Source organism: Hetaerina americana, unplaced genomic scaffold (assembly GCF_022747635.1).
Source record: "Hetaerina americana unplaced genomic scaffold, ioHetAmer1.1.p SCAF_23, whole genome shotgun sequence".
Taxonomy (NCBI): Eukaryota; Metazoa; Arthropoda; class Insecta; order Odonata; family Calopterygidae; genus Hetaerina; species Hetaerina americana.
Window position 1 is genome coordinate 5647808 of NW_027286797.1, and position 133438 is coordinate 5781245.

General features: G+C 39.6%; 1 protein-coding gene across 1 annotated transcript; it reads right to left on the bottom strand.

Moving 5' to 3' along the window:
• Nucleotides 1-2097: 2097 nt before the first annotated feature.
• LOC139689413 (fibulin-1-like) lies at nucleotides 2098-102267 on the bottom strand. The gene is made up of 22 exons (XM_071586516.1): nucleotides 102160-102267; nucleotides 79583-79748; nucleotides 53407-53494; nucleotides 53095-53323; nucleotides 49391-49538; nucleotides 42394-42503; nucleotides 38640-38735; nucleotides 37354-37500; nucleotides 34061-34213; nucleotides 33275-33412; nucleotides 23924-24097; nucleotides 22864-23025; nucleotides 22586-22717; nucleotides 22373-22513; nucleotides 22022-22216; nucleotides 21754-21891; nucleotides 18590-18747; nucleotides 18404-18503; nucleotides 18221-18332; nucleotides 9865-10004; nucleotides 8573-8699; nucleotides 2098-2697 (listed from the first exon to the last, which is right to left on the bottom strand). The coding sequence occupies exons 1-22, from the start codon at nucleotides 102212-102214 to the stop codon at nucleotides 2289-2291; spliced, it is 3318 nt and encodes a 1105-aa protein (XP_071442617.1). The 5' UTR covers nucleotides 102215-102267; the 3' UTR covers nucleotides 2098-2288.
• Between the last annotated feature and the right edge of the window lie 31171 nt (nucleotides 102268-133438).

Here is a 133438-nt window from a genome sequence, read left to right on the forward strand (position 1 = left end):
CAGCTCTGCTCTGAATGAGCAATTACACAGTTTGCTATTGGGGGAACTTGGTAATATTTTGGAATTGTAAATATTTTATGATTTAATTTTAGTTTTCTTAGTGTTTAATCCTATAAATATAAACTAAATTTGGGCTTAATAATATTAACAATGATGTATTGTCGCCGTACTCTCATATTATTACTGCATGTATGATAAAGAAAACAATTGAAAACGGAATGGAACGCACAACCAATTCACTGTTAAAATAGAGTTAATATTGAAAATCATAAGTTATGTACGCTCAAATAAAAAAAGTAATAAGTAAAGAATCAGATTCTATGAAAGGTAAAACTAATATAGTAGAAAGAGTAATATCATTAGTACCTATCATTTATCATTCAGTCCGGTATTCTCGGAAGCGTTAAATCTCTTTTTCTCAGAATGCTGATACCATGAAGACGGTGTTTATGATATTCATTCTGTATCTCACACACTGACTCTTAAATGGCTGCAAACTCTTAGTTGATCGGATATATAAAGATGGGCCATCTGCAAATCTTGTCACTCATATCAGTTTACTATCACCTTTCATCATCGTGTAACATTAATCAGACTACAAGTTTGGAAAATCGATCTAAAATTAGCAGCCCAATCATTCTAACATTCCCACCAAGTTTACATCTTTGAATATTTAACTTATTTATTCCGAGTCATGTATTGATTTCTAAATATGTCGCCTCTCTTAACATAATGGATTATATGTCTTGCAATGCATTCATTTCCGTCCAGTAACTGTCAAATACTTTCTTAAAATAATTAAAAAATGACAATGGCAGTATAACAGTAGAGCAACACATAGGAAAAAATAAATGATTGCAAGAAATTTTTAAAATGATAATAGGAAAATAAAAACAAATCATCCCTTGGCAATTTTGAATAATGAATTCACCAATACTAAAATGCTTAAAGAGAAATATATTCAAAGGCTTTGACACCAAATTTTGCGATGATGTTTTCTTCATAAATGGACAATTATTATTTGTACTGAGGAGATCAAGAGCGAGGCAATTATGCTCAACTTGACTCTTGGGAAGGATAGTGACACTTCACTTATAGGCAAGCAGTAGTAATATTCAGTTGATTTTCGAGAAAACGGTTTTCATTAATGAACTCTGCTATCTATGAAGACTTCTGGAGTACTCTTTAAACTTTCATAGCAATGAAAACTAAAAAAAATTCCAATCCACTCTCTTTTAAGGGAAGATAGAGCCAAATAGTAAGTACTGTGTTGCCTAGCAATAGATTAGGAATATGGAGAAGGAAAAATTAGTTTGGTTTAGGTTTTAGCCTCATTGCATCAAAAATTGAAATGTAGGTTTGAGAGCCAATGCAAAAAAAGGACAATGAGCATTAACCAAAGGGGCATCAATGTGGAGATTAAAAATTGAAGCATCAGATATATATTCATAACACATCAATAACCATGAACATAATATAACATTGCTATTAGCAAGGAATTAGTCATTAAGGTGAAAATGTCATTTTTCTACTGGTCTTATAAATACAGCGAATTGTTTCTGCTAAAAGTTTTGAGAGAATTATTTTGTTCCATTAAGCATACTATTATGAGGTATTTCAGTCAATCAAGTAACCAAAAAAATCAACAACGTTTATCCAATATGTCTGTAGAAGACATTAAATTTTCTTGTATACATGAAGGCACATGGAATACAGTTTCAAACTTTGCAACATTTTTCTTGAAATGGTTGAAGATAGTTAAAAATTGATGTTATATTCTAAGAGTTCATGTGATATATACATAGGAAGTGCTCTTTTCCCCGTACCTCCTGTTGCACTGGGTATCCTTGGAAACATGTCCATAAATCTTATTTTCACTGCCCTTTTCATTATGATAATATAATGTTAGGTAACTGGGAGTATGAGTAGGATGCAAAGAAAAAGAGAGTATTGAGTGGCTCATGTCTGAATAATAAATTCATTTTCACCAAATAACTCCATACCAGATTACTCTTAATCATTTACCTTAATGATAAAGGAACTTGGTTGGTACAGATATCATTTAACTCAGGATTTTGATATTTGATACAGTTTAGATGAATGCTGCATAAAATTTATTCTGAACATTTGGAAATTCAGCATTGTTTACAAATTAAACTTGTGTCACACTAATATTTAAATAGTTTTTCCATTTTCTTAAAACATCAACTAAAATTTATGCTCCAGGAAATTTCCACCAGGGATTATTGGTCATCTACTGCAATTTTTCAAAATTTGAAATTCAAATCTCAAAACTCATAGCGAGACACATAAATAAAGATTTTTGCAACATAGGAACCTCCAATGAGACCATTATGATACACTTCCATTGATAGCTGTAGCTCTATTTCTTGTGGCCCAATGATTGGCCTGACCAAGGAAATGACAGCTTGATTAAACGCTGTGCGACGCAACTTGAAGAATTCTTTGTGGGCGTGAGAAATGCCAGGTTCAGCTTTAGCATTAATCATATCAAAATGAAACTGTACGTTTTTGGTGCTATACAATGAACCAGTCATTGTAAACAAATCAAGTTGACCAGAAGGTGGAATGGGTATATTAGACACAAAGGAGATGAAATTGTATGCATATGTGGTTGGTGATCGGAGGCATTCGATGTCCCCTTCTCTGCAGTATTGAACTGTTCTCTTGCAACGACTGTAAATAAGAATAAGAGAATGAGTATTTTGAAAGTCAAAAAGGGAATCATTAACCTTCAAAATTGAAATAAATCACACTAAGAAAGCCGACTTTTTCTACCTAAATGGTATTATAGACATGATTCTTCGAGTCAGGGCTGGAATCCCTCCAGAGTTTCCTCTACCCTGCTGGGGAATATTTGTGGGAATGCATGCACATTGCACACCCCAGCCAAGTCCAGCAGGTGGAGCAAAACATTAGCCTCGATCTAATTCTCATGCAAGATATCAAATAATCATTCTTTCAAAACCTGAGGAAAATTCATTCATGAATAAATTTCATGAATGAGAAGCATTTGAAATTAAGCATGAAGGATGTGGAGTATGCAAAAATTTCAGGGAATTCTTAGTGTGACTACCTTATTCTAATACAACATGGAATTTTTAAATTTTCAAGTATTTTAAATCTTTATATTGAAAAAATACTTTTACATAAAACTAAAACGTTTATGACACTATAAAACAGCTTATTGGACAATGGATTATTTCTATGCCTAAATACCTAGATAAGAAATACTTCTGAAAAACAATAAGAACCCTTATGGATACTGAACTCATCACCTGATAGCCAGGGGCTGACAGAGGGAGTTAAAAGTAGTCAGAGCTGCATAATGTGGACTCTGAATTTCCATTCCACGATGATCCAATGGTGGCGTGGGGTGTCCAAGAAGAGAGTAGCTGGAGCAAGGAGGGAGAGCAAAAGTGGGGTGGAAGTGGGAGGAGAGAGGGGAAGAGGGGGAGAGGGATGGGAAGAGTGGCAGTCATTATGTTGGGTTTTAAGGGTGAAATGTGACCAATGGAGATTTAATACTTTGCTTGTGGGGATACAGGTTTCTCCCAGCTCCTGAGGTAATTTGAAGAATAATATGTTCCTTGAGTCCATATAGACACATTTGGGTTTGTTTATCTTCAAGGAAAGCAACCTACCTTGGGTTCTTGAAAAGATATATTCCGTTATTTTTGTACCCAACAACCTCCATCACTGCAATGAATCGTGATGTACTTATTAACGAGACTTCATTGGAGCGAGATTGAGACTTTATAGTCCCATCTTCCACCTAAACTCTGCATATTACATTAAAGATAACTACAAACACCTAACCCCTAGGTGGAGGAAAACCCACCTACACGGAAATCGAACCTGCGATCTCTGAGTTGGTAGGAGAGGACATAACCCCATTTACACCGAGGCCCGCAACTTAGGGAATCTGAAGGATTTACGAACCATTTTTTTTGAAGCTGCGAATGCGAATTAATAATATATATTGCAAAGAAAGGATACAAATAATTTGAAGTATAAAAGCATGGAGGAATTAATATGAAAGCTTGGGTGGGTACCGAAGTAACACAGGCAGACTAATCGGCTTGGTGAAGACGCTATGTCTATTTCCCCTAGTATGACTAGTAGGGGGGTTATGATATTTACATAAAATTATGGTTCGACAAGGTCGCAAGAAACGTAAACTTGAGACAAGTAGCCGAACTCTAGATCGTGTTTATGCATGGATCCTCTGGTTTCGAATCCTAGTTGCAGTGACCGACGTGGAAACCAAAACAGCGTCTCCTCGACTCTAACCCCATCAGGCTCGCTGAGGAGACTTCCATTCTCTCCGGATGAGAGATTTCCCCTGGGCCTTCTTCCTTTAGATTTCCAACAAGATCGTACACACAAATGCAATGAATTCGCAGGGAGTTTTCTTTACAATTTGTGTGGACTTCCTGCACTACATGAGGTAGAGAGCGAATTCTCTTGGTCTAACGTGTGCGTGTCATGTGAAAATAAATCTTATCTAGAGCGGCCTCCAAGTTTTCTTCAAAAAAGATATTTTCCGGTAGAAGGCTCGTGAATTATGACGTGCCGTTAGTCCCGTGGATTGTTGACTCCCTGTTGCTCTGAAGAGTTTAATTAAAATAATCCTTGATTACAATTTTTCTATGGAAGGGGCTCTGGCCCGCGAAATAAACTTGATAGGATAAACATCCCATTTAATAATTATTAAGTCTTCTCCCTTTCCGTTTAAGATTCCATCTGGTTTAATTTTACGATTTCATACAGGAATCTTTTGCAATATGGGCCCGTATAAAGTACCTTGTATTAAATTGGCGTGTAGATCCTTATCCCGTAATCCAGTGGCTTCTACTTAGTCACTCGTAATAACGAATTTTTCTTCACTACATTGGATTCATGCCTCTTCGTGATACTTATTTGCTCTCTACATACTCTAAAGAGATTCCCGGCCTTCATTCGCAGGCTTTTCCTCTGGGTGATTCCATCACCGTGCGTATTCTTCCACGCTTGAGGAATAAGTATAATTTTCGCAAAAATCTGACAAAGCCATCTTGATAGTGCTGTGCACAGCTTTCTGGTACAGTGTGGCCACAAGAACACCGACACATCTCATCGTGAATTATTTGTGGGAATAACGTGTTTCGCTATCCGACTGAAAGAGAAAGCTAAAGAAGCTAACTAATGATTGAATGAACTTTATAGTGCAGAACAATGCAAAGCATCGGCTAATATTGCGAATGCATTAGACTAATGCTCAAACCCACTGCTTGCAAAACTGCTTCTATTGTAATTTTCTGTAAAAATGAAAAAAAAACTTGCAAATACGGTTTGTTTATTTCTGAGAAGGTTCGTGTATACTATTCGAACGTATATACAGCCTCCCTTTTCATGATCACTCAAGTAGCTTTGATACGCTTCTAGCCACCCTTCCCCTTCTCTCAGTTCCTCCTTTCTAATTTTTATTTTCACCAATCACCTCCTCGCATTATACTTCCCCCCTGTCGCCCCACCAATATCACCCTATAGACGTTCAGCCAACTTAACCTTCACACTCGGAGTGAGCACTGCATTCCAACGGCCAAGGCCAACGTTTCCTCCACCGCCAAACGAATTCAAATTTGGATGTGAAATCCCCTCACTCATATTCTCAATCATCTCGTCAGATGGCAGATGTACCATTGAACGCGAGTTGTCCGTCTATGTCAATTCAGGTACTTTTTAGAATGGTCACCAAATATACTGAATCCCCAAAGATCGGCCGAATCCGACTTTGGTGTTCATTCTCATTTTTTAAATGAGACGCTCGACCTTGAACACTGGACTGCGCCCCCCTGTGATTCAAGGGTACGACCCCTCCTCCCACTCGTCGTCCTCTCGCCCCCGAGCCGTTTACTTAAGCCCCATCCTACGCCTTTCGTCCGACGCCTGTGCCCTCTTCCCCCTCAGACACCAAGCGGCCATCTTAAACTCGAGTGTCCCTCAAACCCTTCCGAGGATCCTCCCTTTGTAAGCCCCGCGTCACCAGAGAGAGGGACTCTACCGTTTGAGTAGCGTGATCGGGGTTCTTGCGACGCAGGGAATGGTATTCTTGCCCAAGGTGAAGGCCATTGCTGAAAGTGAGTGCCCCTTCGCCAGCCGTGAATAGATTTTCCGCGTTTCCACATGACGGATGCTCAATATTTGAAAATGTTTACAGTTAAAGTGAGAGACGTGTTCCTTAGGACAAGGCGGGTGAGCGGCTCAATTTTATGATGTTTTAGTAAATGCGATGACATCGGATTGTACGTGCTCGTAACTATCATTCAAGTAAATTGTCCTTGCTGCTGATTTTAATTTAAAATTTGGAGTACTGCGATGAGGTTGGTTGTTGGTTAAGTATGCGTTTGTTTAAACGGTATTAATTTCGTGATGTAGTCTTACTTTTTCTTCCCGTTGCAGGTGAAAAGTGCTGGATGTGTTTCCCTTCTAACGGTTTCCCTCCGTTTCTGTTTCTTCGTAATCAGCCGATTATATTTCAATCTCAACATTTTAACATTTTCCCTCATCTCCCTCGTCCATATTCCCCCTCGTCATCTCCGTTTGACATTTCACGAAGGTACATGCTTCCTCTCAAAAACAGGACTCAAGAAAACCATATCATTGCTTCTGTAAAATTCTTAAATCTTTTAATGGAGCATTTAGAGCAAAGTTCATTTTATTGGCAGCCTCAAATATAGCTGCATTACCTTCCCCTTCCTTTTCTTCGAACATTCAAATATCAGAAAGTCTCCACATAACCGCTCTACAGCAAATAGTAAGTCATCTCTTTATTGCAGTGATGGTCAGATGTTTGCCTAAGGCATAAGAGGCATGAATGTCTGGTAACGCCTCTCCCTTCTGCCTTACCTGCGTTGATACGCGAAAACGACCATGTCTACGGCAAGGAAATTTGAATCTGAACCGACGTAGGTTCAGATTCAAATTTCCTTGCCGTAGAGTCCACACTCGAACGTCCTAGCGCCACAAATGCGGAAGAAACAAAGGTTTCGCGGTAGCTAGCCGTCTTAGGGTGAAAAAATAGAAGCCCGCCTTCTCAGTTTCCCTTCCAATGCATTTTTTTCGGACATGAAACGGACTGGAGAAGTCCTTTTAATCGTGCGTTCTTATAAATTGATTTTGCGAAGGGGTCGTCAACCTTTCCACGGTGGTTCAAAAGGACCATTGCTGTAAAAATCTTAAAATTCTCCAGGCAAAAGGCCTACCTCGCCGTCGCGGGGAGGCTGACGTCGTACCCAGACTGCAAAAATAATCGCTATCACCTTGAGCGATACGACATTCTACGGCTTGCCTCGGCTTACACGGCTTTTCCTCTGCCTAGGTATTTCTAATAGTTATCTTTAGGGGTTAATCTTATGTAATTTTTCGGGGTTAGGTGGAAGAAGTCAGCATGGTGTCCCAACATCACCCCGATGAATCGTCAAATAATTTAAGTGTGACATTCTTTCTTTATTTAAAACATTTATCTCACCGAAATCATTATCAGTCCGAAAACAGCCCTTTTTGGCCTACTACATTGGGCCATTAACAGTGGACACGATTACGAGCACCCAAGCCCTAGGTGGATAAAAACCCACCCAAGCGGGAATCGAACCCGCTACCCTTGGATTGGCAGACGAGGACATTACCATTACCCCGCCGCCACCGGAGCCGGCAATTTGATTTGCACAGACTACCCTCGGACGCATTAAGGAAATAGTTGACGTATCTTCACGACGCACGTACGGACAGCGAATATCCCCTAAGATAAAAGGCTGGACGGATTACTTGATTCGACATGCCGTCGCCGAAAACCTTTTTCAGGAAATAGGACGGGGAGTTGTCGTTAGTTTTCTGACATATCGATTTCTCAGTTAAACTATTGACATTGAAAACTTAATTTTCAGTCATGCCTCGATAGCTTAACTGGCTAAAGCACTTGACCGGACATTGAGGGTTCTGGGTTCGAATCCCGGTCGAGGCGAATGATTTTTACACTCTGAAATTGTTGCATTGAAATGTATATTAGCGGATGACTCCTGTTGCTGTTGTGGCATCTCCCGCAGTTTCTTTGGAATTTTTCAGTCATCTGTTTAATTTAAGCGTTTCTTTTGTTTTTATTGTTTGAAACGTGGATTGAGATTACCTGGCCATAATATTTTTGCTATTTTTCAGTCTTTTAGCATGAAAATATGCAACTTTTATTAGAATTAAATACTCGCATTATTCAACCTTTCAATCCACAGTTATTTTTCCGACCGATTCAGCCTGGTGAGTAATGCATTTATATTACATAGGCATGCTAGTGCTTGAATTCATTAGATATGGACCGTACACTATGGCATGATTGGAGTCTTTCTCTCCCTATTTGGGCATAATGAAATTGCTTCATTATTTAACACGCAAACCCGCACACAAAGTTGTCCTATTGCAAATTTTATGGAATCATAATGCTAAAAATTGCTTGGCAATCATCTGATGAACAATTTTGTTTTCCGATATTAAATCACTTTGGAAAGATGAAACTTACTTTTTATGGTCTCTGTCTCTGGTATATCCAGGTGGGCAGATAATGGAACTGCAGCGGTAGCCACCTCTTGTGTCAACACACACTTCTCCCGAGCGACAAGGATTTCCAAGTGAACATTCATCGATATCTAAATAAAAAAAAATTACAGTGGTTTTTCTCCAATATCTTCGATATACTCTTAGAATGACACAATAACATTTTAACCCAATCTCAAATTATTTTTACAGTTTCTGCTCAAGCCTGTGTCGATTAGTTTTCATTCTTACGACAGAAAACAGTTATACAGAAATGTCAATCGAGTATTGCAATACCACTAAAGATATTTATGAGCCTATGATATAATTAGTGCACCACCTTATGCATGTAGGCAAAAAACATGTTGACTTCATTCAAGAAGAAAAGATGAATTGATAATATAGATGATGACTCCCAGATAGGAATTGCTTTTAAAGAATTAAATATAACTACTTAATGAATATAATTGACACATTAGCCTATGGGCTAAATTTTCATATATTTCCATTGCAGTTAATGAGTAGGCACTGATGGTACCAATGGGAGGAAGAGGCTAGGCTAGACCCTCCAGATGTAATGGAATTGTTTTCATTCAATTAAAAGATTATTTAAAATTACCAGAAACAGAAATATAAATTTAATTTTTAAGAAATAAGTGAATTTCAACTCCCACTGGTTATTAACAGAAATATAAATTTAATTTTTAAGAAATAAGTGAATTTCAACTCCCACTGGTTTCTCTTCTATCTGTCGCCATTGTGGTTGGAGAGGGACAACCCGGGATATTCAACCTGACTACCCCATCCCCAAAGTTGGCCCTTGATTCACCCCCGAGAGATCAGATTACCTCAAAAGTGACATGTGTACAACTTGTACTGAGAGTATCATTACAAGTATAAATATATTTAACATAAAGCCCATTCCATAGGTTTCTCTGGGCATTGCCTGGCTTAAACAAATGAAGATATGAAGTGAATACAAGAGATTTAGTGCAAAAGAGTAGGCCAGTGAGACTCGCTGTCACAAGAGCATATGCAGGTTATAATCTGGAAAAGGTGTATTATTGAGTTGGGGAGGAAAAAGTTAGCTATTTGGTTAAAAAATTGTTTAAAGAAAAAGAACCTTGAAATGCATGTGTACCAACTCGTCAATTTCAAAATTCAGATGACAGTGGAACAGTGCCAAGTCTTATAATTGAAAAACCTTGATGATAACTTACCTCTGATGGTGGTGATAATGATGATGACGTGGATAGCTAATCTATAAAAATATCTTACCTTGGCATGATCTGCCATCAGTACCAATTTTGTATCCACTGGGGCAAGTGCAATGATAGCTTCCAGGTTCATTTATGCAAGGGCCTATGCAGAGCCTATTTTCTTTAAATATTTTGCACTCATCTATGTCTCTGCAAGTCCTACATTAAAGAAAAACATATTTTGGGTAAACAAGATGGGTTATGGATGAACACAGATAGAAAACTTGTATACAGGTCTGTATCTAAGCTTTGCTTGGCGTGACCCGACACTCTAGGTCCAGTTATCTGTTTTTCCATACCACATGATTTCTACCTCAATTCCATTCAATGGAAAAACATTCATGGTAGTATAATTTTTTTATATACTTTGTTGGAATATTAAATTCTTTCTATATATTTTTTTATGAAACCTTATTCAATATATTTGCAAGCACTAGCACCATGCTATATCTTACACAATTACAAACTTTGAAATATAGAAATTTTACTTCAATGGAAAAAATAATATGGCAATATATTTATGCATATTACCAGCAGGATAACCATTAAAATATCGAGGAAAAATTGCATTGATATATCGTGTCGGAAAATATCGTATCACGGTCGATATTGGCGATATTTTGTTTTTTGGAATCGTCTAAGCCCAGAATAGCAGCATGACCATTAAAATGTCGTAGAAGTATCGCATCGTAAAATATCGTTTCGAGAAATATACCATCGTAAAATATCGTATCGTCGATTTTAATTATATTTGGTTTTCTGGATTCGTCTCAACCCAGAATATACATTAAAATATCCTAAAAATATCGTATCGTAACATCGTATCGTAAAATACCGTATCCTATCGCTTCATCGAATAAATTTCAGCGTAGGAAGCAAAGTGACGTAATTCCTGGTTGTCCGGATGTGCGTTCTACTGATTCTCTTGGCCGTATTAATACAGTTCATTCTCAGAATGATGAATACTTCTATTTACGATTGTTACTGGTGAATGTTCGACGGCCAACATCGATTGAATCACTACGAATCGTTAATGGTATAGTATGCCCGACATTTCGTGCAGTATTTAAAGAGCTCAATTTGCTTGAAAACGATAATCATTGGGACACGACAATGGCTGAAGCAACTATTTCTGCATCTCCAAGTCGGGTACGCTCATTATTTGCTATCATCCTTTCGACATGCTTCACATCCAATCCAAGTGACCTGTCAGAAGACATTTTACATCGATTTCGTGAAAGTTCAAGAAATCTTGATGTTAAAGAAAATGAGGAGATGCATAACCAGGCTTTACTGTTGATTGAAGACATGTTTTACTTCATGAGCAGCAGTTTATTAGTGACGTTAGAATGGCTGTACCGATTTCAATGATATTTGGCTTTTTGAATTCGTCACAGCCCAGAATAGCAGAATAACCACTTAAAATATCGTAAAGGTATCGTAACGCAATATCGTATCAATGATTTGTTTTGTTTATAGCAGTTTAATGACTGAGCTTGGTAACAATATTAAAAACATTGAGAGAATTGTTGAGAATTCAACTCGAGAAAATTCGAGCTAATCCCAGCTCGAGTTGACACGCCACTATAGTGTCTGTAAACAAATCACAGACAACAAACAAGCATTTAGGTTACCGGTCAATTTATTTGCTTCATATTATTATGCCGCGACGCAGATGATCTAACCTTCCCAGCAAACCCATAATGCAATTAGGCTTCGGAACATAATCAGCTCAAACGAATGTACCCCTGCTGAATCCCCAGCAGAAGGAAGTATATGATACATTAATGAAGGCAATTGATGATGGAAATGGTGGTTTATTTTTCGTGGATACCCCTGGTGAAACTGGGAAGACATTCCTCATATCATTGCCTATGAACACTCTTCTTGGAAGATCGGACATAATGGTAGCAGTTGCGTCTTCTGGCATAGCGGCCACATTGTTGGATGGATGCTGTACGGCTCATTCAGCGGAAAGTTGCCATTAAACCTACAAAATTCTGAACAAGTGACGTGTAACATTCAAAAACAGTCCGCAATTGCAAAAACTTTAGTAGCATCTAAAACCATCCTATGAGACGAATTTACGATGGCGCCAAACGCGCATTGGAAGCACTTGACCGGACATTGAAAGATCTGCGCAATGACTCGAGACGCTTTGGTAGTGCAATGATTGCACTCTGGCGATTGTCGCCAAACACCAGTCATTCCAAGACCGACTGCTGCCGATGAAATAAATGCTTGCCTCAAAAAATCAAATCTCTGGCGCTATGTGAAGAAACTTCAACTGACAGCAAAACATGAGAGCTGCATTGCTGAACGATCCGTCTGAGAAGATATCTCCAAGCAAATGTTGACTGCCGGTAATGGCCATGTCCCTGTCGACGAATCGAGCGGATTGATATCACTTCCTCGGAAGTTTTGCAATTTCGTTTCATCGAAAGATAAGCTCATCTAAAAAGTGTTCCCGAACATCATTGATACCCACAAAAATCACAAATGGTTGAGTGAGCGAGCAATTTTGGCGGATAAGAACAAATATGTGGATGACTTAAACTTCGTGATTCAGAATCAAATCGTTGGTACTCAGAATCCATTCAAATCTATTGACTTTGTTACAAACGAAGACGGAGTCACCAACTATCCATCTGAATTTTTAAACTGCTATGATGTGCCTGGCTTACCACAGCACAATTTAAAGCTGAAGGTTAGCTCGGTGGTCATGATACTTCGAAATCTAAACTAGCCATAATTGTGCAATGGAACCCATTGGAGGAAAAACTGATGATCAATGTGATTCACGCGACTTTACTCAAAGGAAATTTAAAAGATGAGGAAGTTCTCATTCCGAGGATTGCCTTGATCCCAACTGATATGCTCTTTGAGTTTAAACGAATTCAATTCAACGAGTTTCAACGAATTCCAATTGCGTTATATTAACGATAACGATTAAGAAATCACAAGTCCAATCCTTTAGTGTTTGTGGTCTGAATCTAGAAAACCCACGTTTTCCTCATAGTCAGTTAAATGTGGCAAGTTCACGTGTTGGTAAACCATCCGCTTTATTTGTTCTCGTGCCTGATAAACAAAATATGCATATCAGATGGTGCTTGACTTAAGAGAATAAACCCGAATGCATATATGTAGATTGAATAAAGAAAATATCTTTCTGTCAAGCCATTGTAATACTCATTCAAGCAGTTTCATTGATTTTTTCCTTATATTATTATAAAAATTCAAATATGATCAAAATTGGTATAGCGGTTCTTGAAAAATGGTGTGACTAAACTGTTCATTGATTGTTTGGCGGTACGAAGTTCGCCGGGTAAGCTAGTGAATATATATATATATATATATATATATATATATATATATATATATATATATATATATATATATATATATATATATATATAACACTTAGCACTAGTGGACACAGACAAAAACACAGAAACACACAAAAAAGAGACTCACTATTTTTCGAATTTTCGGTGGTCGTTACCACCTTTATCAAGGAAGAGAGGGACAGAACCTCTCAGTTCTGTCCCTCTTCTCTAGTGCTAAGTGTTATACATTATTATTCACGTCCGTGAGACTTTCAAAAAGTTATATATATATATATATATATATATATATATTTACACATATTATTATTAGGTAATCTACCGGTTAAGGTAGGTTTTTGGATGGACCCAGCTCCTAAATGCATATTTTGTGACTCCTAGCAAAACATCTACATCAGATCCCTCTTCATCTCTGAGTACCTTCTTCCTCCCTTCACCCCATCCAACATCCCTATCCTGTTCCTTCCCTTTCCTCGTTTGCCCAACATTCTCCCCTCTATCACAGTCTTCAACATCCCACTGCCAGTCAATACCCCCTTCATCCACTTTTCCTGCCTCAATTGGATTTCTCCCCACAAACCCCTGTCCTTGCCCACAATTCCAAGTACTTCCTCATTTGTTTTCTTCTCTGTCCATTTTGCCTTCTCCATTCTTCTCCACACCCACATTTCACATTTGCCTCCAGTCTACGTCTATCCTCCTGTTTCAATGACCACGTTTCCGCACTGTACATAGCTACACTCCATATCAAAGTTTTTATGAGTCTTTTCTTAATATCCTTACTCAACATTCCTGTCATCTACTCCCTCCTCCTTGTGAAAGCCTCTTTGCCTAGCGCAATTCTTCTCCTTACGTCTCTACTACTTTGACCCTGTTGGTCCAAAACACTACCGAGATACATAAACTGTTCTACCTGCTCTAGTTTTTACCCTCCTATTTTAATGTTTAGCTTAGCCTTTTTCATTCTATAAAATCGCATAACCTTTGTTTTATCAATATTGATTCTGATCCCATACCTGTCGCACTGAATTTCCAATTCATTGTGCAATGCTTGCAACCCCTTGGCTGACTGACAAACTAAAGCTTGGTCATCAGCAAACCTAACTGATTTTACGAATTCCCCGCCCACTTTCATTCCTACCTCGAGTTCTTCCCATACCTCTTTAATTATTTCCTCTGCATACAGGTTGAACAGCAACGGTGATAATGGGCAACCCTGCCTTACACCCCTTCCTAACACTGCCCATCCTGACTCCCCGTTTCCCACCCGCACCTGAGCAGTCTGAGACATGTACAGGTTGCGAATTAGCCCTCTTTCTCTCCAATCTATTCCTATTTTCTGCAATATACTCATTAGTTTTTCCCAATTCACCCTATCAAACGCTTTTTCGAAATCTACGAAACAGGCTAATACCTCCTGGTTGTGTTCTATATTCCTCTCGATTAATAATCTCATTACTGCAATGGCATCACGCGTACCTCTTCCCTTCCTAAACCCAAACTGATCATCCCCTAAGTAATCATTTGCCCTACTCTCTATCCTTTTGTTTATGATCCTGAGAACAACTTTAGCTGTGTGGGATATCAAACTAATTGTCCTATAGTCCTCACATGACGTGGCCTTTACCTTTTTCGGAATATGAACTAAAACTGATCTCACAGTCTTCCGGCCAGATTCCTATCTCATAAATACTACGGATCAGCCCATATAGCCTCTTCCTCCCACGTTTTCCTAGACATTTCATTAGTTCCACGGGAATTTTATCCACCCCCTCGGCTTTATTTAGTTTCATCTCCCTTAATGCCCTTTCTATCTCATTGTCTAGTATGCCTGGACCTAAGCTATCTTCCTCTACGTCACATTCTTTTTCTATGTCTAACTTCGTTGGTCTGAGTTCTTTACTCTACAGTTTTTCTTAATATTCCTTCCATCTCTCTTGGATCTTTCCTGTGTCAACTGTTATCTTACCCGCATTATCTCTAACTGCTATCGTTGATCTCCCTTTCTTACTTCCCAATTAAGATTTAACTTTAATATACAGTGCACAAATTTCACCCTTCCTCTGCAGACTTTCCATATCCTCGCACTGCGTCTTCCACCATGCTTCTTTTGCTTTATTTGTTGCCCGCCTCAATTTATTGTTTAATTCTTTCACCACCATTTTGCTTAACTCTGTATTTGCATTATTCCATTTTCTCCGCTCATCCATCTTTGTAATCATCTCATTCATGATCCATGGTGATGGGAGTGGAACGGGGATGAAAATATAATTGAAGCTGGGTAATTAATGCCTAATATTGATTCCTGGTCAATTCCAGGACTCCAAGAGCCAGATGAAGGATTGCTCTAATGTTTTCAGTTTCAGTGGAGGATCAGAGGGTGGGAGGGATGCTATGATGGATACACTATAGCATTTATCAAAGGGAGTGTTGTGTTTGGAGGCATGTTTAGGGATAGGGAGCATATCAATTAGGGAAGAGTTCCCAATTATATTTTCATCCCCCTTCCACCCCATCACCTTCTACATTTCCCCCACCCTTTCTAACGCTGCCCCTCTAAAACCCGTCCCTTCGGAATTCTCTCCCCACATTCCCCTTCCATCCATTGCTCCAGCCATCGTATTTCCTTCAGTTCTGTCCCTCTCTTCCTAGATAAAGGTGGTCATGACCAGCGAAAATTCGAAAAATAGTGAGTCTCTTTTTTGTGAGTTTCTGTGTTTTTGTCCGTGTCCACTAGTGCTAAGTGTTATATATTCCTTGGTCCCTCCCCGGACTACAACCTTGATGTGGTGGAAGGGCTTGTGCGTTCCGATGACCCCTAGAGCTGTGCTGGCGGGAGTAATAAAAATTGCTCCTGGTAGGGTCACCCATGCCAAATGGGTCGAAGGTTAGGAGCCAGACGAAAGGTAGTCCACGCAGCGTCTGTTCCTCGGTGAGGCGGCTGCAATGGCGACTGACCCCAGTGGGGCAGCCAGTAAGTGATTGTGTCACATTAAAAACACTATTGAGGAAGGCAACGGGAAATCACCTCAATTATCATTCCCAAGAAAATATGATGGACAATAGAGATATTTTGAGTCCTGGCAACCACGGGGCTCGGCCCAATCGGCCGTGTGTAGTGCCCGGCAGCGGGGGAGGCAAGGCTTCCGCGGTCGTCATCCCACGAAACCCTTGCAAGGGAAAACCAGCAGCAGCAGGACAGAAGACGCAGGAGAAGAAGACCAAATTAGTAAGTTAGTAGAATAGGAACGTGGAATATTAGGACGATGATGAGGACAGGGAAATTGGAGAATGTTAAGCGAGAGATGGAAAGGGGAAATATAGATATTTTAGGTCTATGCGAGGAGAGATGGAAAGATAACGGGGATTACTGGAGTGATAAGTATAGAATAATATACAGTGGTGGGGACGAGAGCCAACGAGGGGTTGCCATAGTATTAAATGAAGAGGTAGGAAGAAGCGTAGTCAGCATAGAGCAGGTAACGGATAGGTTATTACTAGTGGAGATAAAAGCAGAACCGACGAACTTAGTTATTATTCAGGTATACATGCCACCGAGCAACCATAAGGAAGAAGAGGTCGATAGAATATACGATCAGTTAGAGGACATGATCGCGTGTGTTCCTTCAGGGAAACATTTGATAGTGGTGGGGGATTGGAATGCGACGGTAGGCGAAGGAAGAGATGGTGATGAGGTCGGGGACTACGGTTTAGGCACGAGGAATGACCGCGGGGAGAAAGCAGTTGAGTTCTGCAGGAGACAGGGCTTAGTAATCACCAACACTTGGTTTAAACTGGTTGAATCTGAATGGCACCATTACTTATCTTGTGAACGAACAAGATACAAATGCCTAAACATTAAAGAGAGGGCCAAGACTGATGACCCAGGATTCACTATTTAGGTAAAATCGTAATGCATAAAATTTCTCATGGATGAAAACACATTTTATTAAAAATAAAAACTAATATCAATTTCAACTTTAAGAAAATGCTTACTTGTAAGTTTTTGTTACAACGTTTGAAGTTTCAAATGAATTATACATGCAATATCTTTTTTAGACCTTCTATGATTTGATTGTTTACAAAAACCCATTTTCTTATTATGGTGTAAGGAAAATCACTTTCATTTGAGAAATTACTTGGCATTGACATTTTTACGATTAAATGAGAAAAAAATATGTGAGTATGCATATTTTTTACATTATAGAAATAGCTGTAGAGGTGAATATAAAATAGTCGCTCCAGAAATTTAGAAGTGCCAATTCTTCTATGACAATGGTCCAATGATTTATGATTAATATAAAATAAATTTTTTTAAGAGGATGAAGTCACCAGAATTAGCTAGCTAGTAGTTGAGTAGGGAACCACAAAGGGGAGAATGAATATTTGAGAATTACAGCTCCATACAAAATGCCAACAGAATAATTTGATTACTGAGACCTAATGATTTTCTAAGGCATGAAGAAGAAACCTTCACGTTTAATATTATATCGCAAACACATTTATCTCATTCATCAAACTTCAAAAATTAGCCTGGTTAAATTCTGATATTGCTAAGAACATTTGTCGAAAGACTAATTCCACCTTCCTTAAGAGGTAACAATCAAACAAAAATACAATACCTTTGTCATGTTATGGTGCAAACTTATTAATTAAATAGTGTAGCCTCATACTTAAATAAACTGCAATATTGCGAATGAATTTGGAATTGACGATAGAGCTCTTTGCCAAGGCACTAGATAACAACTTAAAATTTCATTTCATAATAATTTAGAATGATTCATAGCAGAATGTATGACAAGCGGAAACCTGACCAAATAAGTGCCAATCATGTAATTATCTGCATTCAGAATTTTACACTGTCCATGATATGGATAACCACTTGCAAATTGCTTCTGCTCACATGGTATAATTTAATATAACAGCATCATATTTAAATGAAACCTCAACATTTCCTGCTTCACAATGTGCATAATTTGTTATGCACCTAATTTTTTCCTTAAATCAATAGAAAACTTAACAAAACATTACCTATTATCAGAGTGCAAGGTGAAACCAGGGTTACATGTACACCGAAATGAGCCCCACACATTAAGGCAATTGTGTTGGCATATGTTGTCATTTTCAGTACATTCATCAACATCTGAAAGAGAAATTTACTTTGAATAATAAAAATATTCATTTCAATTTCATTTTGTTAATAAGTGCCCATACCTTCACAAGTTTGCCCATCCGAGCCCTCCTTGAATCCTGGTTTACATAAGCATCTATATGACCCAGGGGTATTGTGGCAAACAGAATGAATCGAGCACACCTTAAAAAAAAATGCACAGTTTTCATAGCAAGTTCAGATTACCATTAATTTCTTCAAATCATTCTGAGGAACATTTATTAACAAACCTTATCGGCATATCTAGCGCATTCATCTATATCAACACACTTTTTACCAGCACCTCTTGTAAAGCCTGCTGGACATTGGCATATGTAGCCACCCGCTCGATTCTGGCAAATTTGGTCAGGGGAACAATCGTGAGTTCCTCTGGCACACTCATCAATATCTGTAAAAAACATTTTTTCATAAAATTCCACAGCGACGTTTAATTCAACTATATACAATTCCACATAACAATATTATGGGAAAAAGACAATGATGGCTAAACATATCTGGATAGATCTAAGCATATTGGATCTAGTGAAATTTAACACACGTCTTCCTTAAATAAAGATATATGCCGGTTGAGAGATGCCCAAGAGGATGCTGTCAAAACATTTAATTAATAATATTTAATGTGTGAACCCTGTAATCATTCAACAAAAATTTTGGAAATGTTGATGATTCTTCACGTCATAGAATTCAAAATGGCCCTATGAAATAATCAGTAATATATGAAAGAGAAAGACCATTCAACATACATCTGCTAAGTAATATCATCAACAGCATAACAAGTAAAGCCAGACAGCAAAACCAGAATGTCAGTTTGACAAAACAAAAGACTTAAAAAATATGTATGAACACGTTAGAAGGGTGAGGAATAAAGAAAAATTAAGACTTTGGATAGAGTATTTACTCTTCAAACAAATGTCCTTACAAATAATTTTAATAAAAAATCCAGGTCAAAGCAGAGTCCTTGTCAACTTCATGATTTATTTTTAAGTGCTTTCAAGAGATTTTTCCAGTTCAGCACAATACTTAGTGGCCGCATAACGTTGCTCAATTGTCGATTCAATTTTTTTGCAGAGATTTACAATAACTGATGTCTTGCTGCTTCCACAGCGTGAAGAGCACTGAGACCAGTTCTGACTCGAAGGTCAAGGAACATTGCTACGACGCTCTTGTAAGGCCTCATTTAGAATACACATGTAGGATATGGGGTCCAAATGAAAAAGGCCTCATTCGGGAAATTGTGAAGGTTCAGCACCGCGCAGCCTGTTTTGTTAAAAATTCTTACGATAAAACAAAAAGCACCACCAAAATGCTTATGAAGTTGGGGTGGGAATTATTAGAAGAGAGATGATGCAACGCAAGATTGAAATTACTAAATAAATTCATATCCGCATGTTTCATCAGCAAAGTCTTGCCAATTAACCGCATGCAGTATTGTTCCTTGTTACGGGTGCTGACTTAACATCCCCCACCACACACTCTTGCAGCGGCTTGCGGGGTATTATGTAGGTGTAGATAATTTGTTCATTTCCCTCAACATACCAGCAAATTTAGTAATTCCCTGATATTATTCAGGAGAGTTACAGTTCCTCATATGAATGCATGTTATGAATGCAAAAGCAAAATGCATAGTAAGATTTTTTATCAAGATTACATATGCCAAAGAAGTAATGTGCATACAGGCCGCAAAACTCTTCTAAGACTAAATTTTAATACCAAAAATGTAAGACTTCATAAAAAATTGAGGGCAGGATCACTAAGTATGTGGTAATGCTTCAAAGTAAGATTTTCAAATTAACATCGATTGTCTAAGAATTCTTAGCCATTGTCATCAGATTAAATGTAATTGGAGAAAATGTAAATGTAATATAAACGCAGCCTTTATAGATAAAATTACTATGAATGTAAACCTTCACATGACCTGCAGATCTTGAAATATTTGGGGATGAGTGCTTTCATCTGACTAGATATTACACATGAGGTGAGATTTGGATGTTCATCTCACAGATAAGAGAAAAGAAGTGAAGGGGACCAATCCAGATTCATAAAAACTGCTACTAAAGAACATAAAACCTTAATGCATTTGAGGTGTTGGTGTGTGTTAAATCATAAATTCACTTCAACGATAAGATCATGCAGCTTTACTGTCGATATAAAAGGAACAAATATATCCTATATTGGCAGATAAAACAACAATGTTGAAAAAGGTCATCTGTGTCTCCTATTATTTCAGAGTTTATATTATTATTTTTTTCTTAAATATTTAATGAGCAGATAAGAAGACAGGAAAAAAGTCTTTTGGGTGTTGGCTTCTTAGGCAACCAAGCCCTTGGTGTTTGCAAACATTTCCTTATGCCCATCTCTCACATTGGTCCCTGGTTAGATGGATTGAACACACTTATGACATGATCTTCCCCATGTACACATGTGCAATTTGAGCATTTACCTTCCTTTTATCAGTTTGCTAATTTATCCTGTCAAGTTTTTTAAATTACTGCAAATGCAATTCAGATGAAAAATATCTTAAATATCATTAGCACTCTTGAGAAATGTTTCAATTTAAAACATATTCAGGTCAATTATATGTGGAAACTCTTGTCAAATAACATCGCTATGCAATAATGTAAAAAAATTAGGAGACCATTGGGTACCAGGATTATCCTTAAAAAGTGTCATTGCCTTAGGCAAGAACTCTGCATGCATGTAAATGCAGCCATTCATTCTCTGTATTAAAATAGGCATTATTCAGCAAAATTAGAATTTGAGTATGTACCTGTTAAAATAATTATTGAAGGATAGATTCCAACTGATAATAAAAATAATTTCTGCATGTTCTACTCATGCCTATTTGAGAGAATTGTGCCTGATGTATGACATAACATACACCATGAAGGCACACCTAAGGTAGCATTCACAAAATGAAAAGAATTAGAGAATGGCATGGTGAAGGAGTCCTGCTGAAGTCATGGAAAAATAAACTAGATTACAATGCAAATATTTCAGAGAGTAAAAATCTTCCACCTTCATCAGCAAAGGAGTTTTACACTCTAAAAATTGTGCATTGTAATTCACACTTGGCGGATGACTACATCAAAAGTTAGTTTCATGGCATTTCCTAGCAGTTTCTTGGAATTTGACTAAATTAAATTCTTCACCTATACCTTGGGATCAATAGGATTTTGTGAGCATCTCAAATGCATCTTAAAGAAGCATTTTTCTCTTTTATAAATGCATCAAACTCTGTTCTGTAACGCATATGTGATATCGCTCTCGGAGACAGTACAACGGGCATTTTGATGGCTGCGTAAACATCTTTAAGACCCCATCAGTAAGGATTTCAGGCCCATGTGTTTCACTCCATCAATTATACAGTTTTTACCAACCATAACAGTACTCATACCAATGCAATGCGTTCCAGCTTCATTAAGTTCATGTCCGCCACCACAGCTCAGAAAATTAACACACCTATAGGACCCCAAAGTATTCAAGCAGCGCTGGTTGCGTTTGCACGGATTCCCAAACGCACATTCGTCAATATCTGAAATAAGGAAGGACCAGTGTAAGCAGAATTATTATCTGTCATATTGGACAATTATTTGCATAGAAATATAACCATCTTTTTAAAGAAAAACTTTGATATTGTAAAAATGTATTCATGAATAACTTACCTATACATTGCCCATCACTGCCTGCTTGGTATCCTTTGGAACACTGCACCTGGATACATTGTCCAGAATTAGATAAGACCATATTTGAGCCACAATTTTTTCTGTCACATCTAAATGAACCAAGTGTATTCCTACACTCATAAAGTGGGCCAAGAGCATTACAATTGTCAGTTTTCAGGCTGCATTCATCATCATCTAAAGCATTATATAAAATATACTTAATTAGAATAAAAAAGTTTTAATTTGAATCAAATGATTCAGTTAAATAATGAGTGGAAGGTCACAGCCTTAAAATACATTCATGAAATATCACAAGTAGGTTCTCAAATGCAAAGGAGTCAAGTATTCTACCTTCACATAAGCCCGTGTGAGCATTTAGAGTATATCCAGTTCCACAACTTGTAAATCGTATGCATTGAAAAGATCCAATAGTGTTATCACACCTTTGGCTAGGACTGCAGTCATGTAATCCAACCTGGCATTCATTGACATCTAAAGAAAGAAAGACAATGTTAATATAGAATCTAATTTAAAGTGCAAGACTAGAATGATAACAGCACCTACCTGTGCAAGCCTGAGTAATGGGATCCATTTGAAAACCTGTTTTACACAAACAAACATAGTTTCCAATTGTATTTTCACAGTCTTGATTGCTATCACATGGGATTTCACTGGCCTCAAGACATTCATTGATATCTATTAATCAAAATTTGGTAAATGTGATTATTATTTGTATCATCATCTTCCTTTAAGGAAATGCTTGAATTAAAACTGACTTTGGCAAGATATATAGTACATTTATTGGTAATAGTATTTTTATCCTAAAGGCAGTGCTCACTTACCTATGCATTCGTCAAAATCACCTAGTTTCTGATAACCTGATGGACATTCATTTTTCGCATCATCCAAATTTTTTGGGGAGCATCTATATCCGCCAGGCTCATTTATACATATTTCTGTAGTTTTACTACATACATGAATATTTTCACTGCACTCATCTATGTCTAAAAGGATAAACAGCTAATTATTAGCAATTCCTTACAACTGAAATAAATATTTATAATGAATTACAAGCCCAATTAAGTCATATGAGAATTTAGGAGCCAGTGATTTGTGTTACCCATGAATATAAACAATTTAGGCGGAGGAGGAGAAAATTAGATGAACTACTCTGTGCAATAGTTATGTGATAAAAACAATTGACAAAAAGTCATTAATTAAGTATGAAACTTGAAGTAAGTAACAGAGAAATATTTCTCTTGGCAAATGAATATAGTGAATACCCTTCCTCCAATTGAATATAAATTTGCACTCTTTGGCTCCTCTGACAAATAAGTTCTAAAAAGGAAAATTTTGTTGCATCTCTCAGTAGTACCACATCATGAGAGAAAATGAAACACTAACATTAGACAGAATTATTTTAATAAAAGCAACCAAGGGTTTGATGCCTTCTTACATTTTGTAAGTGGCTCTAATAATCTTCCTTGCCACACTCTAGACTACTATAGAGACAGTTAAGGAGGATTTGAGTGGGATTCCATTATTATTATCATGAGAGAATCATTGCAAATCACACAAAACTCCCTACACCCCTGTCTCACAAACAATCATCAGAGAAACCAATCTCAGCCACCCTTGTACCCTCTTTGCCGCTCATTCCAAGACCCTGGGCATTTGTTGTCACCTAATGATGATGCATAATTGACAAACATGGTTGTTTTATTAACACAATAATATGGAATTGCATTTTTTCTTTTAACCATATCATGTATGAATTTCACAATACAGCCCAAAACATTCGTCCCCCATGCAATGTCAGTCGTAACAATGATTTAATTTCAACTTAAGTCAACAGTGTCCACTTACTAAAAATAAATCACAGGTCCAGCATAAATCACTTACCCACACATAATTTCTTGAGCATGTTGTATCGCAATCCGGCTCCACAACGATTGCTGGGATCATTGGGTACTGCAGGGGGGGAGAGATGGGGAAGGCATGAAAAACTCCCATTGGTATTGATACACACTTCTCTGATGTTACACCTTTGGGTTCCATCTTCACATTCATTGATATCTGGTTGGAAACGAAAGACACAGAATCATAACTCAGCTTTTTCTTTAGCTAATCATATTCTTCAACTTTTGGGATGCTTTTTTTTACCAAGAATATGGCTCTGAAAACTGACTTTCACTGAACATGAAAAAGAAAAGTGATTGTTACATCATGTACCTATTGCAGTACCTGCCCACACACATGAGAAAATCTGTATCTGACAGTTGAGTTTCGTCTATTTATACTTATATCAGCTAACACCCCAAATAGAACTATTAAAAAATATTTGTTACCATGCATGAAATATGAAATTCTGTAATATATAAATAATTCCTATATCAATTTAAAAATGTGAGCATTGCAATTTTGAAAGCGTATTTTTCTGAGTCATACAAAAAATATAATCTGCTATTTTCCTATTTATTACCAAAAGAGTAAGATATGGCAACCTATTTTCCAATGCCCTGTCTACACATAGGCAGGTGATGATCAAGAGGTTCTGGATGGAAGAAAGTCAGGATAGAGCCCCAAGTATTGACAGGTAGCAGTTAGGTTTGCATACATATGACATAGCCAATTGGTACCTTCAGGTACCAGGTGACCAGGTTTCCAGATTGGTCTCATGAGCCCTAAATGGCAGGACACAACAAGTGCACCCAACATTGGCTCCTCAAATGCATAGGCTAGGACATAGAGGCATCTTTCACTGGGCATAAAACCATCCTTCAGATAATTTGATGGGATTATGTCCTAAGCTTGTGAATATTGCCATTTAAATATGAAGAAGACTGCAAAAATTGTAACTAATTAAAATGATTTTTTTCCAATTCGTTCAATTTTACATTGTCAGTAATGTTTCCCTAACTTCCCTCCAGCTGGTCATAATTAATGTGATGGCATTTGACCAATTCTATTATGTCACAACTCATACAAGGTGTGATCAAAAAAAGACTGGACTGATTTTATTCGCGCAAACCGTTCAACGGATCAAAACGAAACACAGTGCGCCATCTAGCGACACATCTGAAGACTAAAATGAGAGATATTGCGTTTGTTTAGGTCGAGTCGTTACGCAGCAGCAGCGGTACGTGTCCTAACCTGTTCGTCGTCGCGTGCAACGGTAGCAATGAAGGAGCTAGAGGAACAGCGTGTGTGCGTGACATTTTGTTTCAAACTTGGTAAAAGTGCTACAAAGACATTTGGAATGATCCAGCAAGACTTTGATAGTGAAGCTGTGAGTCGAAGCCAGTTTGTTGAGTGGTACAGTCGTTTTAAATCGGGCAGAACCTCAACAGATGAGGATTTGCGAACGGGGCGGCCTTCCACTTCGACAGACCCCAACCATGTCACATTGGTGAACGATTTGGTGCTGGCAAATTGCCGTTAAACTGTTAGGGAGATAGCCGAGGAAGTGAACATTAGTTTTGGATCCTGTCAGACAATTTTGACAGACATTTTGGGTATGACGCGCGTCGCATCAAAATTCATCCCGCGGGTGCTGACTGGTGAACAGAGACAAAAACGTGTGAACATTTTTCAGGAACTCCTAGATCGAGCCAATGCCGACCCAGAGTTTTTTAAAACCCTCGTTACCGGTGACGAAACCTGCGTTTACGGTTATGATGTTAAGACAAAGGCCCAGTCTTCTCAGAGGAAAGGTCCTCACTCTCCGCGACCAATGAAAGCTCGCATGTCGCGGTCCAATGTGAAGGCCATGCTGATGTTTTTCTTTGATTGGCAAGGGCTGATTCATTACGAATACGTCCCTCAAGATCAAACCATCAACAAAGATTTCTATTGAAAGATTATGAAGTGGCTGAGGGTCGCAGGGAGCCGAAAGAGGCCGGGTATGAGAAACATTGTATGACGTTTTCCACTACGATAACGTGCCGGCTAACTTAGCGCTGATCGTGACTGAAGTATTTCGCCAGAACCGGAACTTCCATAATCCCGCAGCCACCCTACTCTCCAGACGTACCTCCATCAGACTTTTTTTTGTCTCCAAAGTTAAAATCAACCTTGAAAGGCCGCCGAATCGACTCTATTGCGGACATTAAAACTAATTGTACGGCGGACCTGAAGAGGATTCCTAAAGCGGCTTAATTGGTAGGGTTTGAGAGCTGGAAGAAACGTTGCCAAAGGTGTTTCGTCAGCCAAGGCATGTACTTTGAGGGCGACAAGTTCAATTAAACTATATTCGTCGAAATGAACAAGTTATAAAATCAGTCCTGTCTTTTTTGGATCACACCCTGTAATCCATAGTCGTAGCTATCCACCGAAATAGTCGCTTGAGAGGTTTGTGTGAGACTTACGGTGAGAATAGCAGCATAAGTGAAGACATCAACTTGGGTTTAGGGATTCAAATTCTTTTTCCACTTCTACATCTTGAATCTAATCGAAATCCAAAATTCCAAAAATAACAATCACTCCTGATATATAATAATCCTTAAATCACCTCTGGCACACTGCAGTCCTCTTGCAATCATATGTAAATTTTGATTGGTCAAAATATTCATATTCAAAAAACTCTCTTACATGTAAAAAAAACCGTCATGCATTCCCTACAGGATATAAAACTCCCGATCGCAACACATTAAAAAGGATATCTTATGGGTAAATCAATGTGGGTACCTGAATATAGCAAGTGCAAGTATAATTAGCTTTGCTAAATTCAATGCCACAAAAAATAAGATAGTTTTTCATAATTATCGGCCAAAGTATTTTTCCCCACAGTATACACACAACCTGGGCTTTTGTCATGGATATTCAGATTGCATCAGCACAAATAATGACCACACTTAATGCAATAATACCACCTAATACCTCTGTGTGCAAGAGCAAAAAAGTGTTCATCATCATCTTCAGTATCATACCACACAAAAATGGCTTAGTTATTTGCGCAATGTTTGTCAATTGTGTGCTTTGAGATCCATATCACATCCTAGGACTCCTTTGTGGGTTTCTTCTATGGAGATTTACAACTGTGTGATAACATTACCTATAGCATTTTATGTCTAGGATTCCCTTCATGACAAAAAATCATCCAACCCTGCAGAGTTACTGCCTGTATTACTGAAGTTTGGTAGCAACCATTTCCCACTCCCATGAACTAAACTTCATGACAGAGTGGTTAGCTCTGGATTTATTCCCATTATATGTAAATCAAACTATTTGCCTGCCTGCCAATATCTGTTCTCCACAATAACAGGAATCTTCAAACTTGGTGCAAACTACAATTACATAGCATCTGCTGTGAATTTGATCAAAAATTTTACTCTATCAACAACGAGAGTGAGTAATGAGTAATTTAGTTCAGCAAGTCACTTTTGATGCAGTTTAATTCAGCGACCAAGGTCAGTGCACCACTAATACAGCATTCTGCTATTGGAACTCTTGGAAGTCTTATCTGATTGAACTCTTTGATCTTGATACTTTTCCACAGTTGTAATCACCATCTTATTTCCACCATGCCACCTAGAATAGTCCTCATTCATCACTTTTAATGATAATATAGTTCATATGTCCAATAAACTGTGATACATTTACTAGAAAAGGATTCAGAATTCAAAAATCGGCCAAATCCGTTCAAATCCATGAAATCAAGATTCAAAACCAGGCCATCACTAAATTATCCAATCCTGGCCATGTGAGCTGCCTCTATTTGGTGTCTTGGTAACAACATAGGGTTTTGATAACTCACTGTCACATCTGTCTCCTTCATTATTATAAACTTCAAAGTCAAAGAAACATAAGTCAAAAGGATAACTATTAATTGTAACTGCTTCAAATTCTAATACAAAATATATAAAGCTAGACATCTTCTGGGACTGTATTAATGTTTCACTAAGCATACAGCCAGTTGTCCAGTCAAGAGTTACTAATCGTTTCAGTCAACAGTAACAAACAGTTCCAATAGCTAAAAACCTGAAAGTAGACAGTTGATGATTAATTCCTAGGAATGTATAACATTACATTATATTTATTCAAATTATCGTTAACCTTGATGCCAGGTTATCATTGCACCATTTCATTAAGTATAAATTCACTCAAAGGCACTTATTCTTTAAGGTATTGTATAGGAATATTTTGCAGCTCTGCCAACCTATGATGTTCTTAAACCATTAGAGAGGTAATTGACAAAGAGAAGGTTCATGTAATTTGGATGCTGTGAAGGTATAAAGGCAATATAATCATACCACATGCTCAATTTTTTGTGCTGCGTACACTAATTACAGTAAGCCTTGATCCTGATTTTGTGTGACCAGAAGTAATTTTTAGCTATTTTTTATAATTTTTTATTTATTATAATAAAAGCCTTCCCGAGAAATGGTGTTCAAGTAAATATAGGGGAATTAATTAGTATTGTAAAGACCGGAGGAATCAGCGAGCAATAAATTTAAGGAAGAAATAAATCATGATTTCAGATGTTTCCCTAATGCAAGTAGAAGGATTTTACCTAGTGATGTAATAGTTTTTAGGGACAATCCGCAATAGATCTCTAGTTGTTGCTGTTAATGCATTTATATCACTCTAATGTGCTCTTTTCCATTCTTGCTTTTGTCCTTTAATCTTTTGTTTTTAATAATTGTTTTACTCTTTCTTTCATTTTCGTAGTATCAAAAGACATTTTCTCATTTATACCTTAGTGGCAGGGGTGGATCCAAGTGTGTTGGCACCCTTCCATTTGATACTCCACCTATACTGGAATGATCCACATACTAGCATAGGTAGAGAGAGTATGAACTCTCATTTGAGATGATCATTCCATGCTTGAAAGATGGATGGATTTAGTATGCTGCTAACCTAAAAGTTATTACACTGAAATAATAATTTCCATATTTAACTATTAACCTAATAGTTATTGCAAATTATTCATGAAATGTACACATTTAGTAACTTGTACTTTGGGCTCAGTTTATACTTTTATGGTGCTTGCATTAGGAACATGAAAGTAACTTTGACAGATTTTTTAAACATGCATAGTAATAAATGTATACAATAAACACAGATAGCAACCTGAAGGGTAGTATGATAGGTGATGATAGAGTTATCCCAGTACCAAGGGCAATGGTGTGTGGAATTCACACATTCAAAGGGAAAGGGGAGGGGGGATAGATCCTTTCCTTTTGTGACCTATGGCTTCCCAGGAAGTTCTGGAACCCAAAAAATCACATAGCCCGGGTGAAGCGGAGGGTGCCAAGGAATCAAACCTGCACCCTCTGGTCAGTAGTAGTGTAGCATTCTACCACTGGACTGTCACGTAAAACAGTAGCAATATTATTATTAGGTAATCTACTGTTAAATGTAGGTTTTGGGAGGACGTAACCACCGAATAAGTATTTTGTTTCTCCTGACAAAACACAACCCAATATCCTACTCTACAACAAGCCCTTATTCATCTCTGTGCACTTCTTTCCTCCTTTCATCCCATCCAACATCCCTGTCCTATTCCTGCCCCTTCATAGTCTGCCTAACATTCTCCTCTCTATTAAAGTTTTCAGCATCCCACTTCTGATCAATATGCTCTTCATCCATTTTTCCTGCCTACTCGGGATTTCTCCCAACAATCCCTTTTCCTTGCTCCATCCCTCTCCACTCCCAAATTTCAAGAGGCTCCAATTTAAATCCATCCTCTTGCTTTAGTGATCACGTTTCCACATGGTACATACATAAGAACGCCCCGTATCAAAATTTCATGAACCTCTTCCTTGCGAACGCCTCTTTGCCTAATGCAATTTTCCTCATTACCTCCCTAACACTTTGACCATTTTGGTCCAAAACACGTCTGAGATATGTAAACTATTCCACCTGCTCTAGTTTCTGCCATCCTATTTTATTTGTCGGCCTCCGGTTCCTCCAATCTATTCCTATTTTCTGCAATATGCTCATCAGTTTTTCCTAATTCACTCTATCAAACGCCTTTTCAAAATCTACCAAAAAAGCAAATACATCCTGATTGTATTCTATATTCCTCTTGATTAATGATCTCATTACCATTATTGCATTGCGCATGCCTCTCCCTTCCTAAACACAAACTGATCATCCGCTAAGGAATCATTTGCCTTGCTCCCAATCTTTTTGTTGATGATTCTGAGAACCACTTTATCTGCATGGGAAATCAAATTTATTGTGCCGTAAACCTCACATTATAAAGCCTTTACCTATTTTAAAATAGATTATAACACTGATGTCACAAAGGCATCCAGCTAGATTCCTATCTCATAAATACTACGGATCAGCCCATATAGCCTCTTCCTCCCACAATTTCCTAAACCTTTTAGTAGTTCCGCAGGAATCCCATCCACCCCCATGGCCTTATTTAGTTTCATCTCCCTTAATGCCCTATCTATCTCATCGTCGAGTATGCCTGGACCTAAGCTATCTTTAACTAAGTCATGTTCTCTTGCTATGCCCGAGCTTATTGGCCTATAAGTATATATATATATATATATATATATAAGTATATAAGTTATAAGTTCTTTACCATACAGTTCCCTTATATATTCCTCCCATCTCCCTTGGATCTTTTCTGTTTTAACTATTATCTCACCTGACTTATCTCTCACTGTTAGCACAGATCTTACCTTCTTACTACCCAATAGTGATTTTTTCTTCCTGTACAACACACCAATTACATCCTTCCTCTGCAAACTTTCCATATTCTCGCACAGCATCTTCCACCATGTTTCTTTTGCTTTATTGGTTACCTGTCTCAATTTAATATGTAATTCTTTGTACTTCCTTTTGCTTAACTCTATGTTTACATTCTTCCAATTTCTTCTCTCATCTACTTTTCTAATCATCTTATCCGTGATCCATGGCTTCCTTGTCCTTTCCCTATTTATAGCCCCTATAGTTTTTTTTCAGTTTTTGATATCCCTTTTACATATATTTCCATTTTTCATCGACAGTACTCTCTTTTCCCGTATTCATAATTTTCTCTACAGCCTCCTGAGACACCTTCCTTGTCATGCTCCAACATTCTATTTCCTAAACTGCCGCCCCTGTCTTATCTGTTTTAAACGGACACCACACTTCATATTAACTAAATTGTGACCAGAGTTCGCATCCACTTCCGGTAAGCTGTTTGAATTGATCATACTGTTCCTAAATCTATGCCCAACCATTATATAATTTTACTGATACCTTTCTGAGTCACCTGGCATTTTCTTTGTATACCTGCACCTCTTGTGGTGTATAAACCAAGTCTTGGTGATTACTAACCCCCGTCCCCTGCATAATTCAATTGCTTTCTCCTTGGACACATTCTCCGTACCTAAACCACTGCAGTTCCCCCAGCTCATGACCATCTCTTCCTTTGCCTGTGGTCGCATTCCAGTCCCCCAATACTTCCAAATGTTTTCTCACGGGAACACATGCGATTATGTTCTCTAACTGAACATATATCCTATTGACTTCTTTGCCCTCATGATTGCTTAGTGACATGCAATACACATAGGTGCATTGAAAAATGACCAAATTTGTCGCTTCTGCTTTTATCTCTACCAGGAATATTCTATCCGTTGCTAGCTATATGTTGACTGCACTTTTTCCTATCATTTTATTCAATATAAAGCAACCCTTGGTCTCTCATCCCCTACGCTGTATATTACCCTCTATCACTCCAGTAATCCCAGCTGTCATTCCATCCCACCTCACATGAGCCTAAAATGTCTATATTTCCTCTTCCCATGTCTTGCTTTATATTCTCTAATTATCCTGTTCTTGGAATGTTAGAACCATTTTAAGTTCCTATTCTAACTCCTTTGATCTTCTCTCTCAGCCTCTTCTGATTTGCTGCCATTGGTTTTGCTATTCAAGGGTTTTGTGAGATGACCACCGCAGAGCCCTTGCTTCTTCTGATGCCAGGCATGACACATGGATGATTGGGCTGAGTCCTGTAGTGGCCAGGACTCATTTTCTCACTCTCTTCAATATCCATCTTATAAATCTTGGGAATAATAATGAAGGTGATTTCCCATTGCCTTCCTCAATAGTGCTTTTATTGTGACACCATCACTCAATGGCTGTCCTACTGGGGTCAGATACCTTTGCAGCCACCTCACTGAGGAACAGGACTGCCTTTTGTCTGGCTCCTAACCTTTGACCTATCTGACATGGGTGACCCTACCAGGAGCAATTATTATTACTCCCACCAGCACAGCTCCAGGGGTCATTGGAACGCACAAGTCCTTCCACCACATCAAGGTTGAAGTCCATGGGAGAGCATATATATATTATAAATATTTCATCTCACCTTGCACAGACCTAAACTACCTATATTTCCTCTTTTCCTGTCTCTTACTTTATATTTCTTAATAAGTAGAAATGTGAAGAGGGCAAACTCCAAATCCTTTATCAGAGATCTTTCAAAGAGTAAGGCGATTCTGATTTGCTGCATAAAATTTACAAGCTGTCTTAGACCATGATAATGAAATGAATAACAAAATATGACAACAGTATAATCTCTGCAATAATATTGATCAATATATGCTCATGTTATGAATTTTAATCAACAAAGCTTTGTATGCTTGAGTCTAGAAGACATTAGAAGTCTAAACACAACACTATAATATTACTTAAGAGTGATAACTTTCTCCATCTAATAACAACATGAGAGGTATAATAAAGCCTTTGCTATAGATTTATGGTAAATCTTTTGGGAAAGGATAAGATTGAATGTAAGGATTTTTAAAACTTCCAAAAACTTTTACTTCACTTAGAAATTAGACAAAAAATGATAGATGTGACTTAATAATGATAAATTTAGTTTTAAAAATATTTTTTCCTTTCTGCCCATAAAATTATTTAGAGATCCACATGGTTAATCAAATAATTATTCATCAACATGTTTATTTTATTAGGAAAAGTGAATGCTCACAAGTGAAAATGCAAACACGACTTTAAATATGAGAATAATAATAAATTTAATAATATTCAGATGTGTCGCAACAGTAATATAATGATGGGAGTAGAATGGAAACATTTATTAAAAAATATAATAATGAATTCATTAAAGATCTGATGGAAGAGACAGTGAATTTTAAACGTTTCAAAGAATGTACTGGAGAATTGAAAGACGAATTAAGTACAGTCTAGAGTGGAAGCACCCTCTTTAGACTAGTATTTTCAGACTCCAAATATTGAAAAAGTCATTTTGGGTTACAGGTACATCTAATGTAGAAAATTTAAACTTACCTTCACATCTTTGCAAATCTTCATTGAAATTAAAGCCTGGTTCACATATAGCATTGCATTCATATGCCCCAGCTGTATTGCGACAGATTTCATTTTCAGGGGAGCATCCATCAATTTTTTCTTCGCATTCATCTACATCTAAAAAATAAAATTAGGTTGCATCATGAAAAATAAAATTAAGATTGCACATCCATCATCAGGTAGGATAACTCTAAAGTTACACATGATTAAATCTATTCAAATTTTACACATGAACACTGTCAGGGCTTACACTTACCTTGCAAGAACTAAAAAGAAAAAAACTGAATAAATGCTTTGAAGATATGGTATAACATTTTGATTTTAGGTTGTGGACTCATTGGGTAAAATATTTACTGTTGATGCATTCAAGGATCACTGGGTGATGTGGTCACAGAAACCACACAATGTGATACTACATTTATGCTACTATCTGACCCTCCATAGCTCCCAATTTTCTAAACAGACTTGGTGTGAGCCATGACAACTCATTTTTTGTGCAATTCGGAGCTCATACTACTGAGAAGTGGACCATCATGAATTTAATTGGTTAGCATAGAGTACTTCTTTTTCACTGAAAGAACTCCATGGAGTTCTAGTCAAACAGTGAGTGGCCCGGGGGTATTTAGAAATACTTTTAGTAATAAAAAATTATCAGCCAACTCAAACTAGTTCCTTATATGCTGTTGTAACAGGTATTATTAATCAATCTATTATTTACAAGAATTGGCCATTTTTTTAATAACATTAAATGATGATAAATCCTACCTTCACAACTTTCGGTGGCAACATTGTATTTATAACCAGCAAGGCATTCCTTCCTCTTATTTTTATTTATGCATGTAAATGATCCTTGGGTGTTGAGGCAAAACTGTTGACCCAGACTGCAATTGTTGCCACCTTCAGTGCATTCATCAATATCTGTGACAATTAAGACACAATAAATTATTTTAAAACCAGTTCTGCAAAAACATAATTATATAATATTGTTTTGCATATATATATATATATATATATATATATATATATATATATATATATATATATATATATATATATATATATATATATATATATATATATATATATATATATATATATATATATATATATATATATTTTAATATACAGGCACCACCCAAATACAAGAAAATACACATATATGCCCAAAGTCACATTTATTGTGCCTAACTATTGGCCTTGAAGACTTGAAGAGGATACATTTTCAATTAAAGTGTTCATGTATTTCAATATGAAAATGTTTGAGTGACAACAAGTTATGACTTCTCTTTTATCTTTCAAATAATCATTAATGGGGAAGAAGGTTTCCCAGCTTTTCAACCATGTCAGGTCTTCCGTGGCCAACGTTTCAATGGACAACTCGTCCATCATCCTCGGGGAATTGAGTACACCAGTTCCATTTTTTCTTCAGCATAAATATATACCCATTCAATGCTCAGGAATCACCTCATTGAACGACGCTCGTTGCCTCCTCGCCTGATTTCCTGCCAATCCCCCGGCCTTTCTCCTTAATTAGATGTGTCAAATTATAACTCGGTGCGTAGCCCGATTCTCGGTTGAGATACGAAATCCTGCAGAACCGAGGCGGTTGCGACGCATCACTACCAAGATCCTTCTAATTGAAGATTGAGCGTCAACAGCGTTTTGGGAACCGGTGGTCACCGATTCTTGGGACACGCCCGCGGACTCTCCTTCGACTGCAATGGTATTTCTCCTTTCCCGGGTTCGGCGAGACAGTTCGCGAGCATTTAGCTTCTCCCTGGGAGATGTCGCCACCTGCAACTTCCTGACGTCTATGGGGCCAAGTCGCTAAGGGTGCTCCAGCAGACTTTCCATGCGCTGGCAATTAATATCCTCCTCACAGTTGTCCCGCCGGGCTTCTTGGAAGGGGCTCCAGACCGTGTTGATGATGGAGGTGACCTGCAACCGAAGGTTAGCCGTTCGATACCGAGGCCAGCGACGGCGGATGATGTTCTGGCGCGTATTCCAACTGGGAACCGCGGAAGAAATCGGAACGCGAAGTTATTGCGGCTGCATTTCCATCTTTCGTATCTCAGTCTCCAATTCAGCTTAGCGGCAACTACTGCTCCCGATGAAAAATAATGATTTTCAGTTACGTCATAGTTGATTTATTTATGGCACCTTTCATTTTTAATGGACCCCGTGGATGAAACATATTTGTAACGGGGATTCCGGGTTGTTATGTTTATAACATTTATAATCCATTGTTTTATTTGTACTCTCTACTGCGGTATTAAATAACTGTAAACTGACTGGGTCTCAGCACCCGACGCCCTTAGAACGATGAACTAGCTGTCCACTGAAACGTCGGCCATGGAAAATGTGACTATGTGGAGAGAAGATCCAAAAGAGACCTTCACCCAAAATTATTCAAAAGTACAAGATCACTTTGAAGCCATAAATACCAACATTTTTGGAAAACTGTTTCTAAAGGTGTCTTCTGTCATCTGACCGAAACTGGGAAAGGAATAATGAGCTTGCATGTGTGCAACAGATTATATCATTAGTTTTAAATAATAAAAACTATTGCAATAAAGTTATCCAACTTGACATTAATATTAACCGGAGTTTAATATTACTGTAAAAACATAATGACCCTATAATAACATTTAAAATTTTCGTGAATAAAATATACATGATAGAGGAACCCATTTGTAAGGAATTTTTAAGCACGACGCAATACGTACAATCCTCTAATTTTCTGTGGTACAGAAAATAAAAAACCCGATTAATTTTAATTTTCCATAAAAATAAACTATGTCAATGTCAAAAAATGAAAGCGTAGAAGTAACAATGTTTTGTTTTTAAATTAAAGTTTTGAAAGTAAAATCTCCCAGGAGTAGATATCTCGAAAATAGAGTAGAATACCTTACAAGTTTCAACTTGAAACATAAACACAGCCCTATAATGCATGAACGTTTCATCTTGCACTCAAACCGCTTCGCCTAAAAACGGAATTCCGTTCCACTCGTGGAATGTGTTAAACTTAGACTGGAAGGAAGTAAAATATATTGATTATAAAAACGCCTCAATCACATCAATTCTGTAACATTCAACCTACTAAAAGAGGAGACGGGTACTGCATTCAATATCATCAATAGATGATGATACACTGCATTGAAATCTAAGAAGGTGATAAAGTACCTCATCTATTTACATTAATTTCATAATTAAAGCTTCCAATTCCGTCAGTATCGGGGCCGATCCCCTCAAATGGCATTGTATGGGGCTCAATAATCCCACAGAATTAGAGTACCTTAATATTCAAGATGTTCTCAAAAATAGTGAAGGAAACTCAGGGATCAGAAATGGTGTTATAAACCTTTTGCTCTTTGAAATGGTGGGTATAAACAAGTTCAAACTACGGCAGTTGTTGAAATCAAACGCCACTATTTTAGCAATCCAGATTGTCCAATTATTTTATCTTAGAACACTATTCTTACGACTCTTAGCATTACTGAACGAATTCAGTACAATTAAAAATGAAAATTGGAAATCACATATTCACAATATTCATTCCTTTGCATTTCATCTTACAAATTATAATTTAGAGGAACTTCTCGGAAAATATCATAAACATAAATTTTCTCTCCAAATCACTGTTTGCAATCGCACACCCACATGTACGCAAAGGTTTAAGTATAGTTGCATAGACAAACCTAGACTCACATACATGCATGGTGTTTGTTGTCCGAATTTAATATAGAATACTCCGTTATAAATTCCCTGAAAAGAATGCTGTCATCATTGCTACCTCTATAGGAATTGTTTCACAAATTTTGTATTGAAATAATGGATATTAATTAGAAGTAATAAATTTCTGTTTTCATCTGTTTGATAGATATTCTGTAATTCTATATTATTCCATTGCTCATAAATGAAAATTCTTTAATGGTTGATATATTGACAAATAAGATTGAGAAACGTTAATCATATCAAATATCCTGGGACCCGTTTATTGACACACTAAATGAGTCACAAGACTAAAAAAAATGGGATACAAAAATGATAACTCTTACCAAGACATGTTTCCCCCAATGGATCGTATTTATATCCAGGTGGACAGCTTTCAAAAGGCGCTCTTATACATTTGAATGAGCCAATTGTGTTTTGGCAAATGCTATTTCCATGGCAGTCATCCTTATTCCGCTCGCACTCATCTATGTCTGAAATCAGAAAATGCAAGACTTAGCGTTATACATTGCTTGAATAATTTTTTCCCACTGATGGAAGAAAGCAGGTTGGTATGTCTATGCTACTAAGTTTAATGATTTCATAAGCCACATCATGATTGCGTAACCCTTTCGGATTATTCCTGGGAACAGCCTTCACTTTTATTTTGTTTTTCCACTTTCTTTCATAGTATTCATTAATGATTTTAAGTTGTTAGCATTGTTAAAAGCAGCAAACAAAATAAAAGTGGCATTTATAAGTTAACTAGTAAGGACTGTAGTGCTATGTACAAAGGCCAAACGGGGAGATCATTGAAAACAAGCGGAGGAACAAAAACTCTGTTTTAGGAAATGTGACCTCGCGTAATCTCACTTCGCCAAGCATCTATGGGAAGAAAATCATGGGAGCGATTTCAACCACGAACTGATACACCAAACGGACAAGGGAAGGAGGATGGACAAGGGGGAAGAGCTGGAAGTCAGAAGTCATTGGAAAAAGAGTCATTTGGTCAACGATTTTTTGTTTGAATACCTCTCCCCAATCCTGAAAGCGTCCCTTTCCTTCACGGAAAGACCTAACTACCCTCCCGCCACACTGTGAACCCCACCAATCGCCTTTCCTGACGATTAGCACCCCTCTCCTCCTTCCCACCAACGCCGATCACAACCAATCATCTTTCCCTCTCCTCTCCTTCCACCCCCTTCTCTCTCTCTCAACCAACCCTTCCCCCATAAGAATGGTATATAAATGGACCGCAACTTGACTAATGTGTACCTGATGATGACGCCTATGTTTTGAAACTAGCAGTAGCAAAATAAAGGACAGTGGAAAAATACATTGTCTTCTTCATTTAATGATCATTATACCAATCTGGCGTCTCCGGATGCAATTCGATATGAAAACCACTAAGATGAATAGAATGCATGTAGAATAATAAGTCAAAATTAAATGAAAAATATGACCAAAATCTAAGCGTGCGTGTTCCAGTAAAATGAAAGGAGAGATACAACGAGAGTTTTTGAACCAAGGAAACAAGTCACGATAACTATAAATCACCGAAAAAGTAGAACACTATAAATCAAGTGTTTTTCATGCAACAAAAAAGTAGGTAACGAAGTAAGTAGGTACTTACCATCACAAAACTGAGTGTCAGGGTTAAAAGCAAACCCAGTTGGGCATTTATTGGGCTTTAAGTCACCTGCGACAGGCCGTGAGTCTTGTTTAATCTCTGAAAAAAAGTATTTTAGTCCGGAATAAAAATCACAAGAAATGGAAAAGCTTTAACTAAAAGACGAGTTGGCATTCATAGTCTACGCATTAATGATTTCTGTATCACATCGTCTTCATTTCAACATACTTCAAATGGAGCAATCTTTAGACCTCAATACCATTTTCTTCCTATAGCCTTCACCATAGGAAGAAACCCGTATGCTTCAATGTGATTATCTTTCTTTTAGGTATGGTTTAACTGCTCTTCAAAAAATGTCAACTAAATCACTTAAAAATCATTTGTTTGACCCTGGCTCACCTGCATACTAAATTAAAAGTAAGATGGCAATTGCTAATCATAACGAAAATGATTGAGATAAACATAAAGGATGACGTAGATATATGTAAGACGACAAAATTTTGAATTCACTATGTTTTTGCTAAGACTTGTAATATGTAGAGAGCAACTCCAAAATATCATCAAAATAAATGAAATGGAAAACCACTTTTTAAAAGGAAATGTCAAAAATCGTAAACAATTTGAGTGCGTTCGTAAAAAATTAATATGCGTTAATCTGCATTGTTTTGAAAGTGGAGTAATGAATAAAAAATAGAAAACACACAACCGGCATCAATTTTCTTAAATAAGAGGGTATATGTAACCTAAAAACGCAGTTAATAGTTTTGAGGAAAAGCGCAAATTGCACTCATTCGTATTTATATACCCACACCAGGAGACGATCCCTTAAAAGTGTGTAATTTTTTAAAAAGTTCCAGTTAAATTGTTGCTTCTATTCTGTTGGACATTTTTCTCGTAACACTGCCTATATTAAATCATGAGTAAATTAAATAAAAGCATAGCGAGGCATACGTCTAAACTTGCCGAGAAAAATGGTCAAATTTGAAGACGTGCCATGCTGTATGACATGAAAATCAATGCTTATCGAATTGCAAGAAGCCCATATTTTCAGTTTATTGCGCTAATAAAAGTGCATTTCATTCTCTCCCTCCATTTCGAATTTTTACTATCCCTGCCATTTCAAAACAATTATTATTTAGTAAAATCTAGAAATTCATTTTTTTAAATTACTAATGGATTCCTATTCCGGAGACCTTTGTGTGCATTATCATCACGACTATTAGTTCGGCTTTTATTGATAATTATTTAGTTGAATAATTGCTAGCCAACAATAGAATATTCTTTGAAATTTGTTTGTGGACGAACAAACAGAAGCATCTATGTAATTGTATTTTTAAGTCAACTTAATCCTCAGTTCAGATTGGAAGAAAAACCAAAGCAAAAGTCTATCGTAACTAACGTTTGTTACGGAGTATTTTACAAAAAACTCCAATCCTTTCGAGTATCACTCTGCTCTGACCACGGGTGAGAAGAAGATTAGGTGGAGGTGTGAGAAATGGAGAAATAAATGTGGTCTTTCTGGTCCCTCTGTATCCATGCTTTTATAGTGTTAGCCTTCCACAACATCATACTTGAATCCACAAAACTGATTTTCATAGGAAACTCCGCCAGTAATCCTTGGGCAGTCACGCGGATTGACAAAAGACCGACAAAAATTTGGGATTCAATTTCAAGTTAACTCCGCGATTATCTGTAGGAATGCATAACAGGAATAACAATAGAGACTACATAACCACTGAACAATCCGCAATCCCCATTAAAGGACAATTTTTACCTTTGGCGCCGATAAGGAAACAGTTTTTACGATAATTGATTGATTGAGAAATAAGTATACTCCCCATAATAACAACGGATGAGAAATTTAGAATAGCGGCGTGATTCACCGAAGGCTCACGGAGTGTTTTCATCAAGATGTTGCTTTGTAGATGTCTCAAAAGAGTCAGGAATCAATCCTGCTCCCAATGTGAACCGTGTCCTCCCTGAATCAGGGGGGTATATTTTTGATTTTTAGAGCTTTGAGACAGTGCTTGAAAAGTCGAAGGGCGTGAATACATTGCTCAATAAGAAGTCACCATGGGCATTCAAAGAAAGCCGTGTTTTGGAGAGTCCCAGGTGGATGAGTTAAAATCACCTATAATGATCACTACTCCGAGATTAAAATATTACAACGCAGTAAAAACAATTTTATAGAGGTAAAACAGAAACTTCACTGGCTGGGGGACAACAGGAACAGCCAGTGAACATTTTCTTTGCTCAGCTACTATCAACGGGAAACAATTTCACTCGCACCGCACCGCACAACGTCAGTTCTCTTCGAGATCAAGGTTGCATTTTCGCACGGCATCATCATTGACGTGCAGTAGCATTTTGTTACTGATTTTAAACATTCAGAATCCAAAGCCATATGAGTGGGTACTGACACCGTCGTTTGCCTTAATGGGTATCGCCTCCTTTTTTCGGATTCTCTTGCTTGGGAGGGTGCATCGACAGCTCATGTGTATCCATGGGGATTAAAATTTCCTCTCCTTGTATTCCTTAGTGCACTCCATCAAATGACAAATATAGACCAGGGTCATAAAATGCTAGATATTGCATAGAAATTAACATCCAAATCTGTGATTTTATGCATGCCCTTTGGGTAGTGAAATACTAACAGTTGAAGAATTAAAGGTCCAGAATCAAAAGTCCAGCTCACGGAAAAGAGATATCATGAGCGCAATTATGCAAGAGTAGTGAGTGCATTAGCATAAAAGCAGCCGTGTTTTTTCCATGATAGTCCCATTTCATAGAAAAAGTCAGCTCAAATCTCATAGGTTCAAAATGGGGTATCTTAGAACTAGTCCAAAATAAGTTTTATAGCACGTAAAAAATAGAAATAAGAACTTCAGAGACCTTGAAGCTGTATAATCACATAATATCTCTTTAAAAAAATACGCATGAATGGGCGCAACGTTAATTTCATCACTCATCACCAATGCTATCCCTATCCCTAGGTGACATATTATACCGTGCAGTCCCGAACGAGGAGTTGAATCCGACCAATAACAACACAGGATGTGCCGCTGTATGAGAAAGTACACTTCCTCCGATTAGGAGTTAGATATTATTGAAATCTACCAGCATGGAAATTAGGAATGTTTAATAATGACACAATATTATCTTCCTCAATGCAAAAGGTACGATTGCTAGGACTCTTCCGTACCCTCTCCACAGGAATAACGCACAAGTTCGACAACAGGGATTGTTCTTGGAATTCGTAAGTTAGGGGAAAATGAAGCTGTCAATGAATGAGGAGTTTTTATATTAAAAAAGATAGACAATATAGCTGTAAATAGAAATTGGTTTCCAGAAAGGATAATTTAAAACTTACAATACGAGCACATTATCAGCTAGTCTAATATCAAACTTACAATCGGAATAATTACTATCTTAGGCATGCATGTGAGTTGTTGCACTGAATTATTTCATGATATCGATGGAGATATGGTCACAAACGATAGGGAATGAAACTTGATCATAAGAGCTATGCCAAGCCTTTCGACAAAAGTGAATATTTTATTCTTTTGCTGGAAAATCTTTCTATTTAAATGTTAGTTTTCGAATCAACACTTGTTTCAAATGTAATTGAAATATATAAGGGTGATATTAAAAATGAATGAAAAGTTACTTTTCCGAGCTTTATTACAGCATTAATTGCGGATATATTGCATAATAATATGCAGCGATCAAATATTTAAATTAACCATAATTCGCTCACCAATGCAACTACGTTCGTCCGGTCCCAATTGATAACCAGGGTTACAGGAACATTCTATGGCATTTCCGGTGTCGAGGCATCTATGAGCACATGGGCTATTAAACTTGCATCTGGAAAAAACATATAAATCAGATTTTGAAAAATATTTTAACAATCATCTAAAAATAAGAGGATGTCTTAGTTTTTAGCAACAACACACTATGTGTAACATCTTACACCTGTCAAGATGTCAAGGTTTGAAGTTTCATCCGCATTTTTTACCACAAAAACCAAAATAACATTACATTACTCTCGAAAATCCTGACAAATGTGTACAGCAAAAGTTCTATTGTAAGAAACTGTCTAATTCATACTTTTTAAGGCTAATTTTATTACATATACTTCACTCATCCGTCCCCTATGTCTTATATTTATTCCGCAAATAACCCTCAAGTAAACCTACCCCGCTGCAATTATTTGATTTTTTACTTTACACAGGTATATTTGCCCAAATTTTGCTTCCAACCAACGGCAAGGAGTACGCTTTTTACATATGCAACCATTATTGCCGTTTTACAGATAAAATCATTCAAAGTGTACGCCTTCTATCATAGGCCATTCAGCACACATCCTCACAAGAAATGGGCGAATTTCACCGCAAAAATCATTCACCGAGACCATCTGCGGGTACATATCGGCAGGTGATTCCCTTCAAGTTGTGAAATTTCTCGCAATTTCAACATATTTTTGCATGATATATGAAATGACCCAATGTCCTATTATTTCACCGTTTATCCTCACAATCAAATCATTATTTCCGTCATCCTAAACAAATATGATTACGTTATTTTAAATTAATTTACACTCAATTTCATTTCCTCTAATACAACAATAACTTATCCAACGCCTCTGTAGATTTTACGGGTTCTCAACCCGTAACAGCGCGTCAACGGTATTCCAATGAAGGTTAAATAAATTCAAAATATGTTTATTTTTCTAAGTATAAACCGAAAATGAGCGTTTAAATTTAAATCTCTTTATGAATATTTTGATAAAATTTCCAAAACCTTTCTTACGTACATTAGCATACCCATGGCCTTTAAATTTACACAGTCCGGCTGAAAAATCATTCGACGATTTTCTTAGAATCATCGTCCTGTACAAAAGAGGCTTATTTCTCCGGAGACTGTATTCGCACAAGAATGATGTCATGAAGCACTCCACATCATGTACTTTCCGCCTTCTTTCAAAATTTATCTATCGGGTAGCTTTTTCGCTTCTGGAATGCAGAAATTTACCGGTCTTCTCTCATTGCAAGAGTAATTTAATACCTAGATAATCCTCTATTGCACTAAAGTGTTGCTATAACTAGCATAATAACTGCTCCAAGTTAAACATGGATCCATACAGTGGACTCAAATTGAAATTTGGCGAGCGCCTTTAATCTTTCTAAAACCTTCAATGTCAACATGATGAGGGTACCGTTACCGTACAATATAATATTATGAAATAGATTTGGCTCTAACTGAATAAATTGTCAGAGATTATTTTAGTTGAAGATAGTAAACGCATTCTCTAGTCAAATGTTTGCCAAAAGCAAAAAAAAATTGGCGAACTTCATCGTATCGCATCGATTGACGCAAACCGTCCTTTAACACCTGATTTGCTGAGTTTAATGAATATTACTTCACGTCTCTCCCTTTATTAATTTGAGATTCGTACCCATTCATTCAATCAAAATTCCTCCTCAAACAAAAATACTAACGGCTACTGAGGAAGTTATAGTCCTTTACACGACCGTACTTCACTAGAAGGCCTCGAATTTTTAAGACAAATCTCTCCAAACGCGTCTTAATTTTTTCACTGACTTTCCATTCCAACCAGCAGGACTGACTCCCCCTGCAAGAAGCGCTCCCTCAAGCAGTTTCCCTCAAGGACCCTTTATCCCCAACTGCAGTCTTTATTCACAGATTTAAGGCACCGCAATTGACATTCACATGGATTTATCTTACGCCAGCCTAAATATGAGCCAGCTTGTGCAACACCGACCACAAAATCAAACCCCCTGGCACCTATTAATCATATATAATCCTCAAGCCCAACATCCCCGGTGGCCCTATTGTCTCCAGGACCTAATCTCTCGCAGGGTTCATTTAAAGATTCTTGAACCACCTTCCTCGATCCTAATGTCATGGATCTATTAGTAGCTTAAAAGGCAAAGTTCAAAAGAAAATCCCTGAATATTATCACCTCATCCAAATCACAAACGCCGACACAATTTTTGAAAGTGAAAGTTAGTAGTCCATTCATTGGAATTGCAGGCAGTTAAACTTTCCCACAATTCTTTTCCGTTGAGAGAGAAGTGGATTCAATAGAACTGAAGCCGGTGTTTTTATTGTAGCTATGAACTCGTACCTTGTCACGGGTGAGATATTTCCAGAGAACTGTTTAGTGTTCAGTCAAATGTCCTCAATCCATGAATCTATGCATTCGCCATTAAAGGCCACCGAAAGAACTAATTCCGTAGTGTCCGGAGCCGCGGTCAGCTGGCAAGACTTCACCTGAGCTTTCCCTAAGCTCTTGGAAATCCTCTCAGATTGGGGCCTTCAAGACTTACTTCTCCAGCGACCGCTACATCGGCGCAGGTACCGTAGGATAAACCGGTTTCGGCAGAATTAGATGCAGTGCTCATAGGCTACCACTGACAACATGAGGGCAAGGAAAAGGAGGGACCCTGCCTTCGATTGGGTGCCAATTGCACCGGAGGCCACAATTCGGCGATCCTAGGGGGAGAGAAGGGGTTACTACCCAGGGAAGGAGTGTCTCTAGGCACATTGGGGTTCTTATTTGAAGCTCGGAGGAAGAGAACCCGACCGTCTGCAGCTAATGGTGCCGGCAGAGGCGAAAGGAGAAATGCACCGGCATTTGCACGACTCGCCACTTGGGGTATGAGAGGGCACTCAGCAAGGTGAAAGAGCAGTACAATTAGGTCAATGGAAGTAGCGGATTCCGGAAGGTCCTTCAGGGTACGCGAGCAAGCTCCTTCGACGGGACTTAGGGTGCCATGGCGGTGTCCTTTGAAGGAGGATTTCACTTTTGGGAATAGGAAATAGTCTACTGTTGCCAAGTCTGGACTGTACGGCGGTTGGGAATTCGTCACGATGATGTTGCATTAGGTCTTCGGAAGAAAACACTCGACTCCACATTTTGCCATTCGTCAAGACCTTCGGGACGAATTTAGCGCATATCTCTTGCAACGCCAAATATTCAGTGAGTATGGTATGCGCTTTCATCTTATCAATGCCAATACGATCTGCGATCACGCGCACACTTAAGCGACGGTCTGAATTTGCACTTCACGCAACGCCAGGAAAACATTGTTACCGATACTTTTTATACAAACCTTGAATTAAATTTCTTTGAAAGCGTTTTTAACCAAGTTTCCTAGAATTTTACCAATATCTTCTGAAATAATTTTCGTCAACCGCTACCCGAAATTGACATTTCACGTAGTGCAGAACGTTTGCTTAAAAATTAATTTAAACAGGACAATAAGTTTGATATCCCAAGCAGCTAAAGTTGTTCTCAGGATTAAAACAAAAGAATAGAGAGTAGGGCAAAGGATTACTTAGGGGATGATCAGTTTGGGTTTAGGGAGGGGAGAGGTACGCGTGATACCATTGCAGTAATGAGATTATTAATCGAGAGGAATATAGAATAGAATCAGGACTTTCTTGCCTGTTTCGAAGATTTCGAAAAAGCGTTTGATAGAGTGAATTAGGAAAACCTAATGAGTATATTGCGGAAAATTGGAATGCATTGGAGGAAAAGGAGGCTAATCCGCAACTTGGATTAATCTCAGACTGCTCAGGTTAGAGTGGGGAACGGAGAGTCGGGATGGGCAGTGTTACGAAGAGTTGTGAGGCAGGGTTGCCCATTATCACCGTTGCTGTTCAACCTGTATGCAGAGGAAATGATTAAAGAAGCATGGGAAGAACTGGAGGTAGGAATGAAAGTGGGCGGGGCATTCGTGAAATCAGTTAGGTTTGGTGATGACCAAGCTGTAGTTTGTCAGTCAGCCAAGTGGTTGCAAACATTGCTGAGTGAATTGGAAATCCAGTGCGACAGGTATGGGATGAGAATCAATATTAATAAAACAAAGGTTATGCGATTTTCTAGGAAGAAAAAGGCTAAGCTAAACATTAAAATAGGAGTAATTAAAAATAGCAATTTTCCAAAAAAATAAAGTTTAATGCGACCGGTTTCAATGTTACTTCATCATCATCAGGTGACAGTTAAACCTCACCAGTATATATATGATTGAAGGCAAGTAAGGGGAGGGTGGAGAATAAGAGGGGAAGAGGGGGGAAGGTGGAAGGCAGCATGGGTGACTATGTGAGTGGGGGGGAAGGGTAGGGGAAGGCAAGGTGCAAAGACCCTAGGAGTCCGGAGAGCGCGTCGTGGCCGAATGGAGGGGGGTGTCTCGTTGAGGGTGTCCCGCGGTGCGGCGCCATGATCGGGGGTTTTGACTGTTTTAACTGTCACCTGATGACGATGTAGTAACATTGAAACCGGTCGCATTAAACTTTATTTTTTTGGAAACTTGCTATTTTTAATTAATCATGATATTCCTCCATATCACGCTTGAAACGTCTCTTTTTATTAAAATAGGAGGGCAAAAGCTCGAGCAGTTGGACAGTTTACGTATCCCGGAAGTGTTTTGGACCAACACGGTCAAAGTAGTAGGGACGTAAGGAGAAGAATTGCGCTCGGCAAAGAGGCTTACACAAGGAGGGACTTGATGACAGGGACGTTGAGTAAGGATATTAAGAAAAGACTCGTAAGAACTTTGATAAGGAGCGTAGCTATGTACGGCGCAGAAACGTGGTCACTGAAGCAGGAGGATAGACGTAGATGGGGTGCTTTTGAAATGTGGATGTGAAGAAGAATGGAGAAGGTGAAATGGACAGAGAAGAAAACAAATGAGAAAGTACGAGGCATGGTGGGCGAAGAGCGGGGTTTGTTGGGAGCAATCCTATGGAGACAGGAAAAATGGATGAAGGGTGTATTGACCGGCAGTGGGATGTTGAAGACTTTAATAGAGGGGAGAATGTTAGGCAAACGAAGAAAGGAAAGGAACAGGATAGGGATGTTGGACTGGAAGAATGGAGGTAGAAAGTACTCAGGGTGAAGAGGGACCTGTTGTAGAGTAGGATACTGGATTTTTTGTTTCGTTAGGAGTCACAAAATATTTTATTTAGTATTTTTGTCCACCCAAAAACCTACCTTGACCGGTAGATTACCTAATAATAATAATACTACAGGTGAAGTTCACCTGGCCCCTGTTATGAATAGCTCAATGATAGCGACTTTTACACATCTGGTCATAAAACTAATCAAAAAAAACTATTGCAAATATTTTCTTAACTTCTCACAAATATGACCTTTATTATGTGGTTTGTGACGAACGACAACCTTTCCAAGGAAAAGGGTTCTCCAGAACTTTTTTTTCAGATCCTATAAGAGATGAAAGGGTTTCTTGCGCTCCCTGTTTGACTTTCCTCGAATAAAATGGCACAAAAATGTTGCGCGACTGCATAATTAAGTGAAGGAGTCCAGAAATCAATAAACCATAGAATGAGACATTATGTTGGAACATTTCTCTCTCACGAATTAAATTCGGTCAGAGATGGTGTCAAGCTAAAGCCACCAAGGGAGAACTAGACGTAAGTTTCTTCTTGAGATCTGTTCTGCCAATTATCTACTGGGCTGGAAATTATCGACTGCTTTTAATCCCAGGAAACTATAATTTTATAAGTCTCAGCGCATATGAAATAATGCAGCCCCCATGCTCCTGTGGTAAATTATCACTTTTCTTTCGCTTAAGTTAAAGAGAATATTTAAAAAAAGAAGGGAGCATCTCCCTATTCAAACTGAGCTCTCGGGAAGGGAACTTTTATCTTTAAGAATTTCAGCGTGGTGGACATGAGGACACGAGAGAAATCTCCGTCAAACAACAGACAGGCACCGAGATTGATTGGAGTAATTTTATGAGAAAATAAAGCAGAAATAGATTACTACCAGAGGTGTGAAAACAGAAATAGCAGTTATGCGATCACTATAAGCCTCAAAATTTGTAATTATAATCTTCAGATCGTTTTATGGTAACTTTACTATCATTCCCCATTTTGAAAACCACTTGAGAGATTCTCAGTCGTAAGCAGTGTTTCTATGAGCTGTATTAAAGATGTATTTATTCACCATTTGCTAATTATTTGCCATTCTAAGTAATATTAAATCCTTCCCGTGTAGCTTCTCCGCCATATTGAGGGTACTAAGTGGTAATCTATTATGCAAAGAGCTTTAAAATTACTGTTGGGTTACTGCTAGGCCCATTAGTAAGCTAAACAATCCATTAGACCCTGATACACGGAGCCCAATATACAAACGGGTAACTCTGCTTTCGGGGAAAGTTGTGGAAGAGGTGATGGTAGATATGAAAAAGGACTTTATAATAAGTAAAATTGCGTGAACTTTTTACACTGAAGTGCTCCAGATTGGCCACCAAGTAGGACTTACAGGTAGGCCCGCACGGCCTGTAGTCTCCCATTTAAGGCTGCATTCGCATTCGTTTGCCGTTATCTCGCGGAACGACTCTCGGTAGATAGACAGATAAAAGTCTTCATTCGGGCGGAATTGAGATCATAATGTCCCTTCTTCCATGAAACCCTTCATCAAGTACTTGGCAACAACAATAATAATAAGAGTAAATGTAGAGCGATGTGAAAAAAGAAGAGAATGGTACGGTGTGAGCTTTAAGTTTTTTCAAATGCCAGCCAGATCCCTTGTTTCCATTCTGACACCATTAACACGAAAGCAATCAAACGATCTTCCTCACCTACAGCCACTCCATAATCTTATATTCAACAGATTCTGCAATACTTAAATGATGCCAGGAGTCAAAATTCATCCTTGCAACTGGAAAATAATGGACTCAAAGATCTAGTCAAACACTTACCTATCCGGATAATCATCCTGCTCACATGACTTTCCATCTGCCATCAACGAGAAACCCTCTCGACACTCGCAGACGTAGGATCCCGGCGTTGGTTTGCAAATATGGGCGCAGAGCTGTCCGGGAAAGCTGTCACACAGATTCCCGTAAGCTGTAAAATAAGATTTAAATTATTTCGCTTGGAGATTGCCGTTCCGTTAAGATTTCATGACCTCTGTCTGTTTTATTAATAATTCTATAATTACATGAATAATCACCCACAGACGTTACAAAATGTCGTCGTCCTTCACGGAAAAAACAATGCTACATGAGAGGAAATGGATTTGTCCTTTAAAGGTCGTCAACCTGATTGCTGCTCTCTCTCCACTTTAACATCGGAATCGGCAAGATTGTCTTCATATTCAAATCTAAAATATACTTTGTCTATTCTGGAGTTAATGCGGTTGCATTTTTGAAGGCCGTGATTTCGATCTCTTCCTCTGGTATTCATATATTATGGCAATATTGTGGCTCTCAATGCGTTTTTAGCAAATCTAGCATCACCACGGACCTTCCTCAAACTTTAAAACACTCGAATGCTCACTATCTCGTGTTTTTATTCGCGAATTTAAGCTTTACCTGCATATAATTCCCATTAAAAACTGAGGGACTGCAATTCTACTTGCAAACACTAGGAAGTAAATTTTAGTATCGCATTAGCAACTATTATTTAAGCACATTGTTCTGTGAAATTTACTATGAATATTTCCAATTTATATTCCTCAATGATTCATGTTATTTTATTATTATCTATAAATATAAAAGAAAGTCGTATATCGCGTTAGTTACACCATTTACAACTCGAGACCGGCGGAACCGATTTTCATTATGCTTGGTTTTTTCGATACGACACATTCCAGAATAGCAGAATAATCATTAAAATATCGTTAAAGTGTAGTATCGTAAAATATCGTATCGTATCGTCGATTTTGAAGGTATATGGTTTTTGATTCATCTGATCCCAGAATAGTAGAATAACCATTAAAATATCGTAAAATTATCATATCGTAATGTCGTATCGTAAAATATCGTATCGCATCGCTTCATAGAAGAAATTTTAACGTCGGAAGAAAGGTGACGCGCTTCCCGTCATTTGGGACTTAGCAATGGCTGAAGCAACTATTTCTGCATCTCCAAGTCGGATACGCTCATTATTTGCTATCATCCAGTCGACATGCTTCCCATCCAATCTAAGTGACCTGTCAGAAGACATTTTACATCGAATTCGTGAAAGTTCAAGAAATCTTGATGTTAAAGAAAATGAGGAGATGCATAACCAGGCTTTACAGTTGATTGAAGACATGTGTTACATCATGAGCGGCAGTTTATTAGTGAAGTTAGAATGGATGTACCGATTTCAATGATATTTGTTTTTTTTATTCGTCTCAGCCCAGAATAGCTATTGAAATATCGTAAAAGCATCGTATCGAAATATCGTATCAATGATTTGTTTTGTTTTAAGCAATTTAATGACTGAGCTTGGTAACCAAATTAAAAACATTGAGAGAATTGTTGAGAATTCAACTCGAGATAATTCGAGCTAAGCCCAGCTCGAATTGTCACGTCACTACAGTGTCTGTAAACAAATTATAGACAACAAGCAAAGATTTAGGTTACCGGTCAATTTGTTTGCTTCATATTATTATTCCGCGACGCAGAAGATCTAACCTTTCCCAACAAACCCATAATGCAATTAGGCTTCGGAACATAATCAGCTCAAACGAGTGTACCCCTGCTGAACCCCCAACAGAAGGAAGTATATGATACATTAATGAAGGAAATTGATGATGGAAATGGTGGTTTATTTTTCGTGGATACCCCTGGTGGACCTGGGAAGACATTCGTCATATCATTGCCTATGAACACTCTTCTTGCAAGATCGGACATAATGGTAGCAGTTGCGTCTTCTGGCATAGCGGCCACACTGTTGGATGGATGCTGTACGGCTCATTCAGCGGAAAGTTGCTATTAAACCTACAAAATTCTGAACAAGTGACGTGTAACATTCAAAAACAGTCCGCAATGGCCAAAACTTCAGTAGCATCTAAAATCATATGGGACGAATGCACGATGGCGCACAATCGCGCATTGGAAGCACTTGACCGGACATTGAAAGATCTGCGCAATGACTCGAGACGCTTTGGTGGCGCAATGATTTTTACCCTCTGGCGATTTCGGCCAAACACTGACATTCATGCCAACATCGACTGCTGCCAATGAAATTAACGCTCGTCTAAAATCATGAAATCTGTGGCGCTATGTGAAGAAACTTCAACTGACAACAGACATGAGAGTTGCATTGCTGAACGATCCGTCTGCTGATGATTTCTCCAAGCAATTGTTGACTATCGGTAATGGCCGTGTCCCAGCCGACAAATCGAGCGGATTGATTTCATTTCCTCGGAATTTTTGCAATTTCGTTTCGAAAGATGAGCTCATCAACAAAGTGTTCCAGAACATCATTACAAAAATCACAAATGATTGAGTGAGCGAGCAATTTTGGTGGCTAAGAACAAATATGTAGATAACTTAAGCTTCATAATTCAGATTCGAAAGAAACTGCGGGAGATGCCGCAACAGTAACTTTTAACGAAGTCACCTTGATCAAGGCGAGTGATTTTTACACTGCAATTTTTGCATTGATATTCATAATTCAGAATCAAATCGTTGGTACACTGCATTCATTCAAAATACTAAATTTGTAACAAGCGAATTAAAAGTGACCAAGCATCCATTTAAATTTTTAAACTCCTTGATTTTTCCAGGCTGACCAGTGCTCAATTTACAGCTGAAGATTGTCTTGGTGGTCATGATGCCTCGAAATATAAACCAACCAAAACTATGCAATGGAAGGTGATAAAAACTGATGATCAATGTAATTCACGCTACTTTACTCAAAGGAAAATCCAATGATGAAAAAGGGACGATTAACAAATCACAAGGCAATTCGTTGAGTGTTTGTGGTCTGAATCTAGAAAAGCCATTTCTCCTCATGGTCAATTACATATGTCATGTTCACGTGTTGGTAAACCATCCGCTTTATTTATTTTGCACCTGATAAACAAATATAATTTTTTGGATATCTGAATATGCTTGACTCAGGAGAATAAACCAGAATGTATATATGAAAATGTCTTTCTGACAAGCCATTGTAATACTCATTTTTGTAGTTTTATTGAATTTTTTTCTTATATTATTACAACAAGTCGAATATAATTAAAATCGGTACAGCCGTTCTTGATTTATAAATGTTATAACTAAATTGTTCATTGATTGTTTGGCGGAACGAAGTTCGCCGGGTCAGCTAGTATTTTTATGAAGCTTTGTAAACAAAGAAATGGACTCCGGTTGTAATTTTTCCCTTCGTCAGCTTATTAAACGCAAGGTCTTTCCTGCAGCATCTATGAATGACTTTTTACTGTACTTGACTTATTATATCCAGACCCCGTGACTTTTTTCTATCCAGAAACTGCAATTTACCCAAACAATCGCGTGGCCGGTATAAGATTTTAGCGTGTCCGTGTATTCGATTCGAATGAGTAGATGTTCCTCAATCTCATTCTTGTGATACGGCAGAAAGCCAACTATAAACAGGAACTTTACTTAGATCCAATCGCCAGTCGGCCATTCGCGCAATGATCTCTAGAATAGTTTGATGTGTCCTTTACCAAGGGGCCTGGAGGTAGACTGAGGTCCTTTGTTGCCTTTTGAGTTGTCCGGGCCAGCCAGAGGGGCACCTGGTGGAGTAGTAGGGGCCGCAGGCGTCGTGGGTGCAGTTTCGAGACAGCAGCTGGCGTAGGGTAAATCCCATGGTGGACCAAATGCAAAAGCCTTGAATTGGCATTCCATTGCCATTGATCCAGATATTAGTCCTAATTTGCAGGCTTCACAGCAATACTGAAAATAAATCGAGAAGCATTTAGCGATATGGTAACGCAACATATTCAAACCACGACGGTCTTCAGTTTGGACACACTCACCTTCTGATATTCTCCTCCAAGACCGGGCGCCGATTTGCACTCCAGGCCAGCCTTAGCAGCATCTTTCCCAGCCTCACAAATTGAGTTTCTAAAAGAAAGAGAGGAAATCACTAAGCGTGCATGTTATTCAGCATCTTAGATAAGAGATAAAATGCCACCCTGGTAACTCGAACTTGCACGCGAGGTGACACTCTAATTTCCCATTTTGTCTGCTCCAATCATTAAATATTGTAGAAAGTTAAAAAGCTTCAAACCATTGACAAATCGAATTACGTTCTACATTCCGGGGAAGAAAATAAGCGGGTTTTCAACTTTTTCCTGGGGTGTTGCCCAGCGCATTCATAAGTTTCATAACGAGATTATTATTATTCAGACACTAAAGTTTTTTTTCTGTAAAAACCTTATTAATGGCTAATAATCTTTTGTGGAATATGTAATACCAAACTGATTGCAAATCGGAGATCTTCCATTAAGGGGAGTTTTCTGGATATTTTAGAGCCGTGATCTTGGTGACGTGATAGCTTCATGACAAATAATGTGGTACACAACGCGGATACGTTGAATTTCAATGCTATTTATAAAATACGGATAAAACTAAGCAATGAAAATGCAAAAAATGAGCGAGAATACAATAGGTGATCGATTAAGAGCACGACAGTGCAAATACGGGAGGAGCAGCAAATCCACGCGCACTGACGCTTGGGAGCGCGTGCTCTATGTACGATTCACCGGATGGGGGCCGGACGCGGAGGTTGTCGCTGGCTCTCTGTCTGTCTCTCTCTCTCTCTCTCTCTCTCTCTCTCGAGCCTCGCTCCTCTCGGTGGAACAGAGATAAGTGAAGAGAGTGACTCCTCGCAGATCAGCTGATCACAGACAGGATCACTCGCTCCCCGCTCCGAAGCCTGCCTCTCGATTCGATGAAATGGCGATTCGACGACGAATTCTTCCACTTTATGTTGAAAGCGACCAATCTCCGACAGACAATGATTGGCAGTAATTTAAGCGGTCATAAAGATTTCCGAGAATATCCCTCTGAGATAGCATCATAGTTTCAACAATCAAGGAAATTATTCAAATAGAATTTTCACTTTTGTGGCATGGTCGCCACAGAGCATTTGGTAAACGTGCAAAAAAGGAAGAAAAATTGTAGCAGTTAATTAGACGGCCATGTGCTCGAGGGTCGCTACTTCCTCGAGATTTCATCCCAAGCACACCACCCAATCCCGGCGATGTCTGCGGAGAAGCACACCAGCCAGAAGCTCCAGCCCCCTTCCCCATACCGCCCAACCTACCTCGATACCTTGCCCCGCTTGTGGCGATGGCTTTGCCGGCATTCACTCCCGTCTACGTTATCGCCGCACGGACCCAGGGGTTCCTTGTTCATTTAACCTCCCCGCGATAATTATTCATTCACCCCACTGCTTTTACCCATCAGGAACTTGCGGAATTAATTAAGTGCACCTGCAGTAGACGCTACAATTGCAAACGCACCACGAAAAAAAAACAAATCATACGAATATCGCATTAAAATAGAAAAATACGGAAGATTGATTCAACTTATTTAAGATTTTTTATTACATTAAAAAGCATTAATTTGGCCTCATAAGTGGTATTGTTAGCATGAGAGTAATGTCTGTTGCTCTTTCTTAAGTAACTGTTTCGTTGAATTCGATACTGCCCGCGAAAAGGTTTCCCTCAAGTTATAACGTAGAGAAAACTAACTCAAAGTATCAAATACTCGTACAAGCTCTGTAGTTGGTGAATTCACGGGAAGTAAAAACAGGGCTATACCGGTATTTTTGTGCAGTGAGACTGAAAATGTCATTTTTCTGATTACAATTGCTTTCTCCGTGGAATTCAGTCTAGTTTTGTCCCTAACATATTTCTACCGTTTCGGCGGAAATTAGTAGGTATTGAAGGGCGCGTCCGGGTGCCATGGAGGGTGGCGCCGCCGGCCAGCTGCGGCAGGAGAGGTGCGGGTGGGGGGTGCAGCGAACGGAGGACCATCTGACACACAAGGCATATCCACCGCAGTGCAGCATCTTGTGACCAGCTGGCCAGCGTCGTTGCATTGGTGACCTCGGGCGCATTGCTCTAGTCAGAAGTTTCAAATCACCGGGCACAGCACGCCTGTGCCCGGTGATTTCGCTGTGTTCGCGATCGGCTGTGTTCGCTTTCCGAAAGATGACCAAATTCATAACAAGATCTGCGATAAGTGTGAAAATATGAGAGATCAATTTCGAGGAGGTGAAATGCGGAACATCACAGAGAAACTCTACCGGTGCTTTATGATCGTCACTGAATTGAAATTCTCGATGAGGCACAGTGGATGAGCAACGCAATGTACTGCCCAAAATTGGATGGGTAAGGACCAACTGAAGATTTTCCTAGCCCCTGTGTAAATGAAGGGCTTCAGTGGCCTTGGTGCGAGCAGTTCTCCTAAGAACTAGATGGGAAAAAGTCGGTGACTTTTCAAAACTGTGTGCCGTTGATTTTCCAAGCTTCACTGTCTTTCTGAGTTAAGTAAGCGGGAAAAAAGTTTTCACAAAAAAAACAAGGTTCTCAGGGTTTCCCGGATCCTCTCAAATATCTTCTGACGTTTCGGAGAGAGGTGTTTGATGCCAAGAAAATTCTCATCGCGAAGTATGGTATCGATTCCTTTGAAACCCTGGAATTATCTCGAAGTGTTTTCGACCGGCAACTCCTTAGACGCCGAGGTGCACCGGGATGGACGAGATGAGCTGCCAACTTTGCACGTGACAAATAACGATGCTTAATGTTCTGTAAAGCTTATGCATGCATAGAAAAAGTAACCCACTAGCAATGAGAGAGGTTTGGAAGAACCGTTATTTCCAGGTGCCATTCCATCATTGAGGTTGAAAATTAACTATTGGGCCATTTTATACATTTATCGACAGAAATATACAGGCAGGATAAGCCATTGCTTTACATCATGTCTAAAGTCGTGTGAATATGGCAATAAAGATTTATTTGCTGTTGTTTGAACACACCTCAAAGCCATCCAGCCATAATTGGTGCAGGCTCCCTTTGACAGCGCGCCCTCGCCCGCCACGGCGCTGCCCACTGCCTGGTGCGCACGTTTTAATGGGTACTTCGGAAGAAACCGCGAGGGACGCCGGGGAACCCGTGGAAAATTGAGATATAACTAGAGCGATTTATCGCAAAAGGTAAACTTTTCACTCGAATGGTGCAATTTTCACTCGTGGGGCACTTATGTCCCATGAGAAATCCAACTTTCACATTCCAAGATATTATTCTAACTTCTCAATACATCAACAGAACTTTTTTAACCAGATTTTTACCGCATTTTAATAAGCTGAGCCATTTACGAGTACACTCCTCTGTTTAAATTTAAGGGGCCACTCTAGATCAAAGCTTCCATTCATGCTACGAACACCTTCTTAATGATGGAAATTGTCCACAGAAACAAGCCTTGAGACCATAGAATTATGAAGAGCACTTAAATACCGTACGAAAGATGGGTGTATTTCATTTTACCATGATGATATCTTACATAATATTATTAGGTGTTTAATGATCAATAACCTATGGCTTCAATTAATTGTATCCACCACAGACGAATGTCACGGATGTATACACGAATAATGTAGGGAACATATAATGGATCAGTATGATACGCTTAGATTAATTGATAATAATCATAGCTAATCATCCCTGCTCATGTTTAATGGTAATCATGGGTCATTCACGAGAGAGTGTTTGTTCTATGCCCGAACACAAATACACAATCTTTCAACGAATCGGCATCTATTTTTCATCCATGACAAACCTCAAGAAATTCAACTAATTCCCTCATAATTCGATACCGAACGCCAGTTCCATACACTGTCATCTTTTCAGTGTATACATGTTTTCAGCCGAGGGTAGTCTACTCCGAAACCGATTCGTTTTCACTGCGACTCTGTGTACGCTACATGCCACCCTCACGGCGGGAAATATTGATTCCATGATTTCGTGAAAAGTAATTGACTGAAACGCTGAATCAGGCCCCCCGACTCAAAATGCTTTTGTCCATTCCGTTTCTCCCATTTGATTTTCCCCGGAGTTTGAAAATTGTTTGCGCTATTCGTGAAGCATTAGTATTACAATCCGAAGATTAGTTTGACTGCTCCCCTTCATTCTCCCCTTTCTAATTTTCATCATCCTGCCGGTTCTTCTATTTGCCATCCATCCACGCTTTGCCTGCATATCGATTTGTTTATCTCGTGAATCCTTACCTTCCATTACCCCTTTTCCATGTTTCTCACAACTCCACTCATTCAAAATATGCCCAATGCATCTCACGCTTTTCCTTTTCGGGCACGCTATTCTATTTCCCTCCGCAACTATTCTGAATGATCCTCCATTTTGTACATTATCAGTCCATTTCATTCCCAGCAACAGTCCCCAATACCAAGTTTTGAGGGTCGAATCTGTACTAATTATCTGATTATTCAATTCTCAGAGTCATAGTGTGCCAAACTCCACAATAATACTTCCACCCTCTGCTTCCTCCCCTTTAAACCTACCTTCTTCGAGTTAAATATTAACCACTCATCTACCTAGCATCAAGTTATGTCCTCTTTATAAACGTCAAGCTCTTTCCATTCCATGCTGTTCTACTTTCAAGGCGGGAGAAAAATTCCCCTGGTTCTAATTTATTTTCTTGAAATCTCTCATCCATACACAATTAATTTAGTTTTATTTGTAATTAACTCCAAGGCTTACCCATTTACATATAATCCACTGTATCAGTGATACCTAATGTCTTCAGTTTCACCCACTGGCATTATTGATTCTGGTCTATTGGTCCCTTCGCCTTTTAGCACACAGCCATTCGCATACCTGATGTGAAAATTTGTTTGGGTTTCTCCAAAGGAGCTCTTCATTAATGTGCATGCTGCTTCCATGTTTCCATTCATAAAGGTTTCGTTCCCAGCAGCTTTCAAATCATGCTTCTAAGACTCTCGAATAGTTTCCTAGATTTTCTCTTAATTACTGCAATTTCATTACTTCAACCTCTCTTAGCGCCTTCGCTATCTTTTCATACGTTGTACCAATCATCTTGCTCTCCTCCTACTTTTGTTTTTCTACTCTTCAGATTATTCCATTTTCCTCCCAATGATCTCGTTTCTTTTCCTATCCTCAGTTTTCCATTAACTGCCGCGGTGCATTATTATCGCCCGATGTTACTCGAGAGTTTTCATCTTTAAATTGTAATTCGTGTTTCACCAACTTAAGATTTTTGTATTTTAGTGTTCCCCCCACGGCTTATCGGTTGCGGTCACAACGGGAAAGCCCCAAAATCGTTCCACTTCGTTCCTGTAACTTTGCCCGACAAGAATGAGGATGATTTAGACACTCGCCAAGTCCACCAGCGTCACCCATGCGTATCTTCTACTTCGGCGTTACTCTAAGACTGCATTCGTCACCACCATATCGTACAAATCCACTAGCCTTTCTCATTTGACATTTTCTTTCCCAACCCTACCCTCCTACGCCGCCTCCCTATTCGCTCTCCCCAACCACTGCTTTCCAATCGCATGCTATGATGTGTGTTAGGCTGAGGGTATCTTCCCGTTTTTAACAGGTCACCTATATTCCCGCTTGCCGTATACTGGACATGGGCATGCATGCATACCTTAAACATTACTCTTTCTGTACTTTCTGCTTCTTCAGTACCAACAGGCCCCTCTCGATATAACGCCTTCTCCTCTACTCCTTCTTCAGGACGTCTCATGAGTAATATCATTCTGTGACCAAAAGTCCTCCGTGCAAGCCCACTTGATTTCCCATATTCCTTAAATGTCCGGCACACGAAAACTCAAGCCATTTCGATCAAAGGATTTCATTTCCCACAAATTCTCCCCTCCCAGCACTCTCAACCGAGGGATCCGATTCAGGGCCTCCGGGATATCAAATGCGAGGACGCTTCCGTCATATTATGGTTAGAAATGGAAGGTTGCATCTTCTAGGGTGAATTCGGTGGTTTTCAGCCTACCCCCACATCTGACATGGAGAACTGCGGCCAATGCCGCAAACTTTACTCCCACCCAGAGCTGTGAAACCAAATGCCGAACCGAACCTGTAGACCTGCGCCATCCATATCTTTTGGTGTAACTGCTGCTAATCACCAGATATGCAGCGTATTTTGATGGTGGGAGATATTTCTCATTCAATTCGCCCCAACTGAATCACTTACCAAAAGCTTTTAAATATTTTTCTTTATTAGGAAATTGATTCGACTCTACCTATTCGAATAATGTGGGGTGCAACAACTGTTACTCCAGTATTAAGGTATCTCGGTTCGATTCTCGGTCAGGGAGAATGATGATTACACTCTTTAAGAGTCGTGTATGTGAATATATATTCAGAATATACAAAAAAATTTGAGTAAACTTTCGTACAAGTGATTTTCTGCTAATAGTACCCATTATCATATATTCCAATCTGATAGGATAATAGCAGCAATGGCAGCAACACCAATAATACCCATATGCTGAAGTAAAATAAATGAAACTAAATTTCATGCTCTTCTATTTTAGTCAGATTTATAGTCAGATTTGCGTTTACATTTGCATCTCAATTTTTCTTAACAGGCACAATTTCTAATACATATGTGGTTCAGGATATTATGAATGCTTCCATGAGTGAATTAGTGGGATGATCGACTTGACGAAAATATATAGTATCCTCGATTCACAAAACACTGTAAGTCAGGGAGCGAGTAGAGACGGAAAAAAAGTATGGGCGATCATGAACACTGAAGTATCCAAAATTTTCCGTCATAACCCCTGCTTTTTTACTTACACAGAGAATAAATACGTGGAAGAGTTGGAGGTGGAAATGAAATCGGACGTAGCGGTCATGGATTTGCTAAATTTTCTCCTGAATTTTGCACTTACATGTTAAATTTAACTTTCATACTCTTACAATTTGTATTTCACAATACATTTTATGTGTTACAATATATTTTATGTTACCAGCATGATATTGCGCAGGTGCAAAACATTCTTATTTCAACGATACTGCTTATCATAAGCTAATTGAAAAATAATTATTCATCAGCCGATGTTAAATCTTTAATGAACGGCTATTTTTTTTCATTAATTCTAGGACTAAGTATACCAAGTACAAGATATGTCAGAACAGTATTGCCTTTTACACTCTTGGCATGAAATAAATGGCTAAGAATTCTTTAACAGGGTAAAAGTAGCTTACATTGACGTAATTCCATAATTTTTCTTTGACTGTGGAAAACGGTGAAGCATTTTTTACTTTCCTCGGAAAATGTATAGATATTTAGATCCTGCATAACTTGGACATTTTGAGAATATTTTCCAGTTGTGAGGAACTTTTCTATAGTGACTTTCCCGAATGCCATAACTTTGTATATTCACTTTCAAACACTATTTTGTTTTACATGTAAAACAGAGTAAACGTATAAATACAAGTTATTGGTCAAACACAAACCTTTTAAAGTGTGGTTCACGCCTACTTGTTTTAATAGTTTTATTTAATAAATGTGACATTTTCGCCAAGTGACATAAGGCTACAGTACTGCATTTGAATCTAGAGAAAATATAACTCGACTGCATATTATGGCAGCTTTCTGAGTTGTGATGGACAACCCTGTTCTCAGAAGATTACGAGCAGAAGCAACTTTAGAGAGAACTCGGTTCAATATGGGATTCCCAGTCCAAACATTCATCTATATGAACCCACAGAAACTTCATAACAGTAAACCTTGTCATAATAACAGTAAACTTATCAGTACGATTTTTATGATGAATTTTCAGCAGAGGGCTAGACAATATCCTCTTTTGAAATGGGTAAAAAGGAGTAGATTTGCATTATTTTGTTGACTATTAAATGTTTGGCGGTAAAACTGGAAAGCATTGAGTCAATTTCATGCTTAAGCACAACCTAAATATTTTCTTAATTTTTTCCACATATATTCGGCTGTTTGCGTCGTACGCATAAATTCTTTGGTCGCCAGAGCTAATGAACGAAGGAAGGTCATGTGTGCCCAAGAAAAAGAGCGAAGGACCTAATATCGACGTTTAAGGAAAAACACTTGGGTCACCAAGACTCAGAAATTCCATTTATGGAGCAAAGTAAAGACGGTACTCTGATTGACTGAGAACTATAAGTCAAACAAATCTCTGGGACAGTTGCTAGCTGCACCTAATAAGCCGTTTCTAGCTAATGTTTTGAAGATGATTTTATGGTCTACATTACCTTAGACGATCACCGACCATATATTTAAACGCTTCATTATTCGTAGAATATGTCGAGCGTCTCTTGCTTTGTCAATTGAAAATTTAGGGAAAAAAATAAACGTGATGCACAGTACAGGAATGGATTAATTTGCTAAAAAAATTCGAACGGAGCGTGATACGTAGATGAAGATGAGCAGATGTTTTCGGATCCTGGCGCCCATGAAAAGAATAAGATTTAAGTAAGAGGGAATCAAAGAAAATAAAATCACTTTGGATTATACGATGGAGGCTACTGGCAGTGAGTAACCAAAGAAGGCAATGGATTATGAAAAAAAGGGTTCGCAATCACCATAAATGAGTTGAAGTCCACATACGTGCGCGGCAGTTTCAACGACTGCCAAAAGCTACCTACTATAATCTGTAGACAATCAAACAACTCGTAATCGGTGTCTTATGAAATCATACTGGAAGTACTCGGTACATGTGAGAGCTCGTGCCTTCGGGGAAGCACGATGACAGCCGTTAGTTGCTCTAGCCCAGACAGTGGGTGAAGCATCTTCTTAGAATACTTTCGCTCGATCCGTCAATGCGGCATGCCGTACACTGAGTGTTTCAATCCTTCGTCGGGAGAGGAAGAGTCTCTTTCCTCCGTGGGCCGCACTCGAAGCCTCAGCGGCGGGCGGACGTGTTTCCCCATCCCCCGCCCCTCCGGGACTCCTCCCGTGCCAGACGCGAATGCACCGGAGGCGCCCGCCTCTTTAAGTGTGCAAATGGCCGCGGGCGATCGGCGGCGCCACTGCGGGCGTGGTGGCGCTAACGAGGCCATATTAGTGCGTGGCCGAGAAGGTCGTGGCTAATCATCTCGGTGGTGTGACAAAGGAGAAACCCTTCTGCGCCGCAGGAGCCGTCCACGTCGGCAGCTCCATTGAGGCAATTGCGTGCATTAGACCAAATGCCTTGGATGCGCCGTGCAGCAACACGGGTGAACTTGAGTGACCCGCATGCGACAACGGCCCGGCGCGATGGTCACGTCGGGGATGGCGCTCGTGCAGCCGGGGGATGCTTCCTCCCTCGCCTCGTGCTCTGGACTAGAGGCCAATGGTGCACGATAAGCCGTTGCGGGTCTGGCGGTATTTCCAATGCTGGTAGCATTCCTTGTCCCAACCCGAGATTATGAGCATGGCGTACCGTGAGATTGCCAAAATTCCTCAAATCGTCCGCCAGGTTAAATAATTTCATAGGAATTATCGATATTCTGTAATTTATTTTAGGAGGTGTGGCGTCATAGTCAAAATCTTAATACAAGGAAATTTAAACGGTGAATCTCACCAACGAGTATGTATCTCGGCATGTCTGGCTCTCGCAATCGCCCCCAAAGCTGATTATTGGTGCCCTCAGGCCCTAGGCACTTTCACTTAGTGATTTGCAAAGGCAGGAATCAATTTCCACTGATTTGCTGACTGAAGGACTGACTTCCACTGATTGACTGATCGGGATGATGCTCTTAATAAATTGTTGAACCACGTGACTGATGGAGTGAGTTGAACGGCTATGGCTACATTTTACATCGCTACGATTGCCTCGCGTGGCGCGCGCAGAACTTGGCCATCATTTGTGGTGGTGTTTCTTTTGTCACTATTGTTTAGACGTGAAAAGAGTATCACATATTTCCATATATTTTTTAAATTCCCGGTAAATATATTGCAAAAAAGTGATAAACAAGAAATGACTTGTTTAATACACACACTGAAGCGGCAGAGCCCACTGCATCGAAAACAAATTACCGTCCGTTTATCGACACACACCGAAAAACGAACACTGGATTAACTTAGTGACAAAGTATTACATACAGTGAAATGTCTAAATTTTACTCGTTTTGCAATTTAACCAGGTTCCATGTCCTTTTAATTTGCGTATTTTGGATTTAACGTGTAACTCTGCAAGCATCACTTCACGTTGGATTTCAAGAACTGCTGGAAGAGAAACTCACTAATTAACATTGTTTTAAAGTCATTAATGAGCTAACCATTGTATCACGAGCATTATAATACGTGGTTACTTTAATGAGTGCTTAGAAAATCTAAGAGTTAGGGCTCATTGTTTCGGAAAAGGTTTGCTTTTAATTAGCCTCATCACCCATTAGGATGCTATTAGGGTTTCAGCTGGATATCCATTACGTGGTTTCATTTCCATTGCCGATAGAAGCGACAGACTTTTTTTTGTTCAGAAAAAATCGAAAAAAGAGCCTCGTACGGTGATTAAACACTTCTATTTAAAAGGGTGAACACCAATGTGGATCAGAGCCGATTTGGTTGAAGTTTTTGGTACATCTTCTCCTGCGTTTGTTACAGTTTAAAATTGGGTGAGTGAGTTTAAACGTGGCCAACACTCACAAATTATGAACACCATTTGGGACGTCCAGTGCAAACGATTTCCACCAAAATAATTGGCAAAATTAACGATATGATTTTGATTGATCGACTAAACAAAGTTCACAAAATAAAAGAGGTCACAGGCAGATACAGTGCTTTTAATGTTGCACGAAAAATTGGATGTGAAAAAAATCACGGCATGTAGGGTGCCGTGTTCGATCCGTGGTCAAAACGCATATCGTACGGTGGACTCGAAAAGCTTGTTTGGAGTTTTCTGATGAGTTTTTGCGTGGATTCATAACCATGGAAGATTCATGAATATAATCTTACACTCGAGCGACAAATAAACGGTCGCAACAGAGGGTATCTATAGGTGATTCGGATCCAAAGTTGTCGAAGACGGTGAAATCGACCGACAAGATGACGGCTTACGATTTTTGGGAAACATGCGGAATCATCTGAATGAAATTACTAGCAGAAAGGAAAAACGATAAATAGAGAGTATTTTGTATGGTTATTGCTAAAGTTGAGTTAACAAATGAAGAGTCCTCATTTTTCAAACAAAATATTGTAAGTACGGTATTTAGTCACAACATTTTCTTCCATCAAAGCCCCCGAAATTTCAGAATTTAAGAAAATATGCTATGTGATCAAGACAATGCGCGGGTTTTATCTGCGCAGCTTTGATGGCGAAAGTTTGAGAATGTAAATTCGAATTGCTTCGCCATTCACTGAATTTACCACATTTTGCCTCCAATGACTTCGTTTCGAACTTAAAATATTCCTCGCCTGAAAACGACTCGCGTCCAACGAGTGGGTCATCGGCATGCATATTTTGTGGACCTTTCGGAATCCAATTTCGGGAGCTTAGAAATGTTGAAGAAAATCCTTTTGCAAATATTTTACGCTACGAAATATATAAAGAAATCGTGATGTGTGCACAGACGACTGGATGAATGGGCGAATTCCCTTTATGCTCCGTTACATTGAGCATTTTTGGTAAAAGTTAAAAATATGCCTATTTAATCAATTCGCAGATAATTCATGTTGGTTGCATAAACGCGGAGATTGGACCCCCACGGTGCATAATGGCAAGGGATCGGTTTGTATTCAAAACGCGGATTTGCGAGTGGATGAAACAGCATCGCCAACTCTCATGCGTCTCTCTCCGTCTTTGGAGACTTAAAACAGTGAAAACGTACATTTAAAATGCTTGCAGAAAACACGCTTTGATTTAAAAAGGCACTTCAAAGGGTAACAAACTTCCATTCTTCAACCACAAACTGTTCATGAAAAGACGACTAAAAAGGGTGGGTCCTTTTTCCAATGAAATAATGGTAAATGCTATTTTTTTTAAAATAAAATAATGCTATCATTAACTATGTGTCCATGGAAGCATTTTGCCTGTTGAATAAAACTTCACGTATTTCAATGTATTTTGCAAAGAAATTATTGCTTTTAAAATATTTTTAAAATGTGTTCATTGTATAAATTTTAGAGTACATCAAATATTTCCTCTCAAACTCTCTCCCATCTTTGTTGAAGCAATCAAATTCACCGGGTAACATAATCTGCAAATCACAACGCTTCAATCCCAGGTACCTCATATCTTCATGAGACTTGGATTGTCATCTAATTAAGCTAGGTCATGCGTAATCCTGATTTTATGAATTCCCCACCGACTTCATCACTCATTGTCAGAAACCTCTTTTAGCATTTCTTTCACGTTTAGGTTGAAAGTCACGGGTGATAATGGGAATTTCTATCTAACTTCAATTTCTGACACCACTCATCCCGACTCTCCATCCGCAATAGGAGTCTTAGCAGCCCGAGGCATGTACGCGTTGCGGATGGGTCGCGAATCCCTTCAGCCCACCAATATTTAATGAAATGTATTAACTAGTTCTGCCCAGTTTACTCTCTCAAACGCCTAATCGAAATTTATGAAACAACAAAATTCATCCGGATTATACTCTATTCAATTCTAGAAGTACCCTCATTAATGCAATGGCAGGGCACCTACCTCTCACATTCCTGAATTAAAAGTGACCCACCACTAAGAAATTATTTAGCCTCGTCTTGATCCCCGTACTGTCGGCCCTTGGTATCATTTTAGCTGCGGTCGGTATCAAACTTATTGTTCTATTATTCCTCAAGCATGGAAGCTTTTCCCTTTTTCGAGTTGCGAACTAAACTGCTGGGATGGAATCTTCCCAAATTCCTCTCTATAAAATGCAAATAAATAGTCCAAAAAAATTCCCCCCACGTCTCCCTTAGCCCTAATATATTTCCACGGGAATGTAATCCACCCCAAGACCTTGTTCTCTTAATACTCTTTCCCCCTTGCCCTTTCTACGAAGGTCATCCGGAAAGTAGTACCCGTTCGTGCCGCATGAAGTGCTGACGACGCGAGTAGCCGCTGGACGAGGTCAGATAGCTTCAGTGGCTTGTCTGCCTTCTCTGAGCCAAGTTGCGTGACGCTAGCATTGCCTGTGTTGTTTCTGTGATTGTTTACAATGTTTAAAAAAATTGAGAACGCCGCCAGTTGTGAAGTGAGGGCAGTGATTAAATTCCTCAATGCAAGAAACGTTCGCCCATGTGATATTCATCGCCAATTAAAGGAGGTGTATGGAGACAATGTAATGGACGAGTCGTCTGTTCGGCGGTGGTGTCGCAACTTCAACATGGGGAGGGGGAACACACACGACGATGAGCGTTCGGAGAGACCGTCTGTCATTACAGACCAACTGGTGAGCTCAGTTGACGAATTCGTGAGGAACGATCGGCGCGTCACAATTGATGACATCTGTGAGCATTTTCCCAATGTTTCTCGAACAATTGTTCATGAAATTGTTAAACACCATCTGCATTATGCAAAAATTTGTGCAAGATGGGTCCCTCGCGTATCTCAATGAGCTGGCGGCGAAGGACTATGCAGCAGGAATACAGAAACTTGTCACACGTTATGACAAATGCCTTAATTTGCTTGGAGATTATGTTGAGAAGTAGTTTAAAGTATCCTCTTTCAAATAAAATTTTTTATGTTTGTTAATATTTACTTTTGTGTCTTTATTTCACGAACGGGTACTACTTTCCGGATGACCCTCGTATTTCAATCCGTTAAATCTGACGTTACACTCCATCAGCACTAAGCTATGATTTAAATCCTCATCCACTCCCAGGAAACTATGCGATTAACGACAGGTGTTCCTAAATCTGATTCATATCATAATTACTATAATTTACCTGATTCCCGAGAATTTCCTATGCATCCTATTGATTCAATTAAAAACTCCAATAGCCGTAAACATTTTTTAAACGATTTTTTCATCTATTCAATACTACTAGCCGTAAGAGCTGAATTCTATCAATATGCATCCTATGCTCATTTTGGTTTTTAATCAAAGAGATCACAATCCATTAGGCATGTATCCAGCAGAGCCCTGTTGCTTTCTCTCCATGGCACATGATTCCTTGATTTTACACCCGAGTCCCCAACCTCACTCTTCCGTCGCGTTTATATCCCCTATCTTTATCAAATCCGTCCTCTCAAAAACACCCGCAAGGAATTTTCCCACTGATCGTATACATCTTCTATTTCTTTCTCACGATGATTTCTCGTTGGCATACACGTAGACCTGTATACTGAACGTGCTCGTATGATCAGTTTTTGATCAACAGATATCATTCTATCACGTGACTGCTCTTCTTTCCACTTTTGTATCCAATGATATTGCCGCCCCTCTTCCCCTTTGTCTCCTCCTCCTTTTGTCTTCTCCATCATTATTGCTCTACTAGCTCCCGCTGACCCGCGCAGACCTCAAATATCCATGTATCTTCTCTCCGCATACCACTTTATATTTAGTTTCCCTATCCTCAGCATCGTCCTAACATTCCAAATCCCTTATTTAACTGATTTGGTGGCCTTCTTCGGTGTTTTCATAGCTGTTGTTGTTGCTTTCATTTTGCGAGGATTTCTTGAGATGACGACTGCAAAAGCCTAGCCTCTCCCTCTGCGGTGTGTGACACGCGGCCGATGGGGCCGAGCCAAAGAGTTGCTAGGATTCATACTCGGATCTCTGTCTATCATTTTTTCGTGGGATATTCCATTGAAGTGGTTTTCCGTCGCCTCCCTGTATAGTAACTTTAATGTGACACCTTCTTCATTCGTGCGGTCGGCCCACTGGGAAAGGACGCCTCTGCAGCCGCCTCACTGAAGAACAGACACTGAGCGGTCTATCTTTCGCCTTTCCCCTGCCCAACGAGTAACCCCGCCAGGAATATTTATCATTGCTCCGGCCAGCACAGCTCCAGGGGCCATTCTTTTCCAATATGGGTGAAAAGTACATTAGACTTGGGAGTATCATTTTTGAAACATTGATTTTAACTCCCAACTTTCGTGTGTATTTGGACACAGAAAACTTTGAGCTAAAATCAATTTTTTTGATCTTTGGAGATTTTGGTCTGTCTCAAAGGCAGAATGACCTAATTTTCCCGTATAGACGGATGAACGCCCGGCGGTTCCTCTAGCCTAGTTCGAGAGAGGGGAGTATCAGGAAAGGCCGAAGACCTCAAAAATTGAGGATTATCTTTCAAGTTTGAAGGCTTTGTTGGATTGGGATTTTAGATTAAGTGCTTTCATGGTTTCTGATGAACTTGGAAACCCTAACAGTGATTTTCAGTGACGTGTGAACTAAAATATGGGCATGAGAAGGGTGCGTGCGAATTTTGTGCCGCGAGTGCTGTCGGACGAAAAAGAGTAAACCCGTACGCGAATTTGCCCTGCCGTAGCCACCCTACAGCCCGGCCTTTACCCCACCAGGCTCCTTCCTCTTCCCCTGCCTCAAATCGGGGTTAAAAAGAACGTTAAATATTCATATCACGCCATCCATGGTAATTTGGCTGAATTTCGGGCATCATATAAATATTTTGATATGAATCTACGAAATTCGACTGGTTTCATCAATAATTGCAACCGACAACAGTATCAATATGTATATCTACATTATACATTTACACTATGAGCCGGCAATGAGGCGTGCGGCGGGGAGTTTCAACGCTCCAACTTTTATCATCTTGAACCCCAATGAATATGATGAGTAATTATATGATTCAAATAATATGATTAAAACTCTAATAATGATGATGTTCTAATAAATTTCCCATTTCCGTCATGAAGCTGGGAAAGAATGAGAATCTAAATCGCTTGGGTTCAGTCTATTTCTCCAGGTGGTCGGGAATGCAATTTCCTGTTCTTCTCTTCGTATTTGGGATACTTTCAGCCTGGTTTCCGAAGGAACCCGTCATAATTTCATTGCGCAACAATTTTTACACACCCATCTGATTTTTAGAGCTTCGCTTATTTTTGAGTTAACACTGCCTACGGATTCCAAATAGCAGTCGCACGTCCTAAATTTGGATTTAAATGACTAAAGTGGTACTTCCCAATTTCCTTTTTTAATTTCCTCCATTCAATTTAATTTAACTTCCTCATTTGATTCTCCGACTATCCGTTGAATGATACAAGTTTCTCTAAAGAGGGATCAACATAAGTTTGCCCTTAATGAAAGGTTGGATAGAGTGAGACCCTATTACCTAACTTGCTATCATCCGGTTTACAGATATAAACGACACACAAAGCCATTTTTATTGCTTTGAACTAGGGCTAGACACTCATTAGCACGAAATAAATGAAAATTATGACATTAATTTTTAGGGAAAGGATAAATTGAGCTTCCTATGGCCTCTTTTAGACTGACTATATTATATATTATTTCTTTGAACCGTAAAGGGTTTTTTTATACCACTGTAAAAGTAAAAAAGTCGGGAAATATCGAGGTTGGTAGGGTGATTTACGGGGAACGTAAATCCCTCACCAGCGGTCGGACACATTCAAAATATTAGGAAGTTATCATTTATACAAGGGGGGTGTTTCCCGAATAGGTTTACGAGGAAATTAATCCTACTGCCAGGGACCGCATTCGGGAATTTCAAAATATACTTTCAGGTACCCTGGTTAGCCCAAAGTGGCTTAAGGGGAAGTTTGTCCCTCGCCAGGGACCGGCTCTGGGCTACCTTAACCACCTATTGTTTCAACTAGAAAAAGACCGAATTGGTTTGCGAAGAAATTAATCCAGAACCCAGGGATGTACTTCGCGGTGATAATACATACATACATACACACACTCACTCACTCACACTCACTTAGGAATTACAAAAAAGCAATATCGGCACTCCGGGATGTGAATTGGACAAGGCACTAGATGGCCTGACGGCGTTGTCAAAACGAAGACGACAGGGATTTCAGCCCTCCGCTCAAAAGAAGGAAACAAATGGAAAATGAAGGAGGAAAGTAAAAATTCACGTAAAAAATAGGGAAAAACAATGGAGCGAAAAGCGGATACGAGTATTTCGACCACAAGATAGTCTTCTCCAACGCTCCGAATTTGAAAAACCACTGCGAACGAAAGGTTGAAGTGTATCGGTTTGAAGGAACCCGGGGGAATGAGGAGAGGGGAGAAAGAGAGGGGGGGGAAAGTGAATGGGACCCAATGAATGACCGTTGGAGAGAAGAGACAAACGGCCGTTGGGGGGTAATAAGGGGGAGGGGGAGGTGTGCGGGGTGAAAGTGAGTGGCGACTACATGGCCTCCACGGAATGCAGGATAGTGCACAAAATATTTATTTTAGGTGATGCTAGAGAGAGGCGGATAAAGGAATGGGCGCTGAGTCGCTCTTAATGAGATGCTATTTGTGTTTATTTATTAGAACACTTTCGTAAGCGTCCAATAGATGATTCAAAGTAAAATGTATCGCTTGGGCCACAGTTCCTTATAAAACTATTCGAGAAATACCCCCAATGTAAACGTCCTAATATTTTGAATCTGTGTTCGATCACTGGTGAGGGATTAACTTTCACCGTAAATCACCCTTTACCGCAAAAGAAAATATTGTTTAAAATCGTCTAATTTTAAATGAGTTTTTAAATAAATTCTCAACATGGAGTCCGCTGCTGCAGTGCAAATTGGCGATGGGATTCGGCTGGAAAAAAGTATATGCTTTTATTTAACTTTTAGCAACAATTCGGAAAGAGGTAAGTCCTCCCATTTACCATGAGTAATTGACAACATGGTCAATCACAAGCACCCAAAACCTACTCCAGGAAAAACCGATATAGGCATGAACCGAACCCCGGCGTTATCAGTAGAGGACGTTGGCCTGCAGTCATCAATCCCGGGTGGATTCCGCAATCTTCCTAATCAAAGAGGCCTCAATCCACCTGTGTGTATTTCGTGACGATGCAAGCAACTGCTTTGGCTCCGCGATGCGCAACGTGGCCCACAGCCCCGCGCCGAGGTGATAAATAATAGGTGCGTAGATAAATTAAGGTTGCTCACAGTCCGAACCAAGTAAGCTAAGTTTAATTATGCCGACTCGTGAGGATCGCAAAATAATTGGTGGATGAATGAATACTGATGGATATTTGAAAATGATGTAAATTCACATCATTTGACATTGCATTTTTCCACAGGAATAGGTTTTCGCAAAGAGTACACGAACTGCTTTGACGCATATGTATAGGAATTTTAATAGGCAATCTACCGGCCAAGGTAGGTTTTTGATGGAAACAACCACCAAACAAATATCTTGCATCTCCAGACTAAATACAACCCAGCATCCTACTTTACAGCAAGCCCCTCTTCATCTCTATACTGGTGTACTTCATTCATCCCTTCATTCCAATTCTTGTCCTATTCCTGCCCTTTCCCAGTTTGCCCAAAATTCTCCCCTCTATCACGGTCTTCAACATGCCACTGCCTATCAATACGCGCATCATTCATTTTTGCCGCATCCTTGTGCTATCTCCCTCTCCTCCCTCGCAATAGCCATCCCATCACTTCCACATTTGTTTTCCTTTCGGTCCATTTTACCTTCTCCATCATTACCCACAACCACATTTCAAAAGCCTTCACTCTACTTCTATAGTCCTGCTTCAACGACCATATGTCCGCGCCGTACGTAACTACGTTCCATATAAAAGCTTTAACGATCCTTTTCTTAACCTCTTTGCTCAAAATTCCCATCATCAATTTCCTCTTCCTTGTGAAAGCCTCTTTGCCTAACGCATATCTCCTTCTTAGTCTCTCCCTCCCATCGACACCATTTTGGTCGAAAACACTTCCGAAATGCGTAAACTGAATGTAGCGTAACCTGATGAAAACAATGTTGGAAGGTCAAGTTTTTACACCTCAGAGAATCATATGGAGGAGGAAAGGTTGAATTTTATGCGGAATTACGTGAGAAATGTTGATACTGTTAGTTATGTAGAGAGATTACTTCGAACTTTTCATGATAATGAGAGAAGGAGCAACGAGGGCTTTCTGTGTGAAATATGTAAATAAGTCGCTGCGCGATTAGGATTTTATTTGATGATTTCGTAAAATTTCATGATGTCCAAATAAATTCAGCTATTTTCAAAAGGTAAATCTTTGGCGTTAACTTGTTTGTTAGCAAGCAGGAACTTTGAGAAGAGCAGAGAGTTAGGACTGCTTAAGCTATTATTATACAATAAATGAATAAAAGAGACGAAAGCATAGCTCTTTGACTCTGGCCGTGTAATTATAGCCCATTAACAAAATGCGTAAGTAACACAAATACGTTCATAGGTGGGTGAATGTGTACGGAACAGACTCCGCGTCTATTCTCATATCCTTGGCTTTCACCCTATTCTACAATCTATCGCTTCCCGAGGCCCGATGCAAAGGAAGGAAGGATTAGTGAAGACCAGGAGGGGATCATGTCGCGGAATGCCCGCCACCCACGAGGGAATCGACCCCTTGGCACACAAAGATGCATGCAAACAATCAAAATCGGTCATCTTCAAAATCAAAGAAAGTCTTCAACAGATATAAACTATATTGACAGATGTATGATGGAAATGTCAGTACGATTTTTTTGGTTTTTAGCTCAAGTTAATAATCATCACTAGACTTTGACTCTCAAGCAATCATATCATTAAGTCGTTAAAATATACAGTTCATGCAGAAAGCACTTTTGCGTACTTATTGTTTCCTGACTGCACAACGGCAAACATCGTTCTCAGTGACTTGGTCGATACGCGTCTTGCCGTTATTGAAGTCAAGAGGGTGTGAATATTTCAAAATCCAAATGTGGGAGAGCTAAATATCAAGGATCTTATGATTGTACTTTACATGATCGCTCCTCTCTTCAGCACACACTCCTCAGACTCCTTCAGACTCACAAGTTTCTAGCTGGCCTTTTCATCATAACCATTTAGATCCAGTGTCCTAAAAAAGTAGCCCGAAAATTAAATATTCTGCAAATATAATGCCATTATATGGACCTCGATTGAAGTAATTCAAATATATATTCATTAGAGCTATTTGAAACCCTAGAAGGATTAGTAAATACTTGAATAATTCCAAGCTTGGCACAGGAAAGCGTGGGGCAAAATCCCATATTCCCTCGTGCATTTCAGACCCTCTCATAAATTTTAAGGCAAGAAAATGAGCGTAGATTACAAGTTTTGAGATCCCAAGTGCGGAAAGGAATTAAGGGAACAAGTAAGAGAGAGAGGAAGACCTCTGGCGAAGTTTTAAATCCGGTGTGAGAAGGAACGTGGTCGTTGGTTAATATTGAAAGAATGCAGGATTGCAGAGATGAGATATGGACAATAGTTGAATGCTAAAATTCATAATATAAGGAAGTGTAAGATAAGCGTGAATGAGTAATGTGAATTCCGTAAAAAAATATGAAAATTACCAAAAGTAATGCTGTTTGGGCATAATGGAAACCGGTGGAAAGTTTGAAGAACTTAAGTAAGTCTCATAGCAAGAAAGAAAAGTGATAAAATGAATTTCCACGGGATACGCAATACGTTCAGAATTCAACATTTTCAGAGTGTAAAAATCATGCGCCTTGACTGGGTGCCATGACTCTCGCTTGACTCATGACTGATTCGCTTGACAGGATCCCAGTCAAGGCGAATGACTTTTACACTCAGAAAATGTTGCATTGAAATGCACATTAGCGGATGACTCCGTTAAAAGTTACTGTTGCGGCATCTCCCGCAGTTTCTTTGGAGCGTTCATAATTGTTGCGGATCGCCCATACTCTACCTTTCATTTGAAAAATACATACGTGTAATAATTATGTTAACCATGCATTCGAAATGCTCCCTAATAAATTTTGTCGACAAAGACTTTCATGCCTAAATGGATCACGCAATGGAAGAAAATGATATCCCTAGAGGAGAAGATGGGGTGTTCCCTCACCCTTATACATAGATTCCAACCTGCCGTTGCCCATAATGCCCGGTAGCACTACGGTGATCTCACCATATATACTGGCCAGTCCGCTCTAACTAGATACTGCAAAGGTTAACCAGCCACAAGAAAACATTTACCTTCAACCACATTTCATAATCATTGCTAGTAAATAAAGGCAAAAACTTCACTTGACTTGCCTAGTAACCCATCTACTCTTGCACCCTTTATGCCACTATTCTTAGATCTGTTTTCTACGCGGAACTCTCTACCGTAACCTTATCACTCGATGAATTTAGTTCCATCAATCTTCCGATAGTTGGAAAACAAGTTTCCGTTTCGGAATGGAGAGCGATGACAAAACTGTCTCATTTTTACTTCTATCTTTTTCTCTTCCAATAACTTTCAACTGCACCATATTTAGAATTTAAAGACAATTTTTCCATCCACCCTTTCAATGCACCCACGAGGCTCTTTGTAGGATATATGAAGAGAAAGATGTCGCTTTAAGACGGGAGAAAAATGGATTTTTTCAATAAGTTCGCATCTCTAAAGAAGAGTTCAATAACGGTTAAGCCGCCTTCAGTAGCTGCTATTTGGGGAATCCTTCAATTAGTAGATAGATAGATAGATAGATAGATAATGGTCTTTATTTGGGCGAAAGTATAGTGTAAGCAAAATTTACGTAAGCACTATTTAGTATAGTGTAAACAAAATGCAAAAACTCGTAGGATCGTAAATTTTCACAATACATCGGCCGTTTGGGAGGGTAAATGCGTGATGAATATGAATGTGAAAATGACTTTCACAGATTTTATATAGATGACCGGCGATAACATTGTGGCGATTTCTCTCTTTTACCAGCCGACGAACGTTTAAAAATTAAGTTTTGCCATTATATCTTCATGATAAACAATATTTTTAAATCTAAGTAAATTTAAAAATAGTGTAATCCAATTTCCGTTCCATTTTTCAAGGGACTCAGTGAGGAGCAAGGGCACAATTAAGCCTTGAATGCTTTTTCTTAATGGTGGGCCCAAGGGAAGAACACGACTCAGAGAAGAGATAGCATTCCTTCGTCTAAAAAACCATAACACGGTAATCAACCCGAAGGTCGGTTTGGTAGGTGATGGCTGAGTCCACCCAGTACTAAGCCCTGTTCGGCGTGTGAAATTCGAACATCAGGGTAGGGGGGCAAGTTCCTTTCCCAGTGCCGCTTGTGGTTTCCCAGGAAGATCTGGTACCCGAAAAATCAAATCGCTTGGGTTGGAGCTGAAGGTGCCCAGAGAGATGGAGGTTGAAAAGAACTGTTGAAATGAGTTTAAAACATGCCTCGAATCAACAATACCGATACTTAAATTCTCGATGCAAGTATATTCATGAAGCCTCAATCAAAACTCCCTTGGTCCTAGAGGACATAGGTTTTAGTATAAATTAGATTTTCCTACTATATAGCCCGATGTTGGGAAGACTTTCATTTATATGTACATATATTATATAAACCATAAAAAACCATAGACACAGTAATCAACCCGAAGGTCGGTTTGGGAGGTGATGGTAGATTTAACCCAGTACTAAGCCTGACGGCGTGTGAAATTCGCACATCAGGGTAGGGGGCCCAGTTCGTTTCCAAGTGCCGGTTATGGATTCCCAGGAAGATCTGGTACCCGAAAACTCACATAGCTTGTGTGGAGCTGCAGGTGCCAATAGTGCCTTGCCAAGAGTCGAACCAGGGACCCTCCGGTCAAAGGTCCAACGCTCTACCCCTTGGACTACCGCGACCCACCATATTTATCATATATATATATACACACACACATATATATATATACATATATATATATATATATATATATATATATATATATATATATATATATATATATACTATATATATTATACAGAATGTTAGGACAATGATGAGGACAGGGAAACTGGCGAATATTAAGTGAGAGATGGAAAGGGGGAAAAGAGATATTTTAGGTCTATGCGATGTAAGATGGAAGGATACCGGGGATAACTGCAGTAATAATTATAGAATTATATACAGCGGCTGGGACGATAGCCAACGAGGGGTTGCCATGGTATTAAATGAAGAGGTAGTAAGGATCGTAGTCAACATAGAGCAGGTAACGGAGAGATTATTACTAGTAGAGATAAAAGCAGAACCGACGAACTTGGTTATTATTCAGGCATACATGCCACCGAGCAACCACACAGAGGAAAAGGTCGATAGGATATACGATCAGGTAGAGGACATAATCGCGTGTGTTCCTGCAGGGAAACATTTGATAGTGATGGGGAATTGGAATGCGACGGTAGGCGAAGGAAGAGATGGTGACGAGGTCGGGGACTACGGTTTAGGCACGAGGAATGACCGCAGGGAGAAAGCAGTTGAGTTCTGCAGGAGTCAGGGCTTAGTCATCACCAACACTTGGTTTAGACACCACAAAAGACGCAGGTATACATGGAAAATGCCAGGTGACTCAGAAAGGTATAAGCTAGATTATATCCTGGTTAGACACAGGTTTAGGAACAGTGTGATAAATTCGCACAGCTTCCCGGGAGCGGATGCGGACTCTGACCACTATTTAGTTGTTATGAAACGTGGCGTCCGTTTCAAAAAGATAAGGCAGGGGCGGCGAGTTAGAAAATGGAATGTAGAAGCATTAAATGGTTTGAAGAGGAAGGAATACAAACAGTTGGGAGAGGAAATAATGGAGGATGTTAAAAAGTTAAGTGCTATCGAAGAAAAATGGGAAAGTATTAAGAAAGGGTTATCGAAAGCCGCAAAAGACATTATTGGAACCGTTAAGGGTAAAAGGAATTGGAAACCATGGATCACGGATGAGATGATTACAAAGATGGATGAGCGGAGAAAATGGAAGAATGTAAATACAGAGTTAGGCAAAATGAAGTACAAAGAATGAAACAAATTGAGGCGGGCAACAAATATAGCAAAGGAAGTACGGTGGAAGACGCAGTGCGAGGATATGGAAAATCTGCAGAGGAAGGGTGAAACCGGTGCGCTGCACAGCAAATTTAAATCATCTTTATTGTGAAGAAAGAAAGGGAGAGCTATGCTAACAGTTAGAGATGAGGCGGGTAAGGTAATAGTTGGCACAGGAGAGGTCCAAGAGATATGGAAGGAATATATAGAAGAACTGTATATTAAAGAACTTAGACCAACAAAGTTAGACATAGAAAAGGAACATGACGTAGAGAAAGATAGCTTAGGTCAAGGCATACTAGACGATGAGATAGAAATGGCATTAAGGGAGATGAAACTAAATAAGGCCGTGGGGGTGGATAACATTCCCGCGGAACTATTGAAATGTTTAGGAAAATGTGGGAGGAAGAGGCTATATGGGCTGATTCGTAGTGTCTATGAGGAAGGAAGCTGGCCGGAAGACTTTGTGAGATCAGTTTTAGTTCCCATTCCGAAAAAGGTGAAGGCTACATCATGTGAGGACGACAGGACAATAAGTTTGATATCTCACGCAGCTAAAGTTGTTCTCAAGATCATAAACAAAAGGATAGAGAGTAGGGCAAATGATTACTTAGGGGATGATCAGTTTGGGTTTAGGAAGGGGAGAGGTACGCGTGATGATATTACAGTAATGAGATTATTACTCGAGAGGAATATAGAACACAAACAGGAGATAGTTACCTGTTTCGTAGATTTCGAAAAAGCGTTTGAAAGAGTGAATTGGGAAAAACTAATGAGTATATTGCAGAAAATATGAATAGATTGGAGGGAAAGGAGGCTAATCCGCAACCTGTACATGTCTCAGACTGCTCAGGTGCGGGTGGGAAACGGGGAGTCAGGATGGGCAGTGTTAGGAAGAGGTGTCAGGCAGGGTTGCCCATTATCACCGTTGCTGTTCAACCTGTATGCAGAGGAAATGATTGAAGAGGCATGGGAAGAACTGGAGGTAGGAATGAAAGTGGGCTGGGAATTCGTGAAATCAGTTAGGTTTGGTGATGACCAAGCTTTATTTTTTCAGTCAGCCAAGGGGTTGCAAGCATTGCACAGTGAATTGGAAATTCAGTGCGACAGGTATGGGATGAGAATCAATATTAATAAAACAAAGATTATACGATTTTCCAGAAAAAAAAAGGCTAAGCTTAACATTAAAATAGGAGGGCAAAAACTAGAGCAGGTAGAACAGTTTAGGTATCTCGGTAGTGTTTTGGACCAACACGGCCAAAGTAGTAGGGACGTAAGGAGAAGAATTGCGCTAGGCAAAGAGGCTTTCACAAGGAGGAGGGAGTTGATGACTGGGACGTTGAGTAAGGATATTAAGAAAAGACTCGTAAAAACTTTGATATGGAGCGTAGCTATGTGCGGCGCGGAAACGTGATCATTGAAGCAGAAGGATAGACGTAGATGGGAGGCTTTTGAATTGTGGGTTTGGAGAAGAATGGAGAAGGTGAAATGGACCGAGAAGAAAACAAATGAGGAAGTACTTGTTATGGTGGGCGAAGAGAGGGGTTTGTTGGGAGAAATCCTATGGAAGCAGGAAAAGTGGCCGAAGGGGGTATTGACCGGCAGTGGGATGTTGAAGACTGTAATTAAAGGGAGAATGTTGGGCAAACGAGGAAAGGGAAGGAACAGGATAGGGATGTTGGTCGGGATGAAGGGAGGAAGAAAGTACTCGGAGTTAAAGAGGGATCTGATGTAGAGTAGGATGTCGTGTTTTGCTAGGGGTCACAAATTATTTAATTACTAATCATGTCCATCCAAAAACCTACCTTAACCGGTAGATTATCTAATAATAATAAATAATATATATTCATACACCGACACTCCAGGGCCAGGAATCCTGCTTGTATTAAGGCTCTACACTCAGCCTTCCCCACTCTGTTCGTATTTTTGTGTCCTCTTTCCATTTTCTTATATTGCAATCTAAACATCTGAAAATATAATATTTGTTGGACTTTTTTTAGCTCTTCACTTATCATGGAACATTAGTGTATATGTATTAAAACGTGGTATCACAGTGGTTATTACCATTCAAGCGTATTAAAAATGAGGGGGCCACAGAGGAGTATTAAAATTATATTCCTTAAAGGAAGTGATATGGAAAAACTAGGCATTCAAGGTTTCGCCCGACATGCAACCCTTATCTTTGTGGGCTAAGTAAGTCGATTGTTGATATATGTACATAGACCTCCGCGAATCAATACCAATTTTCATCAGATTTCCGCTTTGCACACGGGCGCCGAAGGGCGATGCTTGGAGCCCGGGGCAGTTTCCGCAGCCCCGGAGTTACCTGTGAGCCCGCAGACAGCAGATGTCGACGGTGGAGAGGCAGATGCTCTGTTGCTCGGCGAGCACGCCGGCCACGGGCGATGGGAAGGTGTCGCAGCGGAGTCGCTCCTGCGCCCAAGAGGAGCCCAGGCCGCAGCACCGGGTTAAGGTTGGCTCGAGGTCATCGCCTGCGGACGGACAAACACGAATTGCTGGAGTACTGCCGTTCTAAATGTTTTCGACAGGTATGCAATGATGGGGAAAAGTGTGCATGGTTTGTAAAATGAATCAATCGTCGAGGTTAGCTTAAATCTTTTTAAAATACGTACGTTCCGGCTAAGTAGTTAGAAGTAAACTGGCGATGTTTCCCAAAAAATTATCACGCACCTAATCAACCTAGAAGAGGTCGCCTACTTTAATCTGGTACCCCGCATAAATTTTACGAAACTGCTTGTTGATCTCGCATATGATTTACTCGTTTTTTCAGAGATAACAGAGGGGCAAGATATTTTAAGCTTTCGGGTGAAACCGTTCACAGATAAACTATAGGTGTTTCAGAAACCAGCTCAATGCAACGATTAACCTGCATATAAATGGTCTGAAACTTCATACAAACAACAGCATAATTTGATTCGTTAATTGTAAGCATCCGCAGTCTCGCAATCTTATTTCTTCGACGATTAATTTTGGGAAATTTGCATTACTGAACCATTTAAATAAGACCAAATTTCATTTTTATTTTGAAAACCTTGCCGAATTAAATTGCAAATACTTCTTTAAACGTTAAACCCAGGGTGAAAACGTTGTAAAATATATCATGCAGAAAGTTCAGGAAGACAGAAAAAACTTAAAATTGAGTATTTCTACAAGCGATTACATGATATTCCTAAAAATCGAAGTTGATTGATATCAAATTTGATATTGAAAAATGACCTTGGAAAGAAAATCTCTTTCCACAGTCGACTTGCACCGCTCACCGTAAGAATTAAAGTAATAATATGCGAGAAAATGCCATTCTGAATTAATTCAAATACAATTAATCCATCAGTTTTCAGGCATCGCTCAAAGCAACTGAACTAAACAAAATTTCCATTAGTTTTATTACGAATACCGTGCGGGTAACACGTTGGCCAATTGGCAAAGAGGTTTGAGTCGCTCCTCAGGCATGGGCATTCCGTCACTTCTGGTGGTAGTAGTCGTAGTTACGAGGGCGAAGGCGACCATCAGCTCTGGTCATTTGCTCCAATAGGGATAGACGTGGGTTACTCGGTAGGGTTCAGATGTTGATGGAATGGAGGAAGGGTGGAGAGACACCCGGCGTCGGCATTAGCCTACTCTTATTGAAAGGCACCAAGGGGTCCACAGCTTAACGTCCAATCCGTCATCTGGAATCAGGTGCCTGTGAGAGCACACGACTCCCCACCAAAAGAGCATCCCCATGGCAGACTGCAAATTAGTTGCGTGAAAGTTTCAAGGATTCTTAATATTAATGTTTGATTAATAATGCCTCCATGACCGACGTGCTCGCCTCTGCAGGGGGTCGCTTTTGACCAATGGGAAATCGACTGGTCCGCGGCAGAAGATTGGGTTCATGGGTTCGCTGTAAAACGGAGTTCAATATTTTCTCGACTTTTGCAACCGCTAATTCACATTTTTTTACAAATAAAAACACCATTTCCGCATTTCCGACTCAATTGACGATTGGTTCCGATCGGATGTCACTGTGTTCTTTCATACCAAACGGCGCCATTCTAAGGTCTGGAAACGCTGCTTGCTCTAGAGTTTGCAGTTACACAAATCCTGAGCACCGCACAGTGCAGCCACCCACGTCTTGTATTCATGAACAGTGCCCGAGTATTGAACGCTGAAACACACCTCGCTTTCCGTTGCCAGGCTTGATAAAAGGCTTGGCGCGACTCTAGGTCCCCAACGAGAGCAGGTAGGCCGGAAGTGACGAGGACTTAGAAAGGAGATAAGGGTGGGATTGGGTAAAGGGTGGCCTTTCTTTGCCGCGACTCCGATTCGACCGAGTGCACTAGATGACTCCATATACTCCACAGCTCTAGACGAATTCATTATCCGAGAGCCGAAGACTGGCTAAATGAGCAACAAAACCTGTGCATCAAATAATATTAGGCGTTAAATTTTCCGGCATACACAATTAGTAATACCGATTTGAGTAATTTTGAAAAGCGGCTTGTTTTATCCAAGGCTAGACATAGAATAAAGGAAAATATTTGTAGTCCATCGTGTATGAAGATATAATTTATCCATAAAATTACCATATATAAATCAAATGAGCTTATCTCACCAAATAATCGCTATGCTAATAGAAGGCATATCATCAAAAACCATTCCAAAACTTTTGAATCACAGGGTCTCTTATCTACTGATGAGCACGCTCAAGGATACGGCTAGTTACCATGTTTTATCGAGGCATTGAAGGAATATTTAATATTACCTAAGACTTATTCTAATTATATTTTAAAAACACGGCTATTGATTAATATGGAACAGTACAACGTTTTACTAGCATGGTTTTTCTTAAGCACTGATATCACATGTATGGAATATTATTCGGGAGGAAAGAAAGTAGGATTGAGGAAACCAACAGAATGAGATACATAAAAGAACACGTTTCATGAACTAACGTCAACTTCGCCAGCTGGCTATGATGGTTAATATTTCATGAATTTCTGGATGATTTCGAAGCTAGAAATGGATATGGTGTATTTTAATGCAGTAATGGGGTTAAGTCGTGGTAAAATATTTCAACGCCTCCATGGTTTGAGAAATAAATTTGTGTGGTAAGATCTTAAAAGGAAAAAAAATCACCCGAATTTCAAAATACGAACCGGTAAAATGCTTGGCTGATTGGGCAATTCTAGTGAATATCACTCTTAATTGAATAAACAGTATCATTAACTGTTTCTAACTTAAAATCGTTTGACAAATGATTTTTTCCAAGTGCCGGTATTCGAAATTAAGGGATAATTGCACCAAAGTAGATGCATAACAAAACCCATTTATAATACTGCATGAGAACTTCCTCGTAATTAGCAAAATATTGCAAAGCAGTGATTGCTTTATTGTCACAAGACTTCGAGAAAACTTTTTGACATTTCAGAATGCACAATATTTCAGTAAATTTCCTATTTGAATATTTGAATATTTGAAATAATCCCCAATCAAATTTGATATTACCACGTTGTTCGGAAACTAGTAAATCGAATAAAATGTTTCAGCCACATCCATTGCTTAAAGTGAAATAAATCCAATCAATTCTTTATTGAACTTTTTCATGCTCGCTCTGCCTAAAACAAATACCCGGCATTACCAGGAGATGCCGGGTATTTTTTTGTAATCGTGGCGTCTCTGTTGGGGAATATGTACATTGATGAACATACTTACACCAACATGAACCATATAAAAAATAAATTATTCAGTAAAGTATCCTGAAAATGTATGTTGCATCCCTAATACCCCCATTATGCCATTTATATGTGCTGGTATTGAAAAGATATGCTTCGTGTTCACAATAAATTGTATTCGCTCATATATTTCCCTTTAAAAGTAAACGTTTTATTATACTCATTTTCAATGTACTATATTTGTGTCGTGCTTAATGCTAGCATGCTTCATTTTGTGGAATTTTCTCGTAGTTACTCAATCAAAAAAGCGCTATAGAATCAACTCAAAGTTTCTAATCCACTCACTTAAGGTATGGCAGCTTACGCATTCTCCCTCAAGTTAAGGAAAACATTTTCCAACAGCCATGTTTGTACAGAATTGTGGATGGGGGAGAAATAGACGGGAAGGTGAAGGCAGAGATATCGGAGAGATAATGCTAGTGGCCAAATAAATAACTGACCCGACTAACACATAAACGATTCCGGATGGAGCAGTCAGAACTAGGCAGATAGGACTGTCGAGAGATGGTGCGGCGGAAATTTTTATTTTTGGGGGCAGAAAGAGGAATAAGGGAAAGCCAGGGCAGAGGTTTATCTCTATAAACGGTGACTTTGCATAGTTAATAATTATATGTAAAACACATGTAGAGTAGAAGCTGCAATTAAAATATTGTATTAAGTAAGGAAGTGAGTTTAAAACTAGACTCATTGCTAAGGAATTCGCCTTTTTTTGTGGGAATCGTAGCGAAAAAAGGTTTCGGCGTCCAAAGAAATGTGCTTTGAGCTCGATGTCGGCTGTTTGCTCAACAGTTTTTGTGGTCAAGCATTGGGGTTCTCGTTGGTTCGCTTCCCTTTAAAAGAGGAATACCTTCAGGAAAGGCATAAAATATAAATAAGTAGTAAATTTTGTGAAGATGTAGAGGAATGCGAAGCAATACATCCAATGCAGATATTATTGCTTCGTGAGCCTTTGAAGGGCCGTAATGTCAGATCGTTATGGAATTCATATTCATCAAATAAGTTTCGTAATATGTGATAGAGAGAGAGATAATTTGAAAAAATTTTCTCTAAAAATTACTTTAAGTACTTCACTGTGGTTATCCCTGGCACGGAATTTATTCCTGTAAACAGTCACGGATAGTGTATATCTGTCCATAAACCCAGGTATCCCTTGACCCTTTCACCATTTAACGCAGCCCATTTAACCCTCCAAATGATCACAATTGGGTTTAAGTGTTCGTGTCTGTAGTTGCACACTGGCGAAGGAGTGATATTCTCGCGAACTACTGCAGAAGAGTGTTCCGGTTGAGAGGGTGTGGTTGGTCACTGTCGGGGAATTTCTTTGAACCTAACGGCTACAGAAGTTTTCATTTAATTTTGTTAATTTACGAGGCCGTAGAGCGCAATTTCTTAGATTTTTACTATGAAAACTAACCGCAGGGCCTAAAGTTAAATCTCAGAATTTTTCCCAGTGAAATGTTTTTGAACTTCACGTTTGTAGTAAAGTTTGAGTGGGACCACTCGACTCAAAGTAAGTGGCGTGGCACATTTTGTACCGCCGGGCGCCCAAGTCGATTTGCTCTCATCGTTGGCACCATCGATCAGAGAGATGGTTGGGATGAGGCGCCTGGAACCCCCACAGCCACCCTAAGAACGTGGAAGATCTTCCAGGGAAACCGCAGGCGGCAACAAAAGGAATGGAACGGAGCTCTTCTTTTCTCTGATGGGTGAACTTCCTCAGCGGAGAGCACTTTTACATTCCAAACAAGCCCTTAACACTTACCACACAAAAGCAGATCTTTACCTTGAATTATTAAGTCAATCTTCGCGGAACATTTTGGGCATATAATAGAGACTATATTCGATTTTTATGCGATATAAAACTTTTTTGTCGAATTTCTACCTCAGTACTGATTTCTGTCCCCGAGACAGGGAAAGAGGTGAGAATTCTCATAGCAGCAGGAAAATATTCACCCTGAGGACACGAAAGACAGAAAAAACGATCGGGCCTTGCTCAGTGTGCCTTTCCAAAAGATTCCCTACAAAATCGCACTCCAGCCCAATTGCCCATCAATCTCCTTCTATACAATTGACCATCTCCATTAAAATGCGTAGGTAAGGCCCGAGTAAAACAACAACTTTCCTCGAATGAAAAGAAGAGAGTCAATGGGATCCATGACGGCAGTGAGACTAAAATCCTGACCCTCTCCTTCCCCATTTCTCCTTCACCCTTCTCAATGTTCTTTCACTTTGCCATCAGTATTCGATTCTCCAATATGAATGGCATGAAGTCGATATCGTCTCCTATATTGTCCTAAAACACATAGCCTTTACGTCGTATATTGGCATAAAGAGAGTAACGAATGGTCTGATTTTTAAATAACAAACGACACTAACTCCATTAAGTATTCCTCCCATACTGCGAATTTTATTTTCTAGCCCAACATGATACCAAATGGCTGCATGGACTTTGAGAATAAAAGTGAAAATAATTCCGTTCAAGATTTACAACAAACACCACATGAACAGCGGAATCGAATAATTTTGACCAATGCGTACCAACCACAAAGGTGTCAACAATAGCCAAATTTCTCGCCCAATGGGCGAGAAATAGATGATTGATACTGGAGAAAGACGAGACGAAGATTATCTCCATTCCGGTTGATATTTATCCAATAAAATGTCCCATTTCTGACGCCTGAACTTAAATTGTCAGGACTGTGGGCTGAGCAGGTTTCGTCGAGTAGCAACCTCGATGCACACGGGAAAATCCAAATACTCCAATGGTTCAACGAGATGCGGATGACGACTCTTCTCTGCTGCGGTTAACGCAACACACCACTTCATTTGTACTTCCAGAAGGAAACACTGAGCAAGGCTTGGACCTTTCATCGTGAATATATATATATATATATATATATATATATATATATATATATATATATGTGTGTGTGTGTGTGTGTGTGTGTGTGTGTATATATATGTGTGTGTGTGTGTGTATATATATACAGGGTTCGTCCGGAAAATAAGTGTACTGACTCCTGGGCTGGGCGCGCCGCTCCAGGCGCGCCCAGCACCGCTCTGACGGGCTGCGATTGGAGGGGGGTATGTTGGCAAGCGACGCTGAAAAAGGCAGTCGGCTCTGAGCTGTGGTGTAGTGAGGAGCTCTGTTAACGCGAACCTCCACGCTCGACCCACGTCACGGAACTCGATGCCGAAGCAGCGTTATTCCATCAAATTTGCGGTAAAGCTTGGGAAATCGTCTACCGAAACTGTCGGTATGATTAACCAGGCTTACGGGGAGTCAGCCATGTCCAGAAACATGATCTTTCGGTGGCACAAGATGTTCGTGGAGGGCAAAGAAGAGGTCGACGACGAGTCTTCGAGAGGTTCCCGATGATGCCTTCGCGGGAGCGTTTCAGGAATGGGAACGCCGCTGGAACAAGTGTATCGACTCACAAGGGTCCTATTTTGAGGAATATTAGCTTAAGATATGTAAAATTGTAATAATTTTTTTTCCTGAGCTCAGTACACTTATTTTCCGGACGAACCCTAGGAAAAAAGCCAATACACAGAAACATACAAAAAAGAAAATAAACTCACTAGTTTTCGCATTTTCGGTGGTCCAAGCCACATTTCTCAAGAAAGAGAAGGAAGGAATTCCTTCCTTCGCTTCCTTCCTGTGTTTTCGTCTATTTCCCCTTTGCTAACTTCATATACATTATTATTCACATCCGTTGAATTCACAACCCCGTGAATACACAGCGCATGTAACGAAAGAGTAAGAAGAATAGTACTTTTATGAAAAATACTATTTTTATGCCCATTTAGAGTATTCACATGAATTAATCTGGAATATGTACTGTCTCGCAATTGGTCATATTGCGTTTGGTTTTAAATTTTTAAACTTTGAACCGTATTAGTTTGAATAATAGAAATAGAGTTTTTAGTGACAACTATGAGCTCTAGGCTAGAGTTTTTCCTTTGGCATCCTTTAATTTCATTTGCCCAGAGAAAGAGGGGTCTCATTAAAAAACACCCGCGTCGGAATACACTCGCAGCATCCGAGCGAGTCTTAGTCTCGTAGGCCATCTTCACGTCAGGCGGGATTGAAACCTTTATTTTGCAAATGAAGCACGATTTAAAAACGTAAAATTGCGTTTAATAAAGTATTTCCTTAGTTTCAACTAAAAGATGGACGAGTATGAGCAGTCTCGGAGTTCGTCGTGCACAAGCATGTTAATGTGCCATTTTTTCTGTAACGGTCGTAATGGTGGAACCAAACGAAATAATCAATATTTCGGATAGTGCTCTAAACGCAAAGCAATGATCTTCTGTTCACAATTAGTGAAGTAATTCATGCATGGTTTGAATAAGAATTATCACGAAAGGTATCGGAAAAATATATTTATTTCAGATATTGCTGCAATGCCTCAAATTATATGAGGTACATCCCTTGAGCGTCCATATACCTGTACTTCTGTCAGCGTCTTTTCCACGACTCGAAGGCTCCCTGGCAGGCGGATTCCGGAAGGTCCTTAAAGAGACGCGTGCAAGCTTCTTTGAAGGTACATGATGTACCATGGTGGTGCCCTTGAGGGAGGATTTCACTTACGGTAATAGGAAATAGTCTGCTGGTGCTAAGTCGGGACTGTAAAGAGGTTGGGGAATCGGCGCGATGAAGTTGCAGGTGTTCGCAAGCAGACGCTCGACTCTGCTCCTGGTCGTCTGTCAAGACCTTGGGACGAGTTTAGCGCAGATCTTTCGCATCGCCGATTTTTCCATGATAATGTCGTGGACGGCATAAGGCCAATACGATCAGGGATCAGGCGCTCACTTTACCGACAGTCTGAATTCAGCACTTGACGCACACGTCAGGAAAGAATGGTTACCGATACTTTCGACACAAACCTTGTAAGTGTAAGTAGCGTAGGCGCTTCAGCGGAAAGGGGAATTCATTTTCACAAATGTTTGATAGAAGAGAATGAGCAAAGGTCGGACACTTCCCAGCTGTACGTGGAGAGAGGCGAGAGATTTATTGACACGATGCATTCTATTTACATTGGATGGGAGAGAGACGTTGGTTTTGGAAAATAGCAGATGACAGGAAGGGCGGCATGAAACGTTGAGTAGTGGGATGCTAAAATCTAATAAGTCGCGTAGGAGACTAGACAAGGGGGAGAGATTTTGGAAAAGATGGCATGAAGAAAAAGATTTGTTAACTTTCTTTTCGACGGATGGCCATCGCGTGAAATGGCGTGCGCTGCTTGTCGCACTCCCTGCATCCAAAAGACTCCCAAACCTTCAGCCGAATGGTCTTCAAATGAAACAATTGACTACAAACTTCACCCATCTCCTCGAAATATGCGTCCCACGACTTCCGCGACGGACCCCAAGAGTAATATTTCCTTCGCTGTGATAAAAAATAGTTTTCAAGGAAATCACCGCGTGGATTTAAGCGGGCGAGAATATTCCTTTCAGTCGTGTCGCAGGCTGCGAAAGCAACCATTCAAGGAAAAGAGGCCAATTTCACTTGAATGGGCGCATCTTGGTAGCATTGCGTAGACATCATAGGCCACGGAGCGAATGGAATTGATATCACCGCGGAAGGAAATATAATTCGGACGGAGCCGCGGGCTGTCGCGCCATGTAGGTGAACTCCGAGAGCGAAGCAATGGCTGCTGATTGACCAAGGGCCATGAATTGGGCCGTCACTTCAATTGGAGCACTTAAGTCGGAGCACTCCCCTCGGGATTGAAAGACAGAAGGAAGAAGCTGAATTACTAGGTCACTGATTCGAGTCAAGGCGAATTGATGTTTACATCTAGTAAATCGATTTTATATCACGGTACGGTTCTGATTGGTATGAATTTGCATCAGAAGGTCCGAGGTTAACAAATGGGATGTCGTCTTTAGAGCGCTGCTGCATGCTCCCATCGTTGGCTTTGAAGGAGCTCACTGCCCAGTGCTTTCCCATTTCTTTTGCCCGTGGAATCCCCTTGCAGCGCACTTGGTATCTTATTAGACGTTCCAATACACACTAGGTTGGTTATTATGAAATATTTTGAGGTGTGGTGCACCTTGTGCCTTTCTTAGATTATATTTAAAGTCGTCAAAAAGAGAAAAACAGGTTTACATGATACATGAATCCGCAAAGAACCAGAGTATATTCGTTTTCATATAGCTTCAAGTTTGAATGGTGGTATATTTATGATAGTTTACGAGTAGCTAACGTTATTGTAAATGCGTCCCTCCTCTAAGATAACGAGAAAATCAAAGAAAACTGTGAAATACGTATCCTATGACCAATATACACATTTTAAATTACCTAAGTGATGCTGAAAAACCATAAGCTACGTATATTATATTCTCCATCGGTAGCAAGAGGCCATCCTTAATAATCAGAGTGCGGGCGTGTGAAATATGTTTTCTTGTTAGCGGGTGAGATAGAAGGTGGGTTATTAGAGTGAGGCGACAGAAAATGGGGCATTTTGTCCTCATATATGCAATTAAAAGGGAACAATCTAGCGAGTGGCACGGCAAAAAGAATCATGTGAAACGCACCCTGATAAACTGATTACCTACTCAAATTCCACTCACGGATTATGATTTCAAACAAAATGTCAATAGCACGTTAGAGGGATTCATTATCCCTCGTATGAACCGCAGTGTCAATATTATAAAATATTCATAGTTGTAACACTTTAGGAATAATCTTAAATCAATATCATTTAGCTATTTTTTTCTTTGCTGCTCATGCACGAAAGCTTGAGTCCATTTCTTATACGTTACATATCGCACATGTCTAATTTTAAATTACATATTTCTATTGATTTTTAAATATGCCTGAAAATGGGGCTTAAATGAGAGGATTTTTACAACTTCGCGTACTCCATTCAATGCCTTGATGACGTGGAATTCTTAAGTAAATGATCGGTTTTTAACAAAAGTACCAACTGAAATAATCTAAATAGCATTATAATTGCGGTAACTACGATACGATAAATCTATTACAATTGTCCCCGATACTGATAAGAACGGTGGCCGAGATTTTCCGGGATTACTTAAAAAACATCACAAAAAATGATTTATTCACTAAGTCAAGGGCATAAGTAAATTCACAAAGAAAGATAAACACATAGGGAGTGCAAATGGCGTTAATATTTCCACGGCTCCTAGATAGTGCGTCTTTTGGTTCCTGCCGTCCAATATCCCGCGTCACGATCATGACGTATATTATGAGCTGTTTCTTCCGATTGACGTCAAGTGACACGGCGCCAATGTTGTCACAATTATCAGTAAACAGCGACATGCTCACCAATCAATAGGTCATGAGGTGTGACGGCAATCGAAGGCTTTCCACAAGAAAAGTACAGCTGGACCAGTTACTTGGTAAACTCCCAAGAAACATTTCTTCGACGGTGCCCAAAGGACATTGCTGTGGTGACTCATTCTCCTGGTAACCTGAACAGTCGGAAGAGGCACACTTTCAATTAACTAGTACATGCAAGTATTCTTGAGTTCTTTCACTGATATAGCCCCGTTGCGGAAGAAAATTCCAAAAAGTGTTTTTTTACCATTAGTAGTGTCTTCTAATATATTACAGAAACAAGCGCATTTCTGAGGATCAATATTCATCAACTTTTTCAGCTGAGCTCTTTCTTGAGCAAGGCGTGGATTACCACAAGGGTTACAATGATATCGCATCAATGTTTTCACTTCGTAAAGTCACCTCCGCAATTAAAGTATGAAAAGAAATGGCGACGGCAACATGCAATGGGTAATTTTCGTAATGATATGTAATGAGGTCGCAGACGCTATTCCAGTGCGGACTATCTCCGGAGTAAGGAGCCAAAAGAGACGAAAATATGCATTATGGTGCAGCACTTCCCATCTGGGTGCTTTCAAAAATGCTAGCCGTTGTTGTCAACGTCTCCAGGTTTGCATTAAAATCATTCTCTGATTAAATAAATCTGCGAAAAATGGAATAGCTAGTTTCGGGTAAATTCCAGAAAAATCCTAAAAATATTGGAAATCATTAATTTCCCCATCATTTACCTTCCTGCTAAGGCCCAAGATTTGTTTCACCTCATCATTGATTCAATCCAAAAATTAGTAGATGAAAACTCTCAAACATTTTCTTTGTACGCTCATGCATCCTTACGCCCTTGAGCTTTTGCGTCCTACAGTCTTCTTTGCTTGCCCCACATATTTCTCCCTTTCGTTTCACGATCCTAACAAATCCAGAATATATCAAGCAACCACAAATCCAGCCGGCCATGCCTCCATTATATCAATCCATTATGTCCCAAAAACTTCGCTAGTGATTTCGGAATCGGATATCGTAACTCACAACAAAAATAGAAATGCAAATTTAAATTCATCTAAAATAAATTTAATTATGGCTTACCTACCGGAAGCGTTTCATGAAAATTCGAAGCGTAACCATCCTATGACAAAATAGGAGAGAAAAAAATTAACCATCAAAATTGAATAAATTTAAAAATATATTGATAAAAATTCACGGAACACGCCAATACTAAATTATTTACAATATACTTTTATTCTAGCTTTCTTAGTACTGTCATTGAGGCGCAATAATCCAGTGCATAGAACGATGAGCTACTGAACTGAGGGCCCGGGTTTGATTCCGGGTGACGCCTTCGGGCACCCCCTTCACCCAAGCTGCATAATTTTTTGGGTACCAGAACATCGTGGGAGGCCATAGGTGACAAAAGGGAAAGGAGCTGGCCTCTCTACTTTAAAGGGCGAATCGCACACCCTTGCTGGGCTTATGTAGTTCGAGGAAAAGCTGCACGTTCTTCTCTCAAATCAACCTTTGGGATGAAACGTGTGATTATTTCGGTAGTGGTATCACGCGTTCACCTTCCCTATTTTTTAAACCAAATAGTTACGTCTAGATGGCTATATTTAAGTATGCAGTATCATTTAATATTTTTAGGGCTACCTTTCCTGCTTGTGAAGGTTATCTTCCAGCCGTCCTCGCGTGCTACACTTAATCATTTTCCAAATTGCGCTCTTATCTTAATATTTCATCGATTCAAATTAATTCCTCGGTAATTCACCTCATGAATGGTGATTAGTCATCTCAATAATCTCTTCCTTGCGTGTACTATTTCATTATTCTAGGCGGTTTATATATATTTCGACTACCCAGTTAGATTTCATGTTCCGTACCACTTTTTCCATCTAATGATCCTGAGCATGTACTTTCCATGTTCACCTCTCCTAAGCTGGCACACCAGATATTTTTACCATAAATTGTGTCTGTATGCGTCGATCACTTTCCCTGAATTCTTTCCTCCTCGATGTCCTGACGCATCTCGCAGGTTCGGTATAGTTTCTCCCTAAGCACATCCTGGAAGGTCCCTCACCTTCTTGCGTAGCGCTTCTACTCATGTCTATCTAAAAATTAATTAATATTTTATGCTGTCTTTTCTTCAATGCTTCCTTCAAACAATAGGCCTCTCGAATTTGTTAGGTTCGATTAAATACTTAGGCGTTACCTTCACTCGCGACCTCTCCTGGGGGAAATACGTTCGGGGAATATTGTGGACAAGCTAACCCAAAATTAGGATTACCCAGAAGAATACTGGGTAAATGTGATGAAAAGGTCAAAGATAAATGTTATCTTTCGCTGGTTAGGCCTCATTTGGAATAGGCTGCAAGTATATGGGATCATCACGAAGTTGGATCCAAACTACCGAATTGGATCGCGGGCAGCGTAGAGGAGCTAGATTTGTAAAACGCTGTTATGATATTGAATCACTGCCTATGAAACGAGAATCTCTCATGCAGCGAAAGTTAAATTACAGATTGAAGCTTTGCATAAATTGGAAGGGCGCTTCTTTGGCAGTGATGTTGAAAATGTATTATTACCCCCATCGTACTACGGTGGGAGAGATCATGTCAATAAAATTAAAGAGATGTTAAGTGTAGAACAGATAGATTTAAGATGCCATTTTTTTCAGGAACTAGCAAGGAACAGAATAACCCTGTCCGATCGCGGTAGGGGTCATATTCGGGTCAAAATTAGTATGTTCTATATTCACCTCCTGCCACACACTCTAGCGGTGGCTTGAAGGGTACTGAAATATCTAGAAGTATTTTATTAATTTCCTTCAAAGTCCTCCTTCTCCTCCGAGTTAAATTTAATCGATTTTTTCCCTAATCCTTCATCATAGTAAACTCTCCAATAATCCATAGCTTTTTGGTTGTCAATACCCCTACCATTCCTATAGTTTCCTCGGTTGCTTCTTCAGTCCTATTTTATGGTCTCCCCACATTCCCTCAATATTTTCCTTCTTCCTCTTAATGTTCCCATATTCTAAGATTTGTATTCAATCCTCCGATTTACATTCCAGTACATGATAGATGAATTATTATCTGTATTTCCATCTTTCCAGAGGTCACAATGGGAGCTTATGACGCTGATATGTCTATCCATAACGCGATCTGATTGGCTTCCACCAATGTTCACGGGCATTCTCCAAAGTATCCTATCAATATGGCTGTATTGACCAAGCATTATTTATCATCAATAGGAAAGGCTTTCGGGGTATCAAACAATTATTACTAAAATTTAAATATATATTTTTTCTTCCCGGTGACTACTAGTTGGTACGTACACTTGAATTACCAAGACTGTTACTACTATAAATACTTACTTACCAATACAACCCTCTAGCCTACTCTACACTCATTGCCATACTCGCAAATTTTACATTCCGAGCTACAACCCCAAGCTTTCTTCGCCTCGCCATAAATTACTCTGTAACTACTACCCCAGTAATTCCGACATAATAAGTTAAACAGTATGCAAATAACCATACTTCCTTTCTTTAATTTTTTCTTGACGATTTCGTTCCCTGTCCTTAACATCTGCCGAATAGTTCAGGTCCGTATCATAACAGTTACGACTCTGTTATTGGTATTCTTTTACGAGTATACGTGTGCCCACTTGGTAGAGAATATTATAATTGAATTCGTTGGTAAAGTAATCAACGCAGAAGTTAGCTATCATGATTGATTGTACAGCTCACCTTCAAAAAGGGACTACTTCATTCTTCTAAGCCAGCTATTTTTTACCGTAAAGTTCTAGCACTCCACCAAACTAATGTGTGTATTATTTTACCTAATTGTTGTAACAAATCGGAAAGAAACTTGTCAGTTAGGATTCGTAAAGCCATACTGATCCTGATGAAATTAGTTATTAAAGATTTTATTATTTCAAAACGCATTACGGATTCAAAAGCAATTAGATACGCCATGCTTCATGTTGAATAATTATAAGGGTCTAAGTAAATGGTAAATATTAAATAGGTGACAAGAAAATGGCCCTAGATTTATTTACCTTTCTCAGATAATAAATGTCTGCCTTCATTCTTAGGTAATACATCGCTAAGCCATTGGGTGGCGATGAGATATTTTGGACGCACGAATTTAAAGAATTATGTAAAGTCAATCTAAATATGATTCAACTCCACGTGACAGCACCCAAGCATATGTATACACATTTCTTAGGACATATTGCGCACGATTCTTTCAGGCTAGCGCAAAACTCCTTTGATTACGACTCAAAAGATTCTCGAACAAACTTGAATCCAACGGTTTGAGGCGTCACTTTGGGGAAGCGATTCATATCGGAAAAGAAAACAATTTGTTCTTTCACATGCGTACATATATGTGGAAGAAGAAAATATTTTTTTCCCGATTGAACAAACTTATTTTTAATGGTCACTGATTTATTGAATTCCATTTCGGCTCACGCAATTCTTTTTCATCCACGTTACTTTCGTGTGATTTTTAATTTGAAATGACACACTTGTCACTATGATTATTATTAGTGCTTTTTCTGATATTTGTTTGAGATTTTTCACAAATCCATCAACTTTATTTCCACAAAAGCCTTTCTGTTGAACGATATTATATAAAATTGTTGAGGAAACCTGATTTGAAGTAATAAATATAGAACTACTATAATTTGTAATTTCCCTAATTTTAACAACTAACGAAGGAGTTTTTGACCTCCAAATCCCATACGCTATAGGCTCGAAATTCGATGTCGTGTCATTTCGGCATATCTGGACAAAACCTTTGCCACTGTTTGCCCAACAAAAATATTGTTTACTTTTCAAAATCAATGTTATCGGATTGTACAGCCAAACAAAAGTTTCTACGAAGAGTAGAAGAATAAATTATGCAGTTCTATGGAACCTGAAAAGATGAAAAGATGCCCACAACGGCTTTAGTTATAATTTTCATAAATCAATTTAGTCTTTATTCAAACAGCCGACGAGGAAAACCTGAACGAGAAGAATTACAAGGAAAGAAACTTGACCGTCGCGTGCGCAAGGAGCAAGGATTAATATGCGTCAAAGAGAGAAATAATCAAACGCTTAAAAATTAGCCGATGCAAGAAAAACCCACAGTGACTAATTATAAGGCTGGTTTGATAGGTGAGGGTGGAGCTCTCTTCTAAGCTTAACGAAACGTGAAATTCACACATTAGGGTGGGGGGACAGTTTCTTTCCCTGTACCCCCTGTGGCTCCCCACGAAGATCTGGAACCCGGAAAAATCACACAGCTTGAATGAAGCTGAGGGAACCCTAAGGCGTCACCCGGAATCGGACCCGAGCCCTCCTGTCAGTAGCCCAGCGCTCTACCTACTGGAGTACCACGTCCCATCCGATTCAAGAACTGAGTATACGTTTATTAGCGACGAATCGACCGATTAGTTTGACGACAAATGACGACCAGGAGGAGAGCCATTGTAATGGGGAGAAGAGGCAAATTCCGGATTGCATGCGTTCATGGCTAGTTGCTTCCAGTGCAAGTCTCACGTCTCTTGCGAAGTTTTCTCGAATCAGAGTGCTTTCGCGAAATTTGTTTCCTCCCCCATCATTCTTTACGATATGAATTAACGCCTTCCATGGTCGAATTTAAGCAATTATCGGTATGGTTTCCTGTTTTACTTGCTGCAAGCTAAGAAGCTCAACGGCAATATTCCGTATTAATAACAGTTCCTCAGCTTTGAGGGGATCGAGATGGTGCGGGGGCTAACGTACTGGCTTCCCACCCTGAGGGCCCGGGTTCAAATCCCGGCGGTGTTGAATATTTTTCAGAGGTATCTCGATCCCTACTTGAGGTGCTTTGTGGAGGGCACTTTGAGTGAGTACGCCGTCCGTCGGATGGGACGTTAAACTGAGGACCCCTTGGCGCCTTTCGTAAAGAGTAGGCTAATGCCGACGCCGGGTTTCTCTCCACCCTTCATCCTTTCCTATCCATCCCCTATGGCGCAAATGACCTCAGCTGTCGGTCGCCTCCCCTCAAAACTACAGCTCAGCTTTGAAGTCCATATTGGTTTCTTGTGTTAAAGAACACATGGGATATTTCATGAAGGGTATTCCTAATTGGGTCTCAGAGTTGAGAGAGGGCAATTGATACGATCCTGTGGTAGATTGGCTACAAGTCCAATTAACGAAATTCCACAAATCAGAAAGTTTCCAGCGATAACTACTCGTACATAATTTACATTGAGGCCAAAGCGAATTGTTTAAGCTATTTGCGAAGATTGCAGTTTGGTATGAAATGCCTGGGATTGGGCGAAATGAAATCACTGCGACACCTGGGGAAGAGGTTTTCCATGGCGAGGGTCCTAGCTCTAATCCTGGCAGTTGTGGATAAATTAGGTTTATTAACCTTTTCCCTGCTTATATGTATACCACGTGGAAAGCTGTTTAAGCATAGGAATCTCTGGTCGTCGGTCGTTACCTTTAACTCTAAGGCTCATTGGGGCCTTCCTTATAGGTTGCCTAATGCCAAAACCAGGTGTTTTCATACCTTCTTCTCATCCCTACTAATCTTGTGTAGACCAAGTTAACCGCTTATTAGGTTTCGATATGCATGCGTGTAGATTTTGAATGAATAAGATTTTGTGTGTCGACAGGGATAAATTAAGTTCTTCGAAGACTGTCAAAGTGAAGAAGGAATTCTATGGGGGAACCTAAACAGAAGAAGGGAAACTACAAACACATTTTGAAGCAAGGCATATGCTACAATGAAGGAAATACGTATAACAGAGGTAGGCCATGAAACAATCACAAGAAGCAGTTGGCGCAAGGTGCCAGCTAAAGTAATTAGAGATAAGGAAATGAAAATGTTGTAGAATCCGAGATATATCGAAGAGCTGCTTTATTCCAATCTTCAGATCGATGAAAAATTATATTGAGGAGATTTTAAATTAATAATTTCATTATTATCCACTAATAAAATAGGCGAGTGCAGCAATCAATTTGGATGACAACTTAAAACATGGTCTTTATCTTATATTGTTGTTCATCCAAATTAATATTTAGATACTTAAATTTCGAATTAGTAAATAAGGCATTGTACCAGTTATAGTTGAAAAAAAAGTTCCCCACTGCATCGAGTCTACAAGTGCTTATCGCAACGCTCATATTCCGTGCCTTCGACTAATGGGAACTAGTCCGTAAATGTCTTTATGCATGCTGCATAAAACTTCAATTCATACATTATGTCCCAAAATATGACAGTGTTTCCTGACTTAAAAATTATCCTAGATGGTTAAAATCGCCCGGTGCAGTCTTCATCCGTTTTTTCCAACATTCCACCCTAAATCTACACTTAATATAATCATGGTCTATGCGGATCGATACTATTTCCCTCCTTCCCCTTTATGTGGTCAAAATGTTAATTAAAAATCATTATGTTAACATTTTAACTCGTGGAATTCGTTATCTTTAACAAAAATAATTCTGTCCCCTAGCCTTGTACCAACTCTTTTTACGCTTTACTATTATTTATTTTTTAAATTACATTAATAATGATTTGAACCAAACTAATTTTATCATTTTATTGAGCCTCATTTACAGAAATTTTGAAAATTCAGGACATTGACACAAGCAATGGACTGCCTCATCGCAAAATCGAAGCACAATAAGAAAGAATGCAATGTATGCCATCTTTTTTTGTGGATGCATGAATTTGTGGTTTTTGCCTGCGGTTTTTTTTTTCTTTTCTAAATTACGGGTGGTGTCCTAACACCCGCCGCCACACGTCCTTGCGGCGGCTTGCGGGGTATTAAGTAGATGTAGATGTAATGTTCTTAGCTGCCAGTCACCGCTCACTATGGATAAACAAACACTAAACTCGAGTCGATGACGAGCCACGTGATTACATGGTTAATCCTGCAAAGATGAAACAATCAATGACGAAACTACAAGACAGAATGCTGGCAGAACTATCCTCAGTAGTTTGTGGATTGTACCAACAATACATTCGCACATAAGACAGCAGCATGCCAGTGCTTATAACTAGACGCCTTCCAGTGCAATTCAAGTATGTGAAATTAAGATGATGTGCCATGATGAACATAACAGCTGTCCACAGGTTTGTGCTTCAGGTGCCCAGGAAATACCCGTTTTGACACTTAACCCTTTTTAACAACGCTGTGTACCAGAAAACTACGTATAACCCAGAACAAATGGATAAGCTAATATATCCAAGTGATTGGATTGGTGAGTTAGTTATGCAAGGAGTAAATGAAATTTGTTTGGACATCTTGAGAGAGAGAATGGGAGTCGAATTACCAAAAATATGTATAAGAGAGAAGAGGAAATTTCTCGAGAATGGAGTCGAGGAGACAATAACGATATTCATCATTACCTAGCTCAGCAATGGAAGAACATGTAAAAAAATCTTTGGTTTATCTGTGGTTTCAGAGATAAACCAAAGATTACTAAATAGCATACGTGGCTAAACCATACTTTTCGCATTGCTGCCGTAGTATTCAATGGTAAATCCAATTAATTCCCTCTCTAATTATATTGGCTAATCATCGGCAAACCTGAATTAATTACCAGGCCGCCCACATCCATTCCTGGCTCAACATTTTCCCATTCCACGAATAACATGTCCATGGCATCAAATCGATGCATAGATCATCTGCCCGAGGAGAATCCTTATAAGTGAAGAAAAACTAAGACATTGTTATTGGATCGCCTGAGTTGGAAGATAACGGAAGAACAAGAAATGCGTACAAAAGTCAGAGATTTAAATTATTACAATTCTTTCGAATTTAACACTGACGCCGAGGGAATAATTTTAGCGCTGCATTACATTGATAAGCTGGAACACAATGAAAATTAAGGACAATTGACTACTGAGTCAATCAATACAAAAATCCTCACCCACCCCCTCCCCATGATTCGCAACCACAACATTAGAAAAACATACGCAATAGATATAGACAATTTAAACTTTTGAATGACATTAATTACCAGTTACTCATTTGACAAATTACCTGACATCCTAAGCCACAAATCCTCGTGAAGGCTTGCTGGGTAAGATTTAGTTGTAACCAACTTCTAAACTCGTGTTCAAGAATATATAGTTCACTCGTAGATTATTCTCGTTTCGATAAATTAAAGAAGCCGTTTTCTTTAGGGTGAACCTAAGAATCTAATGGCATTTTCACCTGTAAAATAGGACCCTTTTCTGAGAAGGGAATTCACTAAACATAATTATCAGAATTTACTCACTTAAGAACAATGGTTATCTTCAAATCAATATTCCGTCCCTAAACTGGTCATTATTTCCATTCAAGATTGATTCATGTCAATAGCATTCTTTCATTATAAATGAAATCTGGGTATTGTTATTGGTTTCATAAATCAAAGACCATCAATTTTAAAAATGACTAAAATTCCAGTGACTAAAAAGTAATGATTTCGTCAGAGCATGCTGGCATTTGGTTAATGTTTAATAATTTAATTTATACGCAAATATAGCAAAGAAATTGGATGAAATATTATTCTGAGTGATAATTTTAATGGTTTGATGTAAGGATAGATGTCGTATGAAATCCATAAATAATAAAAATCGCAAACAAATTAGTTTACAATGCGAATGACCTTAGGTAATACCGTGGAAGTAATCATGAACATTTTACGATTTTTCGAACCATATTAAATCACCCCTTGTTCCCTACAAATATATTCACGGACCATCCAGAAACTATGTCTGATTGGGTAGTCACGCAATCATTAGAAAAAATACATATGGATATTTGACATTAATGTTAACTAAGCTTTCGAATGGGATGTGATAGTGGAATGGGACTACTGACTGGACGGCCCGCGTTCGATTCCCGGGGACGCCTCTCGCTACCCTCAGTTTCATCTATGTCTCATACATTTTCGGGTACCAGATATTCCTGGAAAACCTGGAAGGCTAACCCTACCCTGACACGTGATTTCCACACGCTGTTAATCTCAGTACTGGGAGAGCTCTACCCTCACCTACCAAACCAACCTTCTCTATGGCTGATTCCCACGGTTTAGCTTTCCACATTTAAGACCGCTCGTATGAAAAAGAGGGTGCGAGTGAACTTCAGGGGGAGCGCCATGACATGAAGGTATTGGGCGCATTGGACAACAGCCTCAGCCTAAATTTCGTGGCACCTATTTGTCACAGTAAAATAAAATAGCCGATATCACACTTAGCTTTTATACTCTGTTACGACTTCGAAAAGTCGAAACAGTATAGAAAAAAAACGATTCCTGGTAAACTCTCAATAACATTTATTTCACTCTGGCAGAGAAAAGAAAATTAAATGAACGATGTAATTTCATGCCACGCTTTCATGGGAAGCACTAATTTGAACGCATTGCAAAAGCCAATAAATTTTCGATTTAATAATTTCATTTTCATTACAGATAAGAAAGGAATACCGTTTTCTTAGGATACCTATTCATGTAATAATAAACAACATTTGGAGTTTAAAATCACAATAAGTACACGGCAAGAGGGAAAACCCGAAAGACTATTTATCGGAAAAAATCATGTGAAATAACAATGGCGATAGTGTACTAATATTTTTTTGAGAATTGGTAAACTAAGTTGATTTCATTCAATACCAAAAATTCTTAAGAAAACATTTTCATTCAGCATGACATTTACTGAAGTGGAATGAACCATTTGGATGCGTAAGGGAAGTTCATATGATAAATTTTTTTTCCAGTGAAATCCAAATCGATTTCTCCCAGAAAATTGTTATTACTTGTCGACTGAATTAACTCTTTGATAGAAGAAAGAAAAACATGCTAATGATACCTTTGTGCTTTTACTTATTTCCAGTTTAATGCCTATTGATTGGCAACACACTTTGCAAATTCTGCAGCAAACCTGCTTAATAATAATTATATTTATATTTTTCATCAAAAGTTAATCTTAAAAGAGGACAAGGTACTCGGACTTGAGTAAAAATGAAAATAACTTCTCCGGAAACATACGCCGTCACATATTTCAGCAAACGTCGAAATGTGCTCTCTCGCAGCAGGGGCTGGACTTGAAACATTCAATCTCCGTAAATATTAACAATACTTATCCATCTTAGACCGCATAAAATGATAGAGAACGATAAATGCACAAGGGTGTTCTTAACCCGACTAGAGAGTACACGCAAATATTGGAGGTCATTCTCTTTGCACAGTTAATATACCTTTCCTGATCAGTTATTAACCTCATTTGACGAGATTACCTGGGGAACGATAATGGATCATTGTAACGCGCAGGACATGTCACAATTCTCGGTAATATCGTGATTAATTGAAGCTAAAACTCATGATTTTTTTTGTTATCCATTTTACGAATAAAATTGCGTTACCCATTTACATGGTGGTAAAGACAACGCATACAAAATACTAGTGATTGCGTACTTAAATTTCCTCTGTATATGTGTCGCCTTGGATGAATCATCTCAGCATGCATATTAGCCATCAGCTGGCCGAAATTTTAAAACACTGGGCGAATATATATTGTGACGGCATGATCAATTTAGAACCAACAAAACCTAATAGAGAAATGTCTAAGAATTGAAATGATTGAAAAATATATAAAACGTGAAAAACTAAATTTTCATTTAATTCATTCAAAATAAGCCATTGTTTGCCGAAACTCATTCTACTTTTCATTCACAAAATCTGAAATTGATGTCGAAATTTAAATAGGGAGAAACATTCGCGTACAACTGGTGACCGCCACGGCGATTCCCTGGAATTTGAGCGGACATTGTCCGAGTCACCATTCCCTTCCGTGCAATGGTGGCTCGGGGCGTCGGCCGCCCTTCCGCAGGGATCGGGCTTACCTTGCACGGGGCTCGAGTGGAGGAGTGCGAGGAGCAGGAGGACGAGGGCGTCCATGGCCGAGGGGCAGAAAGGAGAGTGAGAGAGAGACGGCGGCGTACTCGGCAGGCTCGCGGAGCCAGACTGTGGCGGCGCTGCGGGGGGACGCGCCCTCGTCTCTCTCGGGGGCCGGTGGGGGGGCGGGACGGCGGCGCTGGCATTTGGGGAGACGGAGTGGGGAGGCGGAAAGAGAAGGGGCAACGGAGGAGTCTGTGATCCGAGTCAAATGCGGAAAAGACGAAAGGCGAGCGAAAGGGGTCTTCGGCACGTGGCTCGCTCGGGGCGGATCGTGATTGGCTCCCGGCCTGACGCACAGACCCTCCTCCTCAAGACCTCCTGCTGTAGGTTCCGAGAACTCCCCCACCCTACCCCCGCAAGCCGCCTCATCCTCAAATATCCCGGTGCAAGTCGCTCGGCTAATAATTACCGCATGGGGCAACGGAGCAAGTCGCTCAAGAGTTATCGGAATTTCGACATGGCAATATCGATAAAAGGGTTCCTCACCGGGATGGCCTCCCGAGACTATCTCAATCTGTCGGGAAGTGATATTAAATGGTAATATGGGTGGTAGAAAGACATTACCCAGTTTCGAACCCGGGCCTTTTGTAATAAGCATTCGGAATTTCTGCCCTAAAATCTTGAGTGCCACTATTTACTTTTTCTTTCATTTTAAAGAGAAATAGTAGTAGGGGAGGCGACTGACAGCTGAGGCCATTGGCTCCTATAGGGATGGATGGGAAAGGAGGGGGGGGGTGGAGAGAAACCCGGCTCTTAACGAAAGGCACCTGGGAATACACTGCTTAATGGCCCATTCGACATACGACATACTCACGTAGGGATCAGGTTACCACTGTGAAAGATCTACCGTTTACAGGATTCGAACCCGGGCCCTCTGGGTGGAAAGCCAGTACGTTAGCCACCACACCATCCTGATCCCCCTTGAAATGGAATGCGCGCAGAGTTAGTATAATGTGTGTCGTTTAATAATTACTACCTGCATGAAACACTTCAATATTCTAATCAGAATATATTGAATCACGTCTTCTGCAAAATATTATTTTACTTGAGCCGAGCTCTATACTTGCTGTGCCAATTTCACTGTACCAATCCATCGAACCAATAATTTAGTTAAATTGCCACAAATACCAACAAAAACATTAATTCCAAATATTTTCAATTGCCAAATCCCCGAATCAGCCCATTAAATTTTCTGATGGAAGACTAACTTGGCAGATTCAGCCAACTAATACCTAAGACATCATAATTGTTCAATTTTCTTCAAGGATAACCTTTTAGCATATTAAATTAACTCACTATCATTCAAAATAAAAACATGATAACATTTGTTAGAGTTTTATATTTAGAATGTTTTCAAGCAGGAAAATTGCCCACACTTCAGGAAGAATGTGCCTTGTATTTTCTTTTCTCTTGCGGCAGCCATCGATTTTGACAGCCGGGAATATGTCAGCCGAAATTGCAGTCTTCTCTCTCCTTAAATTACCCGAAAATCAGGCAATCTGGTTAGTTCCTAGGTCTCTTTAAAGTTTAAAAATTAATTATATTTTAATAAATAGGTCAGTGTTACAGGTTGTGTTCCTCCAACATGGCTAAATATAATAATCTGTTGAAATATCGAATAACTCATTTAAACGTCCAGCGTTACCTAGGTAATTAGGCAATATAATACGATGGAATTTAGACAATAAATGAAATGCACATGCTCATGCCTTAGGGGAGTATTTAAGCTCTTTAGTTTCTATCCGCTACTTTCAATGCTGCTGTTTTATTCCCTTTCTTTGTTTCAATATTCACCTGCTATGCAATTTGAAGGGTAAAGTTCATGAAGAACCGACAGGTATATTTGTGTTCGTAAACACTCTCATAAATTCTCTAAGTTTCAGAAAACAAAGAGGCACGTTAGGCAGTACCTAAAAACTGTGCGCCATCATGTCATCGACACAAGCGCGCAGTATTTAGGTACTGCCTCGTACAATATGTGATTAATTTCTTTCAGGTCTTTTTTCATCCAATGTTAAACGTCACAGGTTCACCTGATGATATGAATAGGAGCCACCTCTTTCTGAATCAGTTTTCTTTAAAACAAATTATAATATATTCTCACTCTGGTTTCATTTATTACTAAAACTACGTACAGTCATTTGGTGAAAAGTTGCGGTATAATAAAAAGGTTCTACCTAAGCAGATACCTCCGAATACAGGCTTTGGAATGGAGTGCGTACGGCGACCAAATAACTAAAGAACGCTTCACTGTTGGCTGGGGCAAACCAGAATGCACAGATGTCTCAGATCGAGAGGATCGCTCTGGTTTTAGCTGTCACACTTGAGGGAGGTAATTAAATGCTCGGAATCGGTACTGCGATGTGAAAGACACCTGGAAAGTACCATATTAGAGTCACTTGATGATGAAGTCTTATATAAAATATGACGTGATGCAATTCATACTGGTGAAATAATTCGAAGGTAAAATAGTCCCACAATTGGATATATGGGTAGAGGTTACTGGGAGGGGAACGTCAGTCAGAACTGAAAAAATTGTGATAGGATCATTGAACGTGAGCTCCCTATGAGATGCTGACGAGCTGAAAAATGCAAAGTTTGAAATGTTTAAATAGAGATAGATCAACTAGGTGCCAGCGACATTAAATGGGCTCGGGGAGATGATTTGTGGGCGCGAATGTAGAGTGATATACATGTACTTATGAGGCAGCTAGAAGGTAGCAGAGGTGGGTATCACGCTGAAGAAGGAATAGGGAAAAAGAGTGAATGCATGTTGGTAGTTTCATTGGAGAATCCTAATGAAAAAGGCAGTTGGAATCCCCACGATATATTTACAGCGCAGTTGAATAAACCAAAGTCAATCCACACAGTAGGGGAAATTGAGGAAGTCCCCTGCGAAGGATATGAAAGGTAACCTAATCAAGAAGAGGGGCTGGTACGCAGTGGTTGGAGAGGGCAAAGAGAAGAAGCGGGGTAGGGTAGCTCGAGGTGGAGTAACGAAATGTCAATGGAGACACTAGTATATTTCTTCGACGAGAAGAGTATCGTAGTGACAAATAGATACACTCTTCGTACAACATAAGTGCGGAAGATACACAGGGAAGATGTCGAGGGCTGAGTCGGATATAAAATTGACATCATCCTAGGTATGTGGAATGCGGAACAAGTGAAGCAGTGCGAGAGCAACCCCAGCGTAGAAAATAATAGTGACCATAACATATTCGTCATGAAAATGGGTCAATGGAAAAGATAGAGAAAATAAAAAACGAAATGAGCTGGAACCCGAAAGCCCTGGAAGACCGTTGATGTAAAATTGGAGAGAATAAGGACAAGAAGAACGGAGAATGTAGATAGAATAATTTGAGGAATGTAAATACGGAAGTAGAAAAAGTGCAAATCATTTGCGAGAGAACTGAAACCCAGTGACCTTGGTTAATTGAGCAGATAAGAGAACGTACAAGGTATGATCAAAAAAAGACCGGACTGATGTTATTCTGTTTCGTAGAAAAGAGAAAACGAGAACCCTAGAAACTACGGAGCTAAGTCGTTCGAGAGTTATAATAAGAAGAAATTAATTAAAAATCCGATAAATTGATGGTTACATGAAGAAAGGATACATCAAATGAGTACATAAATTTGGAAGCACCCGCTTCCAAGAAAGAAACACGAAATGCAGCAACACCAGGGACACAAATGAGAGTCTACTGGTAGATTAAACAAACGTAGAAAACAGATGGAAGGAGTAGGTACATCGAAGGACTATGGAAAGGGTTGAAAACATTAAAAGATGGTGTAATGAAAGAAAAGGGTGAGGTGGACGAAAACGGCAGTAGCCCAGACACCCTGAGAAGCATGTTCGGCAGAGCAGTGAAAGAACTGACGAAAAGCAAGACGCCAAGAGATGGAGCACGATAACATGGAATGGGACAAATTCAAAGGATATCAAGTGCAGAATATCTCAAACTGAGAAGGCGTTTCCAATGAAAAAAACTTGTGCGATCAAAGAATGCCGTTTAATCAATATTTTTAACCCTGGTACTTTTTTTCATAAAAAACCAACAACATACCAAAATGGGGAAATATTTCGTGCATTTTGGCAAAAAACGTCATACAAGTGATTGTGGGCGTAGATAACAAATAAATGATCGGAAAAGCATGCCAAATACGATATTAATTTCTCTCATGTTAGATGGATAGAAATGCGATGTAGTTGATCCTGGATTTCATTTTCGATATACGATAGCTCGAAACGATGTCATTTTTTGGTTTTTACCCTATACCTTTGCAAAGAAACTAATACCATCGACTTTGAAGTAAATTTTCTCATTCTTATTACGATCAAATAGTTATTCCACAATTTAGCATTCGTTCATTCTTGAAAAAGTTTCACTCACAGTATGTCCAAACTGGTGAAGTATGAGAACTCTCCTTAGCAAAGTTCTTCTTTTCTGTACCTGAAGAGTAATTACACTTTTAAACCTACATAAATCAGTTTTCAGGAATAAGTTGCCAACTTTGTGAACTGTAATGTGCTGCCTTCATTCTTTCTGTAATGTCCTGGCTCTTTTACGAAGATTTACGTAGGTCATAGAATAGCCACAAAAGCCAGGAAATAATAGCCCAGGAAATGCTCCCAAACTGAAGTGTAAGTCGTTGTCTTCCCCCGACTCTCCACGCTTTTGCTCGCACAACCCAGAGAGAGCGAAATGCACTGGCGGATATAAGGTAATCATTCACGCCACACTACGGACCGATTTAGAACTACGTTAAACTCGTAGTAGGGCTGTGCAGTTATGAGTATGAAACAATTTTTTAAGTGACCAGTCATTTTAACTTTTAAGAATCACTCCAGTATTATGACTAGGATAATTAACATATCATTCTAAGACAATAAATCCAATTTCTTATCAAATTTGAAATACATAGGGATTGTTGCGTGGATTACTGTGATACAGGTGCATTCGTGTTATCGTGTAAATATACACAATTTGTTATCGGTTTTAGTTTAATAAGTGTAGTTACATCGTAAAAATTGGTATTTCATGGAATCAAGAGTCGGTATATTACAATAATCCACAATTTTTGTTATCTTACATACCTTTGTGCAACTGGGGATTGGAATGCTGCAGTCGCTAACGTACAGGTTTCCCACTGAGAGGGCTCGGGTTCGAATTCCGCAGGCAGATATTTTTCAGTGGTATCCTGATCCCTCCCTGAGGTGCTTTGTGGAGAGCACTTTGAGAGAGTACGCCGTCTGTCGGATGGGGCGTTAAATTGCGGACCCCTTGGCGCCTCTCGACAAGAGTAGTAGGCTAATTCCGACGCCGGCTTTCTCTCCACCTTCCTTTCCCATCCATTCCTAATGGTGTAAATGACCTCAGCCGTCGGTGGCCTCCCCTAAAACTGCTACTACTTTGTGCGATTGTAGCATCGGTAGCATTCAATAGCCGGTCGATGTCCGGCCGGAATTAAATATTTGACGAAATAATGGCTCATATTAATTATCACTTACCCAGTAATACCCAGTATAACCCAGCTGGTTATAAATGTAGTATAGACAAACAAAGGAAACTATGTTGGCTTGATATTCGTGCACAGAACAAACAATGCGGTGAAACCGCTGTTGAGCAATAGGTTGGCAGCCATTAGGGCAGTTGCAGATTGACAATGATAGCCAAACTGAAGAATTATTGTTTGTAATGGACGATATATGAAAGGATAAAATGCTAATTGTAAGGTAAAAGCTCGTTGGAAAAATTTTTGACGCTAATCTACTGAGTCTTCGCTCTTGAAATCTAATTTGTATATTTAAGATATCCTTCTGAGCTTCAGCATTTTTTATGACACATATGTAATAATGCAATCCAAAATTATCTTTGGAAAATGCCTCGTAAGGTTCCTTTAACAGACATGTAATTCTTAAGTCTGACTTGTTATTAATTCTTATATATCAGTTTTTATACCGTAGTTTAGGAGTTTCAGCAAAATTCCTAATTACAAAACTTAATCCAAGAAGGAAGGAATGCCTAACTTGATGGAAAATCCCCTAAGCCAAGGGTGATGTACTTGCCTTGCTTGGACAAGATCTACTTTGAGAAGCAGTGGTGATTGTGATCGAGGAAAAACATGGCTTAGGTCAGTATATATATAAAACATAAACACAGTAATCAACCCGAAGGTCGGTTTGGTAGGTGATGGTAGAGCTCACCCAGTACAAAGCCCGACGGCGTGTGAAATTCACACATCAGGGTAGGGGGGCCAGTTCCTTTTCCTGTGCCGGTTATGGTTTCCCAAGAAGATCTGGTACCCAAAAAACCCGGAGCTGCAGGTGCCCAGAGTGCCTTGCCCGGGAATTGAACCCGGGACTCTCCGGTGAGTAATCCAACGCTCTAGCCTACCTCTACGCTCTACCCTATATATATATATATATAATCGTCCTTTCAGCACTTTAGTGCTATCCTTTCATGTTTTCAAATTGCACATGAATGACAGTAACACATCGCATGCATGGAAGAAAATTCGGTTGTTAGAGTAAACAGTTGGTTTATACCTTACTGTTTTGCCAATGGCCTATTGATAGGTTGTTCTCGCCACTGTGATAACACTCTATATCATAGGGAAATTGTGATTATTGGCCTCATTTTTATACTATTACCGAATAGTTTATGGCTGTTTTGGTACAAAAGTAGTATAACAAATCATAACAAATTTTTCATCATAACAAATCATATCATAACAAATTTTTCCGCAACAAAGAAATCTTCTACCGATAGAGATCCTTCTTAATTTAATGGTGTGAATTTAATGCATGTATTTTATGAAATTATATAACAAGAGAAAGTGGACAGTCATTACGATTTTGCTTGAGTGTGCGTGTCTGAGAAAGGGTGTTGAGCATATCGAAAGATGATCTCATTGTTTATGGGCGAGTTTTGGACGGTGCCTAGCAATTACTATTCATTAAATGCCGCCATATCGTATTTTATGATTGCCTTCTTCAGCTCTTCGCACATTCTACCTTCATTCTTAATGCGTTGAGAATATTTCGTGCGCTTGCGAGCGAGAGATTCTCATGCGTGTGCGCTCCATGTTCCCTGGCGCCTGGGTGAACATCCTCACGAATACCATCGGTGGATTCGATGTGACGTCCAGATTGACTGTAGTTAGTTGGTTGGCCATGGGCGAGAAACCTCTCAAGACCACGCAGACGCTCGTAACTTGTCAGTGCTGCTCTTTTTAGGGGAATCAACGGATAGAGGACCTACCCACAGGTAGAGTTGCTGTATCCTGTGGCGGTCCCGGGCAAGGAATTAATTATTCCGCTAACAGCCACAGAGCGTGCGAATGCGTAGCGTGCTTTCGTGCGTGTATGCTTGTCTTGCGTGAGTCAATACCTGGCGCGTGGTCATTTTCCTCGCAAATCACACCTCACTTACTTCCTCAATTAGTTCCTTTCATTAACAGGATTGTTGTCAAACTTTACGATCATGAGATTTTTTTCGCGTCTTACTCTATCAGTTGAGTCGTAGGGGCCCATTCATCCATTTCATTATTTCAAGCACAAGTGTCAGGGTTCTCGGCGACGAAATCTTTCATCACTTATTTCTAAGAATGTTTCCGTCAAGTATGGCCTCCAGGAAACAATCATGCTTCAAGGTTCTTCCAATTTGTTTTCCTCTCTTTCTTGAATGTACCTGCAAGAGGCATCTCCATTCGCCTAATCCTCGCAATGCTTTTTCATTTGTAACTATTTACTCGCGTCTTTTTTTTAGTTCTTCATCCTTCAGTAGGGATACAATTTCATTGCATTCAGTATTTCCTCCGATGTTCCTGTCACCTATTACTGCCGAAGAAAAGTAATTTCACATGTATTGTTTTATGAACTGCATTTTTTTGCCTTGGTTAGAACTTAGTCCTCTCCGTAGTTATTCATTCGGAGAGAGGTTTTGCAGGATTCATTCGAGAAGTTCTCTACCCTATTTTGCATAATATTGCAGGAAAATGTTTTCGAAGGTCGTGACCTACTTGAATAGCAAACCTTTCCACCTAATCCAAAGGGTCTTTCTTTGGCCTTTTTTCCATCTTCTTCTTCAACTGCACACAATTTATTTAGTTTTCTTCTAGGTCATTTTGAGATGGCACTTTTTCGACTCGTTCTCCATGTATGGCTTCAACATTGGCAGTGGAGTTACATGACACGCAAAAGTTACAACTAGAGCCCGAATTCCTCGAACCCATTCATCCATCATGGAGTTTGTGCGACAGAGATTGCAAATTTTTTTTCAAGGCAATGAGGCAACAGCTACAAATATTTTTCCTATTTTAACCGTTGGGCATCAAAAGAAAGTTTTTCGTTGGCTCTATTTATGGGCGAAGTTTTGCGTAGATGGAACCGCTCCACGTAAAAGCTTTGTGGTGAAAGGTTAAAGAAAATCATGTCATTACGATGCAATCCTCGAAATAATTTGTATATATTTTCAAATTTTCTAAACTATTCAATTATAAAATGATCGAGCAAACCTTTGGTCACCGCAAATTGTACTGTTGAGTGTTAAAAGTGATTTTATTAAATATAACCCAAACCTCATCGCATAGTCTTTTTTTAATAGTTTAAGCGATTGGTGTGTTAAAGTATAGCAGGTAATTTTCAAAGAGGAGGAAAACTTAAAGAGGTCCAAGATTATGTAGGGTTTGTTGCAGTTTTTCAGTTTGAAGTCCTTTATTGAATATTTTACCGTTTGTTGTGCACTAAAGAGCAAGGATTAACTAGTTTAAGGTAGCTAGGCATGGCTTCAGTTGTCATAGATACACTGTGAAGGCAACGGTCCTGCCACGGCAGCTCTTTCGGTTCACTGAAGGAAACCGAATTGGATAAACATGCGCGGAAATGAAATCTCGGCGGGGCGAACTCGAGGACCGCTCCTGGGAGAACTGGGAAATTCCAGCCACGCCGCTGCTCAGGTAAAATGATTCAGTCCATGGAAACGGATTCGGTCTACTGGCCAGGACGCCGGTAGAGTGCATTGAAAATTTCCAGGTGAGAAAGCCATCCTTTGGCACTGCAGTTGCGCGGCACTACCGTGCCAGAGTCACGCTGAGATCTATCATTTATCAAACGTAGGCACATGTTGAGAAGAGATGTTGACAGCTGCCACTCCTCTCTCCGAGTCGGCGCACATTTAATCTTGCCCCACTAAGCCCTGGCATACACAGCAATAACTCACGATCGTACTGATTTATGCCAACCTTAAAAAAGTTCTCTTCACTATTGAAATGGCTCTATAATTTTTACGTTAATGTGATTGCATTTCACCAGATACAATGCTAGCAGATGTATGCTCAATAACTTTTAGAAAGTGGTCAACATAATTTAAGTCAACAAATATTAATTAACAATAAGACGTAAACAGTACTTCAAAGCAACTGTTGAAACGTAAAACGGTCAAATGGAAGCCTGTGTTTCCGCGAGCGGTCAGTTTTCGTGTTAAATTTCAAGCTGATACGGGGGCATTTAACGATTAACAATCACCCAAAATATTGCCATCAGATTTTAAGAATCAAAAGAGGCGGGTGTTTCATTTTTTATAACTAACGAATGAGTCATTTATACTGCAAAACATTTCTGACAAGCTACGATAAGCGTAGAAATCATTTCTGATAAGATAAAAATTTGCTGCGTAAAAATTAACTGCCTGATTTCAAACATAAAGCAACACGAGAATCTGCAGTGTTCATATTTAAACTTTCATAAAATATTTAAACTTTCATAAAATATTTAAACATTCATAAAATATTTAAACTTTCATAAAATATTTAAACTTTCTCAGGATATTCCCTGCTGCTGTCTTCAATCATCAGGGAGGGACATTCTCCCATTCCTATTTCATTACAGTGCCCACTTGAAATTTTACATGAACATTCTCATTCTTAATCTTAGGTCTACGGAAAGTTTTCTTATGGGGTACACTAGTTATTTGGGTGCGTTACATTAATAATTTACGGTGCTAATTCAACTGTTGCGGTAGTATGCAGTTAAAGTTGACCCGTACCTCAGATAAATATGTAATGCAAGATGAAATAATTTTATTAAACTGAGCACCATCATTTAATGTTCATTAAATCAAACTTGCTTCGTGCATAAGTCTCATTTGTGGTCCACCAGGTAACCTTTTATCAAGCAGCTACCAATCAGTCCTTAAATATAAGCTTATGATCAAGGCAACTTTACGCTTCGGTAGAAGAAAGTAAAACACAAAAAAACCAGTTGTTCCCGACCGGCTTTTTGACCCCCGCTTCTCTTAGTTATCGCCACTGATATCAGTTTTTAAGAGGTTTCGGTGAGGAAGGCATATCATTGGTATCGTAAGCAATTAGTCATCTGTGCAGCGACTATTTCTCTGATGAGTTGAAGAGACGATACGTTCACTGAAAAATAAGAAAATAAAGCAATGTGTCCTTTTTTTCTCTCAGTGTTACAAGGTATCTTGACGAAATTTTTTAGAGTAAATCGGGAAATAAATTGATAATAACTCGCTCTTTGCATATCTATATACGTGCCTGTGCTGCCTATGACGGCCATTGCCTATATTAAATCTCTACAATCAATTACTTTGACCGTTGAATCCATCAAATGAGCGGTAAATGATCAGTGCCTGAATATAAATCATATGTTCAACGTCAGATTCAAGGGGATAAAAGTGGGGGGATCGATGAGGAAATGGAATGAAGGATCAATATCAGGGACAAAAAGGAAGGAGAACCAGGAGGCAGTGGGAAAGTCGATGAGTGAGAATTAAGAAACAGGAGAAGGAGATGAAACATGGAAGTATTATTGGAACTAAATAATATTATAGGGACATTTCGTATGAAAAGGACAAGGAAACCATTTATTAGTGACAAGATGTTTAGAAAGGTACATGAGAGATAGCATTGCGAGAATATAAACATATCATATTGCATATATATATATATATATAATATATATATATATATATATATATATATATATATATGTATATATATATATACAAAAAGTACAAGGAGATGAAGAATAACCTAGGCCTGGAAAAATAGGGTGAAAGAGGCGTGGTGGAGGACGGAGTGCGAGGGTATTATTCCGAGGTTGCGGAGGTCGAGTAAAATGGATGCGTTGTAGATAAAGGTAAAAGATCTATCCGGATGAAAAAAGGGAAAATAAAAAACAGGAAAAAATATAAAAAATTAATATTAAAAATACTTCAGAAAAATACTTAATTTACTTTAATTTAATTCAAGAGAGATTAAAATATAGAGAAGTTTCAAGGTAAGGAAACAAACAACAAGTTTAGACACGCAAAGAGAATATGACGCAGCTGAGGATAATGTAGATCACAACATACTTGAATTTTCATTAGAAAAGGGAACTAAGAAATTGTAATTAAAAGAAGGCACTGAAGATACATGAAATTCCGCAGAACTACTCAAAGGTCAAGGGAAACGTGAAAGGAAAAGATTATGTTAGCTCATACGAGTTCATTAATGAGGTATGGATTTGGCCGGAAGAATTAATCGGAACCGTGTTGGTTCCCACTCCAAAAAAGGAAAGGCTGCCACAAGTGAGTACTATTGAGTAATGAGTTTGGCTTTACTCTTGACTCTTAGCTGAAGTTGCCCTCATGATGATCAATGAGATGATTTTGAGGAGGGTAAATGTACACTTCGGGGATGATCACTTGGGTTCAGGAAATGGAGAGGAATACATAATGCCAATGCCCGTCATGAAGTCACTAATAGAGAGGAATACAGAGTACAATCAGAGTGTGTTTGTGGATGGATTTCGAGAAGGCTTTCAATGGACTGAGGTGGTAGCAATAATGAATTGTTTCAGTACTTAGGCGGAGGTTGGATGAAGAGACGACTTCTCTGCACACTATGCATGTTCCTGACGGCTCAGGTGTTATTGGCGGATGGAGAGTCAGGATAGACAGTAAGCGGGAGTGAATCGGAGCAGGGAGGCAAACTATCACCTACTGTCTTCAAGATATAGGCGAAATTAATGGCAAGGGAGGCATGGAACGGGATGGAGGCAGGGGTGAAACTGATTGGAGCGTCCATAGTCAGATTAATGGATGATGAAGCTTTCGTTAGACAAGTCGGCCAAGGAGATGCAATTTTTGCTATTTGGATTGGAAAATCAGTGTGATAGGTATATCACGAGAGTGTAAAAAAAACAAATATGTGGAGGTTTTCAAGGAGGAGGAGGGCTAAGGAAATCATGAAATTAGGAGGGCTAATGACGGTTTCCGGCGTAACTTTATGGAATTGATTCATATTGGAAATGAAAAATAGTAACTTTGTGATTCCACTGAAAAATTCTTTATCAGGAGACGACCCGGGTTTCGACGTTCAACATCATCTTCAGGTGACAACTCTGACGGGCATCCATTTATAAACATTACACTCCGGTAGGGGCGGGGAGGTGAGAGGGTCGGAGGGTGGGTGGGGGAGGGAATTGAGTAATGATAGTTGGAGGAAGGGGGAAACATGAGGCACCCTATGCGGAGCGTTCCTTCTATTGGCGGAGTCGAGTAGGTGGGTTTTAACGGTCCTTAGACATAATCAAAAATCTTTTACACATCTCTGAGGTGAAGGGAGGGTGTGGGGGAAGTAGAGGGGTTCTTTCCCTCATAAGCGCAGGCATCGAGGAGTGGTAAGTTTGGGAGGGGGGAGTGGTAGGTGCACAAAAGGTCATTAACAATATTCTCTTTGGAGCGTACACTTTTTCAAATTTCACGCTGCTCCAAAGCGTCTAGTCCAACCCCTTTCTTTTCTACATGTCAAATTTCAAATTCAGAGTCACAACCATGGTTATATTCGAATAAACGTTTTGCAAAATGTGACGTTGACTCTTTCTTCTTCACGCCGCCTTGGTTCTCCTTCACCCCTCCTTGAGAGTTTGTCCAACATACATACACTGCGTCACACTCACATCTTCACTTATACACTCCACTTTTTTCACTTTTCGGAATTTTGACATTTGTGTGGGAAAGTAGGTTCCTGAGGTTCGATTTATTATAATAGGCTATTTAAACTTATCTTTCGGAAGTTTTTTGCATATACTCATAGTAATGTAATCCAGAAAGGTATCCGTACAACTTTATTATGTTTAGGCACAGATAAGGAACAGCGTGACCATTTGAGCGGACGTGAACTCGGATCACAGCATAGCACGAGGGCGTATTTAGGGCGTCTAGCGCGGCGGGTTGGGAAGTGGAATTTGGAAGCATTAAAAGGAACGAAATGAAAGTTGTGACAGAAGGATTTCAGAAAACCATGTGCTAGTAAACGGAGCTGGGTAATAACGAGGAATAAAGAACATGTCAAAAAATGTTTATCGAATACCGCAAGCGAAACTAATGGAGCAGTTAAAGGACAAAAAACCATGGATTGCGAAAAGGATGGTCAGGAAGATAGACGAGAGAAGGAAATAGAAGGGTGTGTACAGAGGCTCAGGTTTGAGGAAGTGTATAGAGTTGAATAATAAACTAAAGCGGGAAACAAATATAACATAATGGACGTGGTTGGAGATGAAGTGCGTGGATATGATCCCTTATCCCATAACCTCTCTATCTAATGATTTTACCCCCTGTCACACACCCTTATGGAGGATTGCAGGGCATTTGTGTACATGTTTAGATATGGAAAGCATACGAAGGAAGGGCCAAACTGATTTAGTATATAGGAAGGTATGTCAGGATGCAAGAATGGAAAATCTATGCGAACAAATGTAAAATAGGAAAATTATATATTTGGACCGCGAAACAATCAAGAGAGATGGAAATATAATATAGAGGAACGATATGGGCATACACAGAAAAAGAGAATGTGGCGTAGATGAGAATAGCTTAGGTCCACACATAAGTTGCATATGGTGGCAAGTTAGAAAGAGCATTAAGGATAGTGAAATTAAATAAGGTCGTGGTGGTAGACATAATTCCCACGGAACTACAGAAAGGTTCAAAAACTGTAAGAGGATGGATTTTTGGAGCTAATTCGCAGTATTTTTAAAAGAGGGATTTGGTCCGAATATTTCGTAAAATCAGTAATAGTTCCCAACCCAAAAAATGGAATGGCAGCCGTGTGTCAAGAATACAGTTCGATGAATTTGGTTCCGCACGCAGCTTAAGTGGTTCTCATAATAATCAATACGAGTATGAGTATCGAAAGCGGAGCAATTGATTACTTAGTAGATGATGAGTTTTGGTTGATAAATTTGAGATGCACGAATGATGCCTAATGAGGGCACTAATAAAGAAGAATAGAGCATAAAATCAGGATATATTCATCTGTTTCTTAGATTTTGGACATGCGCATGATAGTGTGCATTGGGGAGAATCAACTGATATTTTGCAGAAGATAGGTGAAGATAGGAGGGAAGGAAGACCTATCCGAAACGCGTACTTTTCTCAAACTGCTAGGGGGCGGGTGGCGGATAGAACGTCAGGATGGGCGGGGTTAGGAAGAAGGATTAGACAGGTGTGCCCATATCATCCGTGCATCCCAACGTATATACCGGGGTACCGAGTATGAACGAAATGGCTAAAGCGACATGTAAAGAACTGGAAATATGAGTAAAAATCGGTAGCCAATCCGTAAAGTCGGTTAGGTTTTTGGATGATCAAACTTTAGTTTGCCAATCAGCGGAGAGGTTGCGAGCATTGATGAGTGATGGGAATAATTATAAACAAAACAAAGGTTATGCCGTTTTTGAGGAAGAGGAAAGCGAAGTTAAATATTATTATAAATATATATATATATATATACTATTATTAAACTAGAGCAGGTTGAGCGGTGTATCTATCTCAGTAGCGCTTTGGACCAATATGCAAAAAGATGTAGGAACAAAAGAAGAAGAATTACGTTAGGCAGATTAGCTTTCTAAAGAAAGAGCGGAATTATGACAATGGCAGAAAGGATATTACGGAAAGTCTCGTCAAAACTTTGATCCGGTGGGGAACGCTGTGGAAACATTGTCATAGAAGCAAGAAGATAGGCAGAGATTGGAGTCTTTTAAAAACCGGATGTGGAGAAGGATACAAAAGGTGATTAGACGAAATGGAAAACAAATGACGAAGTCCTGGTTAATTGGGAGAAATCAAGAGAAGGCAAGCAAGACGAATAGAAATGTACATAGAAAATAGCACGAATATTCCGATTGGAAATGGAATGTTGGAACCTGAGATAGATGGGTAGTCAAACGAGGAAGGGGTCGAAATAGAATAAGTACAGGCGTTGAACGGAATGAAGGGAGGAAGGAAGTATGCAGAATTGAAGGGGACCTTGTTTTACTGTTGGATATTGGATTATGTTTCGTTGGAATACGCATGTAAATGTATTTTTGTACCGCTGCATAGGTTGTCTTTATCCAAAACTACCTTAGTCGGTAGAATAACACTAATAATAAAATATTATTCGATTAAATACACCATTCTGGCGTTATGCGTAGTGAAAACGCGCGCGTATATATTGGCTAAAAGAGCGCTTCCGCGATGCTTTGCAGCAATTTAAACTGGAAAGTCATTTTTATTACGACACAGCTTCTGAGCATTTCTGGAAAATGTGTGGTTCAACAAGGTAAATTTAATTCTTCCTCTTTTATTAACGATTTTATTTCGTTCCAGTGAAGCTAAAATTGGCACTTCATACTTTGAAAACGATACGCGAAGGACATAACAAAGTTTGGTCACCTATAGTTATTTATTAGTATATTTTAGTACACGAGAATAACGGCGGGCGACTTGGTGATCGATTTCATTTCCTACTTATCCCTACCCTGAAGGGCGCCATGCCCTTAAAGGTGAATTATAAACCTTGACCTTTACACCGGCTAGCAGGGACGCCAACTTTTACCTCACGATCCATAGAGCAAATAAAAATCAAATCAAGACGAAGCTCTGCCCGAATCTTTGCTCCCGATCATTTCAGCATTTCTCACAGGAATGGAATCCTTGAGTAGAATGTCCTATTTTTTCCGGAACACAATCAACTCTCGATGATTTCGAGAAATGTGGAGCTCCAACCTTTCTCACCCTGTGCCATTTATCGAACGCCCATCACACGGGTTCCCCGGGGGGGGTTTACGGATCACCGCCACTTCCCCCCACTGCTTTGCAATCCGTAGGATGACGAACGCCAAGAAGTGAGAGAAATTAAACTGAGACGTCAAATTTCAAACTATGATTGATTTCTTTGCCTAGAGAGAGGCAAATCTCAAGAACTCTGTATCCATACTTCGGATCTTTCCCAGGTAATGGTACTGAGGAAATGACAATTAGGATATCTGATCTAGCTACTGATACCCAGGTAGCAGTGACCGGGATTCCTGATCTAGTTACTGGTACTACATGGACTGGTTAGGTATTAGTTACTGGTTACTGGTATTAGTTACTGGTATTAGGTCCTGGTTAGGTCCTGATTGATTCTAAAAAATGAAGTTAACCGTTTTGATCTGTATTTCAAATGTCAGTACCCAAAAATAATAGAATAAATCTTTCTATTTAATATATTTCATTTTCGGCTCTTTCAGCAATGATTCTTTTAGGTGCCTAGATTTCCTCACCGGTAACTCTTATCAAGTTAGGTTAACAATACATGCTTTGAAGTAAAGCCAATTGCGATGCATTATTCCACCCTGGTAACGCCCAATCTGACCTCAACCTTGGGACTGCGGGGGGGGGGAAATATTAGCTAAAGTAGTTAAATTTGAGGCACTAGAAGTGAATGGGAAATTAGGAAAATAGGAAGGTAAAATGGAGTAGTATGACAGATCAGCGAAATCAGAAGTTCTCTGGCAGACGCTTAACTTTTTTTGCACCCTGCAATAACACATTTTGAGGTTCGTAATTTAAATCGCCTCTCGCACTGGTTGGCCGTGGTGGATGACAAGGCCTTTAGGGTGGACATTGATGACTTTCTGAGGGTCAAAGCTGGTTGTAGGGTTGTTCATAGGAATGAGCAAGTCTTCCTATTCGATGTTGTTCCGTGAGCCCCTCAGTCACTCAGAACAGTATAGGGAAAAATGGGTATGAAGATATTTGGCAAGGTCCGATAGAACTGAATTTCATCTACCAGAATACAAGTATATGCCCAGCATCCGTGTACGGAATTTGGAAGCTAATTTTGACAGAAATAGCCTCCATCACATCTTTTTTATGACTAAAGGTGCCCAAACTCAACATTATTTAATACTAATAGCTGGAGTTTCTGTTGCACTGTTTCCAAATAACGCAGGTGACTTCCTGGTAATGTTCGCAATCTGGTGGAAATAGCGGGGACTCAATGCCAGACTAGAGAGGACAGAAGACAAGAAACAGCTGCTGGAAGAAGGATGAATGTTTCTCCATGACCGTAGTCTTGTACATTACCTTCTTGTAGAATGATGCCCGTCCCTTACCCTGTCTACTTCGTATTCATAGGTCGAGCAGCATTTTTTTTACCTGTGTTTGAAAGTGTGTCATTCACAATATGCCCCTGGTCGTGAGTAAACGACCAGATGGCATCTGCGCATTCGGACACACTGAATTTTCGATTCTTACACGACCTTGGTTTTACGCTTTTATAATGCCGTTCCCTGCTTATATCTCCTAGGAGTTGTCGTTATGGACAGGGGGTGGTAGTGTCTTTTTCGCTTAGTGAATTCGATGGATCTTCGAAGACATTCCTTTGAAAAACCTTTACTTCTCTCGGAGTAATCTTTAGATATATATTTCTCCTGTTTATCTATGTTCTGTCTCATCGTGGGCAACTGTGATCATCAACCTGTGAGCTATTGAGTTAGGGCAGGCTTTCCCCACTCCATTCCAAACTGTTTGGTTGGACGACTCGGCGGCGGCCACAACATTAGAAAATAGTATAACAGGTGTCTGGGGGAAGGGTTTGCTTTGATTTCGCAGCTGATGGAGAGGGGTATTTTTTTCGCAAATATTTGGTGCAGCCTCGCATATTTTGTGGTGAGAAGCGTGAGTATTCCGGACACATTAAACACCGAAAATTGTGTATCTCCACAAAAACCACTCGTGAGTAGGATTGCGATGTAGGCCCAAGTGAGTCAGTGAGCTGTGAGAAGAATTAAGACAGTCCAGGGAGTAGGGGCCCTAGGACTCTTATTCAAGAAGGCTGATTTAGGATGCTTTTATTTGATTTGTTTCTGAACAAAGTGGTTTTGTGCACTAGAAGGTCACCATATGAGTCCACCATAAAGCAGCCATAACCAGGGACGAGGCTAAAAGTAGACTGGTGGCTTATTATTATAAATATCATTAGTCTACCAGCCAAGCCAGTCTTTTGGGTGTACCCCGGCAAAAGCGCTTATTGCAAAATTGCAACAGTTTTTCCATCACTCAAAATTGTTTAATGCTCTTTCGTACATATGTTTCGCAGGCGATGAAAAGCACGGGTGATGACCGAGTACTCTCCCTGTCCTACTCACCGACCTCTCACACTGATTCTCTGTTTTCCAAAAAGGTGCAGTCTGAGACTTGTATGGATGGGAATGCTCAAATAAATAAAAAGTAAAAAATACTTAAACCTTCCTCATAAGCTTAGTTTCTTATGCACCAGTAGGTGTATATGAGATAAATTACACGTGTGGGAAGTCCTGTATCGGCCAAAGAGGACGGCCCATCAGATGCAGGACCAAAGAGCACCAAAGGGTCCCAGATAAAAAACAATTCCGACTCTCGGCAATTGCCGAGCATGCATGGTCGGAACCCGGGCACACGATCAAGCAAGAGTGCTGGCAAGAGAAGGGAATTATTCCCAGAGACTTATAAGAGAAGCAGTTAAAATAATGAAGAATCCAAACTATTTCAACAGTCAGGACGGCTACACCCTGGCTCTCACATGGAGAAGGTTGATTCCCATTGGCCGCCAAGATAGAGCCAATCAGAGAGAACCCGGCCAGCCAGCGCCTCCTATATATAGCGGCAAAAGGATAATAAATAATTTTTAAAAAACTCCTCAAAAGGAAAACATAAAAAAATCAGTATTAGTAAACTAAATACTGCAAAAAAAGAAAAAAAATGATTTATCTAGCTTTTAGTCTTCTTTCTACATTAGTCTTAGCTGGGAATGAATATTATTTTTTTCCCTGTTTTTTTCCCTCTTAAGTTTCTCTTTCTCGCAAACATATACACACACAGCCGTTATGTTTGTCAAATGCCATATTGTAATTTTCTATGTAAATTGACCGGTAAGGGTGAGTCTTTCTCACCGGTACGGTTTAAGCACGCCCTTTAACACTAAGGGCGCCAATGACTAATCGCTTCCGTATTGCTCCCGCTGAAAAGATATCTAAGGTTTTTCCGCAACCGCTACCGTCTTGGTAGCCTTTCCTTTATTTAATTTTTCCACCCCGAAGAGGAGTATATCCTAAAACGGGGTTTCCGCATTGTATTATTTTGCTATGTTTCACTTATATTATATACAGGCTTTCACACTGTTACTTTACGGAAATAAAGCCTTTTAAGCTGAAAAAACTGAAAAAACAACGCAAATAGCTTCGACCTGAAGACGCCTCCAGGACTGGGGGCGAGACTGTGGCCCATCAACTCACCTACGCGACGGAAATTCCCGGAAGAAGAATGAATTCAAAAGAATATAATGTTAAAAATAAATAACGTTCCCGTTATGTTTATACTTTTTGCATTGTCATTCTACTCGTGGTACCTACGTATTGTATCAGTACGTGTAAGTATACATGGTTGGTGGAGATTCTACAGTATGGAAGTTTTCCCGTCTTGAGAAACTGGGGTCAGAAATGATTAAAGTCCAGTATTATTGATGACCAAAAATAAAACATAAATATTTAATTATTAAAAAGCTAATGTCTAAGTCTAGTGAAATTGTTGAATAATTCGTCTCGAGGCAATATAATAAGAAAAAGACTCGGGTAAATATATACGAGGGCGATTCGAAAAGTAAAATCTCCTATTTTTTTCATAAAAAATCAAATTTATTCTCAACTTTGCGTGCATCGTTGGAGAGGTTGAGCATTTAGCTATTTTTCTGCATAGTTGCCTTGACGATCAATCGCTTTTTGCACCCTTGTAAGCAGCTTTTTATTACCGGCGTCGTACCTTTCTACCTCCGCGTCGCGAAGCCAACTGACAAATGCTTCTCCGATATAATTTCATCGCCAGTGGAAGTGTACGGTGAAAAGTGTATGGACATCAAAAACGTGCGGAAGAGGTGCAGGGAGTTTTTTGACTCATGGGAAAACGTCCACGATGAGCAGCGGTCGGGGCGGCCGATTTGGCCGGAATCAACGGTGGCTCCAATTGACGAGATGGTGCGCAATAACCGGAGAGTTACCCTTCATGAGATAAAGGAAAGCATAAATGATGAGAGTGGCTACTTCTCCGAGCAGAATATTGTATCGGAGGTCCTCTGTTACGACAAGGTGTCTCACCAAAGGAGTGTGTTTGCATCATGGCAATGCACGTCCACATGTGCCTCATCAAACGATCACCCTCCTCAATGAATTCGGCTGTGATGTCATCGACCGTGCTTCTTGCAGCCCGGACGTTGCTCCCAGTGACTACCGCTTGTTTCATGGCCTAAAAAACACCTTGGAGGACAGAAACCCAAGACAGACGAGGAACTGCAAGAAGCATACGTCAGTTGGCTTCGCGACGCGGCTCGGAGAAAGGTACGACGCCGGTATTAAAAAGCAGCTTACAAGGATGGAAAAAGTGATTGATCGTCAAGGCGACTATGTAGAAATATAGCTAAATGCTATGTGCACGTGCATGTTAAAATGAAATCCTGGAATTATTTCGCAGATTGCATAAAGTTTTCGGTCTTCCGAACAATTTATCGACCATGATTTATTGTACTTTTTCGAAGTGGACTACTACTGCATACGAGGGCCGTTCAAAATAAATCGCGAAATTCGCGGGTTAAGTGTGTTCGATTTCCGATTTTTTGCGGCGTTATGTTGGTACTTATGTATCTCACTTATGCCGAAAAGTTCGGCCATTTTGAATGTTCAGTTAATTTTTGACAGCTGTTTTGCTAGTAGTAGTTTTTAGGGGAGAGGACCGACAGCTGAGGCCTTTTACGCCATTAGGGATGGACAGGAAAGGATGACTGGTGGAGAGAAACCCGGCGTCGGCATTACCCTCCTCTCAACGAAAGACGTCAAGGGGTTCACAGCATAACGACCCTTCCGACGGACGGCGTACTCACTCAGAGTGCCCTCCACAAAGCACATCAAGTAGTGATCTAGGTACCACTTAAAAATATTCAACACCGCCGGGATTTGAACCCGGGCCCTCTAGGTGGGAAGTCAGTACGATAGCCACTATACCATCTCGATCCCCGCTGTTTTGCTTGGACGTGTTTTGGCTTGTCTTCGATTTTATCCTGTCCCAAAAAATAGATCAAAGAATCTGTATCAAATTTTTCGTGAAAAACGAAATTAAGTGCGCAGACGCATTCCGAATGTCGACTGTGGCATATGGAGAAACTACCTTGGACCGAAGCAACGTTTATCGGTGGTAAAAAATGTTCTCAGAGGGTGGTAAAAAATGTTCTCAATTTCACCCTTCCTCTGCAAACTTTCCATATCCTCACACTGCGTCTTCCATCATGCTTCTTTTGCTTTATTTGTTGTTTAATTCTTTGTACTTCATTTTGCCTAACTCTGAATTTACATTCTTCCATTTCCTCCGCTCATCAATCTTTGTAATCATCTCATCCGTGATCCGAGATTTCCTAGTCCTTTTCGCGTTAACGGTTCCAATAGTGTCTTTTGCGGCTTTCGATAACCCTTTCTTGATACCTTCCCATTTTTCTTCGATAGTACTTATCCCTTTACCATCCTCCATAATTTTCTCTACAGCCTGTTGGTACTCCTTCTATATAGAAATAAATAAATAAATAAATATATATGTATATTTAATTATGTATACAATTTTTATACTTTTATAATAATGTTGTATGTCTACTACGGCCATTTTGTGTATTATTTGACTCTACAATGACCAATTGGTTAGACGGATGCGCGCATTAGAAATGTATGAAACTTACGACAACAGCATTCCTCGAGGGGCGTTTTCAGTACGCTATATTTATTCTATTTCGGAAGTTTAATGGCATGATAATATCCACGACTTTGCTGATAAATGAGCTCTTCGGTTCATCTGATAAGATAATTCACCCGCCTCGAGTCCGCTCGGTACACAGTACATGTATTCGGCAGGGAGTTGGTTAACGCTTAATCACCCAGAACATCCCATATAATTAGTGATGGACAAAGTTGTTAATTACTTTGAGTTAGCCTTTGAGTGCAAAATGATTAGTACTTCGTAGGGGATGTTATGGTACTGAAAATATCTTCAGTAGAAGCAAGGACATTCTGGTATTAATATTCTACCACTGTACCTATGGGCTGGAAATATCGCCTAAGTTTCAGCGTCACACGCAAATGATTTATATTTAATTAATTGGTGAGGTTGTGCATGTACTCTCTGTACTCTCCATGGCATCTATCTAAGGCCATTCAATAATAATACGAAATTTTTTAAATGCTCAAAACAATATTTTACCTGAAGAGCAGCTATTCTTTGTAAGCTGTTTAATTCCGGAACGCGCTCCTGCGCAACGTCCCCCGTGTTAAGTCTTATTCAATGTGAGGTCTCATCTACCCTAAATAACACTTTTCCTTAACACCTCCCTGCAAATGATTTCAGACCATGAGCTTGATGAGCCCATTTTCTGTCAAGCTAATTCAAAGATAGGTATTTATGACGTCCTTTTTTAATGTTTGTTCGGAAGTCATTGCTAATCCCATTTATTTTCATTGGTTAGGCTTTCTAGTCATCATTTCCAAGGCTCTCCTGATTTGTTTTTGTTTTTCTGGTAATTTATTATTGCAATTTTCGTCAAATTTCATTGGTGATCCTAGTCCTCATACCAACCATTTAAACTGCTGAGCTAACTTAAAATGACCAACATCATAAATGTTATATATTACTTGGACGATTGGCTGTTATACTCGGATCAAGCCTTCTGCGTACATACAATTATTCATTATTTGAGTGATGAATTTGGTGTTCAAGTAAATATCGAGAAAGCTGTCACAGCATTAACCCACAACCTAAAATACTTAGGTTTTTTAATTGACACAGATCAGAGTTCATAAAAGTTAACACCAGCACCTAGGAAGCGTGTGCAGTCAGTGATTCCCGTCATACTGCGGTTACGGGCGGTTGATATCCCCAAAGCCGCGGGCTTTCTGGCCTGGAACTCCTGGATTTTTCACCTCCCAACTCTATTAGAATCCCAGGCATATTAACGCAATATTAATTGGTGGAAATACCTACAAGAGAGTGAGTTTTCCAGCAGGTAGGTGTCGCTGCCCCAAGCTAAAGAATCACTCTCAGTACACACGGACACAACACCACGACAAGGCGGAGTTGTAATTGAGGAATGGCAATTGTCCCAATCATTTCTAATACCAAAACTGAGTTCTGTTAATGCCTCTGAATATTATGCAGCCCTTAAAGGCCTCGAGATGACCTTTGACTTACTCCGTCGCCTTAAATTAACAAATGTGCTCATAAATGTCTATACTGACAATGCAACAGCCATGCACTCGCTCAAACGAGGTAGCGGCAATATAGTTGTACTAAATCCTTTGTTAATTGAAATGTACATGTCTCTATTAATAAAAGAAAATCAGTCACATTCAGTGACCTGGTCACTGATTGCCACTGCCGCTAATCCTGAAGACAGGCCCTCCCGTGCCGTACCCCCTACCTGAAATGCGCCCGCGACGCCATATTACGGCGGCAGGGTATACTCGTATGTGTGCAATTTATGCCTGCTGTCTTTTAATTTTTAACATTCTTCCGCTTGGTAAAAAGAATATACTAACGCATAGTGAATTAGTGATGAAAGAAGATACATGGCTTTTCCGCATAAATGTTTAATGCGGAAATCCCGTTTTAGGATATCTTCGGGGTGGAAAAATTAAATAAAGGAAAGGCTACAAAGACGGTAGCGGTTGCGGAAAAACCTTAGATATCTTTTCAGCGGGAGCAATACGGAAGCGATTAGTCGTTGGTGCCCTTGGTGTTAAAGGGCGTGCTTAAACCGTACCGGTGAGAAAGACTCACCCTTACCGGTCAATTTACATAGAAAATTACAATATGGCATTTGACAAACATAACGGCTGGGTGTGTATATGTTTGCGAGAAAGAGAATTAACTAATAGGAAAGAGCTAATAAAAAAAACCATAAACACAGTAATCATCGCGAAGGTAGGTTTGGTAGGTGATGGTAGAGTTCACCCAGTGCTAAGCCCGACGGCGAGTGAAATTCACACATCAGGGTAGGGGGGCCAGTTCCTTTCCCTGTGCCGCGGTTATGGTTTCCTAGGGAGATCTGATGCCCGAAAAATCACATAGGTGGAGCTGCAGGTACCCAGAGAGGCTTGCCCAAGAATCGAACCCGTACCCTACGGTCAATAATCCAACGCTCTACCCCTGAACTACCGCGACTCACACATAAGAATTCGTACGTATTCAAATGCATGTAAAGAGCAACATAGGCGAGGCGGAAGTCACAGTGCAAGGATATAGAAAGTTTGCAAAAGAAGTATTAATCAGAACTGAAAGTCTGATTTCGCAGCTGTTACAGTGGTTTTCAGGATCATCAATAAGAGATAGGTGAGCAGAGCAAAGGATTACTTGGGGGATGATAAGTTTGGGTTCAAAAAGTGGAGAAGCACGTGCACGAGCAATTATGTAACTAATAGAGAGGAATATAGCTTACAATCCGAATGTATTTGTCACGGGAATCTTCGATTTCGAGAATGCGTCTGATAGAGCGAATTGAAAAAACTTATTAATACAGCACAGAGAATAGGAATACCTGTAGATTAGAGGAATACTTATCCGCAACCTGTAACTTCCTCCGACTGCACGGGCACGAGGGGCGATTGAAGACTCCGGATGAGTAGTGTTAGAAAGAGGAGTTAAAGCAATGGTGTTCCTTATCACCTGCACCATTCAACGTATACGTGGAGGAAATAGTTAAAAAGGCGTGGGAAGATATTATGGAAATTGGAGTAAAAATTGGGGGGAATTTAATTAAATCAGTTCGGCTTTCGGATGATCAAGCAATACAATCCGAAAAGGTGCTGTGTTTGTCAGTCAGCCAAGGGGTTGCAAGCATTGGTAAGCACATTGGAAGTCAGTGCGATAGGTACGGAAAGAGAATGAATTTTTTTGAACAAATATTATACGTCTATAGAGGAAGCGGCAGACAAAGGTACATATTACAATAGGACTACATAAACTGAAACAGTTAAAACAGTTTACCTATCTTGAAAATGTTCTGAGGCATAATGGACAAAGAAGTACGGACAAGAAGAAGAATTACGTAGAGCAAAGAAGATTTAACAAGTAGGAGGGAGTAAATGACAGAGATACTGAGTGGAGATGTTAAAAAAAAGGCTCGTCAAAGGTTTGACAAACATGGCGTGTGGTGATGTGTTTGGCTGCAGGAATATGGTTATTGAAGCATGATAATAGGTTTAGATTTGGAGGCTTTCGAAATTTGGGTGCGGAGAAGGATGGAGAAAGTGAAATGGACAGAAAGGAAAGCAAACGAGGATGTGATGATCATATTGGAGAAAATAAGGGTTTGCTGGGAGAAATCACACGGAGGCAGGAAATATGGATAGAGAGAATTCAGATTGGCAACGGGATGTTGAAGACTGTGGCAGCGGGAGAACGTTTGGAAAACGAAAAAGGGGTTGAAACAGAGCAGGCACGTTGGAATGAGGGAAGGAAGCATGCGATTTAAAAAGGGACTTGCTTTAGTGTCGGATTTCAGGGTGCGCTTTTTGTATAGGGAAGCAAGTAAATGTACTGTTGTACAGGCCTTGTCCATCGTTCACCCACCTTAACCGTTAGGCTATCCATAGTAATAATGGCCATCTTGTTGGGCCGAGTAGGGGATCACGATGAGGGTTCCCCAAAGTCTACTTTCATCCGGGTCCCCTTACCCCATTTGTGACCGACTGCATGCCACGGGATGACCCACGAGTTCAAGTTAGCATGTGTGGTCTTTATCAAACTTAAAAGTTATCGACAAAATATCATATTGATCGAATCTCTACTCATATGGAGATCACGGGGGTATTTTTAATGGTGAGCACAATGAAGTATGATGTTTCCATATTTGTTGCAAAATATTAGCCATTAAGAAGCCGAAGCCATGACGACGCTTCAATCCAAGGGAGCGCATTTGACCGTTTGTGCAAGAGACGAGGGGGACGGGTTCCCGTCTGCCCGTTCGTATGTACTCTTCTATTCTCTTGAAACATTCCGGAGCGCCCGCACTTAAATATTAATCGTTCAGATCTCTACCATCACCTGCCGTATTCCGTCCGATTTTCACTATTGAATAATTTACTGTTCGCTTTTCTTTAGATAACTCCAGGGAATTAAGTTTAGTTAAATAGGGTCGCGGTAGTCCAGTGGGTAGAGCGTTTGACTACTGACCTGAGGGTCCCGGGTTCGATTCCCGGGCAAGTCTCGAGGCACATGCAGCTCTACCCAAGCTATGCGGTTTTTCGAGTACCAAATCTTCCTTGGAAACAATAACCGGCACGGGGAAAGGAAATGCCCCCCCCCCTTCCCTGAAGCTTGAATTTCACACGCCATCGGGCTTAGTATGGGTGATCCCTACCATCAGCTACCAAACCGACCTTCGGATGGATTACTGTGTTTGTAGTTTTTTAAAATACAAAAATATCCTTTAAAATGTAACTTAATAACTCCGTGCTCGGTTTTTAGCATCCATGCGAAGTTATCAGAATGCAAAAAAATATTTTTCTCGGTGGAAAGCATGATTGGGGCAACACACTTTAAAAATTCCGCAGTTCTATCCACGGTCCTATCATTTTGAATGACACGGGAGGACATACACGTCCATATCATGTATGCGTATTGCTTCATCAGACTGATGCTTCCCCTCGCTCTAAAGTCCAGCGTTCCCACTCTGCGGGAGAAGTGACTCATGTGTTTCTTCCCTGGAAGTGACCCGCGGCTCGCCCTCGCCAGGCCAGCGCCCGTCATCGACAGCACCACCACCCCCTCCTTCCCTCTGGCCGCTGGAGCAACTGCGCAAGGATAGGGCACCAGGGGACGGGAGGGGTTCAAAGATTCATCTCGAAGTTTTTGGCTAACTACGCGGGGGGCAGCGTTTCTGAGAGGCCGCGGACACTTATTCGGCAAGAACCACGGGTCCTTGCGGCGGCCTGCGGTGTTTAGTGTAAATGTGAATAGTTCTGACCAAAATTGAAATCTTGAAAATTTTCGAAGCTGGAAACAGTTCTTTCATACATTGAATTAATTTTGGATGAGAGTTTTCCTTCATATCTAACTCCAGATCCCAGGGAAACGCCATCTCAGGTTAGGTAAACTTATGTGAACATTCTTATTCTAGGTGTCACTCGAGAAAAATTGATTGAATCAATTTTTTTCGAGTCAATTCAATTTCTTAGTTTCTCCACCAGATATTTAGATCAGAAATACTCTGATGCATTTCTGACGCGGGTCGTCTACATTAAATGAGAGAACAGCTGCTAATATCGACCACAAGGACAGCTTTCCAAGCCGCCACCAAATTTGAAACTGTAAAACCGCATTAAACGCCCAAAAACTGAATTTCCACTACACATTAACCTTTTCTCTTCTTCCTCGATCTATCTTTTTTTAGGCTACTAGGGATGTTAAATTTCACTCGTCCCGTGCTATTTTGTCTTCATAAAATGTGCTTCCAATATCATTCCTCAATTGAGTTACAATCTTTAGCCTTGATTTCATGGTAACTTCCACAATGGCTGAGCTCTTTAACAGATATTTAAAATAAACTATGTCATCCTTCGCTACTATCTGATCATTAACCTGTTTTCCTACACCCTATTTTTTTGATAAAATCAATCCTTTGTTATAGCAAAAAATATAACGTAATCATGATGCTATTTAAAAATTAGGAATTTAATTTTCAAAGGATTGCTAATCAGTGGAAAAATGACATTGTTATTAAAAAGGCCAGTGAGCTCAATTGCAAAATTGTAACACTTTTTGTTTTTTAAGAATATATATGGCGTATTCCCTCCCCTCCTCCGGGGGCTACACACTTGAAATTGTGGAAATACTTGTGCCTTCTGATCATCTATTGAGCAGTGTGGATGGGAGGAGTGATGATAGCTCCTGGCAGCGTCATTCATGCCAGATAGGTCGAACTGTTTGAGCCCGGTTTATTATTGGATTTTACCTCTGTATAATTTATCGGGGTTGCTAATCGGTCACCGCACCTCCAGATACCTTCCTCGAACCAAAACGCACCGTCTTAATAGTCCCAACCTTATCACTATCTACTTCCATCTTCACTCAAAACATCCATCGGACTATAAAGGAGCTTTACCCCATAGTAAAAAAATTGGATTTCGCAGCCATTCTACTTCCCACGTGTCCTCCGTCTCTTTCAAACGTCCCGCATATTTGAACAACATATTTAGATCCAAAAGACCCCTACTTCGTCCCACCACCTCCTCTCCCGCGCAATCCTCTCTCGGTGAGGATAACCGCTTAATGTATAAATGAAGCCCTATTTTAGGGTTTACAGTTTCTTCTTTTACACCAACTTCTCTCCGAAAAATAGCATGTGCCTTTGCCTTTTCTGTAAACTTCACCCCTCTCTTTACACTGGCAAATGCACCACCACCATTCCAATCCGTACATAAAAATCACATTTACTCCACAAAATCTCATGCTATCTTTAATCATCCCATTTCTTAACATATTCCTTCCCAAAATGAGTTATTAGTCACTGCTACACCGCCATTGTGATAGAAGTCCTCCCAGAATCAGCAGGCAACATTAAAGTGAGAGCCTGAGTGTAGGCATGTATTTGGCTGCAAAGGGCTTTTCAATCGCCCGGGATGAACTGTTAAACTAGCGACCAGTAGCAACCTTTCCGTCTTTTACACTTCTCATCTGGAAACCCTCCCCACCCACTCCCTCTCTCCTTCTCTCCGAAGAGAGTATATTTCGTTGCACGACAAAGATTGCATTACCAGCGACTCGTCAAATGTACCCTTGGATATGCCCTCGGGTCTTCATTACACGTATTTGTGTCTAGGTTTCCAAAAACACCGAATTTTCATTTGCTAATATCTCGGAACAGAACCAGTGTAAAAAGACGTTTGATGGCTCGTTTTCAATCTAAACTTAATTTAAAACTTAAATATGGTCACTGAAAGTTTTTAACAAATTACTATATCCACATTTCATCAACACTCTCATCCATAAAACACTTTATGAACTTAGATTGGTTCGTTTAGTAACAGCTAAAATATCAGCAGTGCCCACCGCAACAAGTGATTTAAATTGGCCAACTTTAAATTTCCATTCCCCTCCCCAGAAATACATATTTTTTTTAGATAGCGATGGTTGTTTCCCAAGGTTCTATGAAAATGTCTATATTTCCAGATATGATCCTTGACGCCTTTTCAGGCATGACATATACGTACATACATCTATCCAGAGACAGCTGATAAAACTTCGAAAGTTTTGACTTAACGTATGAGAAAAAATAGAATTACTTCTACTAAAGCATTCATTCCTTTAAAAATATCGTGTTTCTAATCCATGAATCCTAAAAGAAAATATGATAAATTCCAAGAAACTGTAGGAGATGCCACAAAAGTAACTTTTAACTGAGTCATCCGCTAAGTGTGCATCACAAAGCGACAATTTCAGAGCTTAAAAATCAATCGCCTTGACCATACTTTAATTCTCCTTTTTGCACCCAATACAGGACTTCCGCATATCTAAGCGACTAGAAATCCAGTTTTTTTCTCCTGGATCTCCAATGCTTGCTCAAACTCTATTCCTTTTAAATTGAGAAAGAATTTTCATTATGTTTTATTATGGAATTCTATCTTTTTTCTTAAAATAACTTTTGATTAACCTAGCTGGGAATTTTAGATCAAAGCATTTATTATATAGTGATTTATTTTCTGTTGTAAAATGAGCAGAGCCAGCAAAGAAAATGTTGGAATTATCCCCATTTAAACTACGATATTTTCATAAAATAAATTATGACGTTGTACAGAACGCTTACTTTGGGTTTTGATGTGTCTCAAGGGATTGTTTCAACGAATGAACTGATTTTTGTTGTGAGTTTTTTAAAGTTTTACTGAAGGTTTAATCCAGATATCATGTGTTTGGTCGTTTTGAAATGTGTAATCAAAATTGCAGATATGATACCATAAATGTAGATGTGCCTCGGAAAACGCAGCACCTTTGCATGTCTTTGTTGATGTCTTTCGTTAAATATTTAATATTGGTTTTCTACCATCATCAAGGTACTTAATTGTTCTACTTTATTCGCTCCAATAAATATCACAGGAGTTTACATTTATGTTTTGATTCTAAAAAGATTTTCCTCTAGGGTTAGAAAGGAATGAAAACGCATGCAAATGGGGTAAATTGAGAAAAGCAATCAGCTTCCTGAAAAGAGCTCATTGAAGAAAAAATGTAACCTTAAGGAATCGGAGAAGAACCCAGAAAATAGATGGACGCGTCATCTATGGTAACTTACATTCGAGCATTGAATTTCAGCATCAAATTATAGGCCTCTTCACAATCAAATATTGTAGTACTGTTTCAGAATAGTAACAGAACGACTCGAATCATAGAATGGCGTAAATTAGTCAAAATAATCTCGCAATACATAGTTATTCCAACTGATGTTATTCCTAGTTCACATCACAAGATATTTGGACAACTTTATCATGAAGAATTTACTGATATTGCCAGCAGAAGAAACTATAACTATGTCCATAGATCACGTTAGCCGGTAATTAGTGGATAATACTTGCGAATGCGGTAATTTGTGCAGTGCCATGGGCTCCACCCTCTCTGTCGATCGATTGCATTGTGGGATGCCCATGCCCTCAGTGTTGGAACGCAATAATTAACATCCAGAGATGCATTTAATTAGCATAGCAGAAAATGCATTAATGGAGCGCCAGGGTTCTCGCTGATCGGGAGTGAGGAGGCGAAGGAAACGCAGTGATTTAGGAGCAGCACCGACATGCACTCCACCGTTTGAAACTCGTCGTGAAGGGCTAAGAAGAGAAGGCAAATTCTGTCGAAATGA

Bases quoted from the DNA above. Each gene is read 5' to 3' on its own strand.
- LOC139689413 (XM_071586516.1), bottom strand. From the start codon at position 102,214: ATGGACGCCCTCGTCCTCCTGCTCCTCGCACTCCTCCACTCGAGCCCC. The intron at 24,098-33,274 runs GTAAGTTTAAAT...GTTTCCAACCAG, and splicing joins AGATTTGCAAAGATGTGAAG to ATATCAATGAATGTGAAGAT. The intron at 10,005-18,220 runs GTAATGTTTTGT...TCTTTAATGTAG, and splicing joins ACCTTGCACTCTGATAATAG to GACTTGCAGAGACATAGATG.